This window comes from Cryptomeria japonica, chromosome 6, assembly GCF_030272615.1.
Source record: "Cryptomeria japonica chromosome 6, Sugi_1.0, whole genome shotgun sequence".
NCBI classification, from domain to species: Eukaryota; Viridiplantae; Streptophyta; class Pinopsida; order Cupressales; family Cupressaceae; genus Cryptomeria; species Cryptomeria japonica.
The window spans coordinates 19,927,908-20,072,086 of NC_081410.1; the positions used below are offsets into that span (position 1 = coordinate 19,927,908).

At 38.4% G+C, this 144,179-nt stretch overlaps 1 protein-coding gene across 2 annotated transcripts; it reads right to left on the bottom strand.

Annotated features, from left to right (window-relative positions):
- Nucleotides 1–53,099: 53,099 nt before the first annotated feature.
- On the bottom strand, nucleotides 53,100–104,018 carry LOC131048028 (proteinaceous RNase P 1, chloroplastic/mitochondrial). Of its 2 annotated transcripts, none has more exons than XM_057981855.2 (7): nucleotides 102,923–104,018; nucleotides 102,236–102,556; nucleotides 100,229–100,327; nucleotides 99,881–100,062; nucleotides 76,264–76,384; nucleotides 54,316–54,384; nucleotides 53,100–54,172 (listed from the first exon to the last, which is right to left on the bottom strand). In XM_057981855.2, exons 1-7 carry the CDS (start codon nucleotides 103,877–103,879, stop codon nucleotides 53,717–53,719), a joined length of 2,205 nt encoding a protein of 734 aa, XP_057837838.2. In that variant the 5' UTR covers nucleotides 103,880–104,018; the 3' UTR covers nucleotides 53,100–53,716. The 2 variants fall into 2 exon arrangements, with proteins under 2 accessions (XP_057837838.2, XP_057837839.2); XM_057981856.2 differs by having other exon boundaries at nucleotides 54,126–54,208.
- Between the last annotated feature and the right edge of the window lie 40,161 nt (nucleotides 104,019–144,179).

Sequence of the window (144,179 nt, forward strand, 5' to 3'; positions counted from 1 at the left end):
AGAGTTGGACACAAATTATGAACTTGGTTTTAACATGCTTTCTAAAACAAGGATATAGTGGACAAGGTCTTGGACATATGGAATAAGGAATTGAGATCCCTATAGAACCCAGATCTCAATGTAGTAGATAAGGCATATCACCAATACCTAAACACCCTCTCCCACAAGAGAGAGGACTTTTACCCAAACCTAATCATTTATTTGGAGAGGATAGAATCTTTATGAGACTCTTGAAAGACAATATGATCACTCTTCCACAATTAAAAAAAATTGCAACTAAAAAAGATGATTCCATAGACTTATTATTTTGTGTTTATCATTGTATACATGATCATACTATTGCTAATTGTAGAGCATTTAAGAAATGTGTTATAGAACTTGTTCATAATGGTATCATTCCTATAACATATGATATTGATCTTTTAATAGATTCAACTTTCTTTGTAATGCCATAACACTTTTTGACCTATTATGTTGCTACTCACTATGCGACCCTAGTAGCTTACCTTTTGAGGGCTCATTATCATTCATGGTGTTACAATTTTATTGGAAATTATACATGTTTAATGACATAATAGCCTAATTATTCTTCTCTCTATACTAGGGAGCAAGAATAGTTTTCAAACACTTATCCTTCATAATGATCCACTTTCCCTTCGTTGAGTTGTACCTTTATAAAAGATATCCTTGCATAGAGTTGCTTATCCTTCATGAGGATTTTCTCCTTCCTTGGAGGTGTGTGTCCTTGATTAGGATCTCCTCCTCACTTGAAAGTGTATATCTATTATAAATGATCTCTCCTTGGTGTTGAAAGTTTGCAATTCTTCATGAAGAATCCCTCTCCTAGCAATTGGGAAGGTGTCTTTTCTAAATCTCCTTCCCTTTTTAGTGTTGAAGATGCCATCTTTGTTTGAAGATCTCCCCTCTTTATGGAGGTAGATATATTTAGGCAAAGGTCTCTTCCTTCCCCTTTGATAGTTATTTATCGCTAAAAAGATTCCCTTTACACTTGATGCAATATATATCATTTACAACTATCTCTTCCTTGCTTGAAGATTTGTATACTTCATGAGGATCTCCTTTTTAGCTTGAAATGCATGCTATTTTCATTGAGGATATCTTCTTGGTATTGAAGGTATTTTATCCTTGACGTGGATCTCTATCTTCCTTAAGATATCAACATGATAATATGTTCACATCTTAAGGGGGGGCATATGAGGCCTCCTCATTGCTCATTGTATTCATTGGTGTACCCCCAAAGTGGTGGTACTGTGTTGCATAACACCCCTAAGGCATGGTCAACAATCTCTCTCTAGTGACTTGCATGTCATTTAACCTTTGCCTTGATCATCTAGTATACCATGGCTTACTAGTGTGATCTTTTGAAACAATTGATGATATATGGATCACCTAGCATAACACAACTTGATAGACTTGTGTGTTATCCATATGAATCATCCCCAATCATCTAGCATAACACAACTTGCTAGCTTGAGCCTTTAGCAAACACATGTAAGCTCTCGAAGCATTGGTCAACTAGTATATTGAGGCTTGCTAGTTTGGTCGTTATTAACAATTTTCACTCTTTGAGTATTGGTCATCTAACATAACACAACTTGTTAGTATGATCATCAGTGCTGGTTACCTAGCATAACAAAGTTTGCTAGTGTAATCATTTATTGCACTACATGGATCACACAACATAACACAACTTGCTAGCTAGTAGAATCCATGCCTTTAACATGAATCACCCAGCATAACACACCTTGTTGTCCAATGGGATTCATAGTTTTCCATGGGCCCCTAGCATAACATATCTTGCTAGTTTTTGTACCATGGATTCTTGTCTTCAACATCAAGTGGTGCATGCTCTTTCTCTTTCTAGAAAGTCTACTTGTGCTCTTGCATTAACATTTTGAGAATGAAAATAGTAGTTGAGACATTTTTTAGATCATTGTGTCTTCAACTAGTTGACTTGGAGCCTTTGTTTTTATACTAACCCCTTTGTTTGTGTCTTTTCTGTTTATGTTGTTTTCCCTTTGTTTTGTTTTGGCTTGCCTCGTGTTTTGTGAAGTTTTCTTTGGATGTTGTTGTATGAGTTAAAATCCTAAGCTTGGGGGCTTGTTTCCCTTAACTTAGTGACATCTTATCTCTTGTGATTCTTGATCCCAACTTGTCTTTCTATTGTACCATGAGTATGAGTGTAAGTTCATACTCCTACTAAAGTGGGAGCTAAATGTAGTGCCATAAAAAATTAACCCTTGACAATTTAACACTCTTTTTGGGCCCTTGCTTTAGTGTGCTCTCTCCTAGCTCAAAATTTTAAGGCTATTTTGGCCTTATCCTACCTAAAATGTCATCATATGCTAATGTTGTGACTAGATCCTATGCCTGGGGCCATGATAATTTGCAATCACCTTTCTTTAGTCTCTTTCAAGGTGGACTATGGTGCCTAGCACTCTAGTCCCTCTAAAAAGGGCCCAAAATAAAATGTATGCTAGTGTCGACTCTCGCCATTTGTGATCCGATCTTGATATTTTAATATGATTGTTGGAAGTCGGCCTAAAGTAGGAAATACCTTGCGAACACTATCTAAATGAATCATTTCTTATATGTAAGGCATCCTAGTTACAAGCTACATCACTCCTATTGAGAAAGTACAAAAAACTACATGCAAGTATGTTTTTATGATTGATCTTGTTATGTCTTGTCATGTCATGTTATTGCATCAACACTTGAAGGTCTTATCTAAAAAGCATAACATCACCACCATTATCAATCCTAGGGTAATATGATTTCAATTATGATTTAACCTTTGCCCTACCATGGGTAAGATCTCTTTTTCATCATCATTGTTGTTGTGGAGGTGGAAACACCAACACAAGGTTTGACTAAGACAAACCTCTATACAATAGAAAATTTTCCCCTCTTCTCTATTTGCAGGTTATAGATCTATTACCCCCTATTTTAAATTTTGAAATCGTTTGCCCTTTAGTTGCAGAATTGGTCATTTCTAGAAGTTGTGTTGTGTTTCGTGCCCCTTTTCTAAGTTAGTCATGGAGTTAGAAATTTATTAAAGTCCCCAATCACCCGATGTCTCTCATCTTGTGTTTGGTCGCTCCGTTGCGAGTTGTAGAAAGTCCTCAAGTCCCGACCATAGGTTCATTAGTTCACATTTTCCCCGAATGAGCAACCTATCAAATCTTTCCTAAGTTTCGGGGCGCCACCTCTGTGTACGGTTTTATATGGACTAACGTTGTTTGTCTTGTCAGCAGGAACAAGCCAAATTTAGAGACCATTTTTAAAGGTGAAGTAAATGCGGCATTTAAGGCATGTCACATCAATTAAGTATAGGAATGGGGTGGTGGATGATTTTTGAACTAGCCTCAAATTTTATGACTTCTCTAAGTGTATCATCAAGCTCATGCTCATGCAGAGTATAGTACAAAATCAATGGGCAGGCGTGCATGACACAATGGCAGAGCTATTAGATTTTGAAACCTATTTGCAAGAGCTAGAAGTAGGAGAGAGAACTCCACTGCGAGAGAAAATTGTTCAGTGTAGTATGGCCTCCGCAATTGGTTTTCCATTTGTTGTTCCCTGCATAAATTTGCTTGTCACCTACTCTAAGAGATTCAACCCCGAGACTCAGGAAATTCGAGCGAAGGACGGTAAAGTGGTCACGCAAATTAACCTTGAAAGTATTTCTTGTGCTTTGTGCCTCCCTGAAATAGAAGCTGCTGAGAATATGTCTAAATCAGCTGGTGAGGAATATTTCCATGCGCATGGTGACTTCTGCATGAATTATATAGCCAGAAACTGGCTAAAGTCAGAAAAGGGAGGTAAGTCTCAGCTGCCCACTAAGCTTAAAATAATGCATTTCAAAGATGAAGTTGTGGAAATAATAGTCCTTTTGCACTGTGTTGTCGGTAGTAATTCCACTATGTCTTTTGAATTTTGGATGTGCCATTTCATTCTCACTATTTGTGCTCCTAAAAGTTTCATTAATTGGGCCTCCATCATCAGTTTTCATTTGAATGAGCAATTGCGGAATTTCTGTCAGTCCCTAGATTTTCATATGTGCTCATATCTTGTTTATATCCTAGCTAGTCAAGAGTCTGCTTGGCCAGGTTTAGAGTTGCATCACCCTTCTCTTGTATCCATGCTTGTTTACTAGAAATTTCCTTAGCTAAGCTTACAGAAGAGTACACATGCTAATTACTGCGTTAATGATGCATTCTCAATGGGCCTAGTCAGAAAGTTGGAAGGAAACCCTGGCCTACAATTCTCCCATGTCTTAGTTGACTTTGTGACGAAGTTTGGAAGCTTTTACACCCAATTCGACAGGTTCTCATACCTTAGAATCAAGGGTTTTGAGAAAGAGCCAATGAAATTACCCCATTTTCCCTCTGATTATGTTGTGTTTTTAGAAGTCTGCCGCCAGATGTCTATAGTAAATGTGAAATATCTGAATATGGGAAAGAGGGGATATTCTTTTCCATTGTCCACCAGTGTCTTCTGCTATAAAACGAATGGTGCTTCCAAGGTAGTAGGAACACTCCTAGTGAAATTTCATTTTTCATCCCTACCAGCTAGAAGGAGCTTTGACAGTAAAGGGTATGTGAGGCACCATTTGTATGGGGCTAAAGGTTATATGCATCATCTTGAGCTTGAAGATTTTTGGGAAGATTGTTTAGATGATGCAAAAGTATTCAAAAGAAGTTATATGAGGCTCTCCTTGCAGCAAATTCACACCCTTGGTGTTTCTTTCAATGTCCTAGATGATGTTACCGAAGATGAGGTCATCATTGACCCATAATATCATACTGTTGCTAATGCAGTCTCTTTGGAGGTTGATTGGTCTAGAGAAGAGATTTCAGACCTGATGATTTGTATTGCTCTGGTGTTAAAGAGAACATCTGATTGGCTAAATGGAAAATGGAGACAGCAGGTCAGTTCTTATCAAGGTCAGAAGTCTTCATCTCACAAAGAGAATGGAGCAATTTCTTCTTGACCTTCTCAAACACCAAGATTCAAGTCTACAAATAGGTCATTGAGAAGAAGCTCTCTGTTAGGCGGTGATGGAGAAAAGCCGGAAGAGACCATTGCTGAACTAAAAACCACTTGTGAATAGGATGACCGAAGTAGACCACTCAAAGGAAAATTGCCCCTCTCCGATTCTGAAGGTATTTATCAGCAAATAATTGATAAGTCTTTCTCTACTTTGCTTGAAATCCCTTCCTATCTTGTCCAAAGTACCCTTGATGTTATCAATAGAGGATCAAAATCTGAGATAACCTCTCCATCTTGGTTGAAGACAGAGGTTGAAAAGAAAAGAAAGGTTTCCACTCTTGTCTCTACTGAAAGTGACACAGTTGCATTGTTATTGCAAAGTTCCCGTAAGCCTAAGAAGGCTAAATGGATGTCTCGAATTATCTCTGATCCAACTTCTGGCCACCAAATCCTAGAAATTGTTGATCTTGTTGGGAATGTAGATGCAAGTAATGTAACCGATAAGGATTATAAGATCAACCATTCTGATATAGGACCCTCTACCTTAGAAGGGAATGTCTATCATGTTGACTTCTCTATTCATGCATTAATCAAGAGAGCACATGAACAGAAGAAGAAGAATCTTGAGCTCCAATCTTAGGTGCAATCATTGAAGGATTTCATTTCATCTTTCATAAATCCTACTGTTAAGGAATCTTCAAGTTCACAGGTGTAGGGGATTGATCCAAACACTATGAGGAAAGTCAAAGGTAACTTGGGGTATGCCAAAGTTGTCATTGACTGGATCAATGAAATGTATGGTGTTGGCGTGGGTTATGTCACTAGGTTCAGATGTTGTATGTAAATATCTGAAACAAAAGAAAGGAGTTGTTAACAAAACTGCAACAGGTCAGAAAAGAACATGGGAGTATTTTTGTGCTCTCAAAGGAAGTCACGGAACTCATGTCATTGAGCCATGCCATAGTAACCACCGGTAAAATAGTTGAACATCCTAGGGAGTTCAATCCTATTTGGTGTGATGCATTAGATTGGAAGAAGAAAATCTATCATGACTATATTGATGATATTGATAATGCCCCGAGACATTACTTGAGAGACTTGTTGAAAATAAAAGAGAATCTCTGCACGCTGGATGTTGATCTCATGGATAGTTTCGAGGAGAATGTGCTGGAACTTAGTGAAATGATACACCAATTCAAAGATAACTATTAGAGGAATGTTAGGGACCCTCAAAGCATATCCTTGGAATCCTTTAAAGTGTTAGGTCATCTACAAATATAGGCCTCTACCTTTGAATCTGAGATGGATGAAATGCACAAGCATATAGCTGCTACTGATGGGTTAGTTGCAAAGTGGAGGACAAGACTATAGATCACCACTGTACCAGAGAACCCGAATATGGAGCCAACTGTGAACAGGTACCGTGAATACAGACAAAGGATCAAAGCTCAGGATGCAACACATGTTTAGCAGGAGGTGGAGATTGTCGAAGAAGGTGAACTAGGAGCTGAATAGGTGGTGGCGGTTTCTTGTTAAATATTTTAATTATTTTTCTTGATCATTGGCCGGGAGGCCTAGAGACTTTCTTTGATAACAGTTTTGTTCAAGAAACCATTATCTTTCATATTTTAAATATCTGGACTTTGTTTCTGATTAGGATCTTTTGGGCAAACTTTGTTTTTCTCATAAGAGCAAAACTTTATGCATGTGGTTATCTACTATTTTAATATAGAAGAATGGCTAATGACTTTCGTATATTCGTAATCTTTGAATTGTGGTGTGTGAATGTTTTTCTGTTCTTTGAAATGAATATCAGTTAGTGAATTTATATTGAAGTGGTGGATGATTTAAAATTTTCAGTTGTTGTGGAATATTATCTGTGAATGGTGTTTCATAGTGACTTTATATTTGAAAATATAAAAAATCCTAAAAAATAGTAGTTAGTATTTCCTTTACAAAGCTTTCTGGTTAAAAGCTCTTTCCTTATTTGCTTTTTGGTGAAAAGCATATGAGTTTTTTGTTCATTCATTGAAAATCATTAGAAGGTAGTTGCCAGCTTGTAAAATAAGCAGAGAATCAACCAGTTAATAGTTTGTTAGACTGGTTCAACTGTGGTTACATTTGTCATCTCCATGGGCATGACTATATAGAGTTAGGGGACAAATCTTTCTAACCAACAGATTTTTGGCGACTCTGCTAGGGAATATAAAGATTAGTATTATGAGGTATTTGTAGAATAATAGTCCGTTATGGGTTTGCCAAGCCAAATTGCCCTTGTGTTGCAACCTAATGTAGATTGGTTGGTTTACAATCAGGAAGACCTAGTGGCAAGTCTTCAACGCCTTGCTTGGGAAAAGAGGAGGACTGAGCGCCAGTTTCACAGAGTTAATGCTGCTTTGGAAAAAGAAGAGTTTGGAGAAATTGTTGTGCATATGGATGCTGCTCAAGAATGAGTAGTTCTTCAAGCCGAAGAGGTTCCCCCTTTACCAGTCCTTAGAAATAATTGAATCTTCCATCTAAGTTGAAGTTGGTGACTTTGAGCCTTGTTAGTTAAATTTTTTCTTCCAAAAGATACATTAGGGCTGATAAATAAAAAGGGATTGTTGATCAAGATTTTGAATTTTTAGAATCTATTAACTTTTCGGCTTTCCCACCTATTCGAAGAACTAAAACTGTCAGTAGACCTCCTTCTCCCCCTAAGTCTAATAGACCTACATCTACCAATTCACATTCTCTTAGTTAAGCTCTTGTATTGCAGGGTACTATATTACCTCTCCAAGTTTGTTTCCCAATTCCTGCTATTTGAATAATGGCTCAACCTGTACAACCTGTACCATGGGGTTTAGCAATAGGTCCTATCGCATTTGCAGTTGGGGCCCAACTCCATGAGTTACCAAAAGGCTTTGGGAAAATTATCCCGAAGTTCAATGGAGATGGAAAGGTTTCTCCTAAGGAACATTTGAAGGCTTTCTTTGCTGCATCTTCTATCTTGGTAGTGCAACACAAAGATGTTGCAATGAGGTTGTTTGTAGAATCTTTGACTGGTCTTGCTGTCGAATGGTTCCATTCGCTTCCTGATGGTTGCATTAATGATTGGAATGCATTGAGAACCAAGTTTGAAAGTAGATTCAAGAAAACTGAGGATGATTCAGTTTTAGTTGCTCAGTTAGGTTCTATGAAGAAAGAAGTACATGAAACTATGAGAGATTTTGTGGCAAAGTTTAACAAGCTGTACAATAGAATTTCCACCAACATGAGATCTGGAGATCATTTAATTAAGGCTATGTTTATTAACACCCTACCACCTGATATAAGTTTTACTATTAAAAGGGAGGGTGCTGGTAATATAGAAGATGCTCAAACTTTGGCTATAGCAATAGAGGATGGTCTTATTATAGTAGGAAAATGGAAAAAAGAATTACAAACGGAAACCGTTACTAATAAATTCCACTAATCCAGTGATTCAAAGATTAGCCAATGATATTATTACCTTGAAGAGACAGGTGCCTAAAGGTCTATCAACTTCCTATCCAAATGTTTCAAGAAGGGATTACAATTATCAGGCAACCCAAAATAAGCCACTCACTATAGCTGACCCGAGTCCAAGGTTGGCAATTGAAGGTCCCCCTTCTTCTTCATCCTCGAATATGAGTAATCATTGTGTTTTTCATTTGACATATGATCATGATGGAAGCACAGGCTGAGAAATGATAAGATATACGAAGTTGCTCTCTACTAGTGAGCATACCACAAAGCCCTATGTAGAGGAACCTAGTTCATCCAAGGATGTTGGTGTCAATTTCTTTGAGTACTTGCCTGGTAATGTCGATGAAGAATATGTATTGGTAGAAGTGAATGATCCTAACTGCACCGTGTTCACTCGATCACAACATGTAAAGGGAGAACAAAGTAATACCTCTTCTGCTCCAAAGTTTCTCTTAACTAGACAAAAGAAAACAGATCAAGGGATTCCCAAATAATCTTAAGCCGAGGTAACTCCTACTTTTGTCCCTGTTGCATCGAATTATAGTTCCTTTGATATAATTGTCTTGTAAGAATACAAAGATCCAAATCTCCCAAGTCGGATATTTAAGGTTCAGTCCTAAGGAATTGGAGAAATTGGTTAAATATGTCAAAGAGGGAACCCTATCACCTCAATGCAATGGCCAATTATCTTGTGATAATGAAGTCAGTGTAGAGGAACAAGTCTGTGTTAATTCTAAAGACAACTCTCCTTGTTCGCAAGACCCTTCAGCTAAATCAAAGCCCTTCTATGTCTCTTTGTTTATTGTTGGCTATAGATTAAGCAACTCTATTATTGACTTTGGTGCTTCTGAAAATGTAATGCCTGCTCAAGTAGCCCAAGCTTTAGGTTTATCTATTACCTCTTCCCAAGGGAAATGCTACTCTATGGATGGCTCTACATTTCCAATCATAGGTCAAATTAAAGATGCCCAAGTAGCTCTTGCAACTTTTCCCCAAAAGAGATTGAAATTAACCATATTAGTGGCTGATATACCTGCCAACTATGGGATGCTACTAAGTAGGATTTTTTGTAAAGATTTAGGAAGAGAAATTCAAATGGATTGGTCTCATGCTTTAATTCCACTTGAAGGGAAAAAGATGAGCCTTAATCCTGAGCCAAAATCTAAATTTACTGTGTTGAAGTCTGGAGATCCTAGAGCTGACATTCGCTTGAATTTCCTGAGTCAAATTAGAACTTATGAGAGAGAACTGACAATGGAAATGATCATAACTGAACCAGTAGCACCTACACCAGAACAAATGTTGAACCAGGTACTCCGATAGTATCAGAAAATTCAACAGTAACTGAAGACCAGGACAGAGGAACAGAAAATCAGAAGACTCCTAGGTATGTAAGGTTGAATCATCCATAAGATCAGATCATTGGAGACAAAAACAAAGGAGTGATGACAAGAAGAAGGTTGGCAACTGATAAGGTATGTTTAATTTCTCAAGTTGAACCGACATCAATAATTGAAGCTTGTAAAGATGAATGTTGGATGAAAGCTATGGAAGGAGAATTAGATCAGATAGAAAAGAATAACACGAGGACTTTAGTTCCCCGACCTAAAAATAAGAATGTTATTGGAACTAAATGGGTTTTTAGGAATAAATTGAATGAAGATGGACAAGTTGTGAGGAATAAAGCTAGATTGGTTTGTAAAGGATATTCTCAGAAGGAAAGAATTGATTATGATGAAACCTTTGCACCGGTAGCTAGGATTGAAGCTTTGAGATTATTTTTTGCTTATGCAGCACATAAGAACTACAAGGTTTATCAGATGGGTGTTAAGTGTGCATTTCTAAATGAAGATATTGAAGAGGAAGTTTATATTGAGCAACCTGATGAGTTTTCACTTTCAGATGACAAAAACATGGTTTGCAGGTTAAAGAAAACTTCATATGGATTGAAACAAGCCCCTAGAGCTTGGTATACAAGACTGGATAAATATTTTTTGAAGCTTGATTTCACTAAAGGTAATGCTGACAGTAATTTATATTATAAGATCATTGATGATGACATATTGATTATTGAAGTCTCTATTGATGATATCATTTTTGGAGGTAAAGATAAGTTGTGTATGGAATTCTCTAGCAATATGAAGAATGAATTTGAGATGTCTATGATTGGGGAGATGAAATTTTTGTTAGGTTTGCAAATTACTCAGACTGATAAAGGTATTTTTATCTGTCAAACTAAGTATGCTAGGGAGTCGTTGAATAAATTTGGTATGGAAAATTCTAAATTGGTTAGTACTTCGATGGTTACCAGTGAGAAATTGACAAAGAATTATGCATCTGCATCGGTATATCCTACATGGTACAAGTCTATGATTGGAGGTTTGTTATATCTGACTCAGACTAGACTGGATATAATGAATATAGTTTGTATTATATCAAGATATCAGAGGGATCCTAGAGAGAATCATGAGTGCGGCGAAAAAGATTTTTAGGTATTTGTAGGGAACAATTGAATATGGTTTGTGGTATCCTAAAAATGATGACTTTACATTATGTGCATTTACAGATGCAGATTGGGTTGGAGATGTTGATGACCAGAAGAGCACATCTGGTGGAGCTTTCTTTCTTGGAAAGAAACTTGTTTCATGGATCAACAAGAAGCAATCATGTACTTCTTTATCTACTGCTAAAGCTAAGTGTGTTGCTTCTGCTACTAACTGTACACAAGTTCTATGGATGAAGCAAATGTCGAAGGATACAAAGGTGGATTGTAATGAACTAGTAGTTATTCACTATGATAACTCTACTGCTATTGATATATCAAAGAATCTGGTATTTCATTCCAAAATAAAGCACATATCTATCAAGTATAACTTTTTGAAGGAGAAGGTGGAAGCAAATGAAGTCAAACTGGTTTATGTGAACACTAAAGAGCAGATTGCAGACATCTTCACTAAACATTTGCCTAAAGAATCATTTGAGTACTTCAGAGATAGATTGGGGGTTTTTTCCCCTCCGGTAAAGACCTGAGTGATGTTGATTGGCATCAGTCTGGTATGCATTGTTAGAGCTATTACTCATTCCGGATTGATGTGGTGGCGCTACTACTCAGGGGAAGTAGTCAACCATAAGAATCAGAGGATTTATGATTTTTCTTTGATATTTCTGTCAGACTTCTGGCATTGATGTCAAAGAAGGAGAGATATATGTGAAAAACAAATCTTAATAGAATATCAATCAAAGGGGGAGAGATCAAAACTGCATTGCTATATCATCTTGTGGGAGATTGTTGGCTCTCTTCCATAGGGGGAGACTTGTTTGGCATTTCTTGGCACTTGGATGTTTTTCACATCTAGTGTTGCCATCAATGCCAAAGGGTGAGATTGTTGGCAATTTGGAGGAATTGATTGTGTTGCATTAATGTTTTGTCATTTATGGTAACACTGGTTGTTTACCAGTTTCCGGTTGGTTCTGGTAGAGTGGTTGGATTATGATATGGGTCTGGTATGATTTGGTATGCTTTGGTTTGTGGTATTGGTTTGTATCTATCATTAATGCTATTCAGATGTGTATCACGATCAGTTGGTTCAGGATTTGATGACTCAGGAGCTATCATCTGTTCTAGTAAGCCTTTTGGTCACCGGTAAGGGTTTTACTAGCAGAGATTTGTTGATGATCTTTTGATGCACGTCATAAGTGGTGTTGGTGCGGCTTCTAGATGGTTCTCCGGATGATGTTGGTTATCTTGTTTGTGTTCCAGTTCATCGGTGGTGTTGGATTTGGTTTATGACAACCTTCTTTGGGTTTGGTGTTATCTAGGTTATGGATCAGTTTATGTAACATGTTGAGGATGTTCCTGATGCATCACCGATGGGATTTAATGATTGGTTTACATTGTTTTCGGCCTAAGATGACTTGGTTGACCATTGGATTATGGGTTTATGTTATGCACTTATTGTATTATCTTTGAGGTACCCGACCTAATTGTTTAGGTCCCGGGTTGGTATAAATATGATGTAAGATCTCTTTGTAGATCATGGTAATGGTAATGGGCATATGAGATTAAGGTTATGGGATTATCTATGTGCGAATAATATTGTAATCATATGCAAAAGGTGTTAGCTCTGATACCAATTGTTAGCTCCGATACCAATTGTTAATAAGATGAGAGGGGGGGGGTGAATCATACAAACTTAATCTTCAATATATTCAACAGATTCAACCTCAGTAGCTTTAACAGATATATGTAACCAAAAATGTAAAACATGCAAACTTAAGAACACATAATCGTAACAACACTCATAACACCAGATTTAACATGGAAACCCAAATAGGGAAAAACCACTGTGGGATTTCAGACCCAATAAGAAATATACTCTTCTAGAGTATGCTCGGTTAAAAGCAAATCCTGTTAAAGATTACAAACACATTGCTAGATGTGACCCTATTAAGGGATTTCCCTCAGATCTGTTAGGATCTTCACCTTGTTAGAGGTGACCTTGTTAAAGGGTTTCAAACACTCAATAAGAATGTCACCTTGCTAGAGGATTTGCAAATAAGACTGTTAAGGCCACTCGGTTAAGAGATTTTCTGTCACTTACAAATAAATAACAGTAATGAGTATGTCTGCAACTTTACATCTAAAATGCTAAAGCAGATTCTTATTTGCTCAATACAATCTAGTCATAGGACTTATCTTGTCCCTCTACTAGGCTCCTTACTCTGTTATTCAAATAGGTCTTCAAGCTTCTGTGCTTAGTAATCACTATGTAGCATCCTTGTGCTTACACTTTCCTGCATACATTGTTTATCAACAGTTCCTTATTTATAAACAATTTGCTAATCGCTTAATCTCTTTGATCACATTTCCCATGATCAATCATAGCCATCAGATCTTCAATCTTGACCAGGTTCACTGTATCCTTCGATCTGAAAACATTTTACCTCATCTTGGAACTTGCATACATTTCTTGGACCTTGTGCTAGGGTATTGCGGTTCAATCTTAGCTGTAGATCTTCCTGTCGATCTTCCATTGCCATAGATCCTTAACAAACTTCATAGACGTTATATCAATCATTAAATCATAACTAGCTCATCAGCTTCCATCATTAAATAACCCATGTATTCATCCAATGCATTCTGTTATTACTCAGTTGCAACTCGATAAATACTAAACTTCACTCGGTAGACATTCCGCCTTCATTAACCAATAGCGATAACCTTAGGGTTTACTGACTAGGTTCCTTGCTCGGTAACATAGTATTGTATTAACCTTACAAACAATAACATATGTAGGATATCAAAACAATCTAAACAACATGATCTCATCATTGTCTAACTCGGTAATAGTTGCCCATTGAATAACTTATTCATCCGCTTATTCATCACATTCTTTCTATGTCTTTTACTGACATCTTAATTCTTTTCAAAACATACTTCCTAAGATATGGTAACATCATACTAAATCAGAAAATCAATTTCTTGACATCAATGACAAAATAATATTGTGAAGACAGTAAACATCCTTAATCAGTTATATCAATAATTATCAACAACCTTCTCAATATCCTAATTGAAATGCCAACAATCTCTTATTGTTTGTTATAATGCCAACAATCTCCCCCTTTGGCATTGATGGCAAAACCAATTGATTTGATCTAAAAGATTCGAATTCAAATTGCTGTGATTGTGATTGCTTAGATTGCTGAAATGCTTTCCCCATGTCATTAGTCTTCTCCCCCATACATTAGTCTTCTCCCCCTTTGACAACAATGCCAAAAGAAAACTAATACATAATTTCTTCCTGTGTGAAGTAATTCTTTTGTTGTTCGATATCAACTCAGTCTCGGTTAGAGCATTTTGTCTTCAATTAATGTTCCCTATTTTTTTTTGTTTCCTGCACACCTTTAGAAAACATCCTAAACTGTGTAAATCAACATCAACTCCTAAAAGGTATTCTTTAAAGTCATCGAATTGATGCTTTCATTGAACTCGGTCAGTGAGTAGAAGATAGGGGTAGGACCCCTAACTTACTTCTGAGATACTCAAAAGTGTCCCTTGGCAGTGACTTGGTGAAAATATCTGCTATTTGTTCCTTTGAGCTATCATACTCCAACACCACTTTCTTCTCTTGAACTTCTTCTCTAAGATAATGATATTTGATAAAGATGTGCTTTGTCTTAGAGTGCATAACAAGATTCTTTGAAATGTTAATGGCACTACTATTATCACAGAATATAGTTATTGGCTTAGTAACTTTCTCATTTATGCCTTCCAACAGTTGTTTGATCCATGCTATATTGGTAAAATTCAATGTTGCAGCAACATATTCAGCTTCTGCTGTTGACTGTGAAATACATCCTTGTTTCTTGCTAAGCCAACTCACTAGTCTTTCTCCTAAAAAGAAAGCTCCACCACTTGTGCTTTTCCTGTCATCTATGTTGCCTACCCAATTAGCATCGGTATAAACTTTTAAATCAAAGTCATTTCCTTTCTGATATACTAAGCCATAATCCTCAGTGCCTTTCAAGTATCTAAAAATTCTCTTGGTTGTTGTCATATGTGTTTCCTTGGGATCTGCAAAAAAACTTGCAACTATACCTACTGCATGTGCTATATCCGGTCTGCTGTGAACAACATATTGCAACTTTCCAATCATAGATCGATAAAGTGTCTCATCAACAGATGCAGATTCATCATTCTTTGATAGTTTACAGTTGGTAGTCATAGGAGTACTTACTGGTTTTGAATCCTCCATTCCAAATTTCTTCAAGATTTTCTTTATGTACTTGGATTGAGTAATGAAAATCTCATCTTTCATTTGTAGTATCTGTAGACCTATAAAATACTTTATCTCACCGATTAATGACATCTCAAATTCTTTGCTCATTTCATTTCCAAAGTTCTTGCATAAAGAGTCATTTCCACAAAAGATAATATCATCAACAAATATGGCTGAGATCAGTATTCCATTGTCTTCATCATTCTTCATGTACATATTGTTGTTTTCACTTGTCCTTATAAAACCAATCTTGATTAAATAAGAGTGCAATCTTTCATACCATGCTCTAGGTGCTTGTTTTAGACCATATAAAGATTTGTTCAGTTTACATACCTGATCTTTATTCTCTCCTTCAATAAATCCTTCAGGTTGTTCAATAAAAACTTCTTCTTCTAATATACCATTTAGAAATGCAGATTTGACATCCATTTGATATACTTTTAAATTCTTGTAAGTAGCGTATGCCAACAATGTTCTTACTCCTTCAAGTCTTGCCACAGGTGCAAAGTCTCACCATAATCAATTCCTTCTTCTTGAGCATAACCTTTGCATACTAGTCTTGCTTTATTTCGAATGACCTCACCTTTTTTATTTAGCTTGTTTATGAAAATCCACTTTGTACCGATTACATTTTTGTCCTTCGGTCTTGGGACCAATGTTCATGTGTCATTCTTCTTGATTTGATCAATCTCTTCTGTCATAGCATTTATCCAATCTTTACTGTTAAATGCCTCTTTCACTATCCTTGGTTCAAATTCAGATATCAGACATGTGTTATGTCTCAGTTTATTCCTTGTCATCACTGGATCATTCTTATCTCCTATAATTTGACTTGATGCATGATTCCTTCTGACATACTTGGATAATATAGGCTCGGTAGATTTTGTATGATCTTCTTCATCACTCGGTAATTGGATATTTTCTTCATTTCCTTCAACAGTTTTCTCGGTAGGACTTCTCGGTTGAACATATACAAGTCCTTCATAATCTTCTGGTTATTTGGAGTTTCTTTCATCATTTCTTTTTGCAAATTCATCAATTTTCACATTTGCACTTTCTACTATTTTGTTAGATGATTTGATCAGACATTTAAATGCTTTGCTTCTAGAAGAATAACCAAGAAATGTTCCTTCTTCACTTTTCTGATCAAACTTACCATTTTTGTCATCTTTGTGAACATAGCATCTACTTCCAAAGATTTTAAAATAACTTACATTAGGTTTCTTGTCATACCAGATTTCATATGGTGTCTTCAAAGTTCCTTTCTTCAGTTTTACTCGGTTCAGGGTGTAAACTGCAGTGCTGATTGCTTCTCTCCAAAATGTTTGAGTTACCTTCTTTTCTATCATTAAAGTTCTTGCACAATCCAAAATTGATCTGTTTCTTCTTTCAGCTATCCCATTTTGCTGGGGTGTTCTCGGTGCAGATACTTGCCTCTTTATATCATGATCATTGCAGTATAAGTTAAATTCATCAGAAGTGAACTCTCCTCCTCTATCAAATCTAAGACATTTCAGTTGTCTTCCTGTTTCATTTTCAACGCTTGCCTTATACCATTTAAACATTTGAAAAGCTTCTGATTTTTCTTTTAAAAACATTACTGACATCATCCTTGAGTAATCATCCACAAATAGAATGAAATACTTATCACCATAATAACTCTGAACTTTCATAGGACCACAAAGATCAGTATGCACAAGATCTAAAATTCCCTTAGAAGTGTAGGACTTACTTGTAAAGCTTGATCTTATCATCTTACCCATCTGGCATCCTTGGCCCAACGCATTCTCAGGTTTCTCAAGACTCGGTAGACCTCTTACTCGGTGCTACTTGCTTATTTTGATCAGATTATCAAAATTTACATGACAAAACCTTTTATGCCATAACTAGGTATCATCTATCTTTGCATATAGACACTTATTCTGAGTTGAGTCAAGGTGAAATGTGTTACCTTTTGTTTGTGTCCCAATAGCTACCAACTTTCCATGCTTGTCATGAACTTTGACAATTCCTTTCTGAAACTCTATTCGGTATCTTATATTGTTTAGCTGTGCTACACTCAACAAATTGTATTTCAAATCTTCAACCCAATAAACATCGTTACATTTAGGATTGTCAAGAAGTGTTATAGATCCTTTACCTCTCACTGGACATGGTGCATCATTACCAAATCTTACATAACCTGCATCATAATCTTCTAATATAACAAACTTGTGTTTATGACCTGTCATGTGATGTGAGCATCCACTATCTATGATCCAAAAATCATTAGTATTTATGTGAGATATTAAAGCTTTTTCTTCATACCTTTCTTCATCTGATCCATTTTTGATAGCCACATAAACAACTTCCTCTATATCAGTTTCATCTGATTTATCATCATTAGATTCCTCATCAGCTATTAGACATGTCTTTTTATCTCTTCTTCTGAAGTCTCGGTGTCCTTTGTAATGATTATCTTTCTGTCTGTTATCTCAGTAATCTCTCTTTTCACTGGATTCTTTGTCAGGACAATTAGAAGCCACATGTCCTATTCTATTACAGTTAAAAAATTTCAAAGGCAACTTTCCTTTGTACTTACCTTTTCCTCTCGGTAGCCTTCTGGCTAATAGTGCTTCAAACTCTTCTTGCTTTCTGATTTCTTCATAAAGTTTGTGTACCTCCATGTTTTTGCGAAATATTTCACTTGCTCCACTGTGATTCCCTTCAGAGTACTTATACTTTCTATCATTGTAATCATCAGATTCATCAAGATGAAAAGAACTAAATGCAGACTCAACTTTATTTACCAAAGACCCACTGTTATCAAAGTTACTTAACTCAAATGCATGTAGCTTACCAATAGTAGCATCCAAAGAAATTGGCATATTGGATACAGACCTCAATTCATTGATTGCAAAGACTCGGATTGCATAAGCAGGTAGAAGGGTTCTTAATAACTTACTTGTGACATCCTTCTCTTCAATGGTTCCTCCTATTCCTTTGATTTGATTGACAATCTCCTTTAACCTTGTACTGTACTGGGTTATGTTCTTACCTTCATTCATTCTCATAGATTCAAATTGTCCTCTTAAACTATCTACTTTTGCTCTTTGAACATGTTCATCACCACCATACACAGATATGAGCTTGTCCCACATTGCCTTGGCATCATTGCAGCCTTCTAGATCATTAAACTCTGAGTCGGTCAATGCAGATGTTATTTCAATCATTGCTTGAATATGTCTTGCTTTGCCTTTATCTCTTCCATTGTTAATGGATAGGTGCTAGGTGTAATGAAATCATTCTCCAGATAATATACATCATATTCTCCAATTCCTGATAGGTGCAACTTCATCCTTTTCTGCCATGTAGAGAAACTTGACTTGTTCAGCTTCGGTGCATCCTTCTTATACATCTTTGGATCTTTTCCTCAAGTACCTTTAAACTTTTCTTCCGGAGTCCAAAGCTCTGATACCAATTGTTAGCTCTGATGCCAATTGTTAATAAGATGAGAGGGGGGGTGAATCATACAAACTTAATCTTCAATATATTCAACAGATTCAACCTCGGTAGCTTTAACAGATATATGTAACCAAAACTATAAAACATGCAAACTTAAGAACACATAATCATAACAACACTCATAACACCAGATTTAACATGGAAACCCAAATAGGGAAAAACCACTATGGGATTTTGGACCCACTAAGAAATATACTCTTCTAGAGTATGCTCGGTTAAAAGCAAATATTGTTAAATATTACAAACACATTGCTAGATGTGACCTGGTTAAGGGATTTCCCTCAGATCTGTTAGGATCTTCACCTTGTTAGATGTGACTTTGTTAAAGGGTTTCAAACACTCAATCAAAATGTCACCTTGCTAGAGGATTTACAAATAAGACTGTTAAGTCCACTCGGTTAAGAGATTTTCTATCACTTACAAATAAATAACAGTAATGAGTATGTCTGCAACTTTGCATCTAAAATGCTAAAGTAGATTTTTATTTGCTCAATACAATCTAGTCATAGGACTTATCTTGTCCCTCTGTTGGGCTCCTTACTCTGTTATTCAAACAGGTCTTCAAGCTTATGTGCTCGGTAATCACTATGTAGCATCCTTGTGCTTACACTTTCCCGCATACATTGTTTATCAACAGTTCCTTATTTATAAACAATTTGCTAATCGCTTAATCTCTTTGATCACATTTCTCATGATCAATCATAGCTATCAGATCTTCAATCTTGATCAGGTTCAATGTATCCTTTGATCTGAAAATGTTTTACCTTGCCTTGGAACTTGCATACATTTCTTGGAACTTGTGCTAGGGTATTGCGGTTCAATCTGAGCTGTAGATCTTCCTGCCGATCTTCCATTGCTATATATCCTTAACAAACTTCATACACGTTGTATCAATCATTAAATCATAACCAGCTCATTAGCTTCCATCATTAAATAACACATGTATTCATCCAATGCATTCTGTTATTACTCGGTTGCAATTCGGTAAATACTAAACTTCACTCGGTAGACATTCCGCCTTCATTAACCAATAGCAATAACCTTAGGGTTTACTGACTAGGTTCCTTGCTCGGTAACATAGTATAATATTAACCTTACAAACAATAGCATATGTAAGATATCAAAACAATCTAAACATGATCTCATCATTGTCTAACTCGGTAATAGTTGCCCATTGAATAACTTATTCATCCCCTTATTCATCACATTATTTATGTGTCTTTTACTGACATCTTAATTCTCTTCAAAACATGCTTCTTAAGATATGGCAACATCATACTAAATCAGAAAATCAATTTCTTGACATCAATGACAAAATAATATTGTGAAGACAGTAAACATCCTTAATCAGTTATATCCATAATTATCAACAACCTTCTCAATATCCTAATTGAAATGCCAACAATCTCTTATTGTCTATTATAATGCCAATATAAGGTTTGGTCGATCATAGGTGATCGAATTGGATTGGTAAGAGAGGTTTAAGACCTTCGGTATTGAGCTTAACCAGAATTGTACTCATGCATAGGAGATGCTATCTTTGCAGTTAAATCTTCATTCCAGATTGTAGTCTGGATTTATTTTGTAGTTAGTGAGGCTCCTTTTTGTGATGAGCAGTGCGCTCTAGGTTGTTGGCCTTCCTGCATGTGCAGGCCCCTCATATTGTAATCACACAATTACTGCAAAAGTATTATCTGATTGTGGGTAGGCTCCCCACTGTGGTTTTTCTTTTTACCGGGTTTTCCACATACAAATCTTGGTGTCATGTGTTATGGATGGATGGTAACTGTTCTATGATTTATGTTTATGTTTAATTGCTATATTAGTTATTCTGGTATTTGGTTTATGCATTCCAGTATTGAGTTTTTGTGTTCCGATAATAAGGATTTGAATGCTTAAAGTTCTGTAATCCGGTGACAACTGATTCACCCCCCCTCTTAGTTGTCCTCTAGTTATTTGAGTTGTCTAACAATCTATCCCTACCTCCTCAGAGTATGATCAAGTTAATATTGGGACTGCGAAAAATCTTAAGTTTGTTTGTGTTGCTAAGTGTTGCTCTCCTCAAGAAAGGGAGAAATTAATCACTTTATTGCTTTACTATCAAGATGTCTTTGCCTATTGTTGTCTAACTTGAAGAAATTTAGAAATGGTAGATTTCAGCATAAAATTCCTTTAAAGCCTAGTGTCACACCTTTCAGACAAAAACAACGTACTTATAACCCAAAGATTGCTGATGCAATCTTTGCTAAAATTGAGAACATGTGAAATACAAATATCATCTACCCCATTCATCATTCCACATGGGTGGATAACACTGTTCCTGTCAGGAAAAATAATAAAGAAATAAGGATATGTGTTGATTTTAGAAATATGAATCAAGCTTCTTTAAAGGATAATTATCCCTTACCTGTCATGGACCATATTTTACAAATAGTTGTAGGCCCGGAGATGATGTCTATGCTTGATGGCTTCTCAGGTTATAACTAGGTTGAAGTAGCTACCGAGGATCAACATAAAAGAGCTTTCACTACTCATATTGGAGTATTTGCTTATCATAGAATGCCATTTGGTGTTATCAATGCTGGTGCCACCTTCTAGAGGGCCATGGATCTATCATTTGGAGACTTGAAAAATAAAATCATTGTGATTTATTTGGATGATCTAACATTTTTCTCTAAGAAGAGAGCCAATCATATGCATGATTTGGAAGTTAATTTGCAGCAGTGCAGAGAGGAAGGAATCTCTTTAAATCCTAAGAAGTTTTTTTTTGTCGTAACCGAGGGAAAACTCTTGGGTCATATTGTCTCAAAGGAAGGAATCAAGATTGACCTCAAAAGGGTAAGGACAATTATGTAGTTGAGCTTACCAGTAAAAAAAGATGGTGTTAGATTTTTCTTTGGCCAAGTGAATTTCTTGAGAAGGTTTGTTCCTAATTTTGCTAAGTTGACTAAGCCTATTGCAGAAATGAAGAAAAACCATCCCTCCTTTAATTGGAGCCCTGAGGGAAAGCAGTCTTTTGAAGACATCAAAGTGACGATTGCAAATGCACCCACCTAGGTATATCCTGATTTCTCTAAAGGTTTCATTATATACTCATACACCTCAAAACATACCTTGCTTGCTATATTGTTGCAAAAGAATGAACAAGGTATTGAAGCCCCAGTATCTTTTATGAGCATCCCTCTGAAGAAGTATGAGTTAAATTATTCTCCTCTTGAGAAACACGCTTATGCTGTAGTCAAATCTCTTAAGAGCTTTAGATATTATATTATGCATTCTCATGCTGTCGTTTTTGTGTTGAAGGCAGCTGTGAAGAGTATTCTTACTCAGTAGGAGATTGGGTGTAATAAAAGGGGCTCTTGGATAGATAAAGTGCAGGAGTATGATGGGGATATCAAACCTACTAATTTGGTTAGGGGAAAGGGCTTTGCTAAATTAATTGCAGAAAGCAAACCCTTTGAGGAAGAAAGTCTCCCATTGGTGTTGTTTACCAACACAAAAGATGAATGGTTCTTAGATTTATCATACTTCTTAACGTATGGAGATTGCTCCCCTCACTTATCCCCAAAGGGAAAAAGGAATTTGAAACTCAAGGCTAGGAGATACATCCTTTGTGGTGCAGTCACCGGATAAGAGGGACCTCAAAGAGATCAATCCGGACTGGTCAGCAAGAATAAACACAACGGAAACACAAGGATATGATGGAGGCAATGCAAAACAAAATGAATTATATCATGAAAATTAATTACAATCAACCGGTAACAATCGGGTTACAGAAACCGACTCACTGGCCTGCTAAAACATGCTCAATTATAGAACAGGTCACAACTTGGACATCAAATCTTAAGATCTAGCTTCTATGTTCTATCTTTTCTCTGATCTACATTCTAATACTCAATTACAATAATTTATACGATCTAAGGGGACCCAGTCGACCCAAAAATGGATCAAATGTCGAAGAACAAGACCTAATGTGTAAAACAACAAGGTCGGCCTCTACCAAAGAAATTTCTCTAGAAAATCCAAAGGATGAAGTGTAGATCAAAGGGAAGGTCGTCCACACACCAAGGATTATCAAAATCAGCGCTCAGGGCTCCGCAAGCTATGGAAGGGATCCGATAGATTACTAATGCAAATAGGTCCAGGCAACTAGTACCAGGAAACTATCTCGGAAACCGGTATCGATAACTTGTCGAGAAATGATCCAAATGCTCTACGGTTTTGGAATAAGGTAGATGATCAAGTCCTCAAGCAAAAATCCAACTCCTCAAGATTCGGTGAGCCAATGCCAAAAAATGCAGACTGAAATGCTGAAACTGCAAAACATAAAGCAAAACAGAAAGAAAATAATTTTTGGTTGATGCAAGATTGTCAAGAACCGGAGATGCTCCTGCATTAGACATTTGAGGTTGTTCAAAAAAAAAAGTGAGTCTCTCACTTTGCTAGGGTCAAAGGAAAACCAAGGCGGTCTACCTCTACCTGAGAAATCCAAGATGAATATTCAACTGGTTTGTCTTTCCACCTCACAAGATACTCCTTATATTGACTGCTTCGGGTACTACACCCACTCCTACTGTCCAAAATGTCTTCAATTTGATCCGGTTCCCTCTAGGGAAACTGCTTCTCCAAGTCTGCAATACTCTCCTCACTGAATTCTGGTTCATGATATTGATGTAGATCTGCAATGTTAAATACAGGTGAAATACTCAGACTATTAGGTAACTCCACATCATATGCATTTCTGGAATTGAACTTTCTCAAAATCCTGCAAAGTCCAAACTTCCTCATCTGTAACTTGTTATAAGTTCCAACCAGTAATCTTTCTTTTCTCATATACACCATCACTTCATTGGAAAATTCAAATTCCTTATGTCTCCTCTTCTCATCTGCTTTCTCCTTATAATTGACGTTCATGTCCTCCAAATGCTACTTAACTTAAATATGTAAGTCCTTTATGTGATCTACAAATTCTTTTGATTCTGAACTTTTCTGGTCTTCACTACTGATATCTCTTAATTCTGATATACCTCTATGGTGTACTCCGGTAACAATCTCAAAAGGTGTCCTTCTGGTAATCCCGTTTACTCAATTATCGTGGGCAAACTCTGCTTGTGCAAGAATCAAATCCCAACATCCTCTTTTGTCTCCACCTAAGCATCTTAACAAATTTCCCAAGCTCTGTTAACTACTTATGTCTGTCCATCTCTCTGTGGGTGTAAAGTAGAACTGGACTTCAAATATGTCTTCATCTTCTTCCAAAGTGTTCTCCAAAAATAACCAACAAACTTAGTATCTTTGTCTGAAACTATGCTCTTAGGTAATCGATGGAATCTCACCACTTCCTTGAAAAATAGGTTAGCTATATGCACTACATCTGATATTTTCTTAGAAGGTACAAAATGATTCATCTTCGAGAATCTATTGATGGGGTTCACCTAGCTTGCTCACACTTCACCTAGTTGGTGTTGCTCAATTCCACCAACCTCTCCAGGTCTAGCTATGCTCTAAGACCTCCGAGTCCTTCTCAATATCTTCTAGGGCTTGCTTCTTGTCAATCTCAAGGTGTTTGCATCAAGTGTTTAACTAGGAACCCTACCATTTCAAGGTGTTTCCCTCTTGCTCATTCTTGTTGTCTTGCCTTCAAGTTGTCAATTTTACCTCCTACTATTGTGAGTTGTTGCAGAGGTGTGAAGGTAGCATTTAACATGAAATTATTACCATTTGGGTCCATTTGTGGTTTGCATCCATTATCTTTCTTACCAATTTCACCATTTTGCCTAGAAAAGGGCTACAAGGAATGAGCCCCTATTAGGCCTCCAAAATCCGGTTTTATAGGGCTTGGAAGAAAACGGTCCAAAAGACCCTGCAACAAGGTTGGTTTTTCTTCAAACACACACCTATCCGCAAGTAATTTTGGTGGTTTTGGTTTCCCAACCCACCGTACAATGCCCTAACCCAAAAATGAGGGTTTTGAAGGGTTTCTAGGCCTCTTCATCGGCAGTGACTGATCAATTTAGTGGAATGGACATCTCCAGGTCTTGTCAAGGCTTCTCCTTGTAATGGAAAGTCTGTATGGACCTTATGAACCTCTCCAAATGATTTGGCTATAGGTTTATGTTCACCTCTGCACTATGCATTGAATTTTCACCCCGTCTTCTCTAGTCAGGTTGCTCCTGGACTCGCCTAGAACAAGGTGATATCCATATCAAACATCACTTACAGAACTTCTCCCTGCATATATACACTGTACAAGTGGTTTCCTTCTATGTCCCAACTGGTCGTGATGCTAGAATGGAGGGATTTTATGGGTCAACCATTTTACACGAAATTGCTATATACAAGCCAAAACTGGCTAATTGCAAACAAAACTATGAAACCACCAACACACACTAACTAAAAAGCTTGAAATGAATCAAATGACTCTGAAACACACCAAAGAAACTCAATCCATTATTGGATCAATGGATTCAATCCATTTGTATTCACATTATGAGCAAAATAAGCCAAAATAGTGACAAACAGTTTGAAAATGAGTAGTTTTAGATTGTTGATCATACAAAAACAAAACTCCAACCTTGGTAACAATGCAAGAGGAGGTTATTATAGTCTTCCCCACGTGTGGAGGCATTCTAGGGCGTTGTGCTATCCCTAACTCGATCGCTAAACATTTTAGGACAAAAGTTATCATGACAACTTTTACAATTTTGCACTTTTTGATTTGCCAACCTATAAAACCTATTTTAAGTCATTACTCATGACTTTTTAAGCATTCCTAAGACCATACTAAACCTCTTTCATGCTCACACCAAGTTTTACCATTTTTGACCATCAAGAAGGTCAATTTCCTACTCAAACCACTACTTATGCACAAAATGCAAACCTAGGAAGAAACTAACTCAACTAGGCCTACACTTGACTCATCACACTCACACTTGGACCCTCCCGAAGTCCTTATTAAGTACCTGACTTGGCTAAGGTCAGTACAAGCCAAAATTGAGAAAAGACTATAAGCCTAAGTCCTAGGTGCTCCTACACCATTCTCCCAAACAAAAGAAAACTAAGTCACCTCCTTGGGGATCAGACTTTGATCAATGCCTAACTTCTTAAACTCTGTCTCAAGCACCCATGTAGCTTCAGCATCATCCATACCTTGCCATTTGATTAGGTGCTCCCAATAGATTTGATGCCTTGTCTTCTTAGCGATCCTTGAACTCAACACCTTCGTAGACGGATTTGGTTTTGCTGGTAGTTGTAGGTTGTTTGCATCATCTGATACCTCTGAGTGACTGCAATCTGGACCTTGAATTTGTTCTTTGTAGGCAACTAAGTCTACTATGTTGAAAACCGGTGACAATCCTATGTCACTAGGTAGGTCCACCTTGTATGCATTTTCTCCATACTTGGCTAGAATGGCACATAGACCCAACCTTCTCATTTTCAACTTGTTAGGTACACCTTGTTGTAGCATTGCTTTGTTTAGGTGCACCACGACAAGATCTCCTACTTGGAATTGTAGGTTATTCCTTCTCTCATCAACTTTTTGCTAGATTTTGCTTGTGTTCTCCATCAATGCTTGCTTGACTGATTCACATACCTCCTTCATTGACTGAGAAAATTCTTCTGCATATCCACTTCTTGTTGTTGCATTACCTAAGTCTCTTAACTCCAATATACCTCTTGGGTGAACACCATAGACCACTTCAAAAGGGCTCTTGCTAGTGGTCCTATTTATTGTGTCATTGTAAGAATATTCAGCTTGTGAAAGCACTTGATCCCATGTCTGACCATATTATTTGGTAAGGCACCTCAATAAGTTCCCCAATCTCCTATTAACCACTTCGGTCTACCCATCTGCTTGTGGATGGTAGGCTGATCCAAAAGATAGGTTGGTGCCAAGCATTTGCCAAAGTGTTTTCCAAAAATGACTCATGAACTTTGAGTCCCTATCTGAAACAATGCTCGTGGGTAAACCATGTATCCTTACTACTTCCTTAAAGAACAAATGAGCTATTTGGCATGCATCATGAGTAGTCTTGCAAGGCACAAAGTGGGCCATCTTACTAAATCTGTCCACAATGACATAAATGTTGCCAAATCCCTGCTTTGTCCTTGGTAAACCTACTACAAAGTCCACACTAATTCACTCCCAAGGTCTATTTGGTATGGGAAGAGGTTGGTACAAACCGGCATTTGAAGAAGTATCCTTGGCCTTTTGGCAAACTATACAAGTCTCCACATACTTTTTCACATCTTGATTCATCCTTGGCCAATAATAATACCTCTGAACCAACTCTTGAGTCTTATTGACTCCAAAATGACCACTAATGCTGCCATTATGCTTCTCTTGTATGAGATTTTCTCTCATTGACCCTCTAGGCACACAAAGTTGTCCACCTCTAAACAATAGTCCATCTTGTAAGGTAAAATCAGAATACTCACTATGAAAATGATTTTGGTATTCTTTGCACACCTTGTAGGAATTTGAGAAGTCTTCATCCTTCGGGTATAGGTCTCTAAAGCTGTCAACACCTATGCTCCTCAACTAAATTTCTTGGATTGTCAAGAGTCTTTTGCTCAATGCATCAACAACCCGGTTTAAATGTCCTTTTTTGTGCTTGATTGTGAATGTGTAGGCTTGCATGTACTCCACCCATTTCATATGTTTATGATTGAGTTCCTCTTGTGAGTTTAGAAAGCTCAATGCTTGATTGTTTGTATAGACTACAAATTCCTTAGGAAGGAGATAGTGTCTCCACTTCCTCAAAGCCTACACTAAAGCATATAATTCCAAGTCATAAGAGGAGTATTTCCTCTTTGCATCACTTAGCTTCTCACTATGGAAAGCTACTGGTCTTTCTTCTTGGCTTAGAACAATACCTACTGCAATATTGCTTGCATCACATTCCACTGTGAAAAGTTTCTCAAAACTAGGCAACACTAACACCGGTTGAGTAGCTATCTTCTCCTTCAAGGTTTCAAATCCTCTATTTGCTTGTTCATTCCATTAAAACTTTGCCTTCATTCCACCTCTAATGGTGTCTGACATTGGTGCACATATAGCACTAAATTGCTTAATGAACTTCCTGTAGTACTGAGCTAGTCCATGGAAGCTTCCCACCTCTGTTACTGACTTAGGAGTAGGCCAATTTACTATGGCTTCAACCTTGCCAGGATCCATCTTGAGGTTTCCTTGAGACAACACAAACCCAAGGTAAACCAACTCTTGCTTAACAAATTCACACTTGTCCAAGTTCATGGTTAGCTTTTCATCATGCAATCTTTGTAGCACATTTTAAAAATGATTAATATGATATGCCCTATCCTTACTGAAAATGAGAATATCATCTAGATATACCACCACAAATTTACCTATGAAGTCCTTCATCACCTCATTCATGAGTCTCGTGAAGGTGCTTGGAGCATTGGATAAGCCAAATGGCATTACAAGCCATTCATAAAGACCCTCTGTAGTCTTGAATGTAGTTTTCCATTCATCACCCTCCTTAATCCTACTTTGGTGGTATCCACTTTTAAGGTCAATCCTGGTAAAGTACTTGGCTTCCCCTAAACAATCCATTAGGTCTTCTATTCTAGGAATTGGAAACCTATATCTGATGGTGATCCTATTTATAGCTCTAGAGTCAGTACACAATCTCCAAGTACCACCTTTCTTTGGGGCTAACACGACAGGGACAACACAAGGGCTAATGCTTTTCCTAATTAGGCCTTGGTCTAAAAGCTCTTGGATTTGCTTGGCAATCTCAACATTTTGTTGGGGAGTCATTTTGTAAGCTACCCTGTTAGGTAAGGATGCTCCGGGAATAAAGTCTATTTGATGGCTTATGGTTCTTTTATGAGGTAAGGTGGTTGGTTGTCCGTCACTCACTATGCCTTTGAACTTCTTCAATAAGCCTTGAACCTCTATTGGCAAATTTGGCTGCTCTTTCTTGTCTTCCTCTTTAGGCTTTGTTACTAATGTAAATCCTATACCTTCACCTTCCTCTAGTGTCTTCAAGAATTGTTTTTCACTCACCAAAAGAACATTAGGACCTGCTGCCCTCTTTTCACCTTCCTCAAGGATAGATTGGATCTTGAATGTGACTCCATCTTTCTTGAATGAGTATGCATTCTTGGCTCCATCATGAATATCTTGTCTATTAAATTGCCATGGTCTTCCTAATAGAAGATGGCATGCATCCATGGGTAGGACATCACATAACACTTTGTCCTTATACCTCCCAATGGCAAAATCCCATGCTTGCTCATTAACTAGGACATGTTGGCCTTTGTTCAACCCAGTGACTCTATAAGGGTTGTTGTGAGGTATCCTTTGCAATTTAAGCTTACTCACTGCCTCTTCTGACACAATGTTGTCTATTGACCTTGAATCAATGATCACTTTGCAAACTTTGTCCATTATCTTGCATTTAATCCTGAATAATGACCTCCTTTGGCTAGGCTGTTCTCTGACAGGTTCTTTTATCAAAGTTCTTCTTATCATCAAGTTGTCACCTACCTCTGATTTTAAGGCAACCTCTGAAGTCTTGTTGCTTGAAGTCTCTTCTTGAAGATAGTTCACTCTCCTTTCACTACCTTGTGATGATGATCCCTTCTTTGGACACCTATATGCTGGATGACCAAGTTGGTTGCAATGGTAACACTTCATTGTTGCAAAATATGAGGAACCTCTACCTTGTCCACTAGATCTTCCTCTAAAACCACTGTTTGCCCCCTTCCTCTATTGAATTTGTAGATGATAATGCATGAGCAGTCTGCTTCTTGCAAGACCATGTGATAGGACCAGAGCCAAGACAGAAAATAAAGCCAGAAGTAGACTTCCAATCAGTGACATCACCAGCCCAATCTAAGTCAGTGTAACCAATAATGTGAGGTTCCCCTGATGTGTAGTGAATGCCATGAGAACTAGAGCCCTGAATGTACTGCAAAATATGTTTGGCAGCTTGCCAATGAGTCTCATGAGGATCATGGGAGAATCGAGAGACAAGGCCAACCGCAAAGGAAAGATCAGGACGGGTGTGAGTTAGGTACAACAAACTGCCAACCAACTGCCTGCAAAGTGTAGAATCTACGAAAGGAGTGGGACAAGTAGGAATCAAAACCACCCCGATTGAAAAGGAGTGGGAGAAGGCTTGCAATCAAGCATATCAAAGTGTCGAAGCATGTCAAGAGCATACTTTCACTGGTAAATGTAGATCCCATCAGAAGACTGAATCACCTGAAGACCAAAGAAATAGTGCAGAAGACCAAGGTCTGTCATCTCAAACTGGTCCATCAAGGCTCGCTGAATATGTTGAATTATAGAGGATGAGCTACTTGTGATGAGGAGATCATCAACATAGAGCACAAGAATCAGGATCTCACCCTCAAGAAACTGAATATACACTATGTGATCAAAATGACTGCGGGTGAAACCAGTGGAGAGCAAGAAAGAATCCATCTTCTCATACCAAGCCCGAGGGGCCTGTTTGAGACCATATAATGAACGCCTAAGTCTTTAAACCAAAGAACTATCCTACACAAATCCCTGAGGCTGCTCCATGTAGATTTTCTCTTGTAGGTCCCCATGCAAGAAGGCACTCTTCACATCCATTTAAAGAATAGGCCATCCCCGAGAAGCTGCAAGAGAGAGTACAAAGTGAATAGAGTTCATCTCAGCGATAGGGGCAAAGGTTTCGGAGTAATCAATACCCTCAACCTGTCAGAAACCCTTTGCAACAAGACATGCTTTGTACTTATCAATGGAACCATCAGCAACATACTTAGTGCGATACAACCAACGACACCTAACCATCTTTCTACCCTTAGGAAGAGGACAAAGATCCCAAGTATGATTCCTCATCAAAGAAGAATACTCCTCCTCCATAGCACAATCTCATTCAGGGTGTCCTATAGCCTCTAAAAACTTATGAGGATCATCTGAAATGGCATGACTCAAAAGACTAGAACCTGCAGTATGAGAACGGGTGCGACGAGTATTTGAAGGATCACCGGCCATAGAACCTGCTGCCTCAACAGTAAAGCGAGTCCACTTGGGCATCTGAGGTGGAGATGGTGGATCATCAACACCATCATCAAAATCATCCTCAAAAAAATCCTGAAGAGATGCAATGGAAGGAGTAGGTAGAGGAGTAGACACTGAAGTCGGGGTATCCACTGTGGGAAGGCGCTCATCAAACTGAACATCCCATTAAAACGGGACCTCTTTGGAATCAGGATCAAACAACAAGAATGCCTTAACATCCTCATAGTAGCCAACAAAAATGAGGGGTCGACTCTTCCGCTCCATGGCTTTCCTCTGAGCATCAGGAATAAAAGCCCATGTCTCACTGCCAAACACTCGGAAAAAAGAAACATCAGGCTTGTCATGAGACCAAGCCTCCTCAGGAGTCATATGTCGAATCGCCTTGTAAGGAATCCGATTCTGAATATAGTTGGCACAATTGATTGCCTCATCCCAAAAAGATGAATCCATGGACCTAGACTGAATCATACAATTCGCCATCTCCTGTAAAGTTTTGTTCTTGTGCTTAGCGACACCATTCTACTGAGGGGTGTAGGGAACAGTAAACTGATGCTGCAAACCATGCTCAGTGTAAAAACCTCTGAAAGCCTGATTCACATACTCCCCCCCATTATCTGTATGTATCGATCGAATAGAACAACTAGACTGCTTCTCTACAAATGTCTTGAAGATTCGAAATGAATCAAAGAAATCAGACTTGTACTTAAGAAAGTACACCCATGTGTGTATGGAGAAGTCATCAATAAAAGTGAGTACATACTTGGCCCCACAAAAAGGAGTGGGAAATGACATGAGATTATTGTGGATCAACTCCAAGGGTGTCAAAGCACGAGAGGCTCTTCCCTTCGGAAAGGGATCTCTGTGATGCTTGCCAAGCACACAACCATGACAAACACCATCAGTGCAGAAAATCTATGGGAGCCCAAGAACAAGTGCCTATGCACTCATTTGTTGAAGATATCTGTAATTGACATGGCCCAAGTGCTCATGCCAAAGCTTACTCACTGAATCTGCATGTGCTATAAAAGACGAACCTGCACCCACAGAGGGCTCAAATCCATCAAATCTGTATAGACGAGATGCAGTATCAACACTCCCAGTAGCCACAACCAAATCAGAGTCATGGAGGTCCCAAATAACCACATCATATGGTGAGAACTCAACTATCTTCCCAAAGCCAAAATGACAAATATGATAAATGGATAGGAGGTTCATCAAGATGTCAGGGACAACCAGAACATCCTGCAGAGTACTCCATCCAAAGAGACATAACCTGAACCTAAGACTGAAAGCTGAACTGAGTCACCCATTGCAATCTGTGAAGTACCACAAGAGGTAAGAGAAGTAACCAACTGCTGAGTGTGAGTCATATGGTGAGAAGCACCATAATCAAGTATCCATGTGGACCCATAGGTCGAAGCTCGAGCAGTGAGAGCATGACCTTTTCCCGTGGAAGGAGAAGATGCTTGAGGTGAGGAGATGTGATGCTGTTGCATGGCATCCTCTAAAGCCTCTAAGTGTTTCCAACACCTGGAAACTGGATGTCCTTCCTTGCCACAAAAACTGCAAGTGTCTCCTGATTTCTTCTTAGTCTTGGAGGAAGACTCACTAGACTGTTAAGATTTCCCATGTTTTAGAGGAAATGGTGGTTTAGAATCAGACTTAGGAGGAGGCTTGGAGGAATGCTCGCTGCCTGCAGAAGTCTTCTTCGACTTCAGTTTCTACTTTTGCTTCTCCTTAGAGGACTGAGCAACCAGAGCTTTGTTCTTGGAGCCTAAGAGCATATCTAGCTGAGAAAGATGAGATTTCTCACAAGACAAACACTCACAAAAAATATCAAAGGTAGGCATGGTGAAACGAGCACCCAAGCCATCCATGGTGGAGTAGAAAGCAGAGGCAAAAAACTGAAAATGACCCCGAAGCTTCGAAAGAATCAAGTGAATGCAATCTGTGTCTGTCTTGATCTTGCCACATCCCTAAAGAATAGATCTGGTAGTCTTGAACTTGTTCAAAAAATCCTCAATGGTGGGAAAGGAATCAGGTGACAAGGAAACCAACTCTGCCTCAATATGTAATGCATAAATCTCATTAACCCTCTCGAAGAGAGACTCCAACTTCAACCTCATAGCCTGAGGAGCGAGCAACACATCAAGGTGAAACAGGAGACTGTCGGAGACATGCAAAGAGAGCAAACCCATGGCCTCATCCATCTTGTTTATGTGTTGAAGAAGCTCATAAGGACACTGCAAGATAGGTTGAACCTCATCCAAACAAGACCACAACCCTCATGCCTGAAGAAGCCTCATGATGCAGGGCTTCCAGGTGTGATAGTTGTGTGAAGTCAACAACTCAACTGAAGGATTTGCCATGAAAAAACTCTGCACCTACACCTGCTTGTTGGTTTTTTTTATTATGTGATATTTCTGAAAAGACAGAAGATGTAGAAGGGTTTGTTTGTTTTGAGAGTTTTGGGGTTCTTGATTTATGATATAAATGACAGAAAGCGAGAAAAAAAACACCCCCCCACAATAGATAAACCCAAACCCTAGTACAAACTGATGAGAAGGAAGTAGTGCATAAGCAAAAGAACTTCAAACTAAAATCTCATGTACCTGATGAACATTATGAGAAATAAGATCACATATCTGAATAGAGCATACTGAGATCTTTCCAATGCCTATTCATTTTTGAAAAACGGAGTCCGTTTGCCCATTCTATGGCCCTGGAAGTGCAAAAAAAAGTCCCGACTTTGACTAGAAAAAAGAACAGTCAAACAACAAAGTCAGAAAAAAAATCCAACACCACAAGGTCTGGCTCGGAACCAGCTTTCCGACGTCTATTCATTTTCCAAAAAACAACTCCGGATGCCCAAGATATGGTCAAAAAACGAACCCCCCTCAAAAAGGCAAGAGGCTAGTGGTCCGGTGGAGGGGCTAGGTAGCGGTGGTGCACGGGCGGCGCTCTGGTGTCGCTCCGGGGTGGAGAGGCGGAGTGAGGCGGAGGCAGCGGTTGCGGAGAGGAACCGGCAGTGGTGGCGACGGCGGCACAGACAGCCAGGCACCGGCGGTGGGTTGAGCGAGCGTCGACAGGCGGCTGTCGGAGGGTCGACGGGGGCCAGCAGGGAGCCAGCGGGGGCCGAGACTGACAAGTCCGGTCTGCCATACGGTGGCCAAACTGTCAGGGGTACACTACCCTAGCGAAAACTCCAACGCCAAAAAAATTGGCCTGCATGCCATAAAAAGGCAAAATATATATATTTTTGAAATTTTTTCTCGAACTGCGTGCCAAGGTCATACAACATGGTACTAAAGAAAAAAATGCCCACAGATGCTCAGGAGTCAAAACTAGGTAAGTTTTATATGACTATAAGGGTTTTTGGGCCTTTTGAGCACAATGGTGAGGTCCGTTTAGGCCCAAAGTGCTCAAGAAAAAAAGGCCTATCCCTAAGTGCAAAAGAAAAACTTCCTGAAACCCCAGATCTGCTTCCAATGCAAAAATTCTCAAAACAAGAACAGATAGCTGCAGATCTGAAGCTCTGATACCATGTGAGATTTGAGAGACACAACACCACAAGAGCCTATAGATCTTCTGCAAGATGAATAATCTATTACAAGGAGAAGCAAGGAAGCAAAAATAACTAAAAGAAAAACACAAAAAAATATGCTCAAAAGATGAGAGCTCAATATTCACAAAATGTGTAATGTGATAATAATACAAGAAAAAGAAAATTAACCTCTACTAGGTCAAGAAACCCTAAAAGGGAAAACCTAGGCTTGCACATAATAATTAATAAAAGAATTAATTATTATGCACCTAATGTTAGCTTAAGTGTAAAAAGAGATAATAGGGAACTTAAAGAATTAAACAAATATTGTTTAATTAATCAAGTAAAGACCCGAATACTCTAACAAAATCCTCCTTTACTAATGCCACTTTCTTGCTGCTTAGTGAGTTTAGACTCACCTTGTGTCCTTTTTTATGAACTTCTTCCTCCAAAGCCTCCCCTATGGCCTCTATTTTCTTTTCCTCTACCCCTGCCCCTATTGCTACTTGAATCATGTCTTATTTTCAGTTTTTCTTCCACTTTAAGGGAAAGTTGATGGTTTGATGAACTTTTTTTGTGCTCATTAGACTGATTTCTTCTTGGATGTTCCACCATAGACCATTTAGGTACCTAGCAACTTTAAGACTCTCTTCTTCCACCACATGAGATCTAAGGCTACGTTTATGGAAATCCTCTGTATAACTACTGACATCAAGGTCTTTTTGTCTTAAGTTTTGTCTCTTCCTATGAATTTGCACTTCACAGTCATCAGGGAGATAGACTTCTTTGATTTTGACTAACATCCCTTTCCAAGAAGAGATGGGTGCTTTGCCCATTTTCTTTCTCTCATCTGGGACAAATTTCCACCATGTGAGAACAACTCCTCTCATCCTTGACTTGGCTACTTTGACCCTTTGGGCTTCAGTTATGCCTTCACATTCAAAATGGTTCTCCATGCCTTCTATCCATTTTAAGACCACTTCTGCTTCCATCTTACCAGTGAACAATGACAATCCTTCTAGTGATTTACAACTTACGGCCTTCAATGCCTTTAGGAAAGGTTCTTGTTCTAGGACAAGATCAGGTTCAGGTACTTTGCCAATCTCTGACACTTCTTTACCCTTCCCTTCTGCTCCTTCAACCTTTACCAACACTTAATCTGCCTTGGTTTCAATCTCACCAAGCTTACTCTCCAATTCAATCAACTTCTCCTTTAGGAATCTATTTTCTTCCTCCCGATCATCCAATTTCTTTGCCAAATCTGCATTGGTCACCATGTTGTTGTCTCTTACAGATTCCACTGAGGACATCTACTCACCTAGCTCAAATCTTATAAGCTCTGATACCAATTTGATGGGGTTCACCTAGCTTGCTCACACTTCACCTAGTTGGTGTTGCTCAATTCCAACAACCTCTCCAGGTCTAGCTATGCTCTAAGACCTCCAAGTCCTTCTCAATCTCTTCTAAGGCTTTCTTCTTGTCAATCTCAAGGTGTTTGCATCAAGTGTTTAACTAGGAACCCTACCATTTCAAGGTGTTTCCCTTTTGCTCATTCTTGTTGTCTTGCCTTCAAGTTGTCAATTTTACCTCCTACTATTGTGAGTTGTTGCAGAGGTGTGAAGGTAGCATTTAACATGAAATGATTACCATTTGGGTCCATTTGTGGTTTGCATCCATTATCTTTCTTACCGATTTCACCATTTTGCCTAGAAAAGGGCTACAAGGAATGAGCCCCTATTAGACCTCCAAAATTCGATTTTCTAGGGCTTGGAAGAAAACGGTCCAAAAGACCCAGCAACAAGGTTGGTTTTTCTTCAAACACACACCTATCTCCAAGTAATTTTGGTGGTTTTGGTTTCCCAACTCACCGTACAATGCCCTAACCCAAAAATGAGGGTTTTGAAGGGTTTCTAGGCCTCTTAACTGACAGTGACTGATCAATTTAGTGGAATGGACATCTCTAGGTCTTTTCAAGGCTTCTCCTTGTAATGGCAAGTCTGTATGGACCTTATGAACCTCTCCAAATGATTTGGCTATAGGTTTATGTTCACCTCTGCACTATACATTGAATTTTCACCCTATCTTTTCTAGTCGGGTTGCTCCTGGACTCGCCTAGAATAAGGTGATGGCTATATCAAACATCATTTCCAGAACTTCTCCTTGCATATGTACATCGTAAAAGTGGTTGCCTTCTATGTCCCAACATACCGTGATGGTAGCACGAAGGGATTTTATGGGGCAACCATTTTACACAAAATTGCTATATACAAGCCAAAACTGGCTAATTGCAAACAAAACTATGAAAACACCAACACACACTAACTACAAAGCTTGAAATGAATCAAATGAATCTGAAACACACCAAAGAAACTCAATCCATTATTGGATCAATAGATTCAATCCATTTTTATTCACATTATGAGCAAAATAAGCCAAAATAGTGACAAACAGTCCGAAAATGAGTAGTTTCATATTGTTGATCATAAAAAAACAAAATTCCAACCTTGGTAACTGTGCAAGAGGAGGTTCTTATAGTCTTACCCACGTGTGGAGGCATTCTAGGGCGTTGTGCTATCCCTAACTCCATTGCTAAGCATTTTAGGACAAAAGTTGTCATGACAACTTTTACAATTTTGCACTTTTTGATTTGCCAACCTATAAAACCTATTTTAAGTCATTACTCATGACTTTTTAAGCATTCCTAAGACCATACTAAACCTCTCTCATGCTCGCACCAAGTTTTACCACCTTTGACCATCAAGAAGGTCAATTTCCTACTCAAACCACTACTTATGCACAAAATGCAAACCTAGGAAGAAGCTAACTCAACTAGGCCTACACTTGACTCATCACACTCACACTTGGACCCTCCTGGAGTCCTTATTAAGTACCTGACTTGGCTAAGGTCAGTACAAGCCAAAATTGAGAAAAGACTATAAGCCTAAGTCCTAGGTGCTCTTGCACCATCTATCCACTACCACAAATATCGAATCATTCCCTCTCTGTGTAGGCAATCCAAGTATGAAATCCATGCTTATATCTTCCCAAGGTCTCTCCATTACTGTCAAAGGCTTATACAATCCCACATTCTGACTACTACCTTTTGCAACTTGACAAACTCTACAACTTTGCACATATTTCCTAACATCCTTATGAATCTGGGGCCAAAAGTAATACTCACTCACCAATGCTACTGTTTTATCAACACCAAAGTGTCCGGCTAATCCTCCACTATGTTTCTCATTTATCAGATTCACCCTCATAGAACTCTTAGATATGCACAACTAAAGTCCTCTGAATAACATCCCATCCTGAATGAAGTAATCCAACCACTTTCTTCTATCCACCATAACTGGTTCTCTACATGATCTCCAAGGTTCTGCAAAATCCGGGTCATCGTCATACAAGGTTTTCAACTCCTCAAATCCTAATACTGTCACTCTCATCTCTGTCAGCAAATTCCTTCTTCTACTCAATGCATCAACAACTTTGTTAGATTTCCCACTTCTTTGCTTCAACACAAAGGTGTAACTCTACAAAAATTCTACCCATCTCATATGTCTCTAATTCAACTTACTCTGGCTGTTCAAATACTGTAAAGCTTGATGATCAATATACAACACAAACTCCTTAGGCAACAAGTAATGTCTCCACTTATTTAAGGCTTGAAGTATGGCATAAAATTCCTGATCATACATTGAATATCTCCTTCAGACATCATTCAACTTCTCACTGAAATGAAGCACTGCTCTCCTTTCCTGACTCAATACGGCTCCAATTGCAGTTCCACTTGTATCACAATCTACTTGAAATACTTTGTTGAAATCTAGTAAAGCTAACACAGGCTGCTCAGTCACTTTCCGCTTCAACAGTTCAAAACTTTTGTTTGCTTCGGTGGTCCACTTGGACTCCTTCCTATCTGATGTAGAGGGGTTTCTCACTCCTACCGGTTTAGCTAATTCTTGATGTCTCTTTAGGCAGTCTCTTGAACCATCCGATGGTTCCACTCTTCCCAACCTTCCAAAGGTTGCAGGGCCCACCCTTAATGACCTTCCTAAGGTCCTTAGACTAAGGTGACCTCCTCTTGTTTAGTGAGTGTCCAACACTCCTTATTTGAGACTTTCCTACTACACACCTTCTCACACTTCCACCAAGAGCCAACCCCCTTTACCTTAGGATCTTCTCTCACACATTCCCAACTCTCATAGGATTGAATTGTTGTTGTTTCCTAACCTTATCTCTTCAACTAGGGCCTTGGAGATTACCAGTTCCAAGCTTAAAGACTAATTTGCACTTTTAGGCCTACTAGGAGACCTAGTCCAATTAGCCCCACCGGTGAGGTATTTGGCACTTTTCTGCTTGAATTCCTACACACTGGTATGAACTCTTTAGCTTTTCGGATACCCTTTTGGAAGTTTCATACAACATCTCAGAATTGGATATGGGTGTGGCCGCTAGCTGTCCTAACCCTTTTTTAGGCCTAATTCCTCCTTTTAAGCCTACAAAATAGTGGCTTGCTCAAATGCCTTCCCCAATCCGATTGCTCAAGGATTCTGATGATTGTTTCATGTCTGTACACCCATGAGAATGCCAAACCAACTTGGAACCAAATCCATCCAACAGATTTACCCATCTAGGGCCTATTGTCCATGTTCCCCATTGCTTGCCAACTCAACCTGCTTAGCCTCCCTTGTCTTAAAAACAAAATGAAAATGTACTTTACAAGGCCTCCTAGCATTCCACAAGGTTTCAGTATGTGGTTCCACCATGGAATGCTAGGTTTGAGCCATGAGGTCTTCAAAACCCTTGTTTTAAGGTCTTTGAGTCCCGCTTGTAACAAAAATGACAAAACTTACAAACTATAACACTTCAAAACCTCAAATCACCATGAAATGAAAGGTATGTCTCTGTTCTAACAATCCATGCCTTGGTCAGGGCTTGGAAGTCCGTACATATTGTACGATACCAAGAAAACTCAATGCAAATCATTGAAAACACAACAAATTGAAGGCTAAATCTTGCTCTCCTTATTCCAATTCTTCAACCAACCTTCTCATCGGTTGTCCCAAGCCTTATATCGGCCTTGGGTTGGTTACAAGTGTTTTCTAACTGAAAAAGACAACCAACTAGCCGTTGGTGCTTGGAAAATGCAAAAGTTGCAAAGTTGCTAAGAGCAACTTTTGCAACTTTTTACAACTTTTACATAATTGAGCAACTTTGGCCCAAATCAAACCTAGATCACTTCTAAAGGTCCAAATGACCTTAAAAACCATTAAACCATATCAAACAACCTATTCTAACACAAAACCAACTTATTCTACCAAGTACTCTACCTGACACCCTTAAGAGCCCATAGGCCAACATTGGCCAATCAGTGACTCCTAGGGTCCTTACATACATCTGAATACTTATTCAATAACCTATTGACCTTATAACAAACCAAAATCTCATGATTCCTAACTCCTGGAACCTACACAACAAAATTGCTCTTGTGCTCCTGCACCACTATCTCCCCTCATTGTCTTAGTCATAGGGTTACAAACCTGAACTAAAATTTCTGATGAACTTCTGGTAGAAACTAGCCAATCCATGAAATGATCTTACCTCTCCAATGCTTTCCGGTGTAGGCCATTCAAAAATTGTCTTTACTTTCTCAGGGTCCATCTTCAAACCATCCTCAGATATCACAAATCCCAAATAGACTAACTCTTCCTTCATGAAAGTACAATTCTTAAGATTTATCAGCAAATTTTCTTCTCTCAACCTCTGCAAAACTTGTCTTAAATGCAACAAATGCTCTTCTTTTGTCTTACTGAAAATCATCCAAATATATAATAACTAACTTACCCAAGAATTTCTTCAATACCTCATTCATCAACCTCATGAGAGTACTTGGTGCATTAGTTAATCCAAAAGGCATCACCAACCACTTGTACAATCCTTCATTTGTCTTGAACGATGTCTTCCACTCGTCTCCTTCTTTGATCCCGATTTGATGATATCCACTCTTCAAATCTATCTTTGTGAAGTATTTGGCTTCACTCAAACAATCCATTATGTCATCCATCCTAGGCAAAGGAAACCGATATTTCACTGTGATCTTGTTCATTCCTCTAGAATTGGTACACATCCTTCATTCTCCATTCTTCTTAGGTGCTAATATTGTTGGTACTACACAAGGACTCAAACTTTCACTGATCAAACCTTTCTTCAACAACTCCTGCACTTGTCTATTCAACTCTTCATTCTCTGTCGGTGTCATCTAGTGTGCAACTTTGTTAGGCAAACTAGCTCTGGGAACCAGGGCCATGCAATGACGAATACTTCTCACAAGCGGTAATCCATCAATCACATTATCTGATATGATGTCTTCATACTCTGTCAACAACTCTTTTATCTCTTTTGGTTGTTCTTCTTCATGCTCCGAATTCTCGGTCTTCTTAAGAACTAAGGAAAAGCACACATTCTCATGTCTCATCCCATCCGGGAATTTCCTTCCATCCACCAAATATATTCTAGCATTCGTACATACTTCACTCTTCAAAGGCTCCTTCAAGGGCAACAAGGTTTGCTTCATCCCATTGGCCACAATAGTGTATGTATTCTTTCTCCCATCATATATTACATGTCTATCAAACTGCCAAGGTCTACCCAACATAATGTGACAAATATCCATAGGCATAATATCACACAAGACTTCATCATGATAATTCCCAATTTTCAATTTCACCAAACATTGCTCACTTACTAACAACTTATGATCATTCTGAATCCATGCTATCTGATAAGGCTTAGGGTGTTTCAATCTTTCCAAATTCAGCTTATTCACCATCTCTTTTGAAACAAGATTATCTGAACTACCACTATCAATAACAACTTTACAACACTTACTGGATACCTTACATCTGGTCTTGAACAAATTCCTTCTTTGCAAGGGCTCTTCATCTCCTCCAATATGACACAAATCTCTCCTCATCACCAACAATTCTCCATCTTCTGGTTTGTTAACTGATCTGGTGGGGCTTTCTTCCACCACTATTGTTCTCTCGATATTCTCTGTCTTCTTACATTTGAAAGCACGATGTCCTTATCCTCCACACTTATAGCAAGTTCCTCTAAACACTCTCTTATCTTGTCTTCTATCATCTTTTCCAAAATTCCCATTCCGGTAGCCATCTGGTTCTCTCCTCCAGTAGAAATTTCTATCATCCTTTCGGTATGAATTACCTTCTTTTCTTACTTCCTTGTCCTTGTTTTGATCCGTACATGTTCCTCTTCATCCTTGAAATCTTCCACCTCTACCTCTCTATCTTTGCTCATGTCTTTTGTTCAGCTTCTCTTCTTCTTTCAGGGCATACTGGTAAGCTTCTTCAACACTTTGCAATTTGATCAAACTGAGTTAATCTTGTATAGACATTCGCAATCCATTCAAATATCTTGCAACTTGTTCAACTTCATCATCAACATGTCCGGATTTGATATTCAACTTATAAAATGCTTCGGTGTACTCCTTCACACTAGATTCCTTCTACTTCAAATTCTACAACTTCTGGAACAGATTCACTTGGTAGTCAACTGGCATAAATTTTGATTTCAACTCAGCAACCATCCGATCCCATGTCTTGATCTTCTCTTTACCTCTTCTATGTCTATCAACCTGCAAATGCTCCCACCAAAGAGATGCATGATTTCAACCGGGTACAGGCATATTTCACCTTCCTTTCCTCTGCAGTGTTCTCAAAATCAAAATATTTCTCCATCTCCGAGATCCAATCCATCAATTCATCTGAATCCAACTTTCCATCATATTCTGGTGGGGTAAAATGAGGTTTAGTATTCATCCTACTTATAACCCTCAAAAACCTTTCTTCATCCGGATCAATTGCCGGTGGGTTTACTTGTTCTGCTAGGCTTCTTCTCCTTCATCTTCACTCACATCTTCAATAAGTCGGCCTCTTCTTTGTGTTGTCTTAACGACTTCCAACTGAGCTGCAATTCTTCGGAACATTTCCATCACAACAGGGTCTACATTCCCACGCGCTCCACCATTCCTATTTCCTCTTCGCGCCATCTTCACGCCAGTCCTCTACAGTTGCAGGTTAGATCCACAGTCCACCACCCTAAAATAAAATTCTCAAGACAACGCAATCTCTGGAACGAAAGCTCGCTCTGATACCACTTGGTGCAGTCACCAGATAGGAGGGACCTCAAAGAGATCAATCTGGATCGGTCAACAAGAGTAAACACAACGAAAACACAGGGATATGATGGAGGCAATGCAGAACAAAATGAATTCTATCATGAAAATTGATTACAATCAACCGGTAACAATCGGGTTACAGAAACTGGCTCACTGGCCTACTAAAACATGCTCAATTACAGAGGTGGTCACAACCGAGACCTCAAATCTTAAGATCTAGCTTCTATGTTCTATATTTTCTCTTATCTACATTCTAATGTTCAATTACAATGATTTATACGATCCAAGGGGATCCGATCGATCCAAAAAGGGATCAAATGCTGAAGAACAAGACCTAACGTGTAAAACAACAAGGTTAGCCTTTGCTAAAGAAATTCCTCTGAAAAATCCAAAGGATGAAGTGTAGATCAAAGGGAAGGTCGGCCACACGCCAAGGAACATCAGAATCAATGTTCAGGGCTCCACAAACTACGAAAGGGATCCGGTAGATTACTAATACAAATAGGTCTAGGCAACTGGTACCATGAAACTGTCTCAGAAACCGGTAGCGATAACTTGCTGGAAAATGATCCAAATGCTTCGTGGTTTGGGAATAAGGTAGATGATCAAGTCCTCAAACGAAAATCCAACTCCTCAAGATCCGGTGAGCCAATGGCAGAAAATGCATAATGAAATGCTGAAACTCCAAAACAAAAAGAAAAACAGAAAGGATATATTTTTGGTTGATGCAAGATTGCTAAGAACCGGGGATGCTCCTGCATCACTTTGGGAAGGAAATCTGTATAAAAGAGGAGTTGATAGTACTTTCTTGAGATGTGTAGACAAGGAACAACAGAAGAAGTTGTTGGAATTCTTTCATAATGAGGCTTGTGGTGGTCATTTCTTTGCTTTTGTAACAACTTTCAAAATTCTTCACCAGAAGTTCTATTGGCCAGGTATGTTCAAAAATACATATGAATGGGTATCTAACTGTGAAAAGTGTGCCATGTTTACTGGTAGACCCCATTTGGCCACATTACCCTTGAGACCTGTTGTAATTGATGAGCCTTTCCAACAATGGGGCATTGACTTTATAGGCCCAATCAATCCACAAACCTTTGTCAGACATACCCATATTTTGACAACCATTGATTATTTCACCAAATGGGTAGAAGCCATCCATGTGAAACATACTACTTCTGAAGTAGTGTGCCACTTCCTGAAAGAAAATATCTTGGTAAGATTTGGAATTCCCAAGAAAATAGTTGCTGATAATGCTAGTTATTTCTCATCGGTTGGGATTACCCTGTTTTGCTATGAAAATGATTAGTTTGGCACACTCCTCAGATTATTATCTTCAAGGGAATGGACAGGTTGAGTTTACTAACAAGAATCTTGCTTCCATCATGAAGAAATTAGTGAATGAGAATCAGAGGGAATGGCATAAAAAGTTATATGATGCTCTAAGAGGATTATGTACCCGAATAAGTTAGAAGAGCAAAGGGATGTGGTGATGGACAAAATTGCTCATCACTAATAGATGGTTAAGAAGAATTTTGACAAGAGAGCCAGGCAGAGAGATTTTATTATTGGAGACATGGTACTCCTTTGGGATAAGAGAAGGGAACCAGAGGGCTTACGTAAGAAGTTCAATTCATTATGGAAGGGACCTTTTCAGATCAGGCAAATCCTTGGCGATAATGCTTTTTTGTTGGCTTATTCGGATGGTACTCCATTACCTCTTTCCTGCAACAGGAAAGACTTAAAAATCTTCAATTAAAGTAGTGTCTTTCCCCTTTGTACATAATTTTGTTTTCCTAGTTAGTCTGTTGTGCTTGCTTTCTTTTGTCTTTGTTGCCCAATGAATAAGGCTTAAGCCAAGTTTTTTGGATCCTCTGCGTCCTTAAAGTCCTTGCCCCAATTCAGAGCCATTGTGTTACCCCCTATTTTAAAATTTGAAATCGCTTCCCCTTTAGTCACGGAACTGGTCATTTCCCGAAGTTGTGTCGTGTGTCACGCCCCATTTCTAAGTTAGTCATGGAGTTAGAAAGTTCTTAAAGTCCCTGATCGCCCGACATCTCTCATCGTGTATTTGGTCACTCTGTCGCGAGTTGTTGAAAGCTCGCAAGTCTCGACCATAGGTTCATTAGTTCGCATTTTCCCCGATCGAGCGACCTGTCAAATCTTTCCTAGGTTTCAGGGCGCCACCTTTATGTCAGGTTTAATATGGACTAACATTGTTTGCCTTGTCAATAGGAACAAGCCGAATTAAGAGACTGTTTTAAAGTGAAGTAAATGAGGCATTTAAGGCATGTCACATCAATTAAGTATAGGAAAGGGGTGACAAATGATTTTTAAAGAAGCCTCCATTTTTTTGAATTCTCTGAGTGTATCATCTAGCTCGCACTCATACAGATTATAATACAAAATCAGTGGGCAGGCATGCTGGACACGATGTCGGAGCTATTGGATTTTGAAACCTTTTTGCAAGAGCTAGAAGTAGGAGAGAGAACTCCGCTGTGAGAGAAAATTGTTCAGCGTGGTCTGGCCTCTGTAGCTGGTTTTCCATTTGTTGTTCCCTGCATAAATTTGGTTGTCGCCTTCTTTGAGAGATACAACCTTGAGACACAAGAGATTTGGGCGGATGGCGGTAAATTGGTCGCGCGAATTAGCCCAAAAAATGTTTCTCGTGCTTTGTGCCTCCCTGAAACAAAAGCTATTGAGAATATGTCTATTTCGGCTAGCGAGGAATATTTCCATGCGCATAGTGACTTATGCATGAATTGTATAGCCAAAAACTGGCTAAAGTCAGAAAAAGAAGGTAAGTCTCAGTTGCCCAGTAAGCTTAAAAGAATGCATTTCAAAGATGAAGTCACGGAAATCATAGTCCTTTGCATCACGTTGTGGGTAGTCATTCCACCGACTCTTTTGAATTTTGGATGCACCATTTCATTCTCACTATTTGTGCTCCCGAAAATTTAATTAATTGGGCCTCCATCATCAGTTTTCATTTGAATGAGCAATTGCAGAATTTTTGCCAGTCCCTAGCTTTTCATATGTGCTCATATCTTGTTTACATCCTAGCTAGTCAAGAGTCTGCTTGGCTAGGTTTAGAGTTGCATCACCCTTCTCCTGTTTCCATGCCTGTTCACCAGAAATTTCCTCAGCTAACCTTGCGGAAGACTACACATACTAATTCCCGCGTCAATGATGCATTCTCAATGGGCCTAGTCAGAAAGTTGGAAGGAAACCCTGGCCTACAGTTCTCCCATGTCTCAGCTGACTTTGTGATGAAGTTTGGAAGCTTTCACACCCGATTCGATGGGTTCTCATACCTTAGAATCGAGGGTTTTGAGAAAGAGCCACTGAAATTGCCTCGTTTTCCCTCTCATTATGTTGTGTTTTTAGAAGTCTGCCACTAGATGTCTATAGTAAATGTGAAATATCTGAATATGGGAAAGAGGGGATATTCTTTTCCATTGTCCACCAGTGTCTTTTGTTGTAAAACGAATGGTGTTGCCAAGGCAATGGGAACACTCCTAGAGAAATTCCATTTTTCATCCCTACTAGCCAAAAGAAGCTTTGACAGTAAAGGGTATGTGAGGCATCATTTGTATGGAGCTAAAGGTTATATGCATCGTCCTGAGCTTGAAGATTTTTGGGAAGATTTTTTAGATGATGCTGAAGTATTCAAAAGAAGTTATATGAGGCTCTCCTTGCAACAAATTCACACCCTTGGTGTTTCTTTCAATGTCCCATATGATGTTACCGAAGATGAGGTCATCATTGACCCAAAATATCATACTTGTTGCTAATGTAGTCTCTTTGGAGGTTGATTGGTCTAGAGAAGAGATTTCAAACTTGATGATTCGTACTGCTCCGATGTTAAGGAGAACATCTGACTGGCTAAATGGCAAATGGAGACAACAAACCAATTCTTCTCAAGGTCAGAAGTCTTCATCTCGCGGAGAGCATGGAGCAGTTTCTTCTTCACCTACTCAAACACCAACAGTCAATTCTACAAATAGGTCACCGAGCAGAAGCTCTCAGTTAGGCGGTGATGGAGAAAAGCCAGAAGAGACCATTGCTCAGCTGAAAACCACTTGTGAACAGGATGACGAAACTACACTACTCATAGGAAAATCGCCCCTCTGATTCTGAAGGTATTTATCAGCAAAAAATTGATGATCAGTCTTTCTCTACTTTTCTTGAAATCCCCTCCTCTCTTGTACAAAGTACCCCTAGTGGTATCAATAGAGGATCAAAATCTGAGATAACCTCTCTAGCTTGGTTGGAGACAAAGGTTGAAAAGAAAAGAAAGGTTTCCACTCTTGTCTCTACTGAAATTGACACAGTTGCATTGTTATTGCAAAGTTCCCGTAAGCCTAAGAAGGCTAAATGGATGTCTCGAATTATCTCTGATCCAGCTTCTGCCACCAAATCCTAGAAATTGTTGATCCTGTTGGGAATGTAGATGCAAGTAATGTAATCGAGAAGGATTATAAGATCAGCCATTCTGATATAGGACCCTCTACCTTAGAAGGGGATGTCTATCATGCTGACTTCTCTGTTCATGCATTAATCAAGAGAGCACAAGAACAGAAGAAGAAGAATCTTGAGCTCCAATCTTAGGTGCAATCATTGAAGGATTTCATTTCATCTTTCATAAATCCTACTGTTGGGGAATCTTCAAGTTCACAAGTGCATGGGATTGATCTAGACACTGTGAGGAAAGTCAAAGGTAACTTGGGGTATGCCAAAGTTGTCACCGACTGGATTGATGAAATGTATGGTGTTGGCGTGGGTTATGTCACTGGGTTCAGGATGTTGTATGTAAATATCTTGAACAAAAGAAAGGAGTTGTTAATAGAACTGCAGCAGGTTAGAAAAGAACATGGGAGTATTTTTGTCAATTCAAAGGAAGTCACAGAACTCATGTCATTGAGTGATGCCATATTAACCACCGAGAAAATAGTTGAACATCCTAGGGAGGTTAATCCTATTTGGCGTGATGCATTAGATTGGAAGGAGAAAATCTATCGTGACTATATTGATGATATTGATAATGCCCTGAGACATTACTTGAGTGACTTGATGAAAATAAAAGAGAATCTTTGTGCTCTGGATGTTGATCTCATGGATAGTTTCGAGGAGAATGTGCTGGAACTTAGTGAAATGATACGCCAATTCAAAGATAATTATCAGAAGAATGTTAGGGACCCTCAAAGCATATCCTTGGAATCCTTTAAAGTGTTAGCTTGCCTACAAATACACAACTCTACCTTTGAATTTGAGATGGATGAAATGCACAAGAATATAGCTTCTACTGATGGGTTAGTTGCAAAGTGGAGGACAAGATTGCAGATCACTACTATACCAGAGGACCTGAATATGGAGCGAGTTGTTAACAGGTTTTGTGAATACATACAAAGGATCAAATCTCAGGAGGCGGCACGTGTTGAGCAGGAGGTGGAGATTGTCGAGGATGGTGAACCAAGAGCTAAATAGGTTGTGGCAGTTTCTTGTTTAATGTTTTAATTATTTTTCTTGATCGTTGGCCAGGAGGCCTAAAAACTTTCTTTGATAACGATTTTCTTCAAGAAACTGTTATCTTTCATGTTTTAAATATTTGGACTTTGTTTCTGATTAGGATCTTTTGTGCAAACTTTGTTTTTCGCATAAGAGCAAAACTTTATGCATGTGCTTATTTGCTATTTTAATATAGAAGAACTATTGGCTTTCATATATTCGTAATCTTTGAGTTATGTGGTGTGAATATTTTTTATGTTCTTTGAAATAGATATCAGTTGGTGAATTTATATTGAAGTGGTGGATGATTTGAAATTTTCAATTGCTGTGGAATATTATTTGTGAATGGTGTTTCATAGTGACTTTATATTTGAAAATCTGAAAAATCCTAAAAAATAGTAGTTAGTATTGCCTTTACAAAGCTTTCTGGTTAAAATCTCTTTCCTTATTTGCTTTCTAGTTAAAAGCATATGAGTTGTTTAATCAGTCAGTTAATAGTTTGTTAGATTGGTTCAACTGTGGTTATATTTGTCATCTTTGTGGGCGTGAGAATATAGAGTTATGCGACAAATCTGTTAACCAACAAGATCCGACAACCAAAATTTGAAGAATTGTGTAGAGCAAACTGAGATGTGTAATACCAGACCTTGAATAAGCCAAAACCCCTGGGCTATGCCGATTATCTCACTTGACTCACACTTTTAGGCTGGATTTTTTAGGGAAAGATCTATAGAGCATCCTCATTTGGAATCTAAAGCCTTAGTTGACAAAGACACCTCTACGTCTAGGGTGCACACTTTCAATTCTAGATTTCGACTATAGGTTCTTCTTTGCATCTCATTTCCAGATTTGTACTTCTATGTTTGCACCCAATTTTGTATGTCTCTTTATGCTCAATATTGTCAATTTTACATCATATTATCTATATCTTGCATAATATAACCAAATAATATCCAAACATATCAAATCAAAAGAGGAAAAATTAACAACAATTCCCAACTTTCTTTAATGAACAAAGTCAAACTTAATTAATTGTTTCTCCAATGAAATGATGGAAATGGTGAATGAATAAGTTCCTAGTTTGCATTTCTAGGCAAAGAATCTATTTCCATTCATTTCAGCTTGAAACATTAAATCAACCTCTATAGCAGATTGACCAATTGAAAAATTAGCATGAACAATAGATCAAGCTCTCATAAACCACCTAGGCATGCATGTCAAAGACACAAAAACACAAACAAACAATCAACAAGCCCAAAAATGCATGCACTAATGTTTTGGAGAAATAATTTCAAGAATACAAAACTTGACAATCAAAACCAATTTGGCTCTAATACCATGTAAAATTCACCAAGATATTTAGAAAGTGCCAATATAGGATTTAGCCAAAAATGTCAAGCAATCACGTGCTTCTACATGTGAGATGAAAACATAGAATGCAAGCAAATGAACACACACAAAATTGGATATAACCAACATATAGATTCACCAAGAATGGATGTACACATAGTAGAGAGGGGAGAAACCACTACCTTGAATAGTGGAGCCAATTAGGTAGTCAACTTCCATTAACTAAAGTAGGTGTTAATTCCCTCAATACTCACAAGAGGTGGCAAACTAACTCTCACTAACCAGGACACCTAAGTAGGCTTAATGCCATGTTCATAATGCACAAAATAATATATACACTAACAAATAGCCTCCCCTTCTTGTGAGATCTAAGAACCATCTAGGAGAGCTTTCTTTCTAGTACAGGATTTTGTATTCAAGGTTTGAGTCCAACTATCTAATATTTCCAAAATGGTAGATATACAAGAGGAGAATAACCCTTAAGCACTTGACCAATTGGAAAACCAAGATATGAGGGAGGAAAAGGAGGGTTCTCACCTAGGGGAGCTAAGATCACCTCAACCACCTTTGAAGTTCAAGGTGGCCCCACCTCCGAATCTAAAGAGGTGATAGTTTTCACTAGGAAAACAAGAGATTGAAGCTCCACCAAATCCATAAGGCCACCAAAAGCACCCAACACAAAAAGGGAAAAAAGACCATTTGAAACAACTAACATGGAAGTAAACAAAAGATCATTCAAAGCTATTGACACCTACCACTAGAAGTAACATAGAGTAAGGAAAAACCTCTAAAGGGAATGTACCTTGAATCCTTTGAAGCTTGAGGATAGGAAGCCCAAGAGGATGATAGAGGGGAACTTGACACGACCATAACAAATTGACACTAAGGATAAACACCTTTCCATCAAGAAACCTCCTTGAAAGGTTTGACTCATTTATGTAAACAATCCTTCACCATATGACCATAAGAATAACATGATCACCATCTAAAAGCAAACTATTCATAGTCAAATTATTCATTATTGTAGAGTTGGAAATTGCCTATTTTATCATGTTTACTATGTAATGCACATCAATTTTAGTTCTCATATATTTAACATGTTTTAGTATACAATTGATCAATTCCTTAGGTTGAAAAATAATTATTAAGATGTCATATGGATCCAACTTTGATTAATACTTATTTTTTAGTATGCCTTAAAGTTTCTAAAATTTGTGTCAACTTGGACACTAATGCAATTGTGGTAGTGACCAAGTCATAACTTTAATATAGTAGCATATATGCATAATCAACCATTATACTATGTTTAAAATTCAACTCTATTGGCATTTTTGGATATTTGAAAGACTACCTTGCAAGACAACATCATTAATATGATATTTGAAACCTCTACTAATCATCTCAAGATTTCTAAAAACTTCTATAGCAACATTTTGGAATTCCTTTTGCATTTGAATTCTAGTTTTTGGCTATTCTTCACACGGGCTCTTCTAAATTTTTCTTCCTCCATTACCGACTCCTTGAAACTTTCTTCTATATCCACTACAAATTTCATACCCTTCTCCATCATTGAAAACCTTATGGTCTCCCACTCCTCTTCATTCCAAAACCCTTAGCAACTTGATAATACTCCATAATCCTTGCTTTCATCCATACACCAAAGCATATTACATGCTATAGAAGCTTCTAATATTGTTTATCTTTTTAAATGTTCTTATTTATCTAGCACATTGGCAACTATGCCAATACAAACTCGTAAATTTTCTTGTTTGCACAATTTTTGAAATATAACGCTCGAGGGGTCAACTAAGACAATCTCAAAAGTAGACACTTAGAAATTTCTTGTCCATTTGATAGGTTTCGACTTTCATATCTCTTCACATGAATATCATCTCAAAAATCTACAAGCACAAGTGAAAGCAATAAAGGAATTGCATAACATATAAAAAATTAAAAATCCAAAAGATGGTGGTCACCGCTAAGATTAGACAATCTTCACCACAATTCTTTGATTTCGAGTTACGAGCCGAATTTCTTGTTCTATTTCTAGATTGCTTGCATCATGTCACTATCACATGGGTACATTCACTTCCATGTTGTGTAAGTCAACACCACAATTTGTCAACTTTTTGCTTAAAAGTTGTTCTTAATCTTCTAAACGTCTGCATTCCTATCTTTCATCATTTCATTCTCCCTTCTTCAACTTCAACTCACAAATCAAGGATGCTATTCATTATCCTCTTATCATTTCAACAACTTAACAAATATTTTCTATGAAACCCAACTTTGACATTGATTAGATTGGTGTAACTTTGTTTACTTTACACATTTATTTCAATAATTTAAGGCAAAAGTAAACATATTGCTAGTTTAATTAATACACACATGTAGCATAGTAAAGTAAAATAACATTAAACCAAAATTTACCCTACACTTCCAAATCCTATCTCCAACCTTGCTCAAGTGAACCCTCAAATAAGTCCATCTCGAAAAACATACATGCAAACACAAGGTGAGAGTGTGATAAAGTCTCTTGAGGAATAGATATGAACCTACCCAAGATATTCCCAATAACCTTCAAACAAGGAGGATGCCAAAAGTACAAGGAGAGATTGGGAAACCAAGCCCAAATAAAACAAGCAAAAGAAGAATTTGAAGAAGGGTTGAAATCTAAAAACTAATGCTTTGCACAAAGAGGAGTAACTCCTTGGACCCAATACCTTTCTCAAGGATAAAATCACAATTTGCTTCATTTACACAAACGATAGTGGAAAGCCCTATGAGAGTGTTAATTTACTAGACCTGCAAAAGGAAAGAGTTTTCAATGCTTTGGATTATAGGAATGAGGGTTTACAAGGTTAGGCTAAAAATTGTGAAATCAACAAACAAAAAGAAGATCCCAGCAATACTCCATTTCCTCAACCTCTAATACCAGCTCAAGTTATGGAATACAAATTTACGTCATAATGATATTTTGAGCCCTAGAGTGTGAAGGCCTAGATGATGCAAACCTTGTATTTAAAGCACAATACTGTGGGTTGAAGCTGATAGTTAATACAAAAGAGTCCCTAACATTGGGCCAACACCCAAAACTACCTAAAGTAGAGAAGCCCTAACAAAAGGAACACCACGAGGGAAAGAATTAACACAACCATGTAGAAGGGTTATGAGAGGCATGAGCCATTAGAGTGAGGTTCTATAGTACTTGGGATAATTGCACTTCCTATTGAGTTCAAGTAAGATTTTTCATTTTTATTACTCATTTAAATTATTATTGACAATTTACAATATTACGTAAGACATAAATTGATAATCATGAAATTTCTAATAAGAATCCTGAACTATGACAAAAAATGGCAAGAAAACTGCTGCATAATCAAAACAAACTGGTTATTGGACTTGTTGATCATGTAATGGTCATGTAGAATGTTGACTTGCAATTGCTCGTCATCTGCTAATTTAGGTTCTTGGTCTTTGCCTTTGATAAGACAATTTGTAGGTAAGAAACATATTTAAACATTCAGCATTTCCCAATGAGTTTGGAATGAGGTTAATGCAATCCACTCATGTCCATAGTCACTGTAATTCTAAACAGTTATTGAATGTTTCATCTTGTTTAAATTAGATATACACTACAAAGTACAAACATCTTGCAGCATGTGCACCATGTAATAAATATAACTTACTGAGCTCTTCCCTGATCATTTATGTTGAGCAACACTGATGATAAATTACTGTTTGCAATTATTGGGAATTGCCATGCTTTGCATCAAGCATCATGATTTTCAACTGAAAAAGAACTTTTACTGGCTAATTTGCAAATATGCAATGTAACCAGCAAGCTGCACATCAACATTTTTTTTGATATAGATTTCTTTGTTCAAATATCTTTGAATTGGATATGTTGGGACCAAAGTTAAAGATTGCTCTGTAGAAAAGGGAAGCTACAGATACAACCAAAATGACTTAGCCATTACTGATTGAAAACTGTCCCATTATAAAAGCAGCATTTGGATATAGAATGGTAGAAGTGAAGGTGACTATTAGGTCCTAGACTAACTAGCAAGCTAACTTGGAGTTTGAGAACCCCTTTTGAATAAAGGGCACAAAGGTTTTGACCTCGTGACCAAACTCCGGAGTAAACCAGGGCTTGCCAATCCACCTACACCAGGAGTACTAGATACAGAGAACTGCAAGAATAAGAATCTTCATAAAGGTGCCAATATGGACTATAGATATATCTCACTCATCGATCATAGATAGATCGCACTCATCAAATTTGAAAATCAGTAGAAAAGTCTATGGTTTTGCAAAGTCTCAATCTTCTTTAGTGTTACTGAAGCAGGGAGTGAGAATGCAGGTGGCACCAAATTGTGTTCTCTCTGGTTTTTATTCTTAGTATATTGACTTAAAAGTGATGAACAATGTTTTTGTTTCCCTAGTCCAGCTGTGGTTGGAGCAGCTTGAGTAGGCAGGTCTTGACATAGAACCTTTTGATTGTTGCTGTCAGCTCTTGAGACCTCAGTTTCATCAAACTCTACATCTGAGTCACCAGTTTGCATTCCATGAGCATGTTCAGGTTCAGGGAGTTTGGAATCTAGTTTACTTTTTTTTTTTGATGCCTGACTAGGCCGCCTTGTTCCTTGACGCTTAACAGGCCTTGTAACACACAGCCATTTTCTTGAGATCTGAATCTCATCTCCACCTGCTATGGGTATGTGCCATGATCCTCTTTCAGACTCCTACATCACAATTGGAAAGGCCGTTGACAGTACTAACTGGAAACTGAAATAGATGTTAGAAAGCTCATTTGTAAATAGAAGAAGAAACTGCATACTGCATACTAAAACTAGTCTACCTCTTCCTACTGAAAGTTGAAACATACCTGAATCACAATTGAATATGGAGGTGGCATGTGAAACTCTGGACCATGTGCAGTGAAGGAGAATCGAACCTGAAACCCACCAGCGCACTTAACCATATGAAAATGTGTAGGTACAAATGATCAAAAGAATATTAGATGTATAGCTAAACACTCATAAGCAAATAATTTATAAATACATAAGCAGTTACTGCACCTAGATTACATCTATGTAGATTCAGGTCTAAACAAATCACTATTAATACCTAGTGAAATGAAAAAATATGTTCATGACAACTTACTATACAAATAAACTAGAAGCGAAAATTCTATAGCTATCAGAAAGTGAAAAAAATATATTCATGGAAAAATCTAATCATTAAAGACTATCAGAAATCAAATAAATGATAAGTGAAATCATATGGCTTCAGTTTTTTTAATTAATTTTCTAGCTTAGATTTTCAAGAAAATAGACAAAGTTAGAAGTAATAAGAAAGAAGCTGAAAATTAAGATAAAAAGGATTATGCTCAAATACATGATCAAAATCATGAGTTCTCATGCATGCAATAACCGTAGCGTGTGTGTTGGTGTTCCAAATTGTATCCTGCAATTCTAGAAAATGCACTTCAAGTTCTAAATTTGAGGACCTTCGTCAGTTCAGACTGACAAGGAAAAACTCATGATCAAACTATAGACAAATATGGATCAATTGACAAGAGCAGGTACCTCTTCTATGCTTCTGCCTCTGCTAGGCCAAGGAGAGTATTCCTAGAGATCTTGATAGTACAATTATAGAGAAATGAAAAAGAACTCTCACATGGCTTAGCCACACCTTATGCATACGAATATCCCAAAAATTTGTCATTAAGCACCCCTTAGACTTGATTACAGATCTTGCAGACCAAAGATTTCTTATTAGCAGAATACTATCAGGTTACACATGCAACTCAAAATGCAAAATTGTTTACATTTACAAATGCAAAACTCTTTATGGTTTCTCTTCATATGTAACTCAGAAACCCAAAACATACATAGCACAAGTTGGGTGATCATTGGTACGAAGGCTTGAAGCCTTACCTTATGCCCAAGTGGGCCCCATTCAACCTTACTAAGGCTGGCACGGTCTCTAGAGGAGGTATCACAGCTTTATATCTGCTGTGGTATTTCATATGGGCTTTTGTACTTTCAAATGGGAGCTATACAAGCTTAAGAATGAGTGGAGGAAGGATTTTTTATTCGATGGTTGACTAGTCTTTAGACCAGGTAAGCAATTAATTAATTAAACATTAAGTTTTCATTGATAATGTTCGGCTGTGTGAAATTCCTGTGCATTTCAATTTGTAACAGCAATGCAAAATGTTGTATAAATCTTCTCTATGAGCACAATGAATATAATAATTTTGTATAAATGTGATGTTGGTAATATTTGAAGATGGGATTTCAATGTTATGTCAATTATTATAATATCCATTCAAAACAAATTGAAAACAAGTTTCAGACCAGCATGAAGCCAACTGTTTGACAAAATGCCCGTGCATTAAAATGGTGAAAAATTGCAAAAATTTGGTGTAGAAATTTTGATCGGGTTATTACACTACATGAGGCATCTTCATGTCTGAAAGCATCCTTTTGAGCCATACTGCTTCACATACTGCTTTATTGTTCCTCAATACTCTACTTCTGCCGATGAAAGAGCTACTTGCTGCTTCTTGCTTGTCCATGTGACTGTAACTGCGCCAAGACTGAAAACATATCTAAAAATGGATTTTCTGTCATCAACAAAACCTACCCTATCTGAATATGTGAAACCAACCAGATTAGGATCTTTGCTTCTACTATATAGAATGCCAAAGTCAAGTGTCCTTGGTGCAGGAGCACCTAAGGGTTGAAATGCCCTTAAACAATTTTGGCTTGTGAGACCTTCCAGTGGTCACGTAAATACATACATAAGGACTGGCTCTAGTCCATTTGTATGGTTGTTTAATTGCAGTTTTTAAAATTTCTCTTATCGGCAAGACCTACCCCCGATTGGCAAGTCTTACCCCCATGGGTTCGCCAGATTTTGGAGTGGTTGTATCGAGTATCGGAAGGAGCGGTTTCACATTACCCCGATGATTAACTTGACCTGTATTCGGACGGTGATCGCGGATGATCCAACGGGTGTCACTATACCGCGATGGGAAGATGATCGCCAGATAATCCTCACGACTTGGCGACAAAGCATGTGCAAAAACAAAGGCGAGTTAACGACCGTGCAGGTTGAAGGTGGATCAACGGCGGTCGCTATACCGCAATGGAGAGATGCACGAAAGTTATTCCCCACAACTTGGCGAAAAAGTGGTGGGATTCAACAAGAGAGCAGCTCAGGCGAGTTAACAGGTGAGCAAGTCCGGAATGATCGAAGGATTGTTGCTATACCGCATGATGAAGATACTCGCTAGTTATCCCCCGCGACATAGCGACTGGTGAGGTGGCGGTCCAGTGACGCCCAGCTGGATGCGCGGACAAACGAGGAAGTAACACCGTGGCAAAAGAGGGAGTAGTTCAGCTGAGATAAAGATTGAGCAGATCAAGGAAGATCAGACGATCGAGATGTCATCGGCTATCGGAGGAGTCGTCTATTGGTTCATCGAGAGATCGGAGCAACGCATTTGTGGTCTTACTGATAGCCGAAGGAGTAGAGACCGACTACAGGTGTGCGCTCGAACCAGAGTCCAAAAGGTAAACACTTGGACATTGAAGATGGTCTTGTCGGTGTTTATGAATACGAACCGACCCGAGTTCTTGGTGCATGTGGGATATTGTGTTTCTCATGAATGCAGACTGTCGCAGATGGTTAAATTTAAAACCGTTGGTGCAGTTGCAAATGGAAACGGTTGGTAACGAGATTTATCTCGTCCAATAGGAGTTCCAAACAGAGGATGTATGTATAAAAAGACCCAACGGGCATCTGTAAGAGGCTAATGGTTAATCGTGAATCTTTGATCGTGGATCATTGATCGTTGTTTGTCGATTGCCTCGGAGAACACATTTTGTTTTTCAGAAATCCAATAGAGAAGTCCATTTTCTGGTTTTCAATTAGAGTTTCATTTCTGTTCGTTTCACGTAAGCTGTTAATGTAATTGTTTCATTTCTCTGTTCTGTGAGTTGGTGATTTGAGCCCGTGAATAAATTCGGGATCTGTAAATATAGCTTTCCTTTTCAGTTTTTGTTCCCTATTTGCAATAATCAAATGGCTTTAACTTGAAACTCCACAAGATCTTTGGAGATTGTCAAGCAGAGCCAGAAATGTACAGTAGGTTTTCATTTGAGAGAGACCAAGAAATGGCAATCGCCATTTCTGCATACTGAGCATAGGCGAGCTTGGTGATAGTCCGGCTAGGTATCAGTAATTTGAAGGAGATAACTTGCAGAGGAAGGAAACTGCTAAGAACTGGGAAAAGATCCAGAAGGCTACAAGCCTGAAAATGAGACATTGTGTAACCATGGGGAAAAGTTTGCTAAACCAAACAAGATGGGTGGTTTTGCAAAAAGAGAGCGAAAGTGTGCGTGTCCTAAACCCCTGCAAGGATTTAGTGAACAAGCTTACTTTGTGAGCTTGAGGAAGGTGAGATAAGCAAACAAATGGTAGGGAAGCCCTTAGAAGTCTAGAGGGGTAGACTTGGAACCTAGAAAGGGATAGAAGCAAACCATCAAAGAAACCAAATTGATGGCAAACTAGGTTGCCTCCCTATCAGTCCCCCTCTCGCATATCTCAACACCTGCTTCTCTGCAATCCAATATTCTACCTTTGGTTTGTCACGAATGTAGAAGTAGAACTCACAACATAGCTCAAATCAGGTCTAGTGGCTGTAAGATACAAAATGCTGTCCACAAGTTTCCTAAATGCTAACTCATTTATTTCCTCTGAGTATGTTTTAGCTGAAAGCTTCAGCCCTTTCTGCATAGGTGTAGATGAGATTTTGCAATTTGTCATTCTGAACTTGTTGAGAAAACTCCTAGCATATTTAGATTGAGAAATAAAAATACTACCACCTATTTGCCAAACTTCGACATCTAGGGAGTAATGTAGGAGGCTTAAATCAATCATGTCAAAAGCTTTACTCAAATTACATTTGATTTGTTCAATAAAATGCACTTCATTACCTATAATGATGATACCATCTACATAAATGACTAGTAGAATGATCTCATTGCCTATGCTTTCAATGTACAGATTTGGATCCGAAGGATTCCTCTTGAATCCCTATTTAACTAAATACCTGCCAACCATGACCTGGGTGCCTTCTTCAAGCCATATAGAGCCTTCTTTAGTCTACATACTTGATGCCCCTTTACTGCAACCTAAAAACCCTAAGGCTGAGACATACCTATTTTCATTTTATGACATGCTATGTCCATCGATGTGAACCGATTAGAGATATGTTCCATGGACCAGCAAAATTTAGAAATTTCTGTTTTGTATGGGCGGATTTATAAAAATCATGATATAGCGATGTATTAATCTATTTCATATTAATAAAAACTATCTCTTTTACTGACCAAAAAAAAAGGCCACATTTCAATACTTTAGGTTGTATTTCATGTATATATTAGCAGGATGTTTGAGAGTGGTTTCAAATCTCTAGAAGTTATAATGCAGATTCTAGGTTTTAGATCTTCTTTTAGACCGAGTCCAATTTCAATAATCAACAAGCTCCAATCATCATTCTCTTTCTCTCTCTATCTCACTCTCTTTATCTCCCCTAAACTCTAGACCTATGTCTCTCCCTATAACTCTTAATATATCTCCTTTGTTTACCTTTCTCTATCTCACTCTCTCCTCACTCCCCCAAGATCTAGACCTATCTCTCTTTCTCTCTCTCATTGTCAAACCCCCACAAAGGGTGCTACCCTCAACCTTGTTTTGATGTTGCCCCCCTATCAAATTATAAGTCTAAGTAAGTACCAAGCCAATGATGAATCATGAGAACAAAATCTACAAAGTACATATCCCTTGTTGCAAAACTCTACATCTTCGTCAAAGCCAAAATCAAGAATTATCTCATTTCATACATTGGACAACTTGTTTAGTATACAAGGACTGCCAAGGCAAAGTTGGCATGCTACAATCATTGTATTATTGAATACAAGTTAAGTCATAGTTGGCAAGAAATGGAATTTTCATAATGTAAAAATGTATCATCATGCCCTGCACAAACAACTCATAAAACAATTCCATCTATTAGTATCCTTGCTAAGGTCAAACTAGAGCATAACTAATTATCTTTTTACATAGCCTTTCCTCTTTGTTAATGAGCTTGACAACAAAACATGCAATCTTGAAGACTTCAAGAAAACTTTAATAATTCCTCACTTGAATAAATACAACAGTCACTGAGACACAAGAAAATATCATGGCCACATCATCATCCAAGACCTATCTTGGACACCAGCGCATAACTTGCCATGATGTTGGGATGAGTAATGCAGACTCCTCTAAGCCATAGACTTATATTTTTAGTTTTGATGCCATGTATTTCATATTCCATGAGTTTTGTATACATTTGACAATATTTATATATCTAAATGTTCTATTTCCTTCAACTAAAATTTGCATTTATACTTTTGTGATCGATATATACTTGTGTATGTGATTAAAGCAACTTCTATTTGATGAGGTTATTGTGTCTTTAAAGTTTATTTATTAAGAGGTGCATGAAAGAAGTTTTTAATCCTTAAAATCTCTTAATTGCTTGGGTTTTTCAATTTGCCAAGTCTTTGCCTAGTTTTTGCTGAATCTGGGCACCAAGTTTGAGTTTGAGTCGAAAATTAGCTTGCCGAGTCCGAACCAAGTCCAAGTCTTGTAACACTAATCCTCTCTAACAAAATGAATAATTGGCATATCTTGTCTCAACAGGTTTGGAGAAATCCTTTGAAAACATCCTGAAGAGAGCAGCTGAGGTGTGGTGTTTGCTAATGAACATTTGAACATCTCTAACTTTTGCACCACTAGCTTCACCCAGTCTATTTTCCTTATGTCTTGCAATGCATGAACATAACGTGGGGTCCAAAAGATGTACTTGGAAGCACCCTCCACCATCATACTAGTCAATTTGCAATTTTGCACGTGCTAAACCAGTGACCACCTATACAACAATTGAGGCCCCAACCTCCTCTATGGCCTCTCTCAAAATGCTAAACTAGAAGTCTGCATCCTTATGCTTACCTGAACAATACACAGCTCTAAGAAAATAAGAGCCAACTAGGCAAGTGACTATGATATTGATGAATGGCCAATGTATAATATCGGTCCACCCATTCATCACAATAGAACAACTTGTCTCTATCCATGTTTGCTACATATCCTCCATTAGCAAATTAACCTTAGAATATTTTTTGACTAGGAGGTTAGTGCATAATTTATGATCTCCAGAGGATACAAAAGAGGGACTTCTTGTGGCGGTTTCACACATCGCCCAATTGTTAGGAATTGCACGCATTAAAATATCAATTATATGCAAATAAAGATTAAAGTTAAACAGAGGAATGAAAAACACAGAAATAATAACAATGAGGAGACAATTTTAACGTTGTTCACCCAAACTCGAGCTACATCCACCAAACAAAAAGTCCAATATTATTATCCAACAAATCGAACTGATTACAACCAACAATCCCTTGCAACTCAATACTGCTGCAAAAATGCTACAAAATTCTCTACAGAAAAAAAACCCAACCCTTAGCCTTTTATCAAGACTAATGTCGGTTACAAAAATAGGGTTACAACATTTAACCAATAGAAAAAATAACACCCGATGCCTTTATAAAATAATAAAAGTCGTTTGGGGCCCGCGGGTCACTGCCCCTTGACCCCGCCTTGGGAGCGTGTTGATGTGTATTTTGTACACGACCAAACACAGAATAAAATACCTAAAGGTACCTTATCCTCTCTTGAATAAAGCTCCCGAATGCTGAAGATATCGCAGAAGGATCAATCGGAGAAGCTTCAAAGTTCCTATTATGTAGGATCTCTACTCGTGGATAAGCTCTTTGTGGTATGATGTGATTTTGCTGGAATCACAAGGGGACTTACACTCGATGACCTGAACGTCTGATTTGCTGGAATCACAAGATTTCATTGGCCTAGATTTTGAAAAAAAAAAGAAAAAGGATGAGGGTGAGGAAAGGATCTAATTCTGACACTAAGAATGTAGGAGCAATGAATAACCTTTGGTGAAATTCTAACTAAGTCTTGTTTTGACATCCCAGGACCATCTACACAAGGTTAGTGCGATCTTCAGAGGAAAGCTTTATGATGTTCAGATCATCACTATAAGCATAGACACCATCAGGGTGATGCATATCAATGAAGAAGCGACAATTGAAGTTAAGCTTAAGCTGGATGATTCCAGTTGACTACACAAGGCAAGTCTGCAATCAACAAACTGCTAGTAGTATGGATATACAAATTTCACCATCAATCAAACACATTTCTTCCACTCATCTAAAAACATGAAATCAAATTTGAGAAGTATAAAGACCATGCAAATTGTTGAATCAACCCATAGATTTCACCATTTCTTCAATGAAGTTTTACAAGTCTTTTACAACAACATCTTGGCAACAATCTTTGCCTTCTCTTGCTATTCTACTCTAATTGCTATTCTATCAACTGACTATTCACTATTAGCTAACTATTCACCTACTATCAACTATTGACTAACTATTATCTATTAACCCTTTACAAATGAGGAGCCAGGGCTTATATAGTGCCCACAATACAATTCAACGGCTCAGATCAATTTGAGATCAATGGCCGAGATTTTACAATGAAAACCCTAATTAGGGTTTGTTACAACCAACTCAATTCTGGCCAATGAAATAATTGCATTATTTGGACACATGTCTTCTCTGGAATATTCGACCAATGGATAACCGAGGTAGGTACATCGAAGTTAGTTCCATCTTTGATGAGTCAGGTACATTGAATTTGGACACACTGAGGTGGACCAATCTGACTGGAGGAGTGATGACTGGGATGCCACCTTGTCTGACACTTGCAACTTGGTAGATATTCAATTTGATGATGCTGAGAAGCTAACTTTAGTTAACTCTTCTAAAACTGTCTGCTTCTCCAATGGACCCTTGCTCTGACCTCCTTTGTCTTTGATGTGCAGGATGGATGGTGTACCTTTCCTTGGAATGCTGGACTGGAAAATGTCGTCCCTGATGATGCTAGACTGGAGAAGGTCGTCCTTGTTGATGCTGGACTGGAGAAGGTCATCCTTGTCCTGGCTTGGTCTTGTGGAGGTCATCCTTGATCTACCCTGGTCTTCTTTCATCTGCAAGACAAACCATAAGATGATTAAGGACACATAATATATTTATTCTAACATAGCATTTTATACCTTAAATCATCAACAAGAAGACATCAAAATGAAGCTTGCTCAAGATTTTCCCCAGGGACAGGCCCTATAAGAATTTCGCCCTAGACCCTCTGGAAGGGTCAGGAGCGAAATTTGCATTCCTGGCCAACTTGGACCTCTTTTCAACGTTACCTCATAGCCAGCTCCTTGCCTGGCCCAAACAAGGTGAAAAATAGTAGTTTCAAAAGATTTCGCCCTGGACCCTCTGGAAGGGTAGGGAACAAATTTTCTTGGTTAGGCCTCAATTACTCCATTTTTTTACTTCAAAATCCTCCCGAAGGTGAGCATATGCTTGTTTTAGTCCAACAAAGTCTAGGGATCCATCCTTTTAGTTTCTCACATGGGTCAATTAGGTGATAATGGGAATTTCGCTCTGGACCCTTTGGAAGGGTCAGGAGCGAAATCCACTCTTTAGCTCAAAATCCTTACCTCTTGGACTCAAAACCTATTGAAACACATGCCTATGGCCATATTTAGGTCCAATTTGCCTTGATCATCGTCTTGGCTTAGCTCAAACTTGAAGGAAAAAGGACATTTTGTGAATTTCGCCCTGGACCCTTTGGAAGGGTCAGGAGCAAAAGTCAAGTTTTAAGCTTGATCCTTCATCTTCTTCACTCCAATCTATCTTGCAAGGCTAAATAACATCCTTCCATCCTTAGCCACGCCCTAAGAATCAAAGCCTTGGCCTCATACAAGGGAAAAAATAATTGATTTGAAGAATTTCGCTATGGACCCTTTGGAAGGGTCAGGAGCGAAATTCATTCCTAGCTTGTCTTCCCTCACTCAAGTCCATTCTTCTCACTTTGTCTACTTGGACTCTCATCCTTGGATCCCTCTCCCATGCTTGCAACATTTTGTTTGACCTCAAAATGACTAGAAAAGAGAATTTCGCTAGAAATCATGGCTAGGGACAGGACCTCTAATGAATTTCACCCTGGACCCTTTGGAAGGGTCAGCAGCGAAATTCTTCCTCTAGCCCAAAATCATCATTTTTGGAGACAAAAATCCATTCAAGGGCAATTTCAAGGGCTTCTATCGTCTTTGTCTAGGCCTAGCTTGGCACAAATGTGAAAGGAATAGGTGGATTTTAGAATTTCGCTCTGGACCCTTTGGAAGGGTCAGGAGCGATTTTCATCATTTGGGCTCAATTCCTTCAATCTTGATAATCATTGGCAATTTGGAGTCATTCCTAAGGCCTTCTTTAATCATGATCCACACTAGATTTGGCATGAAACTAAGGGAAAAGAAAGGTTTTGCACAATTTCACCCTGGACCCTCTGGAAGGGTCAGGAGCGAATTTCCCTTTTTAGACCAAAATCATCATTCTTTCAAACCCAATCTTTATTGCAAGGTAAAATCTCATCTCTCTTCGCCCTAGGAACAAGGTTTTAAGCTCAAACAAGGTTAAAAATATAGGCTTGTAAGGAATTTCGCTCTGGACCCTTTGGAAGGGTCAGGAGCGAATTTCTTAATTATGGCTTATTCCTCCATCATTTCAAGTTGAATTCACCTCAAAAGGCTAGAAAACACTTCTCCTCTCACATCCAACCCAAGTTTGACTTTATTTTGCAAGGGAAAATGGGTGGTTGAAGAATTTTCGCCCTGGACCCTCTAGAAGGGTCAGGAGCGAAATTCTCATTCTTAACTTGATCCTTCATCTTTTCAACTCCAATCTTCTTTGGGAGGTAACAAAACATCATTCTTCACCCAGGAGATAAGGTTTGTGGTCTAAGCAAGGTCAAAAAAAACAGGCTTGCAAGGAATTTCGCTCTGGACCCTTTAGAAGGGTCAGGAGCAAAATTCACCTTCTTGTTTAGAATCCTTCATTTTTTCAAAGCTTTCAAACATTTCCAACGTCCAAACATGTCTACTCTTCCCCTTCAAAATGCCTTGCAAATCAAAATTTGGTCAAACAAGGCAAGAAATGAGTCTTAGGTTGATTTTCGCTCTGGACCCTTTGGAAGGGTCAGGAGCAAAAATCTTGATTTAGGCTTTAATTGCTCATTTTTCAAACGTCAATCTTCTCCTGGAGGCAAATATAGATTGTTTTCCACTTGAGGAACCAGGTTTGAAGCCCATTCAAGGTAGCAAATGAGGATTATAGTGAATTTCGCTCTGGACCCTTTGGAAGGGGCAGGAGCGAAATTCCTATTCTTGGCTAAAATCTTCATCTCATCCACCTTTACTCACCTCCTAAGGTCAAAACATGTCAAAAATCCCCCAAACATGCCTAAGGAACTATGAAATTGGTCTTGACAAGTGATAAATTGAGGTGCATAAGGATTTTCGCTCTGGACCCTTTGGAAGGGTCAGGAGCGAAATTCCTAATCTTGGCCAAAATCCTTCACATTTCTACATTCCATCACCTCAAAAGGCAGAGACATGTTATTTCCTTCCCAAATTCGCCCATGGAACAAGGTTGGTATCCAAAACAAGGGAGCAAATGAGGCTTATGAAGAATTTCGCTCTGGACCCTTTGGAAGGGTCAGGAGCGAAATTCCTATTTTTGGACAGGATCCTCACTTTTCAAAACACTTCTCAAGGCAAGAACACATCAAGACTCACACACAATGCCTAATAAACCAACGCCCATCCAAAACAAGGAAGGAAAATGAGGGTTATAAGGATTTTCGCTCTGGACCCTTTGGAAGGGTCAGGAGTGAAATTCCTCTCCCAGGCTAGAATCCATCATCCCAAGGTCTAAAATCTCCTCTCCAAGGCAAAGTTGCATCAAACCTTCTCAATTACGCCTCTGTGGTGGATAAAGCAACCACCTTTTGCACCTGGGAAATCCAACTCACCGCTGTCCCACCTACAATAAAGACATAACCTGTAGTATTGCGCATGGTATCAATATCCCTTGTCAAATCTGAGTCTACATAACCTGCTAAATCAATATTAGAGCCCCCAAAACATAAATGTTTATTGGATGTACCTCTCAAATACTTGAGAACCCATTTTACTGCATTTCAATGCTCCAATCCGGGATTACTCATATACTTGCTTACGACTCCAACAACATGTGCAATATCCGGTCTCGTGCATACTATGGCGTACATTAAACTTCCTACAGCTGAAGCATATGGTACCTTGGAAATTTTATTTTTCTCCTCTTGGGTCTTGGGACACATCTCCTTAGTCAATTTCAAATGGCTAGGCAAAGGTGTGCTGACAGCTTTTGCATTCTCCATATGGAATCTTTGCAACACCTTTTCAACATAATCAACCTGAGATAGAGTCAATTTTTTGTTCTGCCTACCTCTGCAAATTTTCATACCAAGGATTTGTTTTGCTGCTCCCAAATCCTTCATAGCAAATGATTTTGCTAACTGTCGTTTTAACTCTTTAATGTGATCCATGTTAGACCCCGCTACAAGCATGTCATCAACATATAAACATGAAATAATGTAGTTGTCATTGTCCAACCTCTTAAAATAAACACAATGGTCAGAATTACACCTGTTGTAGCCTTGCTCAACCATATAACTATCAAATTTCAAGTACCATTGCCGAGGTGCTTGTTTCAAGCCATATAAAGTTTTCTGCAATCTGCACACCAATTTCTCCTTACCTTTGACCTCAAATCCTTTGGGCTGTTCCATATATATCTCCTCCAAATCACCATGGACAAAGGCGGTTTTCACATCTAGTTGTTCCAAATACAAATCTTCAACAGCCACAATACTTAAAACAGTACGAATAGAAGTCATCTTAACAACCGGAGAAAGAAATTCAGCAAAATCAATGCCATTCTTCTATGCAAATCCTTTCACAACTCACCTGGCTTTAAATCTGTGCTTACCTCCATCTTCCTCTTTCAACCTATAAATCCATTTGTTTTGTAAAGCCTTTTTACCTACAGGCAACTTACATAATTCCCTAGTTTGATTTTTTCGTAAGGAGTCCATTTCTTCTTTCATTGCAAGCTCCCACTGAACCTTTGTATCCACCTGCGTAGCTTCATCAAATCCTTTTGGTTCACCAACATCTGTTAACAAAATAGAATACAAAGAGGGAGAGAACCTGTCAGGAGGTCTACTTAGCCTTGTTGACTGTCTAACGTTTACTGGAGTTTGTGGGGTTGCTATTGCAAAGCATGAGGAACCACTGGAGCATCACTATCTGGAGTATCATCCAACACCACATAATCCTTTTCTTTCTTCTCATGCTGCTGCAACTGATCTTTGTACAACACCTTCTCATTGAATACAACATCCCTGCTTCTCACAATTTTCAGATTTTGAACATCCTAAAGCCTATAACCAAATTCATCAATGCCATATCCAACGAACATTCACTTTTTTGATTTAGCATCCAGCTTGGTTCTATTTTCAGAATGTACATGTGCAAATGCTTCACATCCAAAGGTTTTGAGAAAAGAATAACTCACCTTCTTACCTGTCCATGCTTCCTCTGGTATACCACAACCCAAAGGAGCTAAAGGACCTCTATTAATTAAATATACAGCAGTATTAACAGCCTCTGCCCACATGTTTAAAGGCAGCCCAACATGCAATCGCATGCTCCTTGCACGCTCCATTATTGTCCTATTCATGCGCTCAACCACTCCATTTTCTTGTGGAGTCCTTGGGACCATTTTCTACCTATGAATTCCATTAAAGGAACAATAATCCTCTAATTCTTTGTTGCAATACTCACCACCATTATCAGATCTGAGACATTTTAGTCTTTTACTAGTCTCATTCTCAACCAAGCTTGTCCATTTCTTAAATGTTTCAAATACATCAGATTTTTTCCTAAAGAAAAAAATCTAAACCTTCCTAGTTACATCATCTATGAATGTAACATAATATCAAGAGCCACCGGGAGAAGATACCTTCATACCTTTTTCACTCATATGCCCAAGTCTATTATGCCACAGCGTTGTCTCAAAACCTGCAACAACTGTTTTAGTTTCTTCCTACGAACCCGCAACAACTGTTCCTGAATCTGTTTGGGTATTCTCTGCAACAACTAAAGTAGAAGGAACAGTATGACCTATACAAAGATATAAGGTGCCTACTTTCACATCTTTTGCTACTATCAAGGCACCTCTTGAAACCTTCCAAATTTTTATCATTAAAAGTAACAATGCAACGTTCATCACCTAGCTGCCCTGCTGAAATTAAATTCCTACTCAGCCTTGGAACGTGCCTTACAACTGAGAGAAGATACCTTCATACCTTTTTCACTCATATGCCCAAGTCTGTTATGCCACAATGTTATCTAAAAACCTGCAACAACTGTTTTAGTTTCTTCCTGCGAACCCGCAACAATTGTTCCTGAATCTGTTTGGGTATTCTCTGCAACAACTAAAGTAGAAGGAACAGTATGAACTATACAAAGATATAAGGTGCCTACTTTCACACCTTTTGCTACTATCAAGGCACCTCTTGAAACCTTCCAATTTTTATCATTAAAAGTAACAATGCAGCTTTCATCACCTAGCTGCCCTACTGAAATTAAATTCCTACTCAGCCTTGGAACGTGCCTTACCTCTTGTAGTAGCCAATGAATCCCATTCTGCAACTTAATCTTAATTCTTCCCTTTCCAACAATCTAACAGGGCTCATTATCTCCCAAATAAACCAACCCAAAATCCCCTTGGACATAATCAAGAAAATAACTTCTATAGGGCGTAGCATGAAATGAGACCCCTGAATCTAAAACCCATAAATCATCAACATTATCTAAGAAAAGAATCAAAGCATCATCTTCAAATTTATTACTTACCAAATTTGCCTCCTTATTACCTTCTTGTTTGTCTCCTTTATTCTTCTGAGACCAACAATCTTTCTTTAGATGACCCGGTTTCCCACAGTACCAGCAATCTTTTAGTCCTTTGGATTGGGATCTCTTGTCCTTTGATTTTCCTCGTGACTTCCCACGACCTCCAAAACCTTTTCCTCTCTCCTTTGATCTGTCCCTGCTTTCTGCATTCAAAACACTACCTGATGTGGATCCACCTGAGCTTTTCCTACGAATTTCCTCACTCATAATAACACCAACAACATCATCAAATTTTAGGGTATTTGAACCAAAAATAGAGTTACTAACTACCATTATCAAACTATTCCATCTTTCAGGCAAAGAACATAATATCATGAGAGCTCTAACTTCTTCATCAAAATTTACCTTTAGAGAGGTCAATTGACTGGTAAACATGTTAAACTCATTTAAATGATCTGTCACAAATCCACCTTCAATCAGTTTTAGATTAAACAAATGCTTCATGAGAAATACCTTATTTGAGGCTGAGGATTTTTCATACAATTTTGCCAAAGCTTTCATTGGTTGATCTGTTGTCTTTGCTTTTGTTATACTGAATGCCACGGATTGTGCCAGGCATAGCCGAATGGTTCCCAGTGCCTTTCTGTCTAGAATATTCCAATCATCATCAATCATTGTGCTTTTCTTGGCTATTCCTTCCAACGGCCTCCATAAATCCTTCTGATAGAGATAATCCTCCATTTGCATCTTTCATAACTGATAGTTCTGCCCATTGAATTTTTCTACCTTCAATTTACCCGCATTTGCCATTGCTCCCACTTAACCGTGAGACTCCCACTCAATCGTGAGACCTTCCTGCAAACGATAATCAAACACAACCCTCTTTGATACCACTTGTTAGGAATTCCACGCAAAAAAAATCAATTATATGCAAATAAAGATTAAATAGAGGAATGAAAAACATAGAAATAATAACAATGAGGAGACAATTTTAACATGGTTCACCCAAACTTGGGCTACATCCACCAAACAGAGAGTCCAATATTATTATCCAGCAAATCAAACCTATTACAATTAGCAATCCCTTGCAACTCAATACCGCTGCAAAAATGCTACAAAATTCTCTACAGAAAAAAAACCCCAACCCTTAGCCTTTTATCAAGACTTATGTCGGTTACAAAGTTAGGGTTACAACATGTCAGCCAATAGAAAAAATAACACTCAACACCTTTATAAAATAATAAGTCATTTGGGGCCAACGGGGCGCTGCTCCTAAACCCCCATTAAATAATTTGGGGGGAAACTGTGTCGATAGAAGTGGGGAAAATTTAACCTCCAAGTCTGATTAGGCTCCATATAACAACACCAATTGCAAATGGGGACCCCCTCTTTTTGTTGAATAAACCAAGTCTTTTGTGGTCAATGTCATCTCCGGACCCTAAGGAATGAGTTGTGAGGTCTTGTTGGACTGGATTTTGATCTTTGAAAGTAATGAAATAACTATGTAGGGAATGGATTCTTAAGGAATATACAACCTAGACAAGATACAGTCTTAATATTGTCATCAAGTTGAGAATTAGGGTTTTGATGTATTGAGAAATGCATTGTGCTTATTGTTTTATCCTTCAAACTTTGCATTTTGCTAACTATGACTTGATTGATACTTGTACTTCACAACATTTCCTTGTCTTTTTTAGGTACATTGTGGGGAGCAAGACTTTGGATGTTGAGAAGAGGACTTCATTGAGTGGATGATATCATTGTCCAAGGAAGCGATTGCAATGATAGAACAAGGAATTCACTAGAAGAAGGATGAATTGATGCAAATTTGACTAAGTATTGAAAGGTCTGATGAAGAAATAAAGGAGAAACAACCAAAATTTTGGCTGTTTGAAAAATTCCTCCCCAAGGGTAAAAATGCACTCCAGATCAAGGAATTCACTATTAATAATTTTGTCCTAAGTCTAGAAGCGAGCATTGTCTATTTTTAGGGTTTCTATCCTGCATACTCGAAAAGGAAGTCCGTAATCAAGGGCATAGTGGAATTTCAGTTGTGTTGAAAAGAGAATCCTTCAAAGGACCTACCAGTGAAATTTGAGCATTTTCTGAGAACTTACAATTTTTAGTAAGTTTCACTGTGGCACCAATGGCCTAATTTTGACTTTGGACAAACTTACTATTTTTAGCAATGTCTATTTTTAGTAAGTTTCAATGTGTCCTCGTTTCCCTAATTTGGTATTTGGAAAAACACCATTTTTAGTAAGTCTATTTTTGGAAGGTCTATTCTTGGCAATAGGTGATGCACTGACTGCAAAAAGATAATGAGCTTCCAATTCTAAATCTGAAAAATCAAATGAGCAAGCAGGTGATCAAATTCTAAATCTGAAAAATCAAATGAGCAAGCAGGTGATCAAATTTTGACTAAGTCTGGAAATCCTCCTCAATAAAATTGAGTATGGCAAAATCTATTCTTGGGCGCAATTCCCAAGAAAAGGAGGAATTTTCCAAAAATAAAAAAATCCTTCTCTGAGGAATTTTCCATAAATCCAAAAATCCTTCTTTGAGGAATTTTCTAGAAATCCAAAAAACCTTCTCTGAGGAATTTTCCGAAAATCCTTCTTTGAGGAATTTTCCGAAAATCCTTCTTTGAGGAATTTTCCGAAAATCCTAAAATCCTTCTTTGAGGAATTTTCTAGAAATCCAAAAATCCTTTGAGGAATTTTTCGAAAATCCAAAAATCCTTCTCTGAGGAATTTTCCAAAAAACCCAAAAATCCTTCTTTGCCACTCCAATGCACCAGGAAGACCTCCTTGGGCTCAAATTCCTAGGCAAGGAGGATTATTCCTCATGTAAAAAATTCCTCCTTCAAGCACAAAATTTGCCCTTGTATACAGACAGACTTGGAAATCATGAAAAATGGCTGTGTTAAAATTCCTCCTTCGGACCCCAAGCATGCCAAGATTCTTGGAAAGTAAAAAAAATGGTTAAGTATCAAAGAATTCCTCCTCCAGGCCCAATATGCACTCAAGCATTCAGGAAGGTGTGGAAACTCAAAAATTTGACTAAGTATGGAGAAATTCCTTCTCCAAGTTCCAAATGTGCCCAAGCATTCCTAAAGGCATGTAAATTGAAAATTGACTCTGTGTTGGAGAATTCCTCCTATCCCTCTATGTGCATGCAAGCATTCTCAAGGCATGGAAACTCAAAAATGTGGCTAAGTGTTGGAGAAATTCCTTCCCCAAGCTTCAAGCGCGCCCAACTTCATGAAGTCTTGGAATGAACAAAATTTGTCTAAGGCATTGAAAATTCCTTCCACTTGTCTCATATGCCCCCAAGGTGGAGAAATGACATGAGGCATGGAATTTAATGCTTAAGGTAATGTCTTTGATATGGCATTTGGCAAGTCAAAGGACGAAAAGGGGCATCAAAGATTCATCTCTCCAGTTCGAGGGTATCATTACAAGGAAGTTCGGAAAACATAAAGGAATTCCAGTTCCAGAGAATGCCGGTTCAAGACCTCAAAGATTAAAGTTCAAGCGCAAATGTAGAAGGAAGAGTTTCCTCCGGAAATCCAAAATCAAAAGTCAGAAAGTTCAAGTGTGAAAGATTTCAAGAATGACAGAATCGTTGACAAGGGAGTCCAATCCATTTCAAGAAGGTGAATTCCCAAGCAAGTACATGGAAGGAAGCAAGTACATCAAGAAGAGATAATTTCAAAAAAGTTGATCAAAGTTAGAACCTTGGTCCAAATGATGCAATTTGGGAATATACTCCATCCGAATCAGTCAAAATGGAATATTCCTCGTGATGAGTCACCGAGTCCACATGGTGCCTAGCATGCTGAGGTGGCACTCTGTCACTTCCGGCCAATCAAACGTCTCCACACCGTCATGACCCAATTCATTGCATTTGCCGCCAGAGAGAGGGATAGTGGGTGTGCTATTCTGAGTGATGGGCTATTAAATGCTTAGTGGGTGTGCTATTCTAAGTGATGGGCTATTAAATGTTTAGTGATCGTGATGCCTCATTAATTGCCAGGCCCACTACCTTGCGCCTCAAGGGTTATTCTGTTGGCATTTTTTATGATTATGTTGTGATTGTCATTGATTGACACACACTTGCATTGAGATCACTTTTATATGTATGAGTTATACTCAACTGACAATTGTTCCCAACTGGTATGACACCTTATAGTCCTTAGACTATTGGTGTTTTGCAGAAAGTGTTTACCGATCTAAAGCGGTCTGCTGACCCCAAGCGGTTCGAGGATCTCAAGCGGTACGAAGGATCAAAGCGGCAGAACACATATTTCCTAGTCTTCATTTTGTCAAACCGACAACCGGTATTTTGCATGAACCGGTAATACTCTGTGATGAGTTACCAACCGGCATTTTGTGATGAGTTACCATCCACCGATTGTTTGACGGTGCTGACACTTCAACGGTGCTTTTTGTGTCGTGTTACAGAATATGTCTAGATGCATTGAACCTAGGAAATTGTATTGTAATCCTATGGGACCGACATGAAATCAGATTCCTTTATAAGGACATCATGTCTAGGGTTTTAAAAAGTTACGAGGGTTTAAAGGTGGTTGATGAGTTAGAGAAAGTGTGAATGTGTTGAAGACTGAAGTAATGCTGGAATGCATTAGGAATGAGCTATCAAGGATCTAACCAAGCAATCTGTGCTATTTGCTAGATCACTCACTTGTTGATTATTCACATCTTCGACAAGTCTGAAGCCCTTAACCGGGTAGGCCCAAAAGCCTCTTGTAAATCCTCTAACAAGGTGGTTCACATCTATGGATCTAAAATCCTCTAGCAAGGTAGTCTTTAATCGGACTTATCTCCTAACAAAGATTGAGATTCCTAACAGGATTTGTTCTAGTAAAGAACATTGTATGACCTTAACCGGTCTAACCTTAACCGGTCTGGTTCCTATTCTGCAGATAGTTACTTGTGAGTTCCATCTCACCGTGGTTTTTCCCATTTGGGTTTCCACGTCAAAATCTTGTGTTATGGTGTTTGTGCTTCTGTGGGTGAATGCATTATTTGCTATTTGGTTTGCATGTGTGCTAACCGGTTTGTCTGCTAAACTGTTTTACCGGTTTACTGTTAGTCTAGCAAAGTGTTTAAGTACACTGATTTTTGGCATACTAATTCACCCCCCCTCTTAGTATTCATCATATTCTTGGTCAAACCCTAATTAGGGTTTGCATGGTGTAATCTTGGCCCTTGATTTCAAATCAATATTGGTTGTTCATTTGTGGGAGGATCTCTATAAAAGGCCCTGCCTTCTCATTTGTAATTCATTCGATGATTAGCTCATTGGAAGTGAAGAGCTCTTGCTCATTAGAGTAGAAGTAGAGTAGGAGAAGGAGAAGACATTGTTGCAAGACTTGGAGAAATAAAATTTGATTTCATTGAAGATATGGTAGATTTATGATTATTTCAACTTGTTGCATGGTGTTCCTTCAATTTCTCAAATTGTTAGAAGCGCATTGATAATAATGGAGAATGTGACAATGTTTGATGAATTTCAATGGTTCATACTTTTTGCACTTAGATGATTCCTATTTGCAGTGTAAAGTTAGCCTGGGCCTTTTTTTAATATGGATGCTTAACTTCGATCATTAAATGTACATTGTTTCATTATGATATGAAAACTCTTTGCATAACCCTTGGAAGATTGCACCGGTCCTGTGGAGTTGATGTTGAGCTTGGCAAAGCAAAACTTGGTTAACGTGTAATTCATCCATTGGAGCACTATCCATTGATATCGTTGTCCTTAGGAGTAGAATAGATTCTCTAACCCTTCCCGCTTTAATTTCAATTCATTCCAATTAAGCTCGTTTGAAGCAGAAGCATCACAGAATTGCTATATTCGATGATGAAGTTCCGGCCACAACAAAGAAGTGAAAGAATGATCCAAACGTAAGTCCCTTTGTGTTACCAGCATATCACAACGACCATTAAGCTTATCCACACGTGAGGACCTGTCAGACTAACCCTTCCCACTTTAATTTCAATTCATTCTAGTTAAGCTCGTTCAAAGCAGAAGCATCACATAATTGCTATATTCGATGATGAAGTTCCAGCCACAGCAAAGAAGTGAAAGAATGATCCAAACGTAAGTCCCTTTGTGTTACCAGCATATCACAACGACCATTGAGCTTATCCACACGTTAGGACTTGTCACAGAAGAACCTTGGAGTCACCTATATGATCTTTCGCAATCTTAGCTTACACGGGATTTTGCTCAAGAGTGGATAAGATACCTTGGTATTTTATTTTGAGTTGGTGTGGTCACAAAACTCACATCAACAAGACCAATAGAGGCTACATCTTTGATCATTTGTTTGAAATAAAAGGAACAAGCCACCTAAAATGGGATGGCATGGGCATTAAAAAAATTGGCAATGGAAGACTCTATTGCATCCCATGCCTATGCATTAAACATACTTGCAACTGTCCCTGGCCTCTCACCACCACTAATCTTCCTCTTTTGTCTTGTGGCAATATCACTAGTAGCACTACCAACCATTGATGTCATAGACATTTATGAATGTACATTTGCAAAAGAATGTGCCGATATTATCAAACCTCAAGACCTCATTTCTGCCTTCATGTGCAATCTATGAGCCTCTATCTTCTCATCCTCCTTTATGTCTGAACAAACTTTAACTCTATGAGATGTAACACCCAAGAAATGAGACCATACCCTTGTGTAGCTCCCTCTAAACTCGTCCTAGCAAATGTTACACAACCACACCCTACTCCCCCCTGAATTTTTACTTTTGGTATCTATGGCTGTCACAAGTTAGAGAAGAGGTTTGTTTTTTATGAAAGGGCCCTTCGCATATTTTTTTTAAGACTTCTAAAGGGCACTCCAATGGATTTGGTGGCTGTCCACCTCCACCCCCCAACACTTTCACACTTTGATGAGGCTTAAAATCTTGCATTTTGTTTGAGTTTTATCCACTTCATTGTCACTACTGTCATTCTCATTGTTGCTCAAGTTGGTCTTGTGAGATTTAATGAAACTTTAAATTGAAAAATGGAAAAAAAAAATTAGAGATTTCTTACTTTAAACTTCAAAAAAAAAAAAAAGTAAACGGATAGAATGACTTTCCTTTGTCAAGAAATTTTGGTTCTATTACAAAATATGTCTTAGATTCAACCTTTCTTACACCACCTCCTTCAAACCTTGTTAGAAAAATTTGTTCCTCCTTCAACTTCAAACCTTGCTGCAAGCTGCAATATTTTTTTGACGAACATAAAAATGAACTCAAATGCATTGAAAAGGGGCTGTTTTTCCCATTTAGGGAGACCTAAGGTGTGGGGGGGCACCAAAAATAAATAAAATAATGTTTTTAAAGTCATTTGAGTGTTCTTTTTAGACTAATGCTACAAAAAGGGGGATGGTTGGGGGACATCACAGATGTCCCTAATCGTCTCGGGGATGGCCGACTGTCCCCTCTACAACTCTCCAATGTTCCCACATTTCCAGCAAATATACAAATTTTGGGGACTGACCTAATGTGTGCCCTCATCCCCAAGACATCCCAAAAATGGGGATGCATCAAAAAGGGTAGGGGAAGCGTCCCTGTGTAACATAGATATATGAAGGAAATTGGTAATATGTTCCCTTAATATAGTAGCATGTATATTTAAAAAAATATTTTTACAAGCTTAATTTTCAGAAATTTTGCCAAGTTATTCCACAAGTTTTTGTCATATTCAAGTTTTTGAAATTTTTTGGGTCAGCTGAGTTATTGCCAAGTGATGAGTGCATATTTTTCAAGTATGGAATATAGTAACGACCAATTAATACCTGATGTCTTTCCTTCCATTTGGGAAAAAAATCATTCCCAAGCATTGCAAATATGTGGTCTCTCATCTCGTCATGGGTTATGATCAAGCATTTAAATTTTACAGCTGCATATAACCAGTACCTGTTAAAGAAATAAGTGATGTAGTAAGTGCCCTTGGAGCTTAAAAAGAGACTCTGCAAAAATCAATGAAGCAGAATGAAATTTATCTTGAAAATTCACAAACAACCAAAAGAGATTAATCAAACTCTAAGGAATTGAAATGTTCACCCCTGAATTTGTTTTATATGTTTGCAAGTAATGATAGCAACATAACTGTTTGCTGATTGTTATTTTCAGATTTGTTTAAACATAAGATGCATTAATTGTAACACATTTGCATTGAGAAAGGAGAACACTAACATGCTCAAATAACATGATCAATATCAACCTCATTTTTAACATGTGAATCTGGAAATGAAAGCATTAAAGTTCAGACCTAGTACATATCAATTTTGTGAAGATTACAAGCCTGAAACAACAAGTCGACCACCAGCTATGGCTGTCCAAAAACTTCCTAAAATCTGAAATATTCTCCCAATCACTCCAAAGCCGAGAATCTTCAATGGCTTGTCCTCCAGACTAAATCTCTTGAGCAAGAAAGGATACCAAAATCCAAAAAATGCAGATCTTGTCCTCACAAACTCCCATGTGCTAGCAAGGAAGAGATACCCAAGCTAGGGGGTGATTTTGCATTTAAAATTCATTTCTCCATTAAACATAGCAAATGACATATCATAATGAGTTTTTCAGGTTAGGAAAGAAGTTTGAAACAACATCCAGAAGCCAAAAAGTCCTCCTCCAAGAGTTATGATCAAAATGTGTTTTTTCTGAAGTTCTGAAAATGAAGACCAGCACATTGAAATAGCTTCCAAAATCCACCAAACCTGAATAGAACTCTCAAAAGGAACACACAACACCAAAAACTAGAAACCTACATCAAAACACTCCAAAAACCTTCATTATTTTCAAACTCATATCACCAACACAAACCAAAATCAATACCAAACTGAAACTTATCATACCAACCAGCTAGGGTGGATGTTTCACCACTGAAACTAGCAACATTGTAGAGGGTTTTTGTCGTCAACCAGCAAAAGAAGAACCCTCAGAGCTCATTCTAGCAGCACCTCTTTAAGTTGTCAAATCACTATATGCAAATAAGAGTTCAAAACTCAAATATATAATGTGGAGGGAAGAATTACGGCAACACTCTTCAAATTTGAATTTCATTCCCTCTCATTTCACCTTTTAAAAACAACATCATAATCCCTCTATAGGTGTCCCCTTTTGAGCTCATAAAATAAACCTTTTAAATTATTCCAGTCCTCTCCTTGCCTTGGCGTCACCTTATGAGGTCAAACTTGCTTTTTTTAAAACAACTTAAGTTGCCTCCCTTCCCTAGGCATAGCACTAGGGGTCATAACATGAACACTTTTAAGTCACTTAAGTTATAACATAAAGTCACTTTATAGAAAGCACTTAAGTGAAATAGATAAAATATTTTCCTCCAACCTTAGAACTCACCAAAGCATTGAATTCAAACACTTCACACTGCAATGAGAGGAGATAGAGATTGAGACCAAGTGCTCAAACTGGCACTTATCAAAAGTAGCCATATACTAAAAAAAGAAACTCTATTGGAACACACTGAAATCACATGCTAGAGCTCTCCACAGGACACTAAATCCCCTAACCAACTCCACTTATACCCAAACTAACTAGGTGCAAGAAGGGAGCATTACATTCCTCCCTCCCCAAGATTGCTTACCTCAAGCAATCACAAATTTGGATGTTGTAAAATCTGCTCACTCTCTCATGTAGCATCCTCCACCGGTAAGTTCTACTACTTCACCAAGTATTCCCTGATAACCCTCTTCCGCAGAGTACGCTCCTTGAAATCAATCGCTGCCTCTAGAATCAATATCAACATGCCTTTCTCATCCAAAAAAGGCAATTCTATAGAAGGAATCACATTATGCCCATGTGCCTTTTTGAGGCGTGATATGTGGATGACTTTATGCACCTTGCTACTCTCAAGTAGCTAAAGCTCATAAGCCACCTCTCCAATCCTCTAAGTGTCTCTGAACGGACCATAGAAGTGAGGTTTCAGCTTCTTTGACCCACTCTTCTAGAGAGTGGACTATTTGTAGGGCTGCAATCTCAAATAAACCATGTATCCTATCTCAAATGTACACTCAATACGAGGTTGATCAGCGTACAAATTCTGCTGATTTTGAGCATGTTGGATGTTATCCCTCAAGGATCTCATGATGTCCTGACTCTCTTGAAGAAGATCTCTAGCTCTAGGGACTTTGCAATCTCCAAAAAGTAAATCAATGAAGTTGGGAGCTTCATAACCATACAAGGCCATGAAGGAAGACATCCTAATAGTCATGTGAAAGGTGGAGTTATAGCAAAACTTCCCCAAATGTAACCACTTGACCCACAAGTTTTGCTGCCCTAAAACATAATTGCTTAGGTAACCTTCCACCCAATTATTACCAATCTCGATCTATCCATCAATTTGAGGGTGGTAACTATGCTAGGAACCAACTCTCTACCACATAACTTGAACAACTCCTGCCAAAACAAACCCATGAACTTGTTGTCCATGTCACTAATGATGTTCTTCGGTGTCCCATGGAGTTTAAAAAACTCTATAAAGAACATATTCGCCACTTGTACTGATGTATACCCAACCGAAATGGCATAAAAATGAGCAAACATAGTCAAGCTATCCACTACCACATATATGCAATCCTTCCCCTACACCTTGGGAGGTCTTGTGATAAAATCCATTGATATGCTCTCCCACTTTTGAGTTGGAATGGGTAGGGACTGCAATAGATCAGTAGGGTATGTTCATTCTTGTTTTGTTAGCACTCTTGGCACTCACAAACATACTTAAGAATGTCATCTTTCATACGTTTCCATGAGAATCTCTCACGGATCTGCATGTATGTCTTATAATATCCAAGGTGGCTAGCCATAGGAGTGTCATGAAATGTCTTAAAAACCTTCATTGTAAGCTTGGATTCAAGAACTAGCATCAATCTTTTCTTGTAGAAAATGAGATTTATCCCTTACCTTGTACCTATCATCATGTAAGGAACCATCTACAATGATATTTGGAAGGGTATCTTTGGCATATTCAGCTTGTATTTGCTCCTTCAATCTGCTGCTATCTCTGAAAATGAACATAAATGTGGCCTTCTTGACAATCCATCGGCCATTATATTCCACTTGCCCTTGACATATTCAATGTTGAAATCATAGGTTTGAAGTTTGCTAACCCATTTTTGTTGCCTTTCATTAAGATGTAATTTTGTGCCCTAGATTAGTAATCAGATTTATGTCCTTTAATTATGGTCTAGTTTGTTAATCAGATTTGTAACATTTTAGTAAATCATAATTCAGTAAACTCAGAAATGAAGAAAACAAGAGACAAACACAAATACCCTGAGAAAACCTCCAAGGAGGAAAAACCCAGCATTAAAGACCCACAGGTCAGATTATATATTCTCCCTTAATATCACAAGTACAATACTTATCTTCCTTGTCAGATCTGATCCCTTCTTGTATGACAGATCTGCACTTCTAAGCTCTTCAAGTCTGCACCAAAGATTGCCTTTGTCCTCTTAGACAAGTTCGCATAAGTCTAGACAAGTTCGCACCCTCCTAGTGTAAATTCACACTTTTCATGCAGAGCTGATTTGCTGAATGCTTGAGAATGAATGATTGTATTTGACTTGTGAAATGTCTTTTATTTATATGCACCTTTAACCCTTATTTGCAAGTCGGCCTCCTTTAAGTTTTGGCGCCAATATTATTATGGCATGTGTATTTAGGATAGCGTGAGGAATAGGGCAGGGCCTAGACTTGGGGCACGTTACCCTTTAGGGCCCAGACCTAAAAGGGTTCGGATGTTGCCTTAAGGCAATCCGAACCCTATATAGCCCTAGTTACAAACAACATAAGATCCTTCTGATTTAGGAAGTACTTGAGACTATTATGATCAGTTTTAACGATGAACCTCATGCCAAAAAGGTATTATTTGAATTTAGCCAAGGCATGCATTATAGCTAACATCTCCTTGTCATAGATGGAGTAGCTCCATTCACCCCCTCTCAAATTCCTACTCTCAGATCTAATTGGGTGTTTGTTTTGCATTAGGACAGCCCCAATACATTCGCCTAACATCTCCTTGTCATAGATGGAGTAGCTCCATTCACCTCCTCTCACCTTCCTACCCTCAAATGCAATTGGGTGTTTGTTTTGCATTAGGAAAACCCCAATATATTCACCTAAAGCATCACACTCAAGTTCAAATGGCTTGGTAAAATCTAGAATGGCTAAAACAGGAAATGTGCTCATCAAATGCTTGAAGTGATCAAAAGATTGTTGCGCTGATTTAGACCAAGTAAAGGCTCCCTTTTTTCAAATCTATGAGTGGGGCAGCCATCTAAGAGAATCCTTTGGCAAACCTCCTGTAGAAACAACATAGCCTAAAGAACCCCTTCAATTGTGTAAGATTAGTGGGTGGAGGCCAATCAAGTATAACTTTGATTTTCTCAAGATCTACACTAACTCCCTTAGAGCTAATTATGTGCCCAAGATATAATAATCTTGTCATCCCAAGCTCACACTAGGATTCCTTAACAAACAATGACTCACTCTCAAGGATACCCAAAACCTCATCAAATGCTTCAAGTGCTCTTCCCATGACTTGCTGAAAATAAGTATATCATCAAAGAAGATCAGAACAAACTTGAGTAATTGCTTACTAACTATCCTATTCATACAGGACTGAAATGTTGCAGGTCCATTGGTCAAACCGGAGAGCATGACAAGAAACTCAAAATGGCCAAAGTGACATCTGAACGTTGTTTTCTCTATGTCCTCTTTGACCTTAATTTGATGGCATCTAGAACTCAAATCTATCTTAGAAAAATAGACTACATGTAGCTCATCAACGAGCTCATCTATCTGTAGGATGGGGTACCTGTTTTTAATGGTTTTCTTATTCAATGCCCTATAGTCTATGCGCATGCACATGGTCCCATCCTTCTTTACCAACACAATAGAAGAAGCAAATGGACTCTTACTTTGTCTAGCATGCCCCATATGCAAAAGCTCCTTAATTTCTATCTCTATCTCATCCTTGTGCCTCTTAGGATTCCTATATGGTGTGGTGATAACCAATTTGGCTCCCTCCTTTGACTCAATCACATGCTCAATGCCCCTATTGAGAGGCCTTTCTGTAGGAATGCTACTGAAAACCTTGTTTCTCTTGGAAATCAAAGCTTGAATGTCAGGACGGTATGATCTTTTCTCCTCTAGAACTATGGGCATAATAATACACTTTGCTGCCCACTCAACCTAATCATTCCTAAAAATCCTCTCAATGCATTTGAAGGACTATACATTGCCCTCCATTAGACATACCCTTCAAAATCACATTCCTACCCTCTGATTTGAATTTCAGCTCCATGGTTTGAAAATTAAGTGTAATCTAACCAAGGTAATGTAGCCACTATATCCCCAACCCTACATCTATGTCACCAATACTCACCACACAGAAGTCATCCTTGACTTTGTAGTTCCTCAGCTATATGCTCAATTGTGGAATCATCCTGGTACCCATCTACAACCATCACCTTGAAACCATCTACATCTTGTGTTAAGTCCCCTACATACAAGTTCCTCATCCATGAAATTATGAGTAGCACCTATATCTATCAATGCAACCAATTGCTGTCCACCTAATACTCCTTGAATGCGTAGGGACTCATTCTTCTGGAAACTATGGAGTTGGACAAGTACTCCATCACTCTCTTCACTTTTTTCAGACTCTTCTAAAGACTCTTCTTCCTCTTTCCCATCCGAATCAGATTTATGGTCTGATTTTTCTGCTGATGATTCTTCAGCTGAGTAGTACTCTATTTGATTCACCTTCCCTTTTGTTGCACACTTATGTTCTGGGGCCCAAGGCTCTTTGCATGTGAAGCATAAATTCTTTTTCCTCAAGTCATTAAGTGCCTCGCAATCAAGTCTCATGACTGATTTTTTTCGCTGATTGGAGTCTTTTGAGAAATGTTTTATATCTTTCTTATTTGAAAAAGACTTGGACTGAAATTTTGATTTTGAGGCAGCCCACTCCATGCTCCTTGCCTTTTGTTACATCCCTCTTATTCACTGATACTATGCTATGTTTTATTTGCACTATCATGTGATGTTTAGACAACGTTAATTGAACAGTGGTTCAGAATTTCGTTTGAGAAATGATTTCATTTGATAGTTAATGAAGTTTTGAATTGCTATCTAATCACATATTCATATATGTTAGAATGAATAATGAGATTTCAGACTAACTACATTCTTATGACCTAGTGGTTGCAGGAAACTCATCGTCCTCCAAGAAGGGAGGGGAAGTATCATCAGGTGAAGGATTGAGTTGTCATCTGAGTCTCTTAAGCCTGTAAGTACTTGCCATGTGATGAGATGTTAGTGCCTAGGGTTGCGAAGTCATGATCTAGGTTTCTGGTTTGTCTAGCCCTCGATTGTTAGTTGAGTTGTTAGGGCTCCTTCTTTAATGTGAACTTATGACGTTGTCTCAAGCTTTAATATAACTAAGATTAAGTTAAGAAATGATCAAATAAATCATTTTGGACTTTAATCTTAATGCCATATAATACAATACATAAATGATTATGTATGTATAGAATAAGGAGTATATATATGTGTATGTATGTATATGTATATATGTGTGCCACATAGTAATGATAGCACAAGTATATATATACATATACATAAGCATATAAGTACAAAGTATTATATACATATACATGGTCATATATGTATTACCTTGTAATGATAAATGATTCGTATGAATCATTCTTTAAAAACACAATAGATAAATACATATATATTGGTCGATGGCCATATTCATATAAGTATGAGTGATCCATACTTTGGTGGCACCAAGTTAATGTATCAAGCAGCCACATAATAATATCGCGGGTGATAGAGATTATGATGCATTGCAATTGTAATTCAACGAAATGAAATTGAAAGTTAAAAGAAATGTGCATAACCATTTTGAAATTAAAGATTATTGGGAAGCTTTTGGAATCCGTTAAAAAAACATATATGAAGAGAAGTTATTGAAAACATAAGGGAGTTATCGTATAAAACTATTTTTCTGCTCTTTCTTACAAAAGCAGAGGAATTTCATACTGCCATTGGAACCGTAGTTAGTTTGGAGACCAGCTTGAAGAATAGAGAAGAGACTTCAGCTGCAATAGTAAAAGCAAACAGACGCTTAGTCAAGTTATATTCTGAGACACCAATGCATATACTGGAACTTAAAAGAAGAACTAGCTGAAAGCTTGGTTTCTAATTTAAAGAAAATGTTTCTTGACTTGAGTATACAGGTCATTTGAGCTCATGCTTGCAGCTATTTTTATTTGGTTAATTAATAAATGTTTGGTTCTGAAAATGTGGCCTTAGTGTTTCCATTCAAGGTTAAATTAGCAGAGGTCTGTAACTTGCTTGAGCCTCTGTTTTGGGGTAAAAAGAAATGGAATTGTAGCGAATGAAATCAATGTTGTTCAGTAATGGAATAGAGTTTAAGAAACACCAATTCTTCAGCCTATAGCATTCTACAGAGAATACGTACTGCAACCCTTAGCAGGGTAGAAATTAATAGCAGCAGAATATTATAATTTTCTCTTATTTGTAATGTTGCATTCAACAGTAGGAACAAGTTGAGATAAACATGAAATTGAACCAGAAACTGAATTTGAACTTTGATCTTGTATTTACCAGAAAGTATGGTAAATAAGTAAAATGAATTGAAACAATGTTAGTTTACTGTTTTTAAGAACAAATATTAGAAAGAGTTGATTGGTATCTCTCAACTCCAAATTGTATAGCAAATACTCTTATACTATTGTTAAGAGGTCAAGGACCTAATGGTAAGAATGCTTGTTAAGCATAGTATATCCTTGGGTTTAAAAACCATAGAACTGAATTAAACTGACCTCATGAAAAGTTTAACAATATGAAACCCTTTAATTGACGGCACATATACGTAGACATGTGAGTGCAAGAATGCAAGCACATGTACACGTGTAGGGTGCCAATTAGACTCTTGCAACAATTAACTTCTTTGAAATAAAATGATCATATTAAGAATGGTAGCTGTCCATGATCATAGCACTACAAAAGATTGTACTAAGCTTGGCCTAGAAAGTAACTCTTACACATAGAGTCAAGTGTGTCCCTAAACCCTTGTCAGTATGCAGTTATCATATAAGACAACTTAGTTTGCTAGGATGACAGAACCTTGGATTGATGTTCTAGCCAAGTAGGGTGGTGAACATTGATTGCACGTTCATTCGTGTTTGCAATTATGAAAACCTTTCGCCAAGGTGACGTTGTGCTACACAAGTGTCTGTCCATTGAAATTCACTTCGTCCAGATACACTATCTAGTCAAAGGTCATGCTAGTTAGGCGGTACCTATAGTGTATGACCGACTAGAGTTGTGTAGAGTCAAAACACCGGGCTCAGATGGAATTATACCTAACATCTATTTACATCTTCATGAAGGGCGGGGCCGCTTCCAGTAGGAAGATGTGCGGGGGACTGCCAGGTCTATGGTTGGGTGGTAAATTGCCTCGATGATACTTTCCCTTTGGTCAGCCTACTATGGTTCTTAGAGATTTTGAATGGAATCTGAGTGCAATAAACCCTAAACTTCACTTGTACTTTATTTAATGTTATACTATGTTAGAGTTAGATCTTTGATCTATTTTATGGATATCAATTTATTAATGGTTAAGAGTTGATATTATATGTTTATAGAAAAGTTAAGTTTCATTTACTTATTCAAAAAAAAAATCAGCTCTATGATTTGTCATTTGATAAGATTTGAAATGTTAGTTTACATTCTTTACTTGCTATAGAATTAGCATGTTACACCACCTTCATAGCTTCATGCAAGGATAGAGGATCAAATGCCTTAATCCACCCCTTAAGTGGCTCCACGAATCCTTCACTGAACAAGTAGTCTTAAGGAGTGGATTAAGGAATTTGATCCTCCATCCTTGCATGAAGCTATAAAGGTGTAACATGCTAATTCTATAGCAAGTAAAAGAATGTAAACTAACAAAATGCTTGTTGAGAAGTGTGCAGGGCTAAGGAGCCCAAGCTAGACAATCCTAGAAAGAAATCAATTTTCCTAGAATTGCTCCTATCACTCAAGACCAAAGTTGATGATGGTAGAGAAGAAAGTGGCAATTTGAGCTTGTGCCTAAGGCCTATATTATGATTGAGTGCTAGAGGGCCCTCAACCTCAAAGTAGGTAGAACTATGACCCTTATAATGAGAGCTAAAGTGTTGGTGAATCCTATTAGCGACATATCACAAGGATGAGTTGTATCTCATTGATCTTCCCTCCTCTTTGCATGAATCAACTATATCCAAAGGGAAATTAACCAACATTTGTGATGGACTGAAAGAAGTAATCAATTTGGTAGTTTTGGAGCCCCATGTAGAGTCATATGCCTGAAAGTTGTGACCTAAAAGAAAAAGTGGTGACAATTGCTAGAATGTCAAAAGCAGGTAAACTGGGACCCTTTTAATGAGAGGTAAAGTTGCAACGAATCCTAGTAGTAATTAATCACAAGGATATTAATCCTCCCCTCTGTTTGCATAAATCGACAATATCTAAGCGATGCTTAATGCAACCAACACTTGTGCTTGCCTGAAAGAAGTAAGAAATCAGTCTAGTAGCTTTGGGCCACCACATAGGGTCCTATGCCTGAAAGTGGTGACTTCATAAAGGAAAATGGCCAACCATCTCGTGTAATATCCCTTGTTGATTATGGCCTTAAATGCTGAAGATAGGCTCAAGAGATATTGTCAAACAGTTGTCCTTCAACCCTTTAACCAGCTGTTACTAAAATATGATTGCTTTTTATGGTTCAAGATATTATATCAAACAACTCACATACAACATTAGGCTTGCTGTTCTAAGTTTCAGACTGATAACCTTGCGTGTTATTGACACAGGAAAGGCTTTGCATAACTTTGCGTGTTATTGACATTGATACATATGGAATGTATTTGCAAAAGATTTCAGTGATATCTAATATTAAAAACTCAATGCATAATGACTCTTTTGATATCTCAGATGTATACATATGAATCACGAAACTGAAAACAACTTGAATATGCATCAAATTGGGAAATTGTCATTTTGTCAAATAGTTGCCATACATGCTTCAGAATAACAAACTGAGTATCCAATACTGCTGTCATTAAGATCTGATTACAATTTCAGACTGTTACAAATGACACAATAGAACTGATTTCTCAGACCTAATTGACTTATGAGATATTCAATGGCTGCCCCTACTTTTCTGAACATAAGGTACTCAGAAATTAGACATTACATAGGCAAATAATGATCAAGAACCTGGTTATTTGATGCCACAAGGAAGAGTAGATTCCAGCAACCATGTAGGAGTTGTCACCATATTTTTTTAAGGCTACTAGTATGAAATCGCCTCACTAGAGGCTGGCCGCCAAATACCCAGATGTAATAACAAATAAATGCAGCCCTTCCTTTCCTCCAGTGAATGATGAAAATGATTGCCAAGGCCAGACGAGTTGAACGAACAAGTGCCCACAAAAATCTGCCTCCTCAATCTTAGTGATGAGCAAAAATGTGTCTCAGTAGGTCTGATCGACCCTCAAGACAGACCTGGAAAAGACCTCAAAATTCCTCTAAAATGCTCCCAAATAACTTCCAAGAAATCGCCTATCTTCCCTTGTAGGGCAGCTATAACATAGATGTCAATTAACCCTATAGCTGAAGCATTCTCCCACTTCGACCTCCATGAATGCTGATGCAAAACACAATAAGCTCCAAGTTGAACTCCTAAGGTAGAGCTCACAACCAGCAATAATTCAGAAGATCTTTCACAACCTCAAAATCGCATTACCAATTGAGAGTTTCCGTTCCCAATGGCTGAAGATTAACTGCAGAAAGCCTTGGCTCCACAAGCTAACAAACAAAGAAGGTGTCAAAACATTCGATGGCAAACAATGAGGCTGCCCCCTCTATTTATTCTTTTCCTTCAAGAGGTCGGCCTCCTTCTAGAAGAATAAAATAATATTTAATTGAACTTTCTAGAAGATTCCCCTTAAAATAATAATATTATTTAAGTGACTTTATTATTTAATTGCACTTAAGATAATTAAAATATCATTATAATATAAATTGCAATTGACAACATACGTGAGAATACATTATCTCACCAAAAATCATATAAAAATGGAATGTGAAGCCACAAGCAACTGCCCAAGTGACCCTCTCAACAACTCCTTGGCCTACGAGGGTCAAGTAATAAGCCAAACCCTTCTGCGGACTGATCCTCATGAAAATGGGGACATTACATTTAGGATCAAGGAAGTGGAACATAGTGGATAGAGAACCATATTAAAGGCTTTATACAAACTGTTAGAGTTATCATGCATTAGCTAATAATTATTTATTTAATTATTAGTCTATTATTCTCTACGCTTAAGCTAAACTTAGGCATTTAATAATATGGTAGGTATTTAGGGTTGCATATTCTCCTTTTATAAGGATTGTATTGTACTTTTTATTTTATTCCCTCTCTGGATGATAATCTTTTTCTTCAGAGCCATTATTGTTTTTTTTCTCCATTCTTCTCTTGTGACAGGTATTTTGCTTGTAGGTGTTCTTGGGATCTCTGAAGTTGTATTTATCAACTTCTTCATGGTATCAAAGTCTTCATTTGCTGCTACTTGTTCTTGATTTTTCAAAAGTTTTTTGGAGGCTAGGGTTTCAAGTTTTTTTCAGAGTTTTTATTTGCATTTGGGGTGCTTCTTTGTTTTTGGGCATTTTGGGCTCAAACAGACCTCACCGTTGAGCTTAGAACACCCAAAAACCCCCATTTTCATATAACATTTGTCCAATTTGGACAACTTTGGCTTTGGAATTTGTTTTTTGTTTTTTGCCCTCCTTGGGCATGAATTTCGAGAAGAAAAATAAATAAATAAAAATTAATTTGTGGGAGCTTTACGGCATCCCAAGCCGAAATTCTAACGGCGGTTTTTTACACCGCTATGGCTGTCGTAGTAGCTGCCGCTAGCGGTTCTTCAACCACTGCGGAGAACAGTCACTGCAGCAGAAACCGCTTGCGGTTCCGCCAAACCCCCGCAGAGGCCGCCCCTTGCCGCTCAGCCGCCAATCGCTACCTGGCTACCCCGCTGCCCAACCACCACAGCGCCTCCCCGCCCAACCACCACAGCGCCACTCGACCACCACAGCTCTGCCCGGCCGCCACCGCCGCCTGGCCCACCTGCCACCTCTGCCCAGTCACCACTCCTAGCTCCTCTTTGGATGATTTTTTATAGGGGGGTCGTTTTTTTGCCATAACTTGGGCAAACGGAGTAGGATTTTGGAAAACGAATAGGCGTCAGAAAGCTCTCTTTGAGCTCTTTTCAGATGTGGAGGTGAGATTTGCAGGTTTTTCCATTTTGTACCTGTTTTTTGCCGTCAAAGTCAGATTCTTTTTTCTACACTCCGGGAGCCATAACTTGGGCAAACAGACTCCTTTTTCGGCAAACGAATAGGCATTGGAAAGGTCTTGGAGAGCCCTATTCAGATTTGGGGTTCATTATTCTAGAAATTTTACCAGGTACACAAGATATTGTCTGAAGCATTCTTTTTTTCTCTTGACTTTCTTTCTGGCTTTCAGATTGTACTGGGGTTTGATTTTTCATCTTGTGGGGGTGTTATTTTCTACTTTCTGTAGTTTACTTCAGAAAATCAGAACACCTAAAACTCGAAAAAAAAAACCTTCTGCATCCTTTGTCTAGTCTGAAAGATCACTTAATTAAAAAAACACAAGAGTAGGTACAGGTACAAGTACACATGGCAGACTCTTATGTTGAGCTTCTTACATCACAGAACTATCACCTCTAGAAAGCTCGTATGACGAGGCTTCTCAGATCAAAAGGGTTGTGGTCCTATTTGGATGAGGCTCAGCCTCAGTTGCAGCATCCTTTTGAGATTCTTCACCAAAAGAATAAGATGGATGAGGCTATGGGTGTCATCTCCTTACATGTTTCAGACAGCTTGCTTTTTCACCTTGATGGTTTGCTCACTCCTTGGGCTATGTGGTCCAAATTTGATGATCTCTTTGGTACCATCAATGAGTTCAGAGCATTATAGATTGAGGCGAAGCTCTCTTCCTTGTTACCTGAGTCCTTTCTTCACATTGAGGACTATCTGAACAAGTTTAAGACCACCAGATCTATCCTTCACAGTTGTGGTAAAAATAAGACAGACACCAAGTGTATCTACTTGATTCTCTCTAAGCTTCGAGGTCCCTATCAGATATTTGCTTCAACATTTTATTCTACTATGGATGCCTTGGGTGCACGCTTCACCATGCCTACATTTGATGTGTTTTGTGATCGCTTGACTCATGAGCAGGCTCACCTATCTCAGTTGGACACTCTCACGGGATTCAAAGAACAAAGCATTGGTTGCACAAACATCTAAAGAGAACAAGAAGCTAAAACCGAAGCCTAGGAAGGATTCAGCTGGCAGTGAGAGTCCCTCCAAGCCACCACCTAAGTCTGATTCTAAACCAAAGTCCTATCCCAAACAAGAGAAATCTTCTAAGTCTGGTGAGTCTTCCTCCAAGACTAAAAAGAAATCAGATGAACTTTGCAGTTTCTATGGCAAGGAAGGACATCCAGTTTCCCAGTGTTGGAAACAATTAGAGGCTTTGGAGGAAGCCATGCAGCAGCATCATATTTCTTCTCCTCGGCCTCCTTCTTCCTCTTCTACAGGGAAAGGACATGCTCTTTTTGCACGAGCTATTACTTTTGCGTCCACTTGGATTATTGATTCAGGGGCTTCTCACCACATGACACACTCTTAGCAACTTGTTACCTCACTTGCTCATAGTGATACTTTACAGATTGCAGTCGGTGACTCAGCACAACTTTCAGTTTTAGGTTCAAGTACCGTTCCATTGACAAGTGGTTGTATACAGGATGTTCTTCTTGTTCCTGACATTTCGACAAGCCTCCTCTCTATTTGTCAGATTTGTCATTCTGGCTCTGGTAAAACAGTTGAGTTCTCGCCACATGATGTGGTTATTAGAGAGCTCCAAGATCCTGATTTGGTTGTGGCTACTGGCAATGTTGATCCTGATTGTCGGTTATACAAGTTTGATGGCTTTGAGAGTCCAGATGGTTCAGGTGTTTCTCTTGTAGCACATGCAGATTCAGTGAGCAGACTTTGGCATGAGCGTTTTGGCCATGTCAATTACAGATACTTACAGCAGATGAGGACACAGGCACTTGTGATTGGGCTCCCTCAGATATCCTATATTGATGGTGTATGTTGAGGTTGTGCACTTGGCAAGCATCATCGGGATCCTTTTCCTACAGGTAGAGCCACACATGCTAAGGCACCCTTGGAATTGGTACACAATGATCTTATATCATTTCTAACTCCATCTTTTTCAGGGTCCAAGTATGTGCTCACATTCGTTGATGACTTTTCCAGACGTACATGGGTGTACATTCTTAAGTACAAGTCTGATGTCTTTGATTCATTTCGAGTCTTTAAGACATTTGTAGAGAAGTAGTTTGGTCTTTCTATCCGGAGGATACGCACAGTTAATGGGAGAGAGTATGTGAATCAGGGTTTTACATATTTCTACAAAAAGCACGGTTTGCAGCATCAGTTATTAGTTCCTCGCACTCCTCAACAGAATGGTGTTGCTGAGAGAAAGAACAGAACACTACGAGAGATGGCCAATTGTATGCTTCAGTCACATTCTATGCAACCTGCTTTTTGAACTGAGGCAGTTAATTGTGCCACTTATATTCGAAATCGGATGCCTCATAAGGCATTGCACCAGATGACTCCTAAGGAGGCTTGGTCTTGTTGTGACGTTTTCACACATCACCCCATTGCAAATGGGGACCCCCTTCTTTTAGGGCCCTGCCGGTCTTTTGGCTTTGTTTTTTGGGTCTTTTCGCAATAGTCTCTGCAGTCTCTCTGCTTTGCAAGTGTTTGGGGGTCAGATTGATCAAATCTGCTTTTTGTTTGAGCGAATTCGGCTATGTCTAGGACTCGTTTTGTGAATTTGCGGGTTTTTGCCTTCTGTCCTAGATTTTAGGGGTTTCTGTTAGGGTTTTGAAAAAATTGAACATACGACTGGAATTAGGACCCTTCAAGGAACCTCCCAGTAAAATTTGAGCCAAAATGGAACAACTTTCTATTTTTAGAAAGTTCCTATTTTTTAGGGATTTTATTGAGTCTCGGATTGGTCTAATTTTGCCAAAAATCAAACTTACTATTTTTAGTAAGTTCTATTTTTAGTAAGTGCTTTTTTGACCTATTTTGCCCAAACCTTGACATTTTGAAACACTTACTATTTGGGAAAATCTATTTTTGGCAGGATCTTCACAGGAAAACACTGAAAGTTGAATATCTCCGAAGACGCTGAAGACTGAACGTTCCTGAAGACCATTTCTAAATCCGGAAAAGTCAGAAGGCAAACAAGTTGGATCAAAAAATGGTTAAGTTTGGAACTCCTATTCCAGAAGAGGAAAGCATGCAAAATCATCCAAGTCCAGAAATTCACATCAATCCACCAATGTCATCCTGATCCGAAAATGGCTTGAAATTTGACTAAGTCTGGAAATTTGGAAGATCTAAAATCCAGAATTTGCATTATGATTCCTATGGACCTGAAACCACTCTCAAACATCCTGACAATATATATGAAATATAGCTTAAAGTGTAAGTGGCGAAAAGCCTGAAATGGTGGAAAAATCCACCTCTCCATGGACATGGCCAAAATGCGCCCAAGTCAAGGCTGGGGCGCTAAAACCAAGAATGAGTTCACAAGTGGAAAAATCCACCTCTCCATGGACATGCTGAAAATGCGCCCAGATCTGGGCTGGAGCGCTGAAACCAGGAAGGTATTCACAGGAAGAAAATCCATGAATCCACGGGCGTAATGAAAATTTCACCCAAGCTAAAAATTGAAATTTTGCCTAAGGCACGGAATCCAAGGAGTCAAGGAGGAATAAAAAGCAGAATTCCCCTCGGGCGAATTTTTGATTATCCTATTTTTAGACACCAAATCCAAACCAAATGTGGAAAATTTTATAGATTCAGAATCGGGGCGAAATTCTTCATCCAATGAACTTGGCTCCTAAATTTTAGGAGGATCCCTAAAAAATAGGGATGTTGAAAAGGAGACATGGACAATTCACAAAGTAATGGAAATTCCTTCCTTCAGGACATAATTCCAAGAAAGATGAAAAATTGACTAAGTGATGGAAATTCCTTCCTTCAGGACATAAATCCAGGAAAGGTGAAAAATTGACTAAGTGTTGGAAATTCCTTCCTTCATGACAAAGTTCCTGAAAAAGGTGAAAATTTGGCTAAGTGTTGGAGATTCCTTCCTTCATGACGAAATTCTTGGAAATGTGAAAATTTGGCTAAGTGTTGGAAATTCCTTCCTTCAGGACAGAATTCGGGGAAAGATGAAAATTTGGCTAAGTATTGGAAATTCCTTCCTTCGGGACAAAATTCCAAGCAGGGAAGAAATACACCCAAGGATGAATTGAACATAAAATTTCTAAGGCAAGGATGAACTGAACAAGAAATTTCCCCTCCAGGGAAAAATTTGAAAAATCCATTCTCGAGCATCAAATCACATCCAAATTTCAAAAGTTTTACAAATTTGGATTCGTAGGAGAATTTTCTCTCTCTTGGACCGTGGAACCCTAATTTGGAAATTTTCCTAAAAAATAAGAAATGTGCAGAATTGATGAAAAACCTTCTTCAAGCAAGGAAAGTTGAGGAGACTTCAAGAAAATTCTTCCTGAATCGAATTTTTCCTCTCCAACAATTCCAGATGTGCAGGAGCGGATATACGACGATAGAGTCCATTTGCATGGCGAGGATCTCTTGAACGCATGGCAGTATGATGGCGCATTCATTGCCGGAATATTTGACCAAATGGCAACCTGGTCATTGCATGTTGAATTTATGGTAGATTCCTTTTGCATGTAGCCGCCGCATATGGAAATGATGGAGCATTTATGACATAATGGGGTGATTTTTGCATGGATGAATATTCAACGCTTGTTGGGCGAATTTGAAGAAGGTGGTGCATTTAATGCACAATGGATGCTATTTTGGGTACTTTTGAATTAATTGTATATGGGCATGATGGGTTATTAATTGGAGATTCCCACCTTGTTGCATCATGTGTGGAGAATCTTTTAGGGAAAACCCTAATTAGGGTTTGCATGTAATCATGGCCTGAGGCCTATATAAGGGGTGACCCCCCTCATTTGTAAAAAGGAGGGAGCTTTGTATGAAATTGTTGCGATAAGCTTTGAGATAATAACAGTGAAACATTGTTCTTTGATGGTGTCCACTTAAGTTATTTTTTTAAAGCTTGCATGGTTTCACCTTCCTCACTTAGATTAGAATTAGTTTAGTGCTTTGATTCCAAAGGAGAATGTAATGGTGTTTGATGAATTTCCATGGTTCATACTTTTTGCATCTTGTTGATTGTAAGTTGCAGTGTAAAGTTAGCCTGAACCCCCAAATTTGTGCTAAGTTTGATTGTGGATGGTCGTTTAGATTGTGCCGTTTTTGGGTACTCAAATTTACTTTCTCGATCTGAAAATCCACTAGCATCCCCAAAAGATTGCACTAGTTCTTGCGGAGTTGTAGTTGATCTTGGCGAAGCAAAGCTTGGTTTATTTGGAATTTGTCCACCAAAGCACTATTCATTGTTATCACTGCCCTTAGGAAATAGATTTAGATCCTTCTGAACCCTTTCCCTTTTCTTTCAGTTCATTTTAGTCCATTCAAAGCAATAGCATCGCAAAATTGCCATATCCGATGATGGAGTTCCAACCACAGCAAAGAAGTGAAAGAACGATGCACACGTAGGCCCCTTGGATTACCAACAATCACATCAGCCAACTGAGTCACGTCCACCCATTGAAGGAACCTTAGAGTCAATTGTTTGAACTTCTTGCAATCTTAGCATGCAATCGTACTTTGATCAAGAGAGAGTGAAGTGACCGTTAGGCAACTTTATTTTGTGCTCGACGTAGTCATAAAAAACACGTCAACAGGTCCCATGTCAAGCCTGATGTTTCATCCTTCCGATTTTTTGGTAGTGAGGCTTGGGCATTTATTCCAGATGCTCAGAGGAAAGCCATGGAGAGGAAGAGCTGACCACTCATATTTGTTGGCTACTATGAGAATGTTAAGGCGTACAAGTTGTTTGATCCTAATTCCTGAGAGGTCCTGTTTAGGCAGGATGTCCAGTTTGATGAGCGCCTTCCTCAGATGGATTCTCCATCACCAACATCTCCCTCACTGCATCCTCCCCCCTCTTCATCTTTTGAGGATTCCTTATTCCTTGAGGATGATGCAAATGATGGTTCGCCATCTCCACCACCACCACCACCCACAGCTCAGCCTTTGCCCAAGTGGGCCCGGTTTACAGTTGATGTCATTGGTTCTATGGCAGGTGATCCTTCAGACTCGTCGTACTCGTGCACAAACATCTAGTTCTAGTCTTCTGAGTCATGCCATTTCGAATGATCCTCAAAAAATTACAAAGGCGACAGGTCACCCTAAGTGGGATAGGGCCATGGATGAGGAGTATTCTTCTTTGATGAAGAAGAATACTTGGGATCTTTGTACTCTTTCGAAAGGAAGAAAGTTGGTTCGGTGCGAGTGGGTTTATTGTACCAAGTATGTTGCAAATGGTTCTATTAATAAGTATAAGGCTCGTCTTGTTGCGAAGGGGTTTTCTCAGGTGGAGGGTATTGATTACTCCGAGACCTTTGCTCTTGTCGTCATGATGAATTCTATTCGCTTTGTACTTTCACTTGCAGCTTCACAAGGATGGATAGTTTTTCAGATGGATGTGAAGAGTGCCTTCTTGCATGGAAACCTTCAAGAGGAGATCTATATGGAGCAGCCTCAGGGATTTGTACAGGATTCCTCTTTGGTTTGCAGACTTCGACGTTCATTATACAGTCTCAAACAGGCCCCTCGGGCTTGGTATGAGAAGATGGACTCTTTCTTGCTCTCCACACTCTTAACACGTTGTCATTTTGATCCCACAGTTTATATCCAGTGTCAAGGGGATGATATAGTTATCCTTGTGCTATATGTTGATGATCTCATCATTACCGGTAGCTCGTCCTCCTTGATTCAAGATATTCAGAGAGCTTTGATGGAGTAGTTTGAGATAACAAATCTTGGACTTCTGCACTATTTTTTGGGCCTACAGGTTATTCAGTCTTCCGATGGGATTTTCATACTTCGGCAAAAGTATGCCCTTGATATGCTTCACAGATTTGGCATGCTTTCTTGCAAGCCTGCACCCACACCATTTCAGTCAGGTATTGTTTTGTCTACCACTTGTTCTACACCTTTCGTGGATCCTACCTTATACAAGCAGTTGGTTGGCAGTTTGTTGTACCTAACACATACATGCCTAGATCTTTCCTTTGCGGTTGGTCTTGTCTTGAGGTTCTCCCATGATCCCCATGAGAGCCATTGGCAAGCTGCCAAACATATTTTGCGGTACATTCGAGGCACTACACAGTTTGGCATTCACTATACTTCAGGATCCCCTCACATTGTTGGCTTCACTGACTTAGATTGGGTTGGTGATGCTCATGATCGAAAGTCTACTTCTAGCTTTGTTTTTTGCCTTGGTTCTGGCCCTATTACATGGTCTTGCAAGTAGTTTGCTATTACATTATCATCTACAGAGGCTGAGTACTGAGCAACGGTGTTAGCTAGTCAAGAGGTTTTATGGCTTCGACAGTTGATGACTGAGTTTGGGTTTCCTCCTGATAGTCCCACTATTCTTTGGTGTGACAATCAGAGTGCCATTCACATTTCCCGCAACCCAGTGGAGCACTAGAGGACTAAACACATTGAGCTTCACATGCACTTCATCAGACAGTTGATTCGGGATGGCTTTCTCATCTTGGATTACATTCCTACAGAGGAGCAGGTTGCTGACATCCTCACTAAACTTTTTGCATCTCCGCGCTACCTTCAGTTGCGCTCTATGCTTGGGGTGAAGGAAGTTGTCCTTGGGGGGTCTCATTGAGGCCTTCCTTCCTTCATATTTTTTTTAGCATGCTTTTCCATCTCTTTTTGGAGTAGAGTTTTTTCCCACGTGGTTTTCTTTATTTCTCCGGTTTATAGAGATTTGGTTGTAATTGGGTACCTCATCAGGCCTTGTTGTCGGGACCCAAATTTGTCTTCATCATGTAGTTGCATTTTACTTAATGCATTTAGTTTTTTTAGGTACTTCCTAAGTTCATCTTAAGGGGGGCTGTTAGAGTTCTCATGCATTAGCTAATAATTATTTTAATTATTAATCTATTATTCTCTACACTTAAGCTAAACTTTATCCCTTTAGGGTTTCTTTAGGGTTGCATATTCTCCTTTTATAAGGACTGTATTGTACTTTTTATTTTATTCCCTCTCTGAATGATAATTTTTTTCTTCAAAGCCATTATTGTTTTTTTGTCCCCATTCTTCTCTTGTGATAGGTATTTTGCTTGCAGGTGTTCTTGGGATCTCTGAAGTTGTATTTCTCAACTTCTTCACAAACAATGGTAGCTCCCACATATTTCATGGTAGATAGCCGTAGGGCACCAAAAAATAAAATAAAGGCAGGACACCACTTCACTTTGTTGAGTACAACATTTCGATCTCAATTCTTATAGGATTTGCCCATTTTGTATAGGCTCTTAGCTGAAATAAGAATCTACTTTGTTCAACTATTCAGAAATTGTCAATCTTGTTTTATTTGAATTTGTTCAATTGCTTCTAACAATACATTTAGCTCCTCATTTAGTGTGTTGTCCCCTGAATTACCAGCTTAAATCAATTAGTGTATGTGTTCTGACTATGGTTCGGGTAATATTTTAATTTTTCATTAGTTGGTTGGGATTAGTACTTGAAGGGGTATTTGTCGGCCATTGTCCAACTGACCACATCCTCTTGGGAGCCTTCCTACTTATGTTGCTTCTGAGCACTTGTTTGGGTAGCTCTCTGATGCATTCTACCTGGTTGTATTGTTGTCTATATTTGGATATTTAATTTGCATATGCAATTTAATATGAATGAAGTTGCAAGGGTTAGTTCTAAGTTATGTGGATATTGTATATTTTTTTTCTGATTTGCTTGAGAATACTCATTTTCTATGCTTCAGGGTACATGAGAACAGAGAGAAGGTAATGTACATGTGAACTATCTTACTGTAGATGTAAACCATGCACATGCATATGAATAGTGTCATTACATAATGTTTCAACTAGGTATGTAGTGAAAAATAATAGAGATAATGCAGAAGTGTAGAATCCCTATATGAAGAAGCAGACTGCATCTATTGTAGCATGGATGCAAATTAAAATGCTACTTTTCTCCTAGGTATCAAATTGGAAAGATTTAATATATCAAAGTTAATTTAATATGGCAGTGCGTTCATTATTGTTAATGTCAAAGTTTTGAAAATAATGAATTATATCTGGATTAACATAATGAAACAAATAACATTCTTTAAAGAATTTAATCAAATTAACTCCAATCATATATAAATAATTCTAAATATCTTTAACAATAAGTTCAATACTTATCTGAATCAAATCTCTTGGAATGGCCACTCTCACCCTAGAAAGATCTCGATGGTATTGGCCATCATACCTATGGCACACTCTAGGAAGACTAGTTCTTATTTAGAACACAACATGTAAAACATGCTCAATAGAGCAACTGCTCAACATAGAGCCCTGGCTAGGACAATCCTAGATATACTTTGTACCCTGAGTTGGACATACTCTATATGCCCTTTCTCCAATGTTCATAGCCTGCTGAGCCGCCTTCTTCCTTGAGTGATATCCATTCCATTCCCAAGTCTCACATAAATGCTTTATATTAACCTTTTAATGAGTGATTTCCAAACCATCACATCCTTTCAAAAAGGTTGTTTTTAATAACTATTTAATAAATCAAATTATTCCTCCCTTTTAAAAAAGGGGTTTTACAAATTTTCATTATTATTTCTCCCTTTTTAGTTTTTAACTAAAGGTTCATAATAACCTTTATTTTTTAATCTCCCTTTTAATTATTAAGGGTTATTTCATAAAACTAACTTTTTTTTCAGTTCAGAGAAGAAGTCCCATAACACAAATTGTGTTAGTGATAGCTCTAGTTAGCAGGAGGGGGTTAACCCCTCTCTGCTCTACTCTACTCTACATTATGTAGGTATAACTGGAGAAAGTGTTATAGAATTGAACTTAACAGAAGAATACCCAATTTGTCTCAGGAATGCAAAGAGACATTGAACAAATGTCTCTTTCTAAAATGATGATGTGAATATACAACAAAACGGTTACTATATGATCCCAGATAATCTTTTCCTTGCCGTGGTTAGTTGGGAAAGGGGGTTGAGGGGCAAAGTGCTTCCCTTTGATCCTACTAGGTAAAACTTAAAAGCAAAGGTAAACAAAAGTGAATCCTATTGATGTAGCCATGCGCTGCACAAGGATCACATCTACTTTTGTAGCAGAAAATCAAGGGCAAATTTTGCATCTTTGAGGCACCCCATGGTTGCCCCTTGGTGAGTAGAAGAATCATATCCATAGCCACCGATCTGTAATTGACACATTTTGGAAAAGGAATTGTTTGTATGCTTACTTTCCCAAAGTCCTAAAGACAAATAAGATTCAAGAATGCAATGACTAAAACATACAGTGATGGCCAGTTAACTCCTGACAGGTTTCTGAAATAAGAGAATATAAAAATTAGACCAAATTTTAAGAAACAATAAGAAGTGATTGGAGAAACAGGGACAGCATGGGATGTAGAAATATGCAAGGATAACGTAGGGTATGAAATCCTTGGAAGTTGAAACATAAGAAAATCGTTCCTTAAAAATCTGATACAAAAGTAGCAAATAGAATTTTAGAATATTCAAATAGCAAACTCTCCAAATGAATAGACACATTGGAAACATAAGATTAGAAAATTGTTTGTAATGTGGCAACCATTGATTTCCAAAATAGTTGACTTACTCATTAGCATCAGTTTTGTAAGTGATGATACTTTTTTTCATTTGTAGGGCTGGTTTTTCCCTGTCATCCCCTATAGGCAGAGGAATGCCCATACATCTCTAGAGGGGGCAGTGGCATTTTACAATGCCTCAACTATCACCTGCAAAATGGGGACACAACATAAGTTGTACCCATATCTCTATTTCCAAGCATGTAGGAAACATGTTTTGGACCCCAAGAACGCTTCTCAATGTAAAGTTAATTATAATGATTGACAGCTATTTGATATTCCATAAACATCAAATGGAGCTATTCTGGATACCGATCATTAAAAAGTTAATGGGCGAAGAATAGTCAAATTCAAAACAAATATCTCTTTTCTCACCAGTCATCATTTGAACCTGTTGGTGTAGTGTATAATGCACCAACATTTTTCCATTCATTGATTAATTGTTTATTGCTAGGTCGAATTGCGGGCACATCTCTTGTACGCTTATGGTGCATGACGATCAGTGGCCATTTCTTGGATGGGCTTCTTTCCCTTATGCCATTAACAACAGCATTCAACTACAATAATGCAACGATATCGATAAATACCACATGCTAAGGTCTGGGTAATAAACTATTATTTATACAAAACATATATTTACACCATGGCTGTTATTTCAAACCCCCTTAATGGTCTTTGAATCAAATGAAAACAGAAGTTCCTAAATGTGGAATATCTACTTGCCTGTGAGAAAAATGAACTAGGAATAGGGTTTTCAGGATACAGGCCCACATTTGCACCATCAATAATAGCTTCGTATGGTCCATGATTGTCCAACCATTCCTACATAGATAAGAATGTTGGTTAAAATTCAATAAATGGATAATTTCCAGAAATTACCAGTTAAGATTAACCAATTCCACATGGCATTAGCTACTTAGTCAAGTATGTTAGTGTCATTTTTTGAACACATGGTAATCGTCTGCAATCTATCTTGAAAAGCCAAAGGTTAAAAAATCAAGAGACAAATTTATCTTCTTTCCCTTTAATGATCAAAGATCGTCAATGTTACTTCAAAGTACAACCTTTTAACATGATACTATCATGAGATTGTCTAAAAGAGGTCAATAAAACACAACAGTACTTTTTCAGAATTCTGCTTAGGGTAGAGGGCCCTTTTTGAGCCAAAAAAGTTATCCTTCAATGGTATTGATTTATGCTTCTACCTTTTGTGGGTTGTCTTGACATACCTGCTGAGAACTTGGAATAGAAAGAAGAAAACAACATTTGAGCAGAATAAGAGGTGATGGCAGTGGCACAGAAAGACCTTAGGGTATTGACATTCAGATTGGAGCATTAAATTCTTTATATAGATTTTTCAGAATTAACAGAATATTTATCAACTAACAGCATTCGGATTGGAGCATTAAATTCTTTATATAGATTTTTCAGAATTAACAGAATATTTATCAACTAACCACATGCTGCAATTATGTACCTCTGAGACTGGAGATTTTTGGCTGTGTAGTGTTGTTTCTGTATTCTTGGAATTTAACCGCCACAGACAGCTGGATGCCCCTGATAATGTAGTCATTTGGACTGAGATAATGCTCCTTGGAACTCCATATAAAGTTTTATTGTTTTTTGTTATCCAAGTAGGGTAGTTATTGTTTGTTAGTTATAAGGCACTTGGGCAGCTGGGAAAACCTAATCTAAGGAAAAAGCAAGAAATGCCAAAACCATTAGGCGTGAAGTCTTTATCTCTACCCTTATTTGGGATGCAATGAGGCACTAAAAAGTCCTATCATATGTCCCAAGAAAGAACAATAGGCAAAATGTGGGGCGTTGTCCAAGGAACTTTTGGTTATTGTCGAACGTTGCAGACCATTAAAGGATCTAGTATGTTGGGGTCTCCTGTTCTAGTTCCTACAACGGATATTTTTGTAGCAATCTCATCACATTTTCCTACTGGCACAGATGCAAGCAAAGAGAATTTCATGGGGGAGGAATTCTTTATTGCATTATTCCTAGATCCTGAGTAGGATTATGTTCAAACTAAGGCATCAAGATCAGATAACTAATTTATGTTTGGTTTTCCTTGTGTTTTATGTTACAGGAACAAATGGTGTATTTTTTCCTATAGATGCAGAATTTGGCCATCCTAAAAACTTCAGGAGATGAGAAAGGCCAAGATGAATTGTGGTATATCTTTGACATAAAGTTTGCTATGGATCTACATTTCAATTTGAAATCAAAATTATCATCATTTTCATCATACAAAAGCTATATCTTTTGGAAACAACACTGCTAAAGTTAGAAACCTTTAATTAAAAAGTAACAAGGAATATCAAAAAGCAAATCAATGAAGAATACACAGAAGAATATATCTCTCAGAAGTTAAATTTCTTCCTTCGCTAAATAGTGTCTCCCTGATAGAAAGTGCAAAGAGATATCTACCAAATACTTTTCAGGCATCAGGTCTCTCTCTCTCTCTCTCTCTCTCTCTCTCTCTCTCTAAACACGAAATAGTAGAAATATGGATAGTTGATAATCCTGGTTTACCCAATTTCAGAAAAATAACTTCAAAAGGTCCAAGCATTTCATTCGCTATGGTATATAAGTCAAAAGGCATATGGTTAAATCCACGATTACTAGGACTGTTACTAGAGATGTCACTCTTTTTGAGGAGCCACGTGGTTTGGAAAAAGAAGCTCGGGCAAAGGGGATGACCAAAGAGAATCATGGGCCTACCTGAAATTTAGTGAAATTGGACTCGATCTCCTTCTGAGTGGCCAAAGCCACAATGGATTTGGCAAAATATTCTGTCTCCAATGGATCAATGTCAATTGTAATCAATTGCTCACCGCAGCATCTGCAAACACCAGTAGGGGTCATGCTGGTGTGTTCAATTTTCCATTTGCCTTTATTTAACCAGCCCTGGCCATGCCAGCCTCCTCCTCTAGATTCCATGGCTCTTCTTATTGTTTCAATGCTCGAACCAGTTGCACCCACCTTTGCAGCCACTTTGCTCTTGAACCATTGCTCTATTACATTTGCAGTAGATGGAGATACCTGCAGGGAAAATTTTAATGAAATAGATGGTGAGTCTTTCCATTAAGAAAATTAGAGATACCTGCATTATAAGATAATATTCAAGAAAAAACATAGAATTCACTAATCTCTAAGATCTCGCCAATCCAGTAACCAAATGCCTGTTTAAATGTCTTTTGGAAATTTGACAAGTTGGCTAAACCATAAAATTTAGTTCTTTGTACCGACCCCCAAAAAAATTAGTTCTTTGTGTTTTATCTAATCCAATAACTTCATGTCATATCGCATTCTTCTTGAATTTGCAGATGGGTGAACCTATCATTTAAGAAGTTGTATGAAATTAATCAATTGAGAATAAATAAACGACAGAATTTTTAATTTAGATACCTGTCTAACACTTGCCCTCAGTCTATGTAACAAATGATAGACCTTTTCTTCTCTACCAGCTTCAGCACTTAGCTTCAGGAGTGCTTCTAGCTCTGGTTCCTCTGCTTCCACACCAAAAGCTTTCATGTGCTCATCCACCTCATATGCTTTTTCCACCTCCATATTTTTGCAGAAAGCAAACACCATGGGACTGTATGAACGGAGCCTTGGAGCTATACCATAAGATTGCATTTGTTTCACCATATCAAAAGCCAAATCTCCGTCACCCTTTGCTACAGCCAGTCTTGCCACAGAGGTAAATGCGGCCTCATTTAAAGGGATTTTCTCTGAACGCATTTCTTCATAGATTTGAAAGCCTCTATCGAGGGCCAATTCCTTGATTTTCTCAGAAACCTCTGTTAATTTTTCAACAGTCTTAATTGAAGGCTGATTTTGGTCATTTGAACCTGAATTATTGCCGTTACTTCTTTTAGTGCCACTCTTGGCAGGTCTCAGGATACCCATGGCAGCAGAAGAGCAGAGATAGAGAAGCACATTGTAATTGTGCTGGTCAAATTTAACACCAGCTGACAATGCATTATCATACAATGAAATGGCTTCCAATAAATCACCTCTTTTGGAACACATGTCCAAACCATGTCTTAACTGCCCTTCCGGAGATTTTCTCATCTTTTTCCTTAATTTGGCGGGTGAATTTTTCTTCTGGATTTCAATATTCACAGAAGAAGTACAATTGTACTGTGATGCAGAATCTTTTTGAGCTAAAACAAAGTAGTTGTAATGCCATAAGAAAGAGTCTCTAGACTGAAGTTTTATGCTGATTTTGAAAGGACTTGAGAAGCTATTCATGGGTTTCCGTGCTATAGAACAGCAGAAGGTTTTTAGGAGATTTTTAGGAGGTAGACTGAACCTGAAGAAGACTGGGGCCTTTGTCATCTGGGTTGTTTTCAAACTCATTCCGAAATTAAGATTTACTGCCAAATAGTCCTCCACTGTTGTGTGTGGCCTCCATTAGAATGCTTGTCATGAAATCCAATAGCTTCCCCTGCATTACTTTCACATTACAATTTTCAGTGCGTACCCAAATGGATAAGGGTCCACTAAACTACTGGATATTCTTATATTCTCAGGTCTTATTTATATGGGCATGGTTTTTTTTATCATTTACTAAAATATTTGTTTAAATTTTTAATAATTATAATTTTGAAGTGTAACAAAAATATTTATTTTAATTTTAAATTATTCTAATTTTGAATAATTGTTATTTGATAATTATATTAGTGTAATTATATTTATGTAATATTAATGATAATTTTCACATTAATAAAATAATATAAATAATTATAATCTAATACAAATTTTTTTGTGATTTTTTATTTTTTAAAGCATAACCTTAATTTAATTTAAAAATCTATAAAATTATAATTATAATAATAAAATTAATTTCAAATTTAATTATAATTTGTAGTGTAATATTATATTATTTTAATTATATTTATGTAATATTAATTCTAACGGGTCTTAATTTGTAGTGCATTTATTAGAAACTTTTGAGGAATTTGAAGTTTGGCATGTGATGAGATCAAGGAACGATGTGGCAGGTAGAGCAATAACTCTTGATGATGGGCCAAAAAGTACAGTGGAAGATTTTTGTAATCTTGAGCTCGATATTTGACTCGGAATAGTACGTAGTCATTTTCAAAGGCTATTAATGAAAGGTTGTGGTGGTGGGGTGATGTGACATAGGTAGCACTTGGTGCTCACAATTGAGGATGGGTGGCAACTGCATTTTAAATGGAAGACACCTTTTCCTTGAGCACACCAAGACAACAATTAGCATTTTGGGCAAAGTCGTTGTTTGCCACATACAGTAAACGATTAAATGCAGAAAGCAAATGCACAGAACATAATGGAAATATATTAAAGAACCAGTTTCTGTATTAATTCAACAGTCCATGTACATCAAGTGCTTATAACATTACACCCAGATACGACTATGATGATGCTACTTCAAAGGAAAGGTATGCAATATATAATACCCGAAGGGGTGCGACTAGCCATTGCGTCCAACTGCCCTTCGAGACGACTAACTAACTAACTGTTGTAACTCATTATTACCGACGACAACATAAACATAATATGACAACATAACATAATGATTATTCCCGGCAACATCATGCCCCCCAAGAAAAGAAGTCGACTCCGGACGACTTAATACAAAAACAGAGATGATGTGCATACACTAAACATAATCAAGGTATAGAAGAAGAAGGGGGCGGAGGGGGTGTCCCTGAAGCAGCAGATGGTAGGGCTGATGATGATGTTGTTGTCAGTCGTGCGCGCAGATCATACACCTATTGTGTCCGCACCGGTAGGTCTCGCTCAACCACCTTTCGATGCTCAATTGCAGACTTAACCATTCGGGCAACTTCCAGGAGTTTTCCCTCCTTGGCATCCACCGTCTCTCACGCCTGTACCAGACTAGTGGTCAAGGTCGCCTGTGCTGCCCTTGCGTCCTCCAACTTTGCAACTAACTGAGCCTTCTCGGCAGCAAATTGAGCCCTCTCGGCTTCCCATGCTGCCTCCTGGCAGTCCAAATCTCTCTGCATGGCGTCAACCTGGGTGGCCAACTCCTCCCAAGCTCTCTTCGCAGCCACCCTCGCAGTCAAATGTCCTGCAGACATGGACTCCATCCGGCGAAGAGTATGATACACTTCCCTGAAGGTTTGCTCAATCTGCCTCCCGAGAGACTCCACTCTACTCTCCACTAGTGGCATGCTCACTGCCCATGCGGCCAACATCTATGTCGTCTCAGTTTCTAGCCATCCACCTCTCTCAAAACAAGCAGCAAATGCATGCGGACAACCCTCCCACATAAACTTGAGCAACCGCTCCAACTCCTGAATGGTGTTGTCGAGGCCCTCTGACTGAAGGGAAGCAATCACCTCCTGCCCTTGGTAGACCTCCTCCTGCAGATAACTTTGTACTAGTTCTTGAAAGTAAGTCTGCCCTCGACCCACCATATCTTGGAGGTACGCCTCCACGTCTACCCGGGTCGGTTGCCTGCTCGGCAATTAGTTAGTTAGTTAGTCGTCCAGAAGGGCAGTTGGACGCGACGGTTGGTCGCACCCCTTTGGGTATTATATATTGCATACCTTTCCTTCGAAATAGCATCATCATAGTCGTATCTGGGTGTAATGTTATAAGCACTTGATGTACATGGACTGTTGAATTAATACAGAAACTGGTTCTTTAATATATTTCCATTTTGTTCTTGTTTAGTGTTGTATATCTCTGCCACTATTTCATTATCATTCTGGAGTAGGCGGAACTCATTCTCGAAGGCTTTCCGTAGTGTGTCCCATGTGGCCACTGTAGTTTTGTCAATATATGAGTACCAGTCGATGGTGACTCCCCGTAATGTTGTTGGGAATTGCGTCGTCCATTCGTCCTAGTCCGTGATACCATTGGCCGCCCATATGGTTTCGCAAGTTTTGCAGTGCCTAACGGGATCCTCCTTCCCGTCGCCCATGAATTTTGGCAGCTTCTGCCTATTGGCCATTGATAGGGGTTGTGTCCCTGGAGGTGGCCGTGTTTGTCGTGCACCCGCGCCACTCCCTCCTGCATCGATGGTGTTTCCTGGTACAGTGTTTTGTCTATCGTGTGTCTACGGCTCCTCCGAACCTATGGTCGTATGGTTGCCCTCACCTTCGTTCTCACCCGCGTCCGCTGCTGGCTCCCTTCAGTGGTCTTCACTGCGCAACGTAAGGGATAAGTTCTAGAACTGATCCCGGGTCTCTTCGACCAAATTCCTTCGTAGCCTTGTTTCCTCCAAAAACTCTTCGTGGATTCTCACCCTACAGTGTTCTGGCGATGCATAGAAATTTTCCTCGGCTTCTACACCCTCTGTGACACCTCCTTGGTTCCCTTCGGGCAACCCTTTAGCAGGTCGTCCTTCGGCAAGTTTGTTAGGGTTTCAAGCAGATCCGAAGCAAATATGAACTAACAATTATATGCAGATTTAAATACAAAAGATAAAGAAATAAAACAGGACACAGATAACACAGAGATTTAACGTGGTTCACCCAGAATGGGTTACGTCCACCATACACAGCCATCCAATCTTTTTTATTATCCAACAAAAATATTACATCAACCTTACAATGCCTTAAGCATCCCAGCCGCTTATAACATGTGTTTTTAGGGCAACAAACAAAGTCGGCCTTTTTAGGGTTTTATTACAATGTCGGTTTTCATCAATGAAAAACGACAAAAAAAAATTTCTCGAGGGCTGCCACCCCCAAACCCTCACTTTTCTCAAGGGCTGCCGCCCTCAAACCCTTGCCCGGCCCCAGACCCCGGCGAGGATACATGCTAAGTGTACAGTACTTTACTGATCAGTCACCACATTTCAACAATCTCCCACTTAGAGACTGACCAGGCTCCACACCGAACAATCTCCCACTTGGAGACTGATACTACATGACACCACTGTACATGCAACATCCATTGGATAAAACACTAGGACTTGACTAGTATAAATTCCACAATTATCAATCAAGAAGACCAACAAAAACTGATGAAGAAATCAGCTTCTCCTGTGGAACTGCCTTTGTGAACATATCGACAGGATTCTCACTTGTGTGAATCTTCTCAAGCCGTAACTGACCCTCCTCCAAAACAGTCCAGATGAAGTGGTACCTGAGCTGAATGTGCTTTGTCCTTAAATGAAAAGCAGTGTTCTTTGCAAGATCAATGGCACTCTGGCTATCAGTATACAATGGACTATCCTCTTGTGTCTGACCCAATTCCTTTAGAAAACATTGCAACCAAATCATCTCCTTCCCGACTTCTGTAGCAACAACATACTCAGCTTCAATGGTTGAAAGTGCAACAACCTTTTGCAGCCTAGAAATCCAATTGACTACAGTTCCCCCTATAGTAAAAACATATCCTGTAGTACTCCTCCGTGAATCAATATCACCCGCCAGATCAGAGTCAACAAATCCACTCAGAGCAGCATTAGATCCTTTGAAACGTAATGCCTTCGTAGTAGTTCCTTTCAAATACTGAAGAATCCATTTCACAACATTCCAATGTTCTATACCTGGATTACTCATAAACCTGCTCACAACTCCTACTGCATGTGCAATATCTGGCCTTTTGCATACCATTGCATACATCAGACTGCCAACAGCTGATGAATACGAGATGTTAGACATTTTATTAACCTCTTCCTGTGCCTTTGGGCACATCTCCTTAGTCAATTTGAAATGACTAGCCAAAGGTGTACTAATTGTTTTTGCATCCTGCATGTTAAATCTTTTCAACACCTTTTTTATATACTCACGTTGGGACAAATTCAAGGTTCTATTTTTCCTATCCCGTGTAATCCTCATATCGAGAATTTGCTTAGTTGCACCCAAATCCTTCATAGCAAATGACCTGGCTAATTTCTGTTTAAGATCATTTATATGTTGCATGTTAGACCCAGCAACAAGCATGTCATCAACATAAAGCAACAAGATAATATAACTGCCATTATCAAATCTCTTAAAATATACACAATGAATAGAATGACATCTATGATAACCGTGTTCAGCCATGAAACTATCAAATTTTAAATACCATTGTCGGGGTGCTTGCTTTAGGCCATACATACTTTTCTTCAACCTGCACACCAAGTTCTCCTTACCTTTGACCTCATATCCCTGTGGTTGCAACATGTAAATTTCCTCCTCCAAATCTCCATGGAGAAAAGTTGTTTTGACATCTAATTGTTCAAAATGTAAATCATCTGCAACCACAAGACTAAGTACAGTTCTAATTGAAGTCATTTTTACAATTGGAGAAAATATTTCATCATAATCTATACTCTTTTTCTGTGCAAAACCTTTTACCACAAGTCTGGCCTTATATCTTTTCTGACCTCCTTCCTCCTCCTTCAGCCGATAAACCCATTTGTTAGGCAAGACTCTTTTTTCTGCAGGTAAAGGGACTAAGTCCCAAGTCTTATTTTTCATCAAGGAGTCCATCTCCTCTTTCATGCCTAGCTCCCACTATTGTTTGGCATCTACCTGCATTGCTTCTTCATATTCTTCTGGTTCACCAGCATCCGTTAATAAAATAGAATACAAAGAAGGAGAAAATCTTTCAGGGGGTCTACTTGTCCTCGTAGAACGTCTAACACTTGCAAGAGTTTGTGGGACAATCTGTTGTTGCTGAGCATCAGGTACCTGTGGCATTTCATTTTCAGGAATCTCATCCAACACCACATATTCTTGTTTGTCTTGTTCATGCTTCTTTTCCTACATCTATTCTTTATACATAACCTTCTCATTGAATATAACATCTCTACTTCTAATTATTTTCTTATTTTCAAAATCTCATAACCGATAGCCATATTCATCTATCACATATCCAATGAAGGTACATTTCTGAGATTTAGCATCAAGCTTGGTTCTGTTTTCTTTATCAACATGGACAAAAGCTTCGCAACCAAAAGTTTTTAGAAAAGAATAATTTACCTTTTTACCAGTCCATGCCTTCTCTGGAATACCACCATCCAAAGGGGTCGAAGGTCCTCTATTTATCAAATAGATAGCAGTATGTACAACATCTGCCCAAAAATGTAAAGGCAATCCAACATGCAATCTGATGCTCCTCGCGCGTTCTATGATAGTTCTATTCATTCTCTCTGACACACCATTTTCCTGTGGAGTTCCTGGAACTGTTTTCTGCTTTCAAATCCCATTTAGGGAACAGTAATCTTCAAATGCTTTGCTGCAATACTCACCTCCATTATCCGATCTGAGACACTTCAACTTTTTTCCTGTCTCATTCTCAACCAAAGCTTTCCATTTCTTAAAAGTTTCAAAAACATCTGATTTTTGTTTTAGGAAATATACCCATGTTTTTCTAGTTGAGTCATCAATAAAAGTAACATAATAACAGAAGCCACCAAGAAATGATACCTGAGCCGGTCTCCATACATCTGAATGTACAAGCTCTAACTTCTCACTCTTCTTCTCTTTCCCAACCTTGAGAAATCTGACTATTTTTTGTTTACCATAAACACAATTTTCACAGAACTCTAAATCAATCTTCTTTAGTCCTGGCAATAGATTTTTGGAGTGAAGGATTTTCATCCCTTTCTCACTCATGTGCCCAAGCCTATGGTGCCACATTATCGAATCTGTTTTTGTAACATTTATTGTTGTTGTCCCTGCAGTAACTATATCTGTAGCAGCTAAGGTAGAGTAAGTGTTACCAGTACACAGATATAATGTGCCTACCTTTGCACCTTTAGCTACTACTAATGATCCTTTAGTGACTTTCCACATACTGTCTGAGAAGGTAACTATGCAACCTGCACTACGTAGTTGCCCTGCAGAAATTAAATTTCTTCTTAAATTAGGAACATGTCTTACCTCCTGCAGAAACCAGTCATTACCATTCTGCAACTTGATCTTTATCTTTCCTTTTCCAACAATTTGACAGGGCTCATCATCACCCAAATATACCTGTCCAAAATCACCTTGAACATAATCTAGAAAATATTTTCTATGGGATGCAGCATGAAATGAAGCCCCAGAATCTATTACTCAGGAATCATTAACATTATCCAAACATAAGATTAAAGCATCTTGTAAAGTATTACTTGCAATATTAGCTTCTTTACTGTCATTTTCATTTTTGTCTCCTTCTTTGTTTTTTCGAGACCAACAATCTTTCTTTAGATGACCAGGCTTTCCGCAGTACCAGCAATCTTTCTTTCCTCTAGATTGAGAGCGTCCTTTCTTTGACTCCCCTTGTGACTTCTCATTCCCAGGGCCTTTTCCTCTTTCCTTTGATCTTCCTCTGTTCTCCACATTCAAAACACTACCCGATGATGTTGAAGTCTCACCTGTGCTTTTCCTTCGCATTTCCTCGCTTAGGATAACACCAACAATATCATCAAATACCAAAGTATTTTTACCAGAGACAGAGTTACTTACAGCCATAACCAAGCTATTCCAGCTTTCTAGCAAAGAACATAAAATCAAGAGAGCCCTAACCTCTTCTGCAAAGGTAATTTTTACCAAAGACAATTGACTGGTAATTGTATTAAATTCACTTAAGTGCTCCGCTACAGATCCTCCCTCACTCATTTTCAAATTAAACAAACGCTTCATAAGAAATACCTTATTCGAAGCTGAGGGTTTCTCATACAACTTAGCCAATGTTGCCATCAAATCTACAGTCGTTTTTGCTTCTGTTATATTGAATGCTACAGATGACGCAAGGCACAATCGAATGGATCCTAGTGCTTTTCTATATAAAATGTCTCACTCTTCATCTAACATTGTGGTCGGTTTCTTTGTCTTTCCTTCCAATGGCCGCCACAAATCCTTTTGATACAGGTAATCCTCCATCTGCATTTTCCATAACTGATAATTCTGGCCGTTAAACTTTTCGACCTTGAATTTGGAATCCTCCATTGCTCCCACTCAAATCCGAAAGTCCTGCCAATTTACAGAAAACCTTGCTCTGATACCAATTGTTAGGGTTTCAAGCAGATCCGAAGCAAATATGAACTAACAATTATATGCAGATTTAAATACAAAAGATAAAGAAATAAAACATGACACAGATAACACAGAGATTTAATGTGGTTCACCCAGAATGGGTTACGTCCACCATACACAGCCGTCCAATCTTTCTTATTATCCAGCAAAAATAGTACATCAACCTTACAATGCCTTAAGCATCTCAGCCACTTATAACATGTGTTTTTAGGGCAACAAACAAAGTCAGCCTTTTTACGGTTTTATTACAATGTCGGTTTTCATCAACGAAAAATGGCAAAAAAATTTTTATCGGGGGCGACACCCCTGCACGGAGCCCGGCCCGGCCCCAGACCCCGGCGAGGATACGTGCTGAGTGTACAGTAATTTGTTGATCAGTCGCCACATTTCAACAAAGTTGCCTCACCCTCTATTTACATTCTACTTGTTGTTCCAGAATCAAGGCCATCTATGCGGCCTCCCACTCCTCCGTTTGTGCTTTCTTATTTCTATCTTTGTTTAATAGGTTGGGCATTAATTCCCGTACATCCCCATAAATAGCAACAACACATGAATATAGAACACTTCTATATTAATTCATCCCATCAGATACAATTTGTGTCAATAGTATGACACCATTATTATAGTATAGAATGTTCTTTATTCCTCCTGGAGGTTCAGTGTTCAATTTACCCTTGGCCTTGTGCCATCATGCTCCACTTCCCAGTGACGATTGTTTTCTTTATACTGTTGGAGGACTTGTTGGTGTCGCTCCTCACGAGCAATCTCCTCCAGGCGAGTTCGTTGTGCCAGTGATGCCTGTGCAAGCAACCGGGGGAGGTGGTTCATCAACCAATTCGTTGTGGGGCTAACCTCCAGTGCGGTCCACACTGCACTTGTTGGGACATCAGCCTCTGTGGCCTCCCTTCGGACGTAGGTCTCAATTGCCACATGAAGCAGGATTGAGAATTCCCTCGTTGCAGTGTCTTCTCTATAATAGAGCTCTATTTGCGTGTCGTCGGCCTCTGGGTTAATCTCACCAACGGGTAGGCCCATCTTGTTTGTGTGCCATCCTCTCCGTCCTTTCCCGAGTATGTCTAGGCAACGATGCCAAATGTTTGCCACATACGGTAAATGATTAAATGCAGAAAGTAAATGCACAGAACATAATGGAAATATATTAAAGAGCCAGTTTCTGTATTAATTCAACAGTCCATGTACATCAAGTGCTTATAACATTACACCCATATACGACTATGATGATGCTACTTCAAAGGAAAGGTATGCAATATATAACACCCGAAGGGGTGCAACCAACTGTTGCGTCCAACTGCCCTTCGGGACGACTAACTAACTGACTGTCATAACTCATTATTACCGATGACAACATAAACATAATATGACAACATAACATAATGATTATTCCCGGCAATAATCACTAAGAAAAGAATGAAAAATCTTTTCAAATTTGATGAAGATATTTTCATTTAGATAAAGGAAATCCTTTTGGCTGAAGAGTTTTTTTATGACTAAACACAGGTACAAAACAAATATAGACATTGTGTCAATGGTGGCGATTTGGGGGTTGGAGGTTGGATGGAAAGATGTTGAATGGGTGTTGAAGGATTGTGTGGAAAATGATTGGTTGTATGATTTGCATTCGATGTTGGAAAGGGAAATTTCAGGGGCAGGGTTTATGCTTGCAAAGGTGGCCAAGGGCATAGATGAGAAGACTCCTCAATAGTTGATGTTGTTTATTCACTGGGTGTAGGGGATGAACAAGGATGAGTGTTGGGAAGAAGTGTATATCAGTTGGGATTTGTTGATTCATTACATGTGGGTGAAGGAATGAGAGTGAGCCAAAGGAAAGAGGAAGGCGAGGCCAGAGGAAGAACCAAAGGCAAGTTTCGAGATGAAAAACTAGTGGGTTAATGGGCCTTTGAAAAAGAAGTGAAAAGAAAAATAGTATTGTTTGTTTAAAGCTTGTTTATGTGGTTACTTGATTGACTTTAATATGTTTTAATCTATTAAATTATATAAATGGGTGTATAGGGCAGTAGGTAGGGGTAAGGTTTTGGTTGATGCTTTGTCAGAGTATGGACATCGTTTTGGAGTAAATTTTGGCAATGTTTCTTTGTGATGTGGGATATATGATACTACAACTTATGTACTTTATTTGTTTGTTTTTGTTGTTAGGGGTATCCTCGTGATCTAACCCAGCACCCAACCAAGGGGCGAGCTTGTAAGGAAACTTGCAACCAACTTTATGACAATTTCCACATAACCCATTTTGTATTTTAATCAAATAAACTCATAGAATCCACATGCAAAGAATAGACAACATACCCATGAAATGTGACACAAGATATATCTTGGGAAAACCCTCATGAGGGAAAAACCCAGCCTCCAAAAACATCATCCACCATGTATTATCAACAATGCGTCCATTACAATACAAATATGGAAATCCTTAACCTAGCCATAACCAAGCACTCCATGTGACCAAGCATGAATCCACACATCCCATGCCATGCTTTCTCCTTTACAAATGATAACTTGGCTAATTGACCAACTCAAACAACTGCCCTTGTGGTTGCTTTTATAAATACAAGCTCCCACAAAACCACCAAGTGGTATTACATCAAAACCATGTGCCCAATTGTAGGATCCTTGACATGAGAATTGGCAACCTCCCGAGCAAATATCTTAGCATCCCTTTTTTTGGTGGTTCCAGCAAATTTGATTTATGGAAGGGTCTAGTGGAGAGCTGCTTAAATAAAATGGATGGGTGGAAAAATAGGTGGCTTACTTCAGCTGGTAGGATTTTAATGTTAAGGTCTGTTATTTTTACCATTTCGATTTACTCCATGATGTGTTTGAAGATCCCTAGTAAGACAATTAAAACAATTAACCTTTGAATGAGGAATTTGTTTTTGGAATGGAACCAATGAACATGATAAGATCATGTTACTAGCCTGGGAAAAAAATTGTAAATCTAAGAGCAAGGGTGCGGCAGGTCTAAGAGACTGGCATACAATGAATGAGGCCCTTGGAGCCAAGCTAGTTTGGAACCTCTACTCTAATCCAAATCAGCTCTGGGTTAGAGTTATGAGAGAAAAATATTTGGACTCCTTGGAAGATCATAGAATCTTCACAATCTGTAACCCACCCAAGGGGTCAGCTATTTGGAATTTCATTGTTAGTTGCAGGAGGGTGATTACTGATCATATTTAATGGCAGATTGATAATGGAGCAAAAGCCAAATTTTGGGATGATTCTTGGAAAGGATTGACAACTTTAAAAGAGATAGATGAATTGCAGGGAATCGGGGATCTTTTAGTACCCCTTTGGGGGGGTAGAGTCAGGGACTATGTGTCAATGAAGCAAGGGACCTTTGGGGTTGAATGGGTCTGGAAGGACTTAATAACTATAGGACTATCAGAACAACAACAATATCTTTTAAAGGAAGTGCTAGATCAACAAAAGTTATTGTTGACAAGAATTGAGGACCAAGTTATTTGGTGTGGGGCTCAGGATGGTCAATACTCAGTTAAATTGGGTTATCAGTTTTTGGAAGGGAGGGATGATGAGGATTCAAAGATTCATGATCTTTTTGGGAATAAGAATTGTCTTCCTAAGGCAGGTGTCTTTGCATGGTTAGTTGTTAAAGGTCGGATTTTGACTGGGGAGAGAAGGAAGCCTCTTGGTTTTGTTGGCCCTTCCAAGTGTGTGATGTGTGGGAGTGTTGAAGAATCTGTAGATCACCTTCTTCTACAGTGTGAGGTAGCCTATTCCTACATCTTTCAAGAGGGAATTACGGTTGTAACAAACTATTCCTAGGAAAGTATGAAGCTTGTATGCATCCATATCATTATAAATGGATACCAGGACTATTGAAAAGATCATCACAAGAATTTGTAAAGAAACTCTGCCGAAATATATCTAAGGTTTTTTGGTTCTTTCAGAAATCACCATGAGTTATGTATGATTTTCAAAAAATGAATATTAATATACAGATCAAAGCATTTTGAGCCTAGATCTTTGTTGTCTTCTTGTGTGCATTCATTGATTTACTGGTTTCTTTTAAATAATCCAAGGTTATTTGATTGAATAGGGTTTGCAAGGCAATCTTACAGACATGTTTTAGGTTTTTCTCTCAAGGAGGGGAATTAAATATATGTGAAACCTTTCTGTTAGTAAATCAATAGTTTTCTGCTTGAATTTGATGATTGGGTCTAGCATAAAAAAAAGACTTCTATATGTCAAGCATATATTAGGTTGATAAAGCCGAAATAATGAGATGTATGTGAATGTTTAGATTTGTAATTCTTGTTTAGTTTGGGTGACTCTGTAGCCCGGAATAGGCACTGATATCATTTGTGGAGTTTTTCTATCTTCCTTGTGGTCAAGACTAAAAATGAACACATGTTTTTCTCTTTAGTTTCAGTATTGTTGAGGTGATGAGGTTCACAGGTTTCTAACACTGGTTTACTATGGATCTTACATTACAATTGTGAAAGTATTCACAAGACGTATACCCACCTAAGCCTAGGATAGGCTTAAAGTGTAGAAGGTTTCGTACAAACCATGTTATATGTTATTCTGGATTTTGATTTTCTTATCGTTCTCTCCACATGCAACAGAGGCTTTAAATTTTCTTATAGAGGGGATAGGGAAATTAGAATTTGAGAACAACAAAAGTGGCGACTCTACTGGGGAGAGTCATAATGTGAATCTATGCTACAGATTAGTGCTTATATTAACTGAAAATTTGTTCGAAATTGTGTGTATTTGGTCCTTGTAGCAGGCCATTTTATCCTTGATCTTTGTTATTTTCTCTCTGAAGATTTTCTTGTTCTACTGTATCCTGTGAGTGATTTGCCAAGGCTAATTCCTTATTTTCCCATAGTTTTGGGTGGTGACTCTAACATAAAATAACCAGTGCTCTTGAATAAGCATATTTCATTTTAAGGAAACAAGTATAATGTAGAAACAATGATGGGAGAAGCGGGAGGAGCGGGAGGAGAGGGAGGAGCGGGAGCTCAAATTTCAAATTTTCATCAAGGCGGGAACCCTGGTTCCAATGGTGCGAGTGGCCAGATCAATGATGCTAGTCCGATGGACGATAAGGACAAGCCCCCGGACCTCCCAGTTCCGGTTGCTGACTCATAGTTCGGTGGTACTCTGTTTGTCATGACAGCAGATTCTTCAGGGAATTTGGGGGTTGGGCCCAATGGGGGGCCTATGCCACTTGTAGACTCCATGGATAACGGGAGGGAGGGAAAAAAAGGGTCTTCCCTTTTTGGATCTAGACCAATTGGAAAATCCTCCCTTCCTCCTGTTAAGAACATTTCTGACCCTTCTGGTGGTAAGTTTGCTATTTCCATCCTTGACTAGGTTCTGGACCATAATATCAACAGTATGTCGAACTCCTTGGTAGGGAAGTTTATGGGTCCACGCCCAAACATTGAAGTTGTTAGGGCCTTTGTTAATCGAAAATGGGCACTTAAAGGAAATGTAGAGGTCTCGGCTCTTCCCAAAGGTCTTTTGTCTTTCTCTTTTTCATGTGAAGAAGATAAGGTTAAGATCTTGTGCGGAAGTCCCTGGATGGTGGGAAAGACAGCCCTGGTTCTAAGAAAATGGCATCCGAAGTTAAATATGAATAATTCTATTCTGACAGAGGTTCTAGTGTGGATAAAACTCCCAGGATTGCCTCTCGAGTATTGGGCAGAAAGCATCTTCTCTGGAATTGCAAGTTCTTTTGGTGAGCTGCTTTCTATTGACTCAGTCATTGCTTCAAGAAGAAGATTAACCCATGCAAGGTTCTATGTTGGAGTAGCCCCTGAGGCAGATATGCCGGAACAGATTGATCTAGTTTCAAAACTGGGAACCTGGAAGCAACATATAGAATATGAAACTATTCCTTTTGCTTGTTTCCATTGTAAGAAGGTAGGTCATTGGGCAAAATCTTGTCCGAAAAAGCAAAAGGCAGAGCCTAATCAGTCAAAACCTCAGGCTGAAAGCCAGAATATGCCAAAGAAAAGGGTGTGGCAAGTTAAAAACATAGAAAATAAGGAAAAAATTCCAAATCATTTTTCTCCTTTGGGGGAACAAAAGGAAGCCTTAAACTCTATCCTCAATCCCACTATTCAGGAGGCAGATAGGAATGAAACAACCAAAGCTAGCCCCATAAAAATTACGCAGAAAATGGATTTGAACGATCAGAATGATCCTCTAAAATCAAAAGATGAAGTGGTGGATGACACATATGAAAATCAGGTAGTAGAAACTAGAGACTATCAACCGGAGGAAGGTGAGATCCCTGATCCACATGCTAAAAGGACAAACTCTTATGTAGCCATACCTAGTTTTGAAATACAAGAAGCCCAAAAGTGTGCAATTTTGGGATTGAGTCTTTCAGATTCGGATCAGCATTCAAGAACAACAAACATTATTTCAACTGAGTCCAAAACTCCTAAACGGGGTAATGAAGATGAAATTTCCAAAATCCTAACCAATCCGAAAATGGCTCCTGTGTCAGAAATGGAATGGAAGTAGCCTAAACACAGGAGTAAGAAAGCAACAACACCCTCGATATCCTTGATTAGGAAATCCAGTAGAATAGCTCAAGTTGATGTGGGATACGTCTCCTCTTCCCCAAGGTGACCATCTAATCACAAAGTTAGAGACATGGAGGCTAGCAAGAACATAGCAGATGGAACTCAGAAAACTCTCAAGGAGCTGGGAATTGGTAAGTAACTATGAAGATAATCTCTTGGAATTTAAGGGGTCTAAACAATCCCCATAAACATGATATTATTAGGAATATGATAAGAGATAGCAATCCTGATATTTTTCTCATTCAAGAAACCAAAATGAGTAGAGAAAAAGTTGAATCTTTGAAGTTTTTCAAAAATGGTAAAATTAGTGGGGGAAGTTCTGAGGGTGCTTTTGGAGGCATTGCAACCATCTGGAATCTTAACATTGTTAAAGGCCAGGTCATTATTCAGGAAGGTAATTTTTCTTGTATTAAATTTGAGCATCTTAAAGAAGGTTTTTCATGGGTTCTCACAAACATTTATGCTCCTAACACACTAAAGGCTAGAAACTCTTTTTGGAAAAGAATAAAACAGGCTAGGGAAAGTTTCAAAAATCTAAGTTGGATGGTTATGGGAGATTTTAATACGCCTTTAAAAGAGGAGGAAAAATTTGGAGGTAGCCCGCCTCAGTTGAAAAGTAGAATGGCTCTCATGGATTTTATTAATTCTCTAGCTCTTAATGATTTGGAGATATAGGGTTGTAAATTCACATGGACTAATAGAAGAAATGGTAATGACCTTATTCAAGTGCGTCTTGACCAAACTCTTATTTCTGATGATTGGTACAGTCAGTATTTCTGTTCTTTATCTGCACATACTCGAGTTGGTTCCGATCACTTTCCAATTACTTTTAATGCTGATTTGATCAACAGAAGAAAACATTATCCTTTTAGATTTGAAAAAATGTGGACTCTTCACCCTGATATTAAAAAGTATATTAAAAAATGGTGGAGCATCCAAGTTGAGGGAACATCATTGTTCAAAGTGGTTAAGAAGCTCAAAAGTGTGAAGGACAACATCCGAATCTGGAATAAGAACAACTTTGGGAATATATTTGAGGCTAAAAGTAAAATTCAGGAAAACCTAAAAGAGATACAGGACCAGATCTAGAAAGATGGTTTTAGTACTGTTTCTATTGCTGAGGAGAATGAGATTCTTAAGAAATACCATGATATTATTACTAAAGAGGAAATGTTCTGGAAGCAGAGATCGAGATGCAAATGGCTCAAGGAAGGAGACAGGAATACTAAATTCTTCCATATGTCAGCTATCAAACATAAAGCTGCCAACAGGATGAACAAGTTAGTTGTGGACAGTGGGGAGTTGGTCAAGGAAGATGAAATAAGGAATGAAGCTAAGAGGTACTTCTCGGACCTCCTTTCGAGGGATCAATTTATGGATGCTGAAACTTAGTCCTCTTTTCTTCAGAACATTCCTCATCTCATTGATGCCCAAAATAATGTTTATCTCTCTTCCATTCCTTCCACCTTAGAAATTAAAAATGTTGTTTTCTCCTTTGATGGAAATAAAGCTCCTGGTCCTGATGGCTTCCCAATGCTCTTTTTTTAGGAGTTCTGGGACATTATCGGGACTGATGTTGCTAATGGGGTTAAGGAATTCTTTGGGGCTAGAAAACTCTTGAAGGAAATAAATGGTACTTTTATTGCTCTTATCCCCAAGACTCAAGGTGCTGATTCTCTGGACAAGTTCAGACCTATTAGCCTCTGCAATTCCTTTTATAAGATCATATCTAAGGTCCTGACCTCTAGACTCTTGTCTATTCTCCTGGCTTTCATTAAACACCAGTAGAATGGGTTTGTTCCTGGAAGATAAATTCTCGATTCCATTATTACTGTTCATGAGAATATTCACTCTCTTGTTAAAGTGAAGAAGAAGGGTCTCATCCTTAAGCTAGATCTCTCCAAAGCCTATGATAGGGTGGACTGGTCTCTTCTTCAGAAAGTCCTCTTTGCTTTCGGGTTTGCCCCAAGAGTTGTGGATCTTTTATCCCAACTTACCACTACTGCGTCCTTTGTTGTTCTTGTCAATGGTTCTCCTTCAACCTTTTTCCAAGCTTCGAGAGGTCTTAGGCAAGGAGATCCTATCTCCCCCATCCTATTCATTATTTTGGTAGAATGCTTTGGACGGACCATGGAAAATTTGGTGCAGATAGGATCCTTTAAGGGTCTCCAACCTTCTTCTGCTGACCTTATTTGTTCACACCAGTAGTTTGTTGATGATACAATAATTATGGGGGATTCAAGCATCTCAGAAGCTAAAGTTCTGAAGAATACCTTGTGTAAATATGCTTCTGCAACGGGGCAGCTTATTAACTGGGCCAAAAGTGATGTCTTTTTCATTAACACTCTGGAGAGAAGACAACAAAGGATCAACAAAATTCTGGAGTGTAAGATAGCTGACTTTCCTACTACCTACCTTGGTCTCCCCATGGGGATTGCCCCTCTTGATTCCTATTGGAGTTCGCTGGTTGATAAATTTCACAAAAAACTTGCCAGTTGGAAAGGGGCTCTATTAAGTCAAGCCGATAAACTCATTCTCCTTAAGGCTACTCTTCAAAGTATCCCCATTTATGCTCTTAGCCTATTCAAAATTCCAATCAAGTATGCTGAAGCTATTGAGAAAATTCAAAGAAGATTCCTATGGTCTGGGTTGGAGGAAAAGCAAAGAATGTCCTTGGTGGCATGGGATCAGGTCTGCAAACCAAAAAGCAAAGGTGGTTTGGGGCTTAGGAGGATTCGCACTTTAAATGAATCTCTCTTGTCAAAACAAGTTTGGAGATGGTTTAACTCTGATTTTGAATGGTGCAAAATTTGGAGAAGTAAGTATTCTCTTCTGTCCTCTTCTCTATCTTCTTTTCTTAATTCGGATCTTAGTATAAATGGATCTAATATCTGGAACCATGTCTCTAAATGTAAAGAGGTGATTGCTAAAGGTGCGACATGGAAACTTGGAAATGGTAGAAAAGTGAGATTCTGGGAGGATCCCTGGCTTTTTGACAAACCGTTAATTGATTTTTATGAGTGGGCTTCCCATGCCCCCTCCTGTATTGGCTCTTTTGGTACCTTAGTGGCAGATTACTGGGATGGGAACAACTGGCAGAACATTGATAGAATTCATCCCAGTATCTCCAAGCTCAAAACCCAACTGTCTGCTATCTGGCTAAATAAGGAAGAGGACTCCCTGATCTGGAGATATAACCCCAAAGGTGCTTTTATTGTATCTTCGATGTATTGTATCCTTTCCCCCTCCCCTCCTATGATTCCTTTCTGGTCTAAAGCTTGGTTAAAAGGGCTAACTCCTAAAATCAATATGTTCTTTTGGACTATTCTCCAGAATAAGATCCTTACTATTAACAACCTTAAATGCAGAGGTTTTGCCCTTCCAAATAGGTGTGTGTTGTGTTTTCATGAGGAAGAGTCAGTGGACCATCTTGCCCTCCACTGTTCTTTCTCAACCTCTATTTGGGAAAGCTTCCTCAAAAGCTTTAGTCTTGCTTGGGTGTTTAATAGTAACATCAGAGATTTGTTCTCTGCCTAGCAAATTCATTGGACCAACTCTTTTCTGAGGTGCATGTGGCAGCTCTCTCTGCCTCACATCCTGTGGGGTCTCTGGAAGGAAAGAAACAACCGAATTTTCAGGGACGTGTCCTTAAATCAAGACATTGTTTTTTAGAAAATTCAAAGGGCTATTCAGGAAAATATGGGAACTATGGAGGTCTCTTGTTACTCAAACAACTCCTGGAAGTCAAATATCTTAAGAGCCTAGAATATGAAGATCACTGACGGTCATAATATCAACCATAATAAAAGGCTTGAAGTAAAATGGCAAACCCCTCCCCATGGTTGGCTCAAAATCAATTTTGATGGAGCAGCCAAAGGAAATCTAGGTCCATCAGGTTGTGGAGCTATTCTCAGAGACGATAAAGGTATTTGCAAAGGTATGGTTGTTGTCCCTATTGGCATTTAAACCAATCATAAGGTGAAAGCTATGGCAGCCCTTCAAGGCATTATTCTTGCCAAAAAATGGAACTGTACCCATCTTTGGATCGAAGGGGATTCCAACAATATTATTAAGTGTCTCAATGGGACCTCTCAACCCTCTTGGTCAATCCACAATATAATTTTTTCTGCTATTGACATCATCAGAACCTTCAAAAAATGCCATATATCCCATATATATCGAGAGGCCAACTATTCTGCTGATTGGGCTGCAAACGTGGTGGTGATGAATGATACAATTACCACGTGGATAGGTGAGAGCAGTCTTCTTGGAGATATAAGACAAATCATAATAAATGAAAGATATCAAAGTACCCCAAAGAATCTTGATTGACAAGGCAATTATGACATGTACTAGTGCAAGCACTTCAAGTTACTTCAATAATGAGGGAATTACTCATTATAACATCAAACTTAGTAGAACGTGCATTATAACTTGTCAAATCACTAATGCTACACATGCTTTCTGGGCTTTTGTTTTAGTTTCGAAAAGCTTTCTATTTCACCAACTCTGTAACTTGAACTTGACTGTGAGAAATGACACCATGGGCGGAAATAGGAGAATATATGAACCGGGAAGTTGCAAGGAGTGGAAATAGAAAGAAGAGGTGTGGGAAATTTTGCAGAAGGGTGGTCTTTTGAGCTTCCTTGAGAGACTCCATGGCCATGATGGAAAGATAACCAACTTCTTCTGTAAAAATTGGAAGAAGGGCAAGCTTAAGATGGGCAGCCAACTGGTGGAAATTGATGAAGAGTTAATAGCTAAAGCTACGGGACTCAAAAGGGAGGGCTGCAATTTCTACAGAGACAGGAAGGTCAGCAGGGAAGCCATTGAAAGGTACCCGATCATAGAGAAAGAGAAGAAAAAACTAGTAAAGTTGAGCAAAACCTATTACCCGTGTAGGGCTTTTGCAAAGCCCTGGCGGGAAATTCTCTTTGTTTTAATGAGGTATATAACTCTAGATGGCAGGTTCACGAAAGTATATGGATATCACTTTGTCCTCTTAAATCATTTTAGGCATAACGATAAGGTGAATTTCCCTTATTTCTTGCTCTATTCTATGAATGCATCCCTAAAAGCATATAAAGAAAATCCTCGGGGTGACACCGCAATGCACCAGGGACTTATGGTCCTCATTTATGACCATCTAAAGGCCAGTAAAATCAATCAAATGTAGCTCCCTGTGGATTTGGAAGAAGATATGTCCGATTCTATTTTCTCAGAGGAGGAGGATTCAAAAAATGACTCCTCGACTGAAAATGAGGAAAGCTCTGATGACTCAGAGTATGAGAGGAACGAGAAGAGGAAATCAAAACCCTCTTCTTCTAAGAGCAAAAAATCCCAAAGTGAACCCCTGATTAGTATCTCTTCGGAAGAAGAGGACTCTGATTTCCTTGAGGAGAAGAAGAACCCTAAGGGAGTGTTAAAGGGAAAAAGTAAAATCCAAGCCCAACCCAGGAAGAAGCAAAATAAAACAGAGGAGACTGGCAAAGATCCGGAGGACATAGGCAAGGAATCGGAAGAGGATAAGCAAACAAGAACCCTAGAAGCTGAACAAAGCCTGGAGATGGAGACTATGGAGGAGACCCTCAGGGCCGCTGACACTATCTCTGCCCTCCATATTGCTAAAGATGAACAGATAACCCCTGGTAAAGCTACTCCTTCTCCTGGTCCTTACACCGAGGCCTTGAAGGGTTTTATGAAAAGCATAGAATGGCTTATTGATGGGAATAAGAATACTGTGGATGATTACAAAAAACTCTACAACAGAGTCATGATCCTGGAAACCATTAACATTGGAGAGGGGAATACTATGGCCAATTATATCAAAGATTTGAAGAACACAATTGCCAAAGCGGAAGACATCAGAGATGCCTTTAATCCCCAGTTTGAGAAAATTGAAAAGGAGATACAAGATAGAAAAACCCTGGAGGAAACTAGTGAAAAAAAGCTCTCAGATATAGTTGCCAAAGTGGACAAGATAGAGGAGTGCCTCAAGAACATTGCGGAGTAGAGTCTCAGCATTCTAAAAATCTCAGCCAACAACACCCATGCCCTCATCAGCAAGCTCGATGATGAAAAGGAAACCCAGGAAATTGACTTGGATGCAGAAGGAACCGGGGAAGTCTAAGGTCCCAGAACTCGCACCCGTGGAAAGAGGAAGGAAAAGAAAGTGAATAAGGACCTGAAGGAGATAAAAGCAGTTGGGGTGACTTATGATGAGCTGGTGACTAAGGAAGAGGAGTTGTTGAAGAAAATCACTATGTAGTGTCTCCTTGGGTTCTTTGCTATTTTTTCTGTTCGCTGGTTTTTTGGACCAGTCGCTTTGTATGTGGACTCTATTTTCTCTGCTATTTATTTTAACTATGTTGTAATGGTTTTGGGTCCTTAAAACCTGTTTTTCAATTAATCAGAACAAGTATAATGTAGAGAGGAAAAAACACCAGATCATACATGAGGAGAAATCCTCAAGAGACGTTGCAAGGAGGATTGTCTAAGCAGGCCCGAAAAGGCCATAAAAGATCAGTTGCACATGAACCATCTAATGCTACCTGGATATAGAAAAGCAATCATACGAGTAAGTCATCTGAAAGACCCGTATATGCAAATCAAATTCTTCTTCCCATGAATCTGAGCAAGACATTTTGGGTTTTCATTATGGTTTGTTTGGTAATAATGAAAATGTTCAAGTTTTGAATCAGAGGATTTCTCATGCTAGTTTATCTGGGAAGGATAGAAATAGTTCTAATGTTGAGATGGATTTTGTACCAAGAACCGTAGATGGGAATATTAGTCTGATCGATATTGATCAAATCAATATGTCAGATTCAAAAGAGATTTTTCTTGATGAAGATGAAGTATTTCAAGAAATTGAGGCTCTTAATAGAAAAGTTCATCAATTGATCTCTCTAAGGACACAAAAGGAAATAAATAAAGAAAATGAGGTTAAGGCTAAAATTGATTGAGATAGATAGGCTTTTAAGGTAGATTGTTGATCTTGAATTGTTCACCCAAGAGAAAACCAAGAGTGAGGAGGGAGGTCGAGTTATCAGAGAAAATTTGACTGTAAAGACCAACCCTGCACACAATTTTGTTATGCAACCTAGTAGGGAGGTTCTTAGTGATCCACAACCTACTAGAACTAATATTGACAAAAGAAAACAAAAGTGCATGGAAACTGGGTCTAGGTCTAAGACTATAGAGGAAATCTCTCATCAGTTGTCTGCACATGAGATAGAGATAGAAAGGATGAGGAAAGAAAAAGAAGATTTGCAAAGGGAATTGGAGAGAGATGAATTAGAAGAAGCCAATGAAGAAGTTAAAAGAAAAATTAATTATTTAAAGGCTCCTCCCATAATCTTTCCTTCAATAGACCTAAATAAGCCTTTACCTCAGCATGCCTCACACCCTCCATACAAAATTCAGTCAACCCTACCTATGAGTATTGTTCCAGTTAGTCAAATCCCTATTACCAATCAAAGTAATAAAGTCCCTATAACTCATGGTATTAATATGAGAATGAACATGGGTAATAATCCTTCTGGTAACCATTTTCAGAGAAGACCCATTAATCTGGAGTTGTACAGAAAGTTTTTCTTTGAAGGAATCCTGGGGTACCCCAACCATGTTCCTACTGAATTGAGGGATAGGCTTCATAAATTTTCCGGTAACAATGCCATAAGTGCAGAGGAGCATTTAAAATCCTTTGGTGATATGATAAATGATTATGAGATTGCCAACGAAGATGTTATCATGAAATTGTTTGTACAGTCTCTGGTGGATGATGCAAGGGATTGGTACAAAGGCTTACCTATAAATAGCATCAGTTCTTGGGAAGAGTTTAAAAACTGCTTCCAAGAGAAATATGGTGATAAAACCAATGTGAGTTTTATGCTAAATGAATTCAACAACATCAGGAAGTCTGATAATGAAGCTGTTACAGACTTCAATGCAAGGTTTTAGAAGGCAATGCATAGACTTTTCCAAATAATGAGGTTAGATGAGAATGTGTGTTTACTTACTTATTACAATGCTTTTGATCCTAAAATGGCTTATATCCTCAGGGATAAAAACCCACACAACTTAAGAGATTCTTTTAGAATTTCTATAAATTAGAAAGTAATAGGAAAGCATCTGGGAAGGTTGGAAGAAGGAATGATGGCAGACTATGGCAAGAGCCAAAGCCTCAACAAAATAAAGCTCCTAAGGAAGAGGATAAGATTGAAAAGCTTGTGATTGTCATGAAAGATCTTACTGCCAAAGTGAGTAAAAATGACAAACCTCATTACAATTGGCAAGATAGGCCTCCTAGACTACATGATATGCCATACAACACCACTTGAAAGGATGGTAAACCTATCCAAGATAAGCCCAAGAACACACATAACCAAGATACACCTGATCCCTTGAAAGGAAGGAATGTGCACAATATGGAAAATACTCCCTGGTGTATAGCTTGTGATGGACCACATTCTCCTTATCAGTGTGTTGAGGCCTAGGTGTTAAATGAATCTATGAAAGGTGATGGTGAGTTGAGATATCAGAATCAGAATAGGCCTGTTGTTAATATGTTTGAAACCATTGTCGAAAGTGATGGTGAGTCCTCAAAAAGTGAAGCTAGTGGGTATGATGTACTGAGTGACAATGAGGGTTATCAAGGCCAGCTAACAATTGATTGGCATCCCATTTTGAATGTGGTGACAATCGAGGATGAAGAAGTTCATCTCAGAAGGCCCAGTGAAGAAGAGGTTAAAAATCTCACTAAAGTTTCTATAGCCAAAGCCAAACATAACTACAATTTGAGAAGCAACAATAGGGATGGAGATTATGGGGAGCCTGCTTCTATGTTCATGAAAGAAGTGTCTGAGAAAAAAATGGCATGCAATAGCTGTAATACCCTAAAAATGGTCATCTAAACCATGAGCCCCTAATCTTGACAACATCACCAAGGTCCTAACCAAAGGCAATTAAATAAATCTTGAGCACACAATTAATTCTAAAATCATCAAATGTCACATGACAAAATTAATCAATCAATATTAATTAAAAATTTATTTAATTAATTAAATCATTCCAAGTAAATCATTTTAAACAATTATCTTATTTATTTTATTAATATCCTAGCATATTTAATTAAATAAATCAATTTGCCATTAAATCATCAAAAAGAGGAATTAATTTAATTAAATAAATCTATTTTCCATAAATCTTCAAAAAAGGAAACAAATCAAGAAAGAGGAATTGGAAATTATGAGCACAAATCTTCAAAAAAGGAAACAAATAAAAAAAGGAATTAATTGACAAAAAAAGAATTAAAAATTTGAGAAAAGAAATCAATTGGAGATAATCTTGAAAAATAAATTAAAAATTGATAAATAATCTCAAAGAAAGCAATTAAAACAATTAATATTAAAATTGAATGAAATGGAGAATAAATCAGTTTTTTCCTGATTTTATCTTAATTTTAGTTCAATTTCCTTTAAAACTGAGAAAAGCATCCAATCACATCAATTCACCTGGATTGTGCTTCCTCTTGGAAAATCTTGACCGCTCATCATCATTTGATCTCAGCCTTTGGCTTCTTTCTGAATTTTCTATAAATTCAAGCTCTCATCTCTCATTCAGAAAGCCTGAAGAATATATTGTTATTATGCCATTTTTGCTCTAGGTTCATTGAGAATTTGCATTGAGATATTGCATATTATTTATTTCATATTGTTTAAATCACTTAGCTCATTTATTGCTTAAATCATGTTAGATTAATCTTGCATTCATCTAGCTTAAATCCATGCTCATATAGATTTAAAAATCCTTCGTTTAGGTGTTGTCTAGTCACTAGATAGCTTAGAAATCTGAGAGCAATCTAAACTCGCATCTACTAGAAGGCAATGGGTCGCTTTGTAATGGTTTATTATTCATTGATTATTGATTTACTAACCATGCATCTAATGACTTAATTGAAGTGTTGTGTATTCAGATACATATATAGGTCCACTTTTCACACACACATTTCTGACGCCCACCGTGGGGCAGAAAACTACTTTTTCGGCCTCAAAATCATTCTTTTTATCCTGCAGGTTTCGTCCATACAGTCTCTGTGAAATATCGTACGAGCAGTTTCACTACATTGAACGACATTATATTGAAGCCTGCAGTTTATCGTACGACACAATATTATATCCTGTTAATTTTCATACGAATCAGAATATGGAATCGTATGACACACTGTTTTAGTTATCTTCTATCATTCTCTATTGATTTCTGACTCGTACAACATATTGCTTATGATATCTTCGGTCGTTCTCTATTGATTTCTGACTCGTACGATAAAAGTTTTCTATCATTCTATTTTATGAGGATTGTCGTACGATTATGTTTTCTGATAGATTAAAAACAAATTACTTTTCAGGGTTTTTGCTTGAATTAAATTTTGGTTATGCTAACGCTGACCCTGAATTGTCTTTTGTCTGCCTGAGATTTTCACAGCCTAACTAGTTTCTTGCAGGATGCTTGTCAAAGAATTTATCAATCAAACATACGCCTGTCAAAGAATAAAAACAACATGACTACTGATACGTTGTTTTTGCAGGTTGCCTAAAAGAAAAATCAATCAAACATCATGTATTCTTTAATTTTTCTAGGCACCTAACTTGCTATTTGGGTAATGAATAGATCTGTCTTTTGTGCTTTTTTTTGGAAAATTCTGAGAGATAGGAGAGTATGCTCTTGTCTTTCTAAGACAATCAGAAATCTAGACCCTTGAGGCTTTTTCTTTGTTTGAGATTTGTACATCTTTAGCAGGCCTGCCCTCCGGAGGGGTTGAAAAACTCTTAAAGTCGTTACGGTCGGTGTGAGGGGAACGACCTAAGTGGGAATGGCTAAACGCCAAGTACTCCAACCCACTATAAAATAAATGTGATTTGGTGAAAATCAAGTCAACAACAGTGCTCAGGAATAGCTCTCCTCAGTACCTTCGGGTATATTAAACCTTGGTTTTCAAGGTTGGGAGACCTATTAATTGAGTTTATACCTCGACGTGCCAAACGTAACCCTTACTAGATCCAATTAAAATTAGAAGCTACCCAATTCACCTCTGAAAGGTTGATAATCTTTGTGCAAGAGAGATAGTAACTCTCCCAAGACACTTGCCATATCGTGCCCCCATTAGCATTTGGAGTCGGCTAATACGATGTTGAGAATCCATTGCATGAGACTCAGTGGTCGTATTCTGATTAGCTATTGGGTGTGTACCTAAGTCAACAAGAAAATGTTTTCTTCTCTAAGACAACTTCCATAGGGTTTGCATGCTGTGATTGGAGTTACTATTCATATTGCGTGTTTTCTGTGTTTTCATCCCTCAAACTAAAACTGGAATACTAAAACTGGAGAAAACAAATCAACAACTCAGTGATAAAACTCTATCTGTGTCACAAACTAGTCTATCCTCATAAAAAATCAGTCCATCTCAGAATTGGTCATACTCAGTTGTCATAATCAGCCATTGAAAAAAAACTCAGAATTTTTGTCTCTGCTGTGTGAATAGTCGTACGAGTCTAGTAAATTATCGTCCTGCACCATATCCTATGTCGTATGAGTCTACTAAAGTGTCGTCCTAAGCTCAATTCTCTGTCGTACGAAACCCAACAGTTTGTCCTTTAAAGCCAGATTCAGTTTCGTACGAAACATAACTGCTCATAATCATTTGTCATTCGGGATCTACCCATTTGTTGTACGATACTAGGTAACAACTTGTATGAAATAGAACTGTCGTCGTCCTAAACTTGTTATACTGTCATACGGTTTCAGAAATTCTGTCGTATGGGTCTTTGATTTTGCCAGTCTAGAATAGTCCAACCTGTCCAAAACAGTCTACAGCGAGCCTAAAACTGGTTATCATCCTCCTAAGCATAAACAACCTTGATAGTGTACCTCTGCCATTGCGTTACACGATTTTGTCGATCATCTTTAAGCTAGTTCAAATAAACATCTTATCAAACCTAAGTTAACTTAGATAACATCTTATATAGGATAGATCATTCCTGAAACCAGACCAGATCTTAGTTACTTCTCTCAATCACTACGTTAAACGAACTACTAGCTATAATTTGAGCTTGACTTCTGTGAAACATTTGGCTCTCGGTCCTGTCAGTTACAAATGTCTGTTCAAGCCAAAAATTCTCACAGCAAAAGAGACAAAGACAAATAAATGCCCTTTATGTCAAAAGACAATCCATTCTTTGTGGAAGACCCCTTTTACAATAAACTGTCTTCGTCACAGATACTAGTTTACAACATACCAATCTTTGATCAACCCCTATCTCCCACCATGTTTGGGGAAAGACAAGAAAGAGAAGCTAGTAAACAAAACACTCACAAAGATTTCAGCAATCATGCCACTGATAACGATTCCTCATCAATTGAATCTGAGCTTCCTGAACCTCATGAAGCCGAAGTACATAGATGTCAAAATGATAAACAATTTTGAAAAATGATGAAGGTCATCATGGCTAGGGAAAAAGAAGACTATTTCCTAGAATTAGCAAAGCAAGGTGCCAAACTCCCTACTGGTTATAATGTGGAGGCCCTTGTCGCTAAAGAGGAAGAGACACCATGGGGAAAAACAAGCAAACAAATGCAAGCATTACAAACTGCGGTCACAAGAATAGAAGACAAAGATAAAATGCTAAAGCAATATTCTCTGGACACAATATGCCCATTCCCATTTGACAAAAACCTTTACATGTCTCCATTTCCTTCACGAGTTGAGATCCCAAAATTTGACAAATATGATGGTACCTCAGATCCTCAAGATCATGTTAGAGAATTTTGTGCCGCTTGTATGGAGTTCATGCACGATCAAACGTACCTCATGCACCTTTTCCTAAGGAGTTTAGGGGATCAAGCAATGGAATGGTTCGCAAGCCTAACCAAAGGGATGAAAACATTTGAAGAACTAATCCAACTATTTTTACAACAATACTCATACAACATTCGTCACCTAGTCACTATGATAGAGCTTTGCAATACCAGACAAAAGATAGGAGAACCCTTTCTCACCTTCCTCCAACAATGGAGAAAGATGTTCTCTAGATATTCACAGACTATCCCAGATCTTGAGAAAATGGATATCTTTGTCAACAACTTAGTCCGTGAATTAAAGTATAGTGTCCAGATGCAAGTACACCCTTTGTTCAACAAAATGGTAGATAATGCCCCCAAAATAGAAGACGTGCTTATCAAAAAGGGAGATATATCACTTTGGAAAGAAACATCACAAGGTTCTAGCTCTAAAGAAAAAAGTAAATACTGGAAATATGGCAAAGATAGCAATAAGAACGTCGTTAATGATGGAGTGGTAGATACTGTCCAAGCAAAAACAAAATCCACAATATTTAACTTGGCCAGTGGCACGCAAGCACTCAAGGCAGCTGAAACTACACCAGAGAATCCCCCAAAGAAAACAAGAGAATGGTTTAAAGAAAAACCTTGGCTTTCAAAGCCTAAGCGTGATTTTACTCCTCTAGATGAATCATATGAATCGACTTTTAAAAATTTATTGGCAAATAATCTGATAACATTGCCAGACAATTCTAGACCATATGACCCAAAAATTAGACCCAAATGGTGGAGAGAAAACGAATACTGTGACTACCATCGGAACAAGGGACATAACATAAATAATTGCATGAAACTCTAACATGAAATCCAAGATCCCATTGATGCAGGCAAGATTGTTGTTGGAAATCATGTGACAAATGCTGATCATAAGGCCTTTAAATATCCCTTACTAACTTATGAACAAGGAGATTCCTCAAAATCCAAGGGATGAGCTAGAGTCAATTATACCTACACTAACAATGATAATGTAATCAACATGATTGAATCTACTCAAACTGAATATTGTGATGTGATCATAGTCTCAGATCACCAAAATCAAGCACAAGCTGCTAATTCCATGACTCGCGCTCAAAGGAAGATTACTCTCCCAGGAGCTAGTTCCTCAACTTTTGATCAAACAACATCAAAAAGAAAAAGAAAAAAAAAGAAGAAAAAAATAGAGAGAGAAAATGCCTTGGTGAAAACCTAGTAAACAGGCACCTTGGTAAAAAAAAAGAAGGGAATCTCTACCAAGCAGGTGAAAACCTTACAAATAGGCACCTCTTGTACTCAAGCACTCCATCTATCAACGCAACATTGGCATTCCTGCTTTCCTGCATATTTGCTTTCGCTTGTACATATTTCAGTTACTTTTGTGACATCCTGGTTCATTGGAACCCTCATGGCTTGAAACCGATCAATGTCCTAGTCTTAGGGTAATCGACTGATCAATTTACATGTCCTAAGAAGTATCAACCAAGTCAACCTTACGTTAGTGAAACCTAGTCATCCACTCCGAGTCAGTTACCTGTCTCCTGACTATTGAAGAGTTTTATCACTGAGCTAACAAGCAAAACAACATATCGGAAAACAATCACTGAACAAGTTTGAGCTATGCATGAAATTTTTCTTGGTGTGTTGTCTTTTATTGAATTTTGATTATTATCCGTCTGAGTAACTCGAGGAAGTCTATCTTGACGAAGAGGAGCAAGGATTGGGGGAATAATATCTTCTTTGTTTTCTGCTTGAAGGAATGATCCCAATGATCTGGAAACATCTAAATTAGCTGGGTGTCTGTGATAAGAGCCTTCACATCAAGGTGGAATCACCTCACATACCTCGACTCCACTTATTTGAATGCTACAGGGAGGTTCCATATCATTTCTTTGCCTGTTTTGAGAGAATTTCTTTATTGTGCAATCCAGGTCCCTGCGAAATCTGTCCAAGGATATGAACGCAGATAATTAATATTGCACATGAAAAGCAAGGAACTCTAATTTGCTTGCTATAATTGTAAAATGCTCAATGATGAAAATTAACCTTTTCAAAGTCCAGTGACTAGGTTTAGGTTGCATTTTGCATATCATCTTACATTTCATTCTGCATCTTGTGAATTTAGAATGATTTCAGCATGGTAACACTAATCTCTATATCGTCTGAATGAGAATTGGAAGCTTCATCATTTCTTCGCTAAGTGGTCTCTTTTCATCATTTCTTCGCTAAGTGGTCTCTTTTCATCATTTCTCCGATTGAGTACTTGTGTTTTGAGATGTTAGCTGCATACATGAGCATCTTATATAGATTCATACATTCACTATCATTCATTTGCATTCATCTTATTGCATTTAAAATTCAAAAAAAATTGCATTACTAGACACTCATTTTCATTCATTTTATTTGCATATGAAAATAAACAAAAATAGACATCCATACTCATTTGCATTTATACATTCATGCTAAAAAGAAATGCATACATATAGAATAAAGCATATAAAGACATCTCATAAATGAATCAACATAAGTACGATGAAGTCAAATTGGATCTCGTATATATCATGTTAAATATAAGAGTACAACATGATGTCGAATGACATATACAAACTCCCATCGGAGCAAGAATCGTATAGGCTACAAAAAAATGGGTGTGTCTACAAAAAATATCCAAGCTACAACAAGAAATAATCTAACTAGCACCCTCTCCCTCATCGCCTAGTGGAGGAGGAGGAGCCTGATGCTCGGGATCCTAACGAGGCACCCGTGCTCCCTCTGATCATGCTATATACTGCGAATAGGGTATCACCTACTACACAATAGGAACTGCGACACTATATGCTACTGTTAGAGTAAAGGTTTTAATTTAATCATGTTGATTAAATTACCTTTATTCCTCTCTTAAGATTTCACTTTAGTTTGCATTTGTGACATTTAATAATTATATTAATGTCTACCTATTAGGGTTTCTTTTAGGGTTGCACAATATCCTTTTATAAGGATTCATCATTGTAATTTATCTCTCTCTCGGATGAATACATTTTTCAGCTTCCAGAACACCCTTGCTTGTTTGTCTCCATCTCTTCTTTCTATGACAGGTTATTTGCATGCAGGTGATCTTCGGGGTCTGTGAAGTTGGCTTTCTCAACTTCTACATGGTATCAGAGCTCCAGAACTGCTGCTTCCTATTCGTCTTTTGAAGAATTTGGAGCTACGAGGGTTAGATCTGACTTTCAGGTTTTGGTTGCATCAGATCTGTGTTTGTCTTTTGTTTTTTATTTTGGAAGAGGGGGGTATTTTTTTTTCGGTGCACTTTGAGCCCAAACGGACCTTATCGTTGAGCTCGTAGCGCCCAAAAACCCCTATTTCCATATAAAATTCATCCGATTTGGACACAGTTGCTCTAGAAGGCAAATTTTTTTATGCCCCAAGGCCGTACGACCCCAGGGCACGAAGTTCGAGGCAGAAATTAAAAAAAAAATCAAAAAAATTTAAAAACGCAGTTTTTTAATTTTTCACGGGCGCAGCCATTGGCAAAGGCACGCGCCGCCGCTCGTCGCCCAGCGGCCACTGCCCGGTCGCCGCCGCCGGTGATAACCACCGGTCGTGGCCCGGCAGCCACCGCCGCGCCGTCGGCGTAGACCGCAGCCCGAGCGCCGCTCGTGCCCAGCCCGCGCCCCGCCCGCGCACCGCCATTCCGCCGCCGCCACCCTTGCTCCGCCACAGCCACCAGCGCGCCAGCCCCCTGGTTGGTCATGTGACCAGGGGCCGAAGGTCTTAGCCCCTGAGGGCTGTGAATTTTTTTTAACCTTTCAACCTACCTTCACGAAATCGGGCATAACTCGGGCATTTTAGCTCGGATTTTCAAATGGAAATAGGCATTGGAAAGCTGGTTCCGAGCCCGATCTAATTGATGCAGATCTTTTTCTCTGATTTTGTCATTTTGTAGTGTTTTTTGCCAGTCAAAGTTAGAACAAGTTTTTTGCACTCCAGGAGCCATATCTTTTGCATACGGCCTCCGTTTTTCACAAATGAATAGGCGTTGGAAAGGGGTTTGTGTGCTCTTTCTAGATCTATCATTTATTTTTCCAGAATCTACACCAGGTACATTTTATTCAATACTTTGTGTTTTCACACATTTGTCAATTACTTGGACATTTCAGACTTGGAAATGATTTGTTTGCGTGGGATGGCTTTATTTGATCTGCTTTATCAGTATTAAAGTCATTTAGTCTCAGATTTGTTCATTTGAAGAGTTATCATGGGTTTTTCTACTCACCCTTCAGTTGTATTTCTAGAACGGGGTAATTATGAGTCATGGGCAAAGGGCATGCTTACACACTGTAGGTGGCTTAATATTTTGCCTTATTTGTATGATCTCATACCTGAACCAGCAACTTTAGAGGGAAAACTAGCTTGGGATATCATTAGAAATCACATAGTAGGAGTTATTTGGTCTAGTGTTGATTCTGACACTGTGTGGGCTATATCGGGCATTGATTGTCCTCACTCACTTTGGACACGTCTTTGGGAGATCAATGGAAACCCCAGTCTTTCTCCATTCCCAAAGGATCCTGCTTCAGATTGTCTTGTACCCATTGGTTGGAGAGATAACACACCTTTTGATCATGATACTTTAAAGGAACTTCAATATTTAGACACCCTTACATATTCCAATGAATCAGAGGATTGTCTCACAGTTCCTACTCTTCAGACTGAGATTATACATGTATCAACATCATCTCCTTTTGTTCCTGATCAGTTTGATATTGCCTCTTCTTTGGCTCCTATTGATTCAGCTAAGCAGGACATCATACATCTTTCAGACATGGCTACTTGGGATTCTTATCTTGCAGGCATTTCGTCTTTGTTTGTAGAGTCCTATATTGCAGACTTGGAGGATTACTTTGAGGATTTTCAGCTCCTCTTTGTTGACAACCATATTCCAGCTGTTAGCCCACCATCATCTGTGCATTCAGAGGTTGCAGTTTTTGAGTCTTCAGTTCAGTTTGGATTTGACATCTTTTGTTTCAGTTCAGACAGAGGGATTCTTCAGCATCCTATTATGGCACACATCTTGAGACAGATTGATTCTTCTCTCTTCACAAGGTTTCTTCATCTTCGTCCTTTGGATCCATTTCTTCCCAAGGGGAGGAATATTATATGCCGCTTTAGGATCTCTTTCTGGATTCTACCTCAGGCATCCATATGTGCGACAAGAGTTTCTTCATTGTGGGGGGGGCTTCTAGTCTCTTTCTTTTTCTCCTATGGAGACCATTGTATATGTACTTATTTGATTGCAGTTGTCTATGGGGGGTATCATGTTATCCACCTCCTATCCTTCTGTTATTAGTGCATTTATTTCTTTCATCTCTTTTTGGAGTAGAGTTTTTCCCATGAGGTTTTCTCTATTTCTCCACTTTATAGAGATTTGGTTGTAATTGGGTACCTGATCAGGCCTTGTTGCCGGGACCCAAGTTTACTTTCTTGCATTGTAGTTACCTTTGCTTTCTTGCACATGTTTGTAACTGCATTTTTGCTCATCTTAAGGGGGGGTGTTAGAGTAAAGGTTTTAATTTAATCATGTTGATTAAATTACCTTTATTCCTCTCTTAAGATTTCACTTTAGTTTGCATTTGTGACATTTAATAATTATATTAATGTCTACCTATTAGGGTTTCTTTTAGGGTTGCACAATATCCTTTTATAAGGATTCATCATTGTAATTTATCTCTCTCTCGGATGAATACATTTTTCAGCTTCCAGAGCACCCTTGCTTGTTTGTCTCCATCTCTTCTTTCTGTGACAGGTTATTTGCATGCAGGTGATCTTCGGGGTCTGTGAAGTTGGCTTTCTCAACTTCTACAACTACCACATAATAAGCTGCCCTCCTACTCAGGAGAAGGACCTCCTGTTGTAAAGCCTCTATCTCTGCTCTCGACTCTGCCCTCAATGATGCGATTTGGTGATCATGCTCAACCCTCACCTCGACAAGCTATTGGTCTCGCTCCACCAGCTAAGTCTGAGCCACTGTCAACTGTGACTGCAGCTCTGCAAGATGTGCCCTCATCGACCGTCTAGCGTTTGTCCCTTGCTCTCTCGTAGGCTCTCCACCCCCATCTTCACCCGTGGCTCCACCCTGCTCATCTCGCCGCTGCCGAACCTATCTCGGAGTTGCTCGCTCCTCCTCGGTCCCACCCAATCTCACTCCTACTCCTCCTAGGAATCCACCCTCACCCCTCAGCTGGCACCCTACTGTTGCTAGCACTAGGATCACCACCTATCCGCCTTGGAGCCTCGGATCTCTATCCCTGCCTCTGGCCAAGCCTGTGGCCCTGTCCTTGTCCCTATGCTGGTGCGGGGGCATCATCCTCAACATCCTTAATATGAGGAGACTGCTCACTCGGATATGTGAATCGAGGGAACGGATGCTGCTGAAAGTAATATCTATACTGGGGCAATACCCCCGCATCTGCTACATCATCCATGCAATCCCACCTCAGGTGGTGTAAACCAGTCAGCTCCTGCATCGCCAAATCATAAAACAACCATGGAGACCATCCATGTCTCTCCTTATTTGTGTAACGCGCACAAGTTGTGTACTCCTGCAAGATCCCCTGAGGCCGACCATACTGCCTCATCACTCGAGAAACGACGAATCGCTCCACAATGGTCTGTGATCTCCCGATAAGAGGGCGTGTAATAAAAAAGTCCATGCGAACCATCCGCCAGTCATCCCATGGCTCCAAGCCTCTATATGGTCTCCATACAGTGGCTATCAAGTTATCTAGCTGCTATCTCCAAAAATCTATCTTGCCCAGATGGGGCTGCGTAATGTATCCGACATACCTGTATATAATCAGCTGCCCAGGCTCTCTACTATCATCTACTATGGGCCGACAAACAGGAAGGTGCTCCCAAGCCCACACATGCAAAATATATACACCGGCGGCCATGCTCCGCCCATCTCTATACACGATCTCATGCATCTCTCGATACATGTGGGCCAATAAACATGAACCCCAGCCAAGTCTCTGAGGGGTCTCTATCAATCTCTCTAACATCCAACCCCATCTGCACTGGAAGCCCTGTTGCCCTTTGTCTACCATCAGAAAATAGCCTTGAACCCTGCTAGAACACATACCAGAGGAAACTCCTCGCTGTACCTGCTCATCAGTATGTCCCAACTTATGGAACGAGTCAAAATGTTAGGATCACTGAAGACATGCCTCATTACCTGTAATCCTGGAAGGTGCCCTGAATCATAATCCACCTTATCCCCAGCAAAAGGGATACGAAGGATACTATATACATCCTCAGGAGTGATAGTCAACTCCCCCACTGGTAGATGAAACGTGTTATGCTCCGAATGAAAACGCTCAACCAATGTTGTGAGCATTCCGTGATTCACATGGATATCAGGTAATCTCAACAGATGAGTCAAGCCGCACAAGTCAATATGAGCCTACTCAACCTCAGACAAATGTCAAACTAATGCCATAGTAGGAGGATAAACACATCTAAACAACACAGGAGGTAATCGAACCTACAAAAAACCCAACAATGAAGCATCATAAAACATTCCACATGAGCCTACAAAAGAAGCAAAACATCATGCGAGTCCAACTAAGTCAAATGCAAAATCAAAATTTCACGTTTAGAGCTTCAAAAATGCTCATTGTCTCTCAAATGACAAAACACAGAGAACCAGAACTTCGTACGAGCTAGGATTAGCTCTTGCATGACAAAACAACCCCAAATGACATACTATTGGCTCCCGCATGATAAAATGGTCTTTTTACAGTCTTGTCATACGATACGAGGGTGCACCCTGAACGACAAATCTAATGGATTCAAATGACAAAAGAAATTTTGCCAGTTACTCGTACGAGACATAATCCTATCTCGCACGATAAACCGTGACGCCCGACCCCAAACATGCGAAAAAACTTGCAAAATGAACAAACAAATTCAAAATTGAAAACATAAACAGGCTTAAAATCGATCACTTACTGCTGGCTCATAATTTTGGGGTCGATTATGTCTTCTCTGGTGCTCAAATCGATGCTGACGAGTAGGGACCACCATTTTCTTCACAGAAGGCTTTTTGAATTTTCAAACTTAGAGGGTTAAAATGAATTGAAAATGACACTTTTGTCCCATATATAGCCAAAAACCTAATTTTTCAACTTCCTCCGATGGACATGAAAATTGCACCCTTAGCTAATTAGGTTGTCCTGAGTCCATTTTCGGGATCGAAATCAAAATTTGAGATCATTTTGCTAGTCAATTTCAAATTTGGACCACTTAGCGCTTTTCATCAAATGTTCTTTCTTTAACTTTGTGCTCAATTTCTTGTGAATTAGCGCTGAATCTCAATTTAATTTCTACAAATCAACTTTACGCTCAATTTCTGATCAATTTCTCGCAAAATTTTCAAAAATTCCTCTGAATCAATTTGTGCTCAAACAACTTATCATCGCTAAAAATTGCCTATCATCATGTACCCTCGCTATCTTTCGATTTCGCTCCCGAGGGGGCATACTTGTGACCTTATGACCTCACATTCTTCAATGTCGAGAAATTTTTTAAATCTTCATCGAAAGTCGAGCAAAAAAAAATCTTTTTCAACTAAAGAAAATCAATCAAATAAGACCTCATTGCTAGGGGCATATCAGTTTCATCATTTCAAATCAAGCTAATATTTGTCTTCATCTGAATTAATCTCTTAACGTTAATCAGTTTCATCGCTTTTCATCAAGCTGATTATTCGTTTAAACTCAATCAAGGGTTTAAAGAGTTTCTTTGATCACACTCAATCTAAATAGGTGTTTAGTATTCATCGCTTTGGATCAAGCTGGACAGTTTATCTTCGCTCATCGTATCTTGATCAATCAAGTTCAAGATCAATTTTTATCATCACTCACTGTGTCTAGATTAATCAAGTTCTATATCAATAAGATCCGCTTCTTGATCAATCAAGTTCAAGTTTGGTATCTTTTGTTTTCTATCATTCCTAAGTTCAATCAAGTTCGGGAACGGTATCGCTTTAATCAAACTTCATTCAGCTTCGTCGCTTCGAATCAAGCTAAACACCTCGCTTTTCATCTAGTTCGTGATCAATCAAGTTCAAAAGTGCCATCTCCTAGACATCAACTATTCTTTGAACCAACGCGCTCCTCGCACATTAATTCAAAGAGGGGCAAATGTAATACCCTAAAAATGGTCATCTAAACCATGAGCCCCTAATATCGACAACATCACCAAGGTCCTAACCAAAGGCAATTAAATAAATCTTGAGCACACAATTAATCCTAAAATCATCAAATATCACATGACAAAATTAATCAATCAATATTAATTAAAAATTTATTTAATTAATTAAATCATTCCAAGTAAATCATTTTAAACAATTATCTTATTTATTTTATTAATATCCTAGTATATTTAATTAAATAAATCAGTTTGCCATTAAATCATCAAAAAGAGGAATTAATTTAATTAAATAAATCAATTTGCCATAAATCTTCAAAAAAGGAAACAAATCAAGAAAGAGGAATTGGAAATTATGAGCACAAATCTTCAAAAAAGGAAACAAATAAAAAAAGGAATTAATTGACAAAAAAAAATTAAAAATTTGAGAAAAGAAATCAATTGGAGATAATCTTGAAAAACAAATTAAAAATTGATAAATAATCTTAAAGAAAGCAATTAAAACAATTAAATATTAAAATTGAATGAAATGGAGAATAAATCAGTTTTTTCCTGATTTTATCTTAATTTTAGTTCATTTTCCTTTAAAACCGAGAAAAGCATCCAATCACATCAATTCACTTGGATTGTGCTTCCTCTTGGAAAATATTGACCGCTCATCATCATTTGATCTCAGCCTTTGGCTTCTTTCTGAATTTTCTATAAATTCAGGCTCTCATCTCTCATTCAAAAAGCTTGGAGAATATACTGTTATTATGCCATTTTTGCTCTAGGTTCATTGAGAATTTGCATTGAGATATTGCATATTATTTATTTCATATTGTTTAAATCACTTAGCTCATTTATTGCTTAAATCATGTTAGATTAATCTTGCATTCATCTAGCTTAAATCCATGCTCATATAGATTTAAAAATCCTTCGTTTAGGTGTTGTCTAGTCACTAGATAGCTTAGAAATCTGAGAGCAATCTAAACTCGCATCTACTAGAAGGCAATGGGTCGCTTTGTAATGGTTTATTATTCATTGATTATTGATTTACTAACCATGCATCTAATGACTTAATTGAAGTGTTGTGTATTCAGATACAGATACATGTCCACTTTTCACACACACAATAGTGCTTCACCCAAAGATGATCTTGCAAAAGGTAACCAATCCAAAGATGTGGCCAAGAGTGCAAATAGCAACGCTACTGGAAATTTACACGGGACTGCTATAGCTAAAAGGGCAAGCCAACCAAAAATAGAAAAGGCTAAAATTAATACTAAGTCAATTATTAGTTCCACTTTTGATATGACTCAGGCTTTGATCCAAATGAAGGTTACAGTCCCATTGGTAGAACTATTGAAAATAAAGGAACACAGAGAAGTTGCTCTCTCTTTATTTTCTAATATATCAGATAATAGTGCAACTTTACCTATAGGTACCGAGAAGGATAGAAAGGATCAGGAGCCACAAACTCCAGAAATATATGTCGGAACAATAATTACTCAAGAACCTTCTTAGGTCGATCCATTTTATGTGACTTTATTAGTCAATAATAGGCTAATAAAAAATTGTATGATAGACTTTGGTGCTGCTGCTAATGTGATGCCATATGGTGTCATGAAAGAATTGGGATTATTAGTAAGTACCGTGTATGGGAAATGCTATGCTATGGACAATAGAGAAGTACCTGTGGTAGGTACAATGAAGGATGTGGAGGTAAAGATAGCAACATTTCCTGAAGCAACTTACAAGATGGATGTAATAGTAACTGATACAAAACCTGATTATGACATGCTATTATCCAAACAATGTGCTGCAGCAGTGGGAGGAAACATGCAATTAGATCTTTCATATGCAACGATCCTAGTGAATGGAAGCTAGGTTAAGTTATACAAATAACCACATGCTCCTAAGGTAATTGAGAATATAGACCCTGATATGTTGAATTGTATGATTGATGTGGACCTTGACAATTTCAAAGTACAACCAATTCAACCTCAATTGAAAAATACTGATCCCATTGCTAATGAATTGGAATCCCAACAAGAAGGTTTGTGGCATATGTATTTTGATGGAGCTTGCTCGAAAGAAGGGTCTGGAGTAGGAGTGCTTTTTGTGTCTCCATCAGGTATAACTTTCAAGTATTCTTTTTTATTGGCTTTCAAATGTACAAATAACACAGCTGAATACAAAGCCTTGTTATTGGGACTGGAAATTGCTAAGAAACATGGCATTCAATTGTTAAAAGTATTTGGGGATTCAGAGTTGGTGGTCTCTCAAATAAGGTATAAATATGCATCCAAAAATGATTGTTTGAAAAGATATAAACATGCTATTTGGGATGTGATTGAGCATTTTCTATTAACTGGATAGAAAGATCAAAGAACATCATGGCTGATTTTTTAGCTAATATTGCATTAAAAAATGATAATGTAACATTAACCGGTGTGTCTATAGTAGAGATAAAAGCTAGGCTTGCTATTCCTGATAATGTATATAACTGGCAAGTGTTTGTAGATGATGAAGATATTCTTAGATTCATACAATGCATTGATGATTATGATGGACAGAAAATCGATTGCAATGCATTAGTAGAAGTAGTGGATGATAGAGAAACGGTGTTTGGAAATGATATGGTCCAGTTGGAAACCAATGAAATCCCCAAAGGATTAGTAGAATTGGAAGGTATGTTTAGCCACAGTGATAGTCATTTGCATCAACAGTCAACCACCAAGTTAGAAGAAGTGGAGGAAGTGAACTTAGGGACAGAATAATCCCCCAAGTTGGTATATATAGGAAAGAACTTGTCTCCTCACATTAAAGCCTCATTAAATTATTAAGGAAATACAAGCATGTTTTTGCTTGGTCTTATGAGGACCTAAAGGCATATAGACATGACCTATTTCAACATGAAATTCCTTTGCATTCAGATGTTAAGCCTTTTAGATAGAAGCAAAGACCTATCAACCCCCTTTTAGAGACTAAGATGCAACAAGAATTAATCAAGTTGAGAGAGGGGGGGATTATTAATCCTATAAGACATTCTTCATGGGTGTCCAATTTAGTCCCTATTAGAAAAAAGAATGGGGACATAAGGCTTTGTGTTGATTTTAGAAACTTAAATGTTTCTTCTTTGAAAGACAATTTTTCTTCTCCCAATATGGAGGCAATGTTGCAGAGAGTAACTGACTGTGATCTATTGTCCATGATGGATGGATTCTCAGGATATAATCAGGTTTTGGTAAAAGATCCTGAACAGTTTAAGACTACTTTTACCACCCCTCGGGGGACATATGTATATGTGAGGATGCCATTTGGTTTAAAAAATGTTGGAGCTACTTTTCAGAGAGCAATGGATGTAGCTTTCAAGGAATTTATCAACATCATCATGGTTGTGTACCAAGATGATTTGACATGTTTCTCTAAAAGGGCAGATGACCACTGCAGTCATTTAGAAAAAGTTTTCAGCAAAGCTCTGGAGTTTGGTGTTTCCCTAAACCCAAAAAAGTGTCATTTTGCAATCACTGAAGGGAAGTTGCTTGGGCATATTGTCTCCAAGGAAGGGGTTAGAATAGACCCTGAAAGGATCGAAGCCATAAACAATGTACCTAACCAAAGAATGTCAAAGGTATTTAGTCTTTCTTGGGCAAGGTAAATTTTGTCAGACGATTCATTGCTAACTTTACTGAAATAGTCAAACCTATTGTTAAGTTGCTTAAGAAAGATGCAAAGTTTTCTTGGGATGAAGAAGATGCAAGGGCTTTTGATAAAATTAAAAAGGCTATTTAGGAGGCACTAGTGTTGAAGTCCCCTGATTACAGCAAGCCTTTTTCATTATTCTCTTTTGCTTCCTATCACACAGTGGCGACAGTCCTGCTTCAAAAGGATGCTGAGGGATATGAACACCCTATTGCTTTCTAAAGAAAATCTCTACAAGCTATAGAGTTGAAATATGAAATCATGGAAAAGCAAGCATATGCCTTAGTTAAAGTTGTAAAAGCATTTATGCCATATCTTGTAAAT

Excerpts from the sequence above, each read along its gene's own strand:
- LOC131048028 (XM_057981855.2), bottom strand. The coding sequence starts at position 103,879 with ATGAGTTTGAAAACAACCCAGATGACAAAGGCCCCAGTCTTCTTCAGG. Across the intron at positions 100,063-100,228 it reads CTAGTTCATTTTTCTCACAG|TTGAATGCTGTTGTTAATGG; the intron begins GCAAGTAGATAT and ends GCATTATTGTAG. Across the intron at positions 54,173-54,315 it reads CATATTCAATTGTGATTCAG|GAGTCTGAAAGAGGATCATG; the intron begins GTATGTTTCAAC and ends ATTGTGATGTAG.